Here is a 142,709-nt window from a genome sequence, read left to right as displayed (position 1 = left end):
AAATTATTTTCTGGGCAAAAAAAACAAACAAAAAATATATGAAAATTCATCATGTTTCGTAAAATATCGTTATGTTTTGTAAATAAGAAAAACTATTTATATATTTTGTAATAAAGAGTCTTAAGTAGGTACCCTATGTCATTTTCCCTATTTTAAAAAGACTAAAAAATGTCTTTTAAGCTTCTTGGGCCATTCGGTTGTCAATAGTTTGCGCCGGATGACCATTTGTGTCATTTTCCCTAAAAACAAGGGCACCAACATAATAATTCTGGAATTCATGTAATATAGAGTATTTATGATTTTGAACAAATTGCAAATATTAATTTGTTAAAAGTTAATGAGATGGAAGATATGACATTGATTTCTAGTATTATAAGTGTTTCCTCATAAAAACATCCGCGAATTTTCGTCAATTACTTCGGTCTCTTCGAAATTATAGTCAAGTTTATTTTTTTATAGAGGCAATTGACAATTCAACATTTCTTCTACAATTAAATTATCTATTATATAAAATTTAGTAGCTCACGAAGACTCTTCTGCCCTTTGTGACCAGGGGTATTACATAGCAATAAACTAGATTATAATGTAGATTTATTTTCGCGGTGTTTAGTGTTTCTTTTTTCTTTTTAAAAAAATTCATAAGATAAATATTGTAATATGGAACAAGAAGAGGTCTTTATAATTATGCCAAACAAGAAGAAGGACCAAAATAACTTACTCTAATATTATAATTGAATTATTTTCCCTTTACATCTTTACCACTGCCAATGGAGTGTTGCCAAAAAGATTAAAAAAAAATAAAAAATGTTACCTTTCCTGTTAGAAATTAAAAGGTAAACTCAATTATCCTAGCAAAAGCACAAAAGAGAAAGATTCCACTCATCGTTGTATAATTTTGCTTTGGCAAATTAACAAATACTATGTCAATGTTTTTAATAAGTCAACATTCCAAGGTCAGTTCATTTATACTGAGAAAAATAATCTAATTTCAAAGTTGATTTTAGGTTTGGATTAAACTTTTCGTCTAACTTACACGTGCAAATCAACATGTATTAATTACTTTGGTCTCAATTATTTAGTTCTTCCGTTGCTTTGGTCTCAATTATTTAGTTCTTCCGTTGCTCTTAGCTTTCTTTACGTTGATACTAGATAGTAGTAATATTTACACTAGTAACTAAAACTTATTAGTGGTACCAGTCTAGAACCAAATCAAACATCTGAGGCTGAGACTCTTGGAAATCCTGCGGACCATCCCGAGTCAGTAGGGGAAGAAGCTTAAAGTTCAGATGACTGTGATTACTTGGGAGATGAAACTACTGATGAAAGTGAAGATTTTGCCGGTGTTCAATGTGAAGAAGTTTATACTGAGAATCATGATGACACCCTTAAAGAAACTTTCTGCTCTAATACTTTGGTGGATGTTGATGTTGAAGAAGCTTTTCGGGAAGCAATTGATCAAGTTCAACTGTCTCCCAGAGGAAGAGGTAGAGGTAGAGGAAGAAGTAGTAGAGGTGGCAGATCTTATCCAAGAGGAAGAGGAGGCAGACATAACATTCAAAAGGTTGTTTCAGCCTCAAATGGTAACATTTCCTACAATAGTGATCATGTTTAAGTTCCTTTTCTGGAATATCAGGAGCATCAAATCCAATGGTCTTGAGAGACTTAAACAACTCATTCACTCAGAAAAATTTCCTATCATAGCTCTGGCTGAGCCTTTATATAAAGAAAATAAATTGGAAAAGTATAGGAGGATGTTAGGATATCAAAATTCGCATGCCAACATTAATAATCAACTCTGGATTTTCTGGAATGATTACATTCCGAATGTATTCCATATGAGGATGACCAACAGATTACTTGTCACATCAAGTTCAATGGTGATTCTTTCCTGTTGACTTTTATTTATGTAAAATTATATTCTCAGAAAAGATTCGTGGTATAAGCTCAGATTTTTGGCTGATAATCATAAGATGCGATGGCTAGTTGTAGGTGATTTCAATTGCATTATTGATCCAGATGAGAAGAAAGGTGGTAATCCTCGTAAGATGTCTAAAAGTTTAGATTTTATTAATTGCATCATTGATTGTGATCTTATTGATGCTGGTTTTACTGGCCCAATTTATACATGGTGTAATGAATGGTCTCCTAATAAAAGAGTTTGGTAAAGACTGGATAGTCCTTGTGAATAATGATTGGCTTAGTACTTTTGAATCTGTTTCTGTCAATCATCTTATCAGAACAAGATTTCTGGACTGAGGAACCTAACTTCACAAAGTGGTGAGCAATGCTTGGAATATTGAAACTCAAGGTTCTCCTTTATGGAAGTTTCACTTGAAGTTGAAAAACACTTGTACCAAGCTGTCTGAATGGTCTAGAACTTATGTGGGGAATATTGTTGATAACAAAAAGGCTATGGAAGATCTTGTAGCTGATTTGGAGAAGAAATCAACCAATGATAACTCAGATACCAATAGAGCTGATTTGAATAGAGTTAATGCTGAACTAATTAGAGCTTACAAGAAAGAAGAAGCATTTTGGAGACTAAAACCCGGAATTCAGTGGTTTATTGAAGGAGAAATCAATTCAAAATTCTTTCATTCAGTAATCAAAGGCAGGAAAAGAAGGCTCGCTATAGCCAAAATGAAAAAAGATAATGGATCTTGGATTGAAGATGAAGAAGACATTGCTCACGAGGCTATTCAGTTCTTTGAAAAGCAGTTTACCAGAGACAACACAAAAAAAGATTTTTCTGTCCTAAATGCTATTCCTAAGTGTATAGATGATAATGATAACAAAAATCTTATTGCCCTTGTAACTATGCAGGAACTTAAGCAGATTGTTTTCTCCATGGGCACTCATAGTGCTCCCGACCCTGATGGAATGTTTGGTAAATTTTATCATTCTTGTTGGGAAATTATTAAGGATGATTTATTATTAATGGTTCTTGATTTCTTTGCAAGTACTCCAATACCAAGATCATTCACTCATACAATTCTCACAATGATCCCTAAAGTGGAATGTCCACAAGAGTTTACTAAACTAAGACCTATTAGTCTTAGTAATTTTTCTTTTAAAATTATTTCAAAGATTATGAATCATAGACTTTGCCTTCTCATGCATAAATTAATCTCTCCTTATCAAACTGGTTTTATTAAAGGGAGATCAATTACTGATAATATTCTTTTGACACAGGAAATGGTTCATAACATTAATCAAGCTCAAGATAATGGAAATATTGTTATAAAACTTGACATGGCATAAGCATATGACAGACTGGATTGGGAATACTTATGCATAGTTCTAAGAAGAACGGGTTTCTCTGAACTTTGGATAGACAGAGTATAGAGACTCATTGCCAATGTGTGGTATACTATTAATCTAAATGGATCCAGAAAGGGCTTCTTTAAATCTATCAGAGGCTTCAAACAGGGTGATCCATTGTCTCCTTTACTATTTGTTATTGGTGCCGAACTATTAACAAGACTGATAAAAAACCTACATGATGATCACTTCATCCCCTACTCTGTTGACTCTAAAGGCCCCATTATCACTCATCTTTGTTATGCAGATGACACTGTGTTATTTTCCTTTGGAGACCCTTTGTCTTTGAAAAAGGTGATAACCAAGCTAGAACTCTAGGAACATAAATTTGGCCAGAAGATCAACGAGAATAAATCTGGCCTTTATGTATGTTCTAATTTCTCTAATGACCAAATAAGGGAGGCTTACACTATTACTGGATTTAATCATCAGAATTTTCCTATGATCTACTTAGGATGTCCTATCTATATTGGCAGGAAGAAAGTTGTTTATTTCAATTCCATGGTTGCCAAGTTTTCTAACAGGCTTCAGGAGTGGCAAGTGAAACTTTTGTCGTATGGAGGAAAAGCAACATTTATTAAGTTGGTTCTTCACTCTTTCCCTCTCCATCTATTATCTGTGCTTTATCCCCCAAAGACTGTTCTTAAACAGATCGAAATGATCATTGCTAACTTCTTTTTGGGAAAAGAAGATACCAAGAACAAGAAACACTGGTTTGTATGGGATGACATATGTTATCCAATACTGGAAGGTGGAATGGGATTCAGATCTCTTATGGATTTTTGCAACATTTTCTCTGCTAAAGCATGGTGGAACTTCATATCCAAAAATAGTCTCCTAAAGGAATTTTTGGAGGCCAAATATTGCAAAAGACTTCACCCTGTGCATAGGAACTGGTCTTATGGACAATCTCATAACTGGAGAAGAATGATGGATATAAGAGTTGTTGCTGAGAAGTACATACTCTGGAAGATTGGATCAGGAAAAATTTCTTTCTGGTGGGACAATTGGTCAGGTAAAGGTGCTATTGCTAACCTTATCTAGTTCTATGATGCTTCAAAAAATGTTCTTCTCAACAAATATATATCAGTGGAAGATGGAATGTTCGCAAATTAAGAGATTGTATCCCTATCCATCTATTCAATGATATATTGACTATTGAGATTGATTCTAGAAAGGAAGACAAACCTATCTGGATAGCGGATAACTCAGGTATTTTTTCTTATAAATCTGGCATTGCTTTAGAAAGAAAAGAAATACTTCTTTTACTGCAAATGTGATTTGGCATAAGAGAATGCCTTTCAAAGTTTCTTTTTTCATGATGAGGATGCTTCACAATTGTATCCCTACCGATGATGTCAAGTTAAGAGATTCAAATTAGTAATTTCATCAAAATGTTATTGCTGCTCTAATCATCAAGTTGAGACCACCAATCATCTACTTTGTCTCAGTAATATTGCCAGACGGGTTTGGAATTTCTTTAGTCAGTCCTTTGGCATCTGCACTACATATGGTGATCTTAGACAGGTTTTAATGTCTTGGTGGTTAACAAAACCAAAGAATAAGCTTCCTCTTTATGTCTTACAATGGATTCCTATCCTTACTTGTTGGGAAGTTTGGAAAAGTAGATGTGCTTCTAGATTTGATAACACTCATATGTCCAGCAGAGTTATTATTCTTCAAGTAAGCAAGTTATTGAATATCTTGATAAATACTCAATTCCCTGGTCTTCATATTTCTTCTGAGGTGAAAGATCTTTGTAATATCATTGAGAGAGTTAAGCAACCTATTATTAGTCAGATGGTTGTATGGAAGAAACCTGATTTAGGTTGGGTTAAGCTTAATATTTATGGTTGTCGCAAAGGTAATCCTGGTAGTATTGGAGGTGGTAGGATTATCAGAGATAGTTCTGGACTATTCATCATGGCTTATGCAGATTATTATGATCAAGGCAGTAACAATTTGGCTGAAGTTAAGGCTCTGGCCCAATGACTTGAATTTTGTTATAACAAGGGTCTTCGTCAAGTTATTGTGGAATCTGACTCCCTAGTGATTATCAACTTGATTAATAGCAAAATGAGGACACCTTGGCAATTACAGCAGATCATTGATCAAATCTATGACATCTCCTACAAGCTCAACTGCACTTTTGTTCATGTTTATAGGGAGTGCAATAAAGTTGCTGACTATCTTGCCAATTATGGAGAAAGATACGAGATGCTCACTATTTTTGATAATGCTAATTCCCTTCCTAACAGGGTGAAAGCCCTCTTCAGCTTGGACAGAGATGGCATTGCAAACTTCATATTCAAAACAAGGAAGAACCATTTTGTTATTAACAATGGTATCTCTAGATAATCTTTTTCAGAGTAATATAGGCTTTACTACTTGTATAGCATCCTTTTGGATAGATGCCCATTCCTCTAGTATATGGGAACACAAATTTCCCTTGTTTATCATCTCCCCTGAGAATGGTCTGTTAAATTCTTCAATGTTGTTGCTATGGTATATGTCCTCCTCCGTGTTTTGCTCATCTTTAATAAATATACAGGTTAGGGCCTTGCCTAGACCCCGCAATCCACCTAGGGTGGACTTTGCTTAAAAAACAAAAGACTAAAATTTTAAATTTTGTATCCGCTAGAATGTTTCCATTTAAAAATGGAATAGATAGGATAGAAACTTCACTTGTAGTTGATCAATCTAATGGAATATTTTAAACATTCATTACAATGTTAATTGTTGAAAAAAATTAAATATCGTTAACCATTTTTTTAATTTTTTCGGGTATGATGAACTTATCATGAATTCACTGATTTCTGTCGCTTCTGTTGGGAGTAGATGAACGAATTTCGTGTTCTTTACTCACGAAATTTCAAAAGAGTCTAGTTTGTAATTGTAAACACGGGTTATAAATTTATTAATTTGATACAAATAATCGCGAGAATAAAACTTTAACCCTATTATTACCGTGTTTGACCCTTTCAACATGTTTTTCTTCATTAAGAATCTGAGAGGAGAAAATGAATGTCACTTGACCCATTCAACAAGTTTTTCTTCATTAAGAATCTGAGAGGAAACAACGAATATCACAAAAAATAAAATGGACCAATAAATGTGTATTACTAGTAATTAGGCTCAGGTGTGAAAAGGGCAAAAAAGAGCCTAAAAGTCTAAGTCATCTTTTCTTCATTTTCAATATTTCCATTTCAGTATTTTACTGAATTATTTAAATTTATTCTGGTCCTGAAGATACTCCTTCCGTTCCATAATAAATGATATTTTAGATTTTTCATTTTATTTTAAGATAAGTATTATTTTAGGATTTCAAGAAGAAATTGATCTTATTCTTCCAAACTTATCCTTATTTATAATCGAATCATTAAGCAGCTTCTCTTTTTTTAGACATTAATTAAGGGTATATTAGTAAAAAAAATAGATATGATTTTTTAGGAATGAGCAATGTATAAATTAAAAACATCACTTATTATGAAATAGAGGGATTGTACAAGTAGATGAAAGAATAATCATAGCATTCACACAAACTTTCCTACAGCAAATGAAAAAGCAAGTCAAGTAACTAGTCGTCGCCTGTCTTTTTTTTCTTTTTTGCAAATTTTCCTTTTTAGCTCGCAGTCTGTCTCAGTGTTAGCCTTGCCTTCTTTCTTTGACCAAGAAAATTGTATCATCTAAAAATACTCTCTTTCTTGCCTTTTCTTCTCTCAAAGTGCCCTCAAGATCCGGCATTTGATACCCCCAACTGGCCTGTAAGTGTAACTTTTGTGCTCTTCTTTTTGTATATTTATGTTCAATTTGTTTATTGCTATGTTTATACACCTAATTCTTTCTTTAAGTCTTATTAAATAATTGTTTCTTTATTCTTTTGTTAGTTGCTTTGAATTCTTTGAACAAGGACTTGGTAAAAGCTCTCAACTTATATTCCTGGAAATTGAAGTTGAATTTGGCCTTTTGTTGTTTGATCTTTTGGTATTTTTATGCTTAATTTGTTTTTGGTATTCTTATGAAAAATTGTTTCTTTATTCTGTTGGTGGTTGCTTTGAATAAGGACTTGGTAATTTGTTGAATTTTTGGAAGTTGTATAGAAAATCTCTGGACTTATATTTCTGAAATTGAAGTTGAATTTGGGCTTTTGTTGTTTGATCTTAAATACCCTTTTGGGTTCTGTTGACCGTGTGTTATGGGTTTTGTTTTTGAAATTTTCTCTTGAAGGTGTGAACTTTTGTGCTTGTGGATGTAGAAGATCAAGTAAATTCTGTATTTTGGATAAAGTTAATTTTATTTCATTTGACTGTAATTTCCCCAATTTGTTTATTGGTATTTATAAATTATAACCAACTGTTTCTTTAATACATATTGGCTTCTTGGATACTTTGAACAAGGAAAGTGGTTTATTACTTGTTTAAATTTGGAAGTCATGGTCAAAAAGACTTAACTTTAAATTTTCTTTCTGGAATTGGGATTTGCTCTCTTGTTGTTTGATTTTTCAGAACCTTTTCTGGGTTTTATTAGCCTTGCTTGTTGGGCTTTTTTCAACTTTCCTTTGATGAAGGTCTGAACTTTGTGTTTGGGGCTTTGTAAGGTCAGATAAAATCATCTTTCAATAAAAGAACTTTTATCATTGTTCTTTTGAATGAAGCTTTTCTTTTGTTGGTGATAGATTGATAGTATTATGTAATTTTTCAAGGCATCCACCTGGATTGCTGCTATTATGCCTTTTTGCTTGCGGGGTCTCTTTTGCCTCCTTGTTTGCCGTTCTTCCCATTTAAATCTGTGAGGATTGCTTTTCTGCTTGTATCTGACTTGTCCTATAATCTTTATTTTGGTTGTCCTGTATGTGGGGGATTTGAGTACTTCTAGTTCGTGGGAATCACTAGTTTTCTTTAGAAGATTATCTAGTATAGATATGAAATGGGACCGAACAGAGCATATGGATACATAGATTCATATACTTTTTCTCAACTGGTTTGGAAATGAGGCATAGTTGATTGATTGATTGATAATACTGACTCGTCATCTAATTTTTTTCACTTGCAGTCTTAAATTTTCTTGCTGGATTTAGCTCAGGAGAAATTGGATTTGTTCTTGCAATGCATTTTTTCAGTCAACTGCTTAATTAGGACCTTTGATTGATGCGGTTATGACTGAGCCCCTCACCAAGATGGTTTTGGATAAAAGAGCTCTTACCACTCTTGTTGCTATTGTAATCTACTTGGTCTTGAGTTTCTCCCTTTGCTGTGCTCTTCAAGGCGACATTGACTGTCTGAAATCTATAAAATATTCATTAGAAGATCCATTGAATTACTTGAACTCTACATGGAATTTCGATAATCAGACCGAAGGTTTCATCTGCAAATTTACTGGGATTCAGTGCTGGCATATTGATGAAAACAGGGTTCTGAGTATCAGTCTTCCTGACATGGGTCTAAGGGGAAATTTTCCACGTGGTCTTAAGAATTGCTCCTCTATTACATCATTAGATCTTTCGAGCAACAAGCTCAATGGAAGTATTCCAACTGATATCTCCAAAATTATAGGTTTTGTGGTAAACCTAGATCTCTCATCCAACCATCTATCAGGGGAAATTCCAGTGGATCTTGCAAACTGCTCTTTTTTGAATAACATTAAACTTGAAAACAACCGGCTTACAGGTCCAATTCCTCCACAATTTGGCCTGCTTGGTCGGCTCAAGACTTTTAATTTAGCGAACAATCAATTGACTGGGCCAGTTCCAAATTTCATAAATGTAACTATTCCTGCTGAGAGCTATGCCAATAATCCTGGACTCTGTGGGGGACCGTTATCTCCTTGCCGGGGTCCTCCTAAGAATCCCCGTATTGGAATCATTGTCGGTGCAGCAGTTGGTGGGGTCACTTTAGGTGCTGTATTGTTGACTTTCGGTATGATCTTCTATTTGAGAAAGATATCCAGGAAAAGGAAAAAGGATGACGATCCTGAAGGGAATAAATGGGCTAAGAGTATTAAGGGTTCCAAGGCAATCCAGGTGAGAATTTTTTACTCCACTTAATCATTAAAAACTAGTCTCATCCCAATTTATGTCAAGGTGTTTGACTGGTCACGGAGTTTAATAATGAAAGAAAGACTTTTGAAACATGTGGCCTAAAATAAGCGATAGATAGTTGTGGCTATAAATCATCTCATTAAGGGTAAAATGGAAAGTTTAAAGTCAAGTCAACTTGTTACCACTATCATAGAAAGGTGTCATTCTTTTTGGGACTGACTAAAGGAAAGAGTGTCACATAAATTGGGCCGGACAGAGTATCTCTTTATTGAAATTTCTGTTCGCGTTTTGTTGATACGTCAAAAATCAATTCTAGTGGGTTGTGATTTTTGTTTAGGATTCTACTGTAGCATTGTGATCATATTTAGAACCATACATTCGTGTTTTTGTACAAGCATTTAACTAATGAATTTTCTCCTGCCCCTGTGTGATTTTTTCTCTTGCTCAAGCTTTCTTCATTGACTTAAGGTGCCTTATTTTCAGCTTTCAATGTTTGAGAAGTCTACTTCAAAAATGAGATTAAGTGATCTCATGAAGGCCACCAACAACTTCAGCAAAAACAATATTATTGGGTCAGGAAGAACGGGGACTTTTTACAGAGCAGTACTTGATGATGGCACTTCACTTATGGTTAAGAGGCTGCAGAATACTCAACACTCGGAGAAAGAGTTTATGTCTGAGATGGCTACTTTGGGAAATGTAAAGCACCGTAACCTGGTTCCTCTTTTAGGTTTCTGCATGGCAAAAAAAGAAAGGCTGTTGGTCTACAAAGACATGCCAAATGGGACCTTGCATGATAAGTTACATTCACTGAGTGAGGGGGAAAAAACTCTAGATTGGCCTATGAGACTCAAAATCGGCATTGGAGCAGCCAAAGGATTTGCATGGCTTCACCACACCTGCAATCCTCGTATCATTCACAGAAATATTAGTTCGAAATGCATCTTGTTGGACGTGGAATATGAACCGAAAATATCAGATTTCGGACTTGCTAGGCTCATGAATCCAATCGACACTCATTTGAGTACCTTTGTCAACGGAGAATTCGGGGACTTCGGTTATGTTGCTCCCGAGTACGCACGAACTCTCATGGCTACACCAAAAGGTGATGTGTTCAGTTTTGGTGTTGTACTGCTCGAGTTAGTAACCGGAGAGTTACCGACTTCTGTGACCAATGCTCCTGAGACCTTTAAGGGGAATTTGGTGGAATGGATCTCACAACTCTCTGGTGAATCTAAGCTTCAAGACGCAATCGACCAGTCATTGTTGAGTAAAGGTCATGACAGTGAGATTTTCCAGGTCCTTAAAGTTGCTAGCCGATGTGTGTTGTCTGCTGTTCCTAAGGAGAGGCCGACAATGTTTGAAGTGTACCAGCTTTTGAGAGCTATCGGAGAGCGATATCATTTCACAACTGATGATGACATTTTGATGATGCCTACAGAGAGTGATAGCGGATTTCAAATGGACGACCTCATTGTTGCTCAATAAGTAAAAGAGGCTCGTCGATAATGGTTGAGCAAGTAAGATACAGTATTTAATAGAATCATAGTCCTTTGAAATTGTAGGTTGTTGTCTGTTATGCATAATCTTTTCTATCATGTACAAATACCACGTTCTCTATCTATATATCATTCTGTAAGTCCCTTCTTCTTAGCTACCCAACTATGTAATTTGTGCTTTTTTTTTTTTCCCTCTGTATTTTTAATGGTTAAGAGATTTATACAGATTTGGTTTTTTAGTTCTGTTTTCCAATTAAGTTCCTGTACAGATTAGATGTTAGTCGTTATTTTTCGCTGCTTGAACAATGTTGTCTGATCTTCCAGTAATTATAAAATGCTTTGTGAAGCAAAAGGATATCATCTTTTAAAGCTGATATGAACATGTGATATTCATGTTATCAAAAGTAATGCAGATCAACAATTTGAACAGCTCTTTAGATGGGCGAGTGTGTCCGTATGAACAAGTAATGTGATCTTATCAGCCTTTATTTTAAGCAATTATTTGCTCCAGACGTACGACAAGACATTCGAGCTGTCTCTCCATTAGTTGACATGGAAATTGAAAGAGATCAACCACTCAAAGTTGGATCTCAAATGTTCCAAACATGTATAAGCGTGACGATTGAAGTAGAGAGTTTTAAATGAGCCAGTCACACAATTCAACATCTACCAGTTCAATGACCCTTTTTGGTCTAGATTTTCCTACTATATTAGTTGTACAGCTTATCAGTAAAGTAACTCAATTTTTTTCTGATCTTACTAACTTAAAAAACAAAATTGCTGCTGAATCTTTTAGAGGAAAAACTGCTCTATACATATCAAAAGGATAAAGAATTTCCAATATCTTATACAATGATCTATATAACTACAACATACAAAAAGAAACAAAGAGTTCACATCTACCCGAAAATTCGTGGTGCACAATCTCGGCCAAACTCTTATAAGGCCTTTATAGTAGATTACATTGGTTTTGGCCAAAAGCAAAAACTAGGGGTTGCCCGTTATGATCAAATATGTGGCTACTAAGGAGAGGAACATTCCTCATCAGACGAACTATGCTGCCGTTTAGCTGGGTACCCGACAGGTTGTAGATTTGGATTAACTGGAACTGGAAATTTATGCGCCGAACTAACTACTGTCCTCTCATTGATCATTCCGACTTCCTTGCAAACCCGATCAAGAATCATTAGGAAGTCTTTGACCACCATGAAGGTTCTGAAAGGGTGAGCCTCTTCTCTAGCTGAATCTCCATGGAAATACTCGGTTATTTCTTTCACCAGAGACATGGCCAACGCTTCTTGAGCTTGGAGCGTTACAATCTTCTCTTCAGCTACTTCCATAAAGCTGTTCATGGTCTCGGAGAATTTTTTAGTACTGCTTTCCTCCAATCCAACTGCTTCAATCGATCCTACAACCTCAGCAATGTTTCCAATCCCCTTAGAAAGCTTTAAAACATCGCTGTGTAGCACTTCTGAATCCATGGCAGCAGCTTTTTTAACATTTATAAGTTCTGAACTAATGTTGGAAACAACCTGGAGGCCAAGTTTCCGGCACTTAATGTCATCATTAGTGGTAGACTGTCCGTTCTGGTTTCCTCCAGAAAGACGAGCACCTTCACCTTTTATAATCTCCTGAACCACAAAATGCAAGAGAGTTGTTTTCCCATCTGCTCCCTTGACATCTACAAGCTTTAGCAGTGTGTCCAGTTTGAAGGCATGAGCATCACCCCTGTTTGTCCCAACATTCATTCGGTTTCCCGTCTTCAGCACCGCTTCTAGAAGCTTTAAGAACATTCTGCTACTTCTCAACTCTTCACATGCTGCCTGTAATAGGAAAGCTTTATAAGGACATAATACACAGGTTCTATTTTCTCATTTCTGTTGACACAGGCAGTTCACAAGGGAAAATAAAATATTTGGAACTTGCGAATCATTGTAGATGATTATTCCCAAGTCCAACATTTAGCAGTTAATCTCCTAGAACACAGCAAGAGCAGATATATCAACCTAATAGGATCTCTGTTGTTCCCCAGACGGTATTTCTCTTTCAGTTGAATTCAAAATTTCTCACAGATACTAGTCACTAGAGTAGCACATTGAGCAAACTTTCCTAACAATGACATAATGCTTAATATTTCCAGAGTTAAAAGAGTTTTCTAGATACAAATTTGTTTGCTTCTTCAAATTGCTAGTGTTGAGCATAAATACTTCACTCAAGGTTATCTTCTGATCAAGATCAAAATTCTTCTCGTGAATAGATGATCAATAACAAGTAGAAGTTGATATTCATGACTTAAAATAATTACCTCTAGAGTTTCAAATGACTTTCTGAGGTAGTCAACCTCATAATTGAAATTTGATATATACAGCATAGCATCTACCCTTTTGAATGCAAAAGGTATATCAAGCACTGCTTTCAGAAACTTCTCTGCTGGCCCGAGCTTGAATGGAGAATCGTCTTTGTATTCTTTTAGCTTACGTTCTTCTTCTTTGGATGGAGCCATCTTCAATAATATCTCAAGAAGCTCACTCCCAATATTTTCAGCATTTCCTGAATAGAGAATGTAATTTGTTAGGGCAGTCTATTTTCCTACATCCAAACACTTTACAAGTTCTAGATACACTTGAACTTCTGTCTATTGATCAAACCATTAAAGAACAGTTAATGAAGGTAAAATTATACACATGGTAGAACTTCTACCTATTGATGAAACCATCGAAGAACATTTTGGTAAGCTATCCAGAAATTCAACCATTTGATCAAATATAAACTGAGTTATTTTGCCTCAGTCGGTACTCAGCAATCAGAAGGTTTATTTGGCAACATTAAACAAGCACTACCATCATTCCTCTCATTTTCAGCTCTTAATTTACAATTTAGAGAAGGATTTAACTTCTATAAACCAACAAATGTAAAGAACTTTTACAGTATCAAGCATCTTAACCAATTGCAGTAGGTAACCTTTCTTATATTCCAGGTTACAGATCTCAATGACTACGCGTAGTTATCTTTTAGGTCAACCCGATAGCATAAAAATCGATATATATAAGTTGCTAAACTCTTCAAAGAAGGGTGAAAATGAAGAATACCTTCTAAAAGGGCTTCACATACTTCCTCTGTGGTTACATTCAGGGCCCTCAGCAAAATTGCAATGTTTTGCGACTTCTTTGGATCAAGTACCCTATTCTCTTCTCTTGGTGAAGGAAGAACAGCGCGTCTAGCTGTTTCGTTTGTACTCAAAGTAGTAGTCTTCGCAACAAATAATGTCTCTATCATCTCTTCATTCAACCTGCAAATAAATCAGCTCTATTCAACTTATACAACAAAAGGCGAATGAATATCCGTGATGAAAGGTTACACATAGTAAGCTTTGCTCGGACTCTCCAAAAATGTTGCCCCACCCATGTCGGATCCTCTGAAAATGCACTATTTTTCGAGGATCGGACATGCCCCATCAGCATTTTTGAAGAGTCTGAGCAACCAGGATAGTAAGAGTTACAGATAATCATACTTAAATGAGCTCTATTCAACCACTACTGGAAAAACAAGAATTAGTAACAGACAAATTCTGTAGCTAAACAGCAAAATCTGTTAGTCCTATAAGTTCGTTGCTAATTCCAGTTTTTTTTTTTTTTTTTTTTTTAAGTACTTAACTTACACAACAACAAACAATGAATATCTGTGATGAAATTTTAAGCAGTAGTAAGAGTTAAAAGATTTTAACATACTTAAATGAGCTTGATTTGAGTTGATCCCACACCATTTCCCGATCCGAACTTGCTCTCACTTTATCCCAATGCAATGTTTTCAACTTTGGTTTCACCTCTTCATTTTTCTCCGTATGCTCCAAAATAGAAGGCAACTCCATTGCTATGGGTTTCAAAGGAGTTTCAACAACTGAATTGTCGAACACTGCGTTTGACGATAAACCCGAGGGTATTTTCGGGCTTTCCACGTTCTTCGCAGGTGGCGGTGGTGGAGGATGACGTGGCGGTAGTGGAGCAAAAGCTGGCGTGGCATGCTGACGTGGCGGTGGCGGAGGAGGAGGAGGTGGATACTGAGGTGGCAAAGCGGTGTTAACAGCTACCAAATCCGGCGACTTAGGTCTGAATGAACTTTCCCTTTTCGGACTCAAACTCCCAGTTGGCGAAATGCTCAACGAAACAGACCGGGCCGGAGAACCCGACCCGGAACTCGAAGATGTACCCGACCCGGAAGATGAGCTATCAAATTTCTCAGCTTCAACAGCATTAAAATCTCTTCTTGACAATGACCCACCAATAGATCCAGCTGAAGAGTAAAAATCCACGTCATTCTCAGCTGAACCGGAAAAAAACCGGGTACTTCCGTAATTTTGTCTTACATTATTATTATTATTATTATTATGCCGTCCAATTAACGGCGGTAATGGACGGAGCTCAGGTGAGTCCATTTTTCTATCAGAACTAGGGTTAGGGTTACTATTATTAGTACTACGGTTTTGAGGATTATGTGTTTCAACTTCACCATGGGAATTTACTAAAGTACCCAAATAAAGAAACTCTGAACTTGTTTGAGATGGTCTTTGAAGCTTAGGAATAGGAATATTACCATCATTTTTAGCACTATCACGATTAAACCCATTATTATTGGATGTTTGAGTTTTGGGGTCATTTTGTTTTCTTTTTTTACGTATATGTAAGAAGATAGTGATGGAAAGAACAATAATAGCTGCAAGAACACAGATAACGGCTGTTATAGTGAGTTTAGAGGAAACAGGTTTGGTTTTGGAGGTGTTGTTTGGGAGAATAATGGAAGAAACATTTGCTGGAACTGAAGTAGTATCTGTAGGGGGTAGTGGGGGTGGTGGAGGTGAAATATCAGAAGGGTAAGATGGGAAAAATGGGTTATTATTATCATTATTGTTGTTATCATTGGGAGGAGTAGAGCCTTGAAATGGGTATTCAGTGTGGGGTGGGGGAGAGGGGGTAGGGGGTTGCGTAGGTGGTGGGGTGGTTATGGGGTATAAAGGTTCATGAAGAACACGGCGGTTGGTGGTGGTGGCAAATGATAAGTAGAAGTACTGAGCTGAGAAACATAGGAAAAAGATGAAGCAAAAGGGAAACACCATTGTGTACAGATGCTTTTTTTTTTTTTCGAGGAAAGAAATATTTTTTTGCCACTGAATCAAGAAGAAGATCCTAAGTAGTACAGAGCTGAGAAACAGATGAAGAAAAAAGGAGCTCCCATTGTAAACAGATGGTTTTTTTTTCCCAAGGAAAAATGAGTTTTCTTTATGATAAGAATAAGGTGTACTTTTGCCACTGAATCAAGAATCAAGAAGGAGTTGCTTACTGTTGACGTTTTTTGTTTTTTGGTTTATGTTATTTCTTTGTGAATTGTATGTTATGTTGTTTGTGAAGAGTCTGAGATTTTTCAGCAAGATTCTTTTTAGGGTATTTGGTCAATGGGGAAATGGTAGCAGAAGACAAATGACTGGAGGCATAGGGGCTGGGGGAGTTTGGCTGAGTTTACACAGTGGGGGAAAAAAGACAGAAATTTTGATGAGAGGAAAAGAGAACAAAGAGAGTGACAGAAAGTTGAGGAGAAAAAAAAAGGGAGAAAAAGGGGTTTTGTTTGTGTGAAAAGGTAGAAAAGGGGAGAGATTATGGAGTAATTATTGTATTATAAGTAGTGCTTAGGAGAATGGAGCAATTTGATGGACAGAGATTTTGGGTGGTGAATCCAGCTAATAATATTCTCTGCAGGTCTGTGCTGCCTGTTGTTGCGTGTGATGATTCATGCAAGTTGAGTGTTATAACGCCGTTACTCATAATTTCTCATAAGTGTCCGCTTTTCAGTTTTTCTTTTTTCCATGATCAAGTGGCCATTGCTTTTGCCACCTTTGTTCTATTTCCTGCCGTAATGAGACCTTTACCTAGGAGATATCATTATTTATGTTAAAATAGGAGTATTTCATTTCACCATTTTCAATTTTAACGTACTCGGTTAAGTTGCTATAAGGCTTGATCCAGAGCGATTTCCAAATTATGATCTCAGATATAGGTAGTGTATGACTATGATCAGCTTGTACCATAAGGTATTGGATTAATCCTGCAGATAAGCGGTATTTAGTTGTCAATGATATGGAATTTAGATAAATTGTCAGTGATAAGTTAGAGGAAAGTAAAGATAAGTCTGCGTCATTTATATACTCCGTATGACATAAGTTTGATTGGACATAAACTTTCAAAATAATATTGAATTTGTGATCTTAAATACTATTCCTATGATATTTGTATAGCTATGAAAGTATGGTATTTATTGGATGTAATAAGAAGCTTATAGTGGCCTTTTTAAAAAAAAAAAAAAAAAACCGACTAATGTCATAGAATAAAATAAAACAAATTATCTTCTTTCTTCTGTTAGAATTACTCATCATATTTCTTAACGATAAGTACTAACTATATATATTATGTGATTGACTAAATATGAAAGTTAAGAGAAAAAAGATTTGTTAACACCTAAAATTGTATTGGAATTTATAGTATTAACTCTTAACTATGTCATAATATTATTATTACTATAAAAGCATATCAATATTGCAATAACAACAATATACCTAGTGTAATCCCACAAATTATGTTTGGAGAGAGTAGAATGTACGCAGATTTTGCTCCTCTTACATTGAGGGATAGAGGGGTTGTTTTTTATAGACCCTCGACTCGGGATAAATCAATAACAAAAGCATGTCAAATAGGAAAAGGAACAGTAATTACAACAAAATGGTACGCTAAGCGAATAACACGAGACAGTAGATAATAACAGAAATTGAAGAACAAGAAACTACAAAGAAATATTACGACTATTAGTAAGGAAGGACATAAAAGCATATCAATATGTCAATAAAAAGAAAATATATCATTTGTTTTGAAACGGACTAGATTGAAAAGAATGATGCATAAAATAAAACAAAGAGATTATATGTAAAGCAATAATTTGAACTTGATTAGTAAGCTCCTCGAAGCAAGCAAAGGCCAATGTGATTTATTCATTATTGGAGGAATTTTGGATGCTGCGTTGCATGGTTCATACTTCCACTGCATTACAAATGAATTAAGTACAATATATTCCTAGAAGACAGCAATAGTATCATATATTAAGAAAAAGCATTATTTGACTGATTTGGTATTTTTGGTAATAATATACAGAAGAATGTGGCCGACAATGATTTAACAAATATTATAAGCTCCATAGACATTAGTGCTCTCCTTACCCAATATTTAAATCAGCATAAAATCACCTCCCACGTACAGTAGGAATATAAACTAGTACTAACAGCCACTGTGTTTGAAAATGAGTCATCAAGATCGAGAGAGCAAAGAGAAATAAATAACCCCTTTTTCAAAAGATTTGTTATGAAATACTAACAAATATGCAAGACAAAGTAATGTAGCCAAAGAAGCCGGGGAGAGGGAGGAAAACTTTATTTCTTTTTAATTTGGTGTACAAATTAACTGATTTAGTTTCTTATGTTTCAAAGAAAAGGAGTTGATGTGAGGATTTTCAGGAAACTATTGTAAGGTTTTCCATAAGCCGCTTGCAAGTTACCCGCTTAATTGCAAGACTAAGTTATGTGTATTTACACAATTAAATTATTTAAAAGCTAATTACAAATAAATTTTTATAACAAATGTTAATTGATAATATGGTAAAAATAGTAATAGTAATAGATTTACTGTCACAAAGTAAACTACATTATTCGTGTATGAAAAATGTTGCATTGTAAATATATATAATTTAATTTTTTTAAAGTAACTAGAAATTAGAGCCAGGACGGATAAAAATCGATATAACTCAGTAGCTGTGGCCCAAACTAACTACTTTGATCCAACAACTTACTAGGAATAGGTTTTGGCTTAGGAAAAACCCTATAAAGGAAATCATAATATATACAAAAATGAAATTTAGAACACATATATTAGTACTTGAGGTCATTGTCAAAATATAAATTCATAAATTTTAAATTTTAGATTCACCTCTAATCAAACATACTCCTCTTTCCAATGGCTTAGGGATTTGGTGTGAACATATGAGCTCTAATATAGAATTCAAACTTACCCCTTAAGAAAGAATTGTTTTTGTACCTTTAGTAGTACTTGTAGATAGTATTATTCAACATTTCAACGCATTAAGATTCTTCGACCAAAGAGTAAATTTATAAATCCATTCAACAACCCGATAACCTTTGCAATTTGACATTATTGAGTTGTCCACTAGTATCTAAACAATTGTTTATTAGAAAAAAGGGTAAAAGTTGCAAATTAACACTTATTTCGTTATATAACTTTACATAATACTTTTTTTGTAACGGAACAAAACAAAGTTGTACTGGTACAAAGTAAATTGGATGTGTCTGATCATAGGTAGGTCCATTCCTTTAAAACACGAAGAGTGCATTTATTACTTCTATCCGTATAATATCATTTTATCTTTCTTTTAAACATCTCATTTAATCTACACTTCACTAACTAAAGCTATATAAGAGTAAATTTGTAAAAAATAAATATTTTCTATTTTTCTAAATCTTTAAATATTTTAGAACAGATTTCGTTTGCTAAAAATCCGAAACAACGAGTATTATTATTTGGGAATGAATTAAGTACTCCTCCATAAATACTTTTCTTGTTTAGTATTGTTTGAAACTTCCCATGAATTTTTTACAAATAGAATGAAAATTTTACTATATCACCCCCAATAATTTAAAAGTTGTGCATCCACTAATAATTTCTTGAAGTTTCCAACCCAATAGTTATCCAGAGGGTAAAAGAGCAACAAAATAGTAAATTATCTCTTGATTTTTCAAACTGGACAAGTAAAAATGGACAACTATTTTTATTTTACGGGACAAGTAAAAATGGACAGAGGGAGTATTATGAAAAAGAGTATCCGCTTATCAAATCAAGAAATAATTAACCTTATTTTTTCAAATTTGTCCCTATTAAGTGTTGTGAGGTCAAATCCCAATACCTATCTAATTAGGGGCAGTTTAGTCAAATTACCTATTTTTGTCTAGAATTTCTTAAGGGGTGTGCAAATGGCTAAGTGAACACTTTTTTTTATCCGGAGGGAGTATCTAATACCCGGTCCAAATTTATGTGACACACTTTCATTTTTAGTTTGTCCTAGAAAAATAACACAATTTTAAATTAGAAATTATTTTAATTTTAATTTTTTATTATCCTTGATAAAATAACTCATAGCCACGTAAATATCTTAATATATTTTAGATCACAATTGTTTTCTTAAAAAAATAGTTTCCGTGCATATCATATTAAATGGTACTATTACATAAATGGGACGGTGGAAGGACTGTGACATACTAGCAACTGGCAAATGAGTCCAATTATCATGTGAAATTGCAGCAGTTCATCAGTTCATGGAATTGGAAGAAGCAACCATTTTGGATATACCCATTTCAAAGACATGCAAAAGGCCTTCCAGGAAAATAAGGTTAAACTATATAATAAATAAAAAATTGGACAAGTTTCCCATTAGTATAATCTTTCTTATTATTTTATAATATAAAGTTTGACAATAATGTCATTTTGGGACCAGACTTTCCAAAATGTCTTCAGACTTTAGGACAGACGCTTTCCCAATAATGTAGAACAGGACACATATAGGCTGCTATCTCTTTACTAAAAATGATGAGAGACTTGAAATAATACAATTAATCATTTAAACACAAATGAATTTTCACTATTTGTCACTGATAAAGATTTATTACAATGATAACAGTAACAAAGAAGATAAAAATGATATCTCAATGACGTGTGAGAAAAGTTCGAAGAATCTACTAGCCGTTTCGATTTGTAAACATCTTAGAAAAAGTTTGTCCCAAGAGGACCTTTTTCACCGAGATGTTCGATTTTCTCGGGTTTTTTGGATTTTTTTTTCGGAATAGTCTTGATACAAAACATATAACTTTTACTTCAAATATTTTTTTAGTCCTAGTAAGATACAATTATATAATTAAGGTATTTCTTAAGAAAATAACACAAAATGTGAGAAGAGTGATGACATTGTATTAAAATATTCAACAAAAGCTAATATAATCGATTAAAATAAATATTGCTAATTAACAAGCCATAAAAGAAAATGACCATAATCTAAAAATACTAAGTCGTGCTAAAATAAGTATTAATTATATGACAAAGAAAAAAAACTTAAGTTATATATTTTCACTCTCTAAATCAATTATGCAAAACTAAAGAATAGATATCCAACATTATTATCATTTCTAGTGGTAAATTGAATTTCTTTTGTTAGGATTAGTGTTGAGTTGGTTTTGGTTTGGATTTTATTTGAGTTACTAACGTCCATAGGATATAAAACTTATTGACATTCAAAATTCTAAGTTCAAGCTTGAATAATATGATAATAGATAAAAAAATTATGAAAAAATTTAAGAAATATTTATAAATTACTTTACAAATAAATATTTTTATGTATAAAATATTTTAAAAATTGAATACATGTAATGTCGGGTTGGTTTAGTTCGATTTGACTTTTTTTAGTTAAAATCAAACCAAACCAATTATGATCGGGTTTTTTTTCCAACACCAAACCAAGTCAAACCAAACCACTAGTCGAGTTTTTTTCTCGGTTTGACTCGATTTATCGATTTGGTGCGGTTTGTCGGTTTACTTTGCACACCCCTAATATTACTAGTATTAGCTAAAACTCTTACAATAACACATTTTTTATATGAAGCCTAATATCATACAACAACATACACAGTGTCTCGCATGTGGGATCTCCCCTTACCTTATAAAGATAGAGAGGTTATTTCCGATAGATTCTCGACTTAGGTTTAAAACATTTCATAGCAGTTTGAAAAAGGGAATAGAAACTAAAGCAGCAACAACAACGGAATAATGCGAAATGAAAAGCAATACATAGCAATCAGAAGAAGAAAAAAAGCTGGGAACAACAACGAAATAATGCAATAATCGAAGCACAATAAATACAAATTCAAAGAACAAGAAATTACAAGAATCGGTTAAAGTGCACGATGTGTAAAAATTATCTATACTATCTAGCCACATAATTGAAAGTCGTTTTACAATTAGTCTCAAAAGACGAATAAAAAAGTCCCAAAACACTACCAAAAGAGCTTTAGTGGAGAATCTCTTTCCCTTTTCTTTCATCTTTGGATCTTTTTCTTTATCTGGCCTAAATTTGTCCATACTCACCCTTTTGGAAAAGAAATACCCCATCATTATCGCACCTAAGTATTTAGCATCGCACTCAATTATTACATGGAATTAATAACGAGTTATTGATACTAATGATGTGTTTGATCATTTTTAATCCTTCATCTATCAAAAAGCTTAATAGACTTCCTAACACAAACTCAAAATCTTGTTTTCCTGAAGTTCTATGCAATTAGCAAAAAGGGTGTCTACTATACTAGTATTAACGTACATATTTGTTTAGGATTCTTAATGAGAAATGATATCTAGTCTCTAGATATACTGGAAATGGAGAAGTGACAACAAAAGACAAAGCAAAAAGAGTCAACTATCCCTTTGCTCTACTCAAGATGCTTTAGCAAGAAATGTGGAGAAGAGCTGAAGATGCTGAGAATCTATCATCTGTAGGTTCTAGGCACAAACGTTGTAAAACACTTATACACAATCAAATCACTTTTAAGGCAATATCCAAGTAAATCTAAATCTCTATGATAACCAATAATTAATAACTTCATAAAAATGAAAATTAACTTGCTATAGTACATAAAATTACACCGATAGTATGAAATATTGTCGGATATAACTTATTTTTGATATACAACTTTGCCAAAGATTCCTCCATAAATTTTGAAATCCAGATGTCACTTGTCAATACATGCTCTTCCAGCCTAACATCAGATGCTTTTGCTTCCTACTGAAACTGCACGTACCAAATTACATGCATTGCATCTATAGCAACAATGACTACTGTTCCCTTCATTTATTATTCCTACATCAACAAGACAACTGCCCTCTTATTATAATTCATTCCTCAATTCTTTATTCATAAGGAAGAAAAACCACCACTATTATTGAATTCTAGATCAATTTCCCAGAAAGACTATACCAATTTCCCACTGCTGGTGACATGCTATACCCAGCCTGATTTGTTCTGTTGAAAGAACATAAAGTTTGAAATGTTCGCTGAGATATTTTGTCATCTTGAAATGTTCGCTGAGATATTTTGTCATCTTCAGAAAACATGATTGCTGCAAGAAACATAGGCATATAGCGTTTAGGAGGAACTTCTGTAGTTGAAAAGATTGTTCAAGCTCATCCGAATGATTCACTTACATTGTCAATTAAACAAGCTACTCTATACCTACCACTAGGAACATAGCAAATACTCTCCCTTCTCATGTCAAAGACAACTAATGAACTGGAACCGCCATGTTTTTTGGGTCATACAGTTTGAGTAGCAAAACAAGCTCGCATGGCCGTGGATTTAGATTTCACCCCAAAAATATGGCCTCAATGAAACTGCAACCTAATTGGCCAATAGTCAAGCTGATAGCGAGTGCCTGAAGTTAAGACCAAGTCAAACTTATCATACAATGCGGCAGGGCTGCATTTTAGTCCAGGCTTCGAACCAAAGTCACAACTTGTACACTTGGAATATTTAACAATTAACTCAGTGAAGTCCCAATGCCGATAAAGTTGGCCAAAATAAACTAAACATTAACCTTGATTTCATCAAGGAAAGAGTTACTTGTTCTCATTCTATACTAATATATACAAGAAGAAAATTGATTCGTGACAATCAGAAGTCGTCACGTAATACATATAGAGCCTGTTTGGATGGGCTTAAAAAAAGCTAAGTTGGAAACAGCTTATAAGTCAAAAAAAAATAAGTTGGGGTAGGCCAACTTATTTTTTTGGGCTCATAAGCTGTTTTCAGCTTATAAGCTGCTTTAGGTATGCTAAGCCAAATAGGCCCAATTATTTTTTTGGGCTTATTTTAAGCACAAAATGACTTTAAACTGGCCAGCCAAACACTCAAAAAAGCTAAAAACAGCTTATAAGCAACTTATAAGCCAATCCAAACGGGCTCATAGCCACATCCTTACAACACCCCTTTCTCTGCAGATGCTTAATGTGTTTGAGTCGATCTTCTGATCTTATTACCCAGAGCTCAAAATGGTTAAGTCTGGGCCTTGAGATTAGAGCCCTCAAAAGAGGGAAACATTGAATCATACACAGCAACTAAACAAGAGGACATGTGCAAAACTCAACTTGAGTAAGTGCGAGCCAGGCAAAAGGGTTTGCCTGAAGTGGTGGTTTAGCCAAAGGGGCAACGTGCAATGGTTGGATTCAGCACACTCTTAAAATAGTTGTTCCAATCCGAACGCCTATCCCAACACATAGAGCTTATCCACTACATCTACATAAGGAGTCTAGTCCAATATATTCCTTCCGTCGTGGGTTATCGACCAACCCTGAGTACCCAAATAAGTTCTTTACAAGAAAGAATTGCTTCTGCCAAAGAAGGGTCATAACTAAATCCATCCAGAGGCTATTCTGCATGCAAAATGACAAGAAATATTATGCAACATAGAAAGCACAATGAGGAGCACCTCTGCTCTTGGTTAAAAGCACCAAGTAGATATCAAGAACACTACATCAAATAAACTTGGAAGATCATATATGACAAAAAAGAGGGAAATAACAGAAATCCCAATAAAAGAGATTATTGACACTACCCATTTTTATTACTTCAATTTCCTTGCCTGTAATGTTTCATTTCCACATAGTACCAATGTTTCATTTCATTTCACTCCAAATTTGGTATTGGGAAGTTACCTTGTGAAGAACATCAGCCCACAGGGACCTTTGATCCACAACACAAAAAATATCGAAGCACTTGACAACAACAACATGCCCAAAGTAATCCCACAAGTGGGGTCTGGGGAGGGTAGCATGTACGCAGACCTTACCCCTACCTTTGTGGGGATCAAATCACTTGATGTCCTAATATAGAAACCTAATATCTTTTCAATTTCTAATCGTGCACTTCCAAACGAAGCAAACATGTGTTCAGCGTTAAGCAGCATATGTCATGAACGAAATAAAATCTAAAATCATTAGTTGCACGCAAACAGATGACATTGTAGAAATCGGTTTAAGCTGAAACTCAGAATGGTGCAGTGATTGAACAGGACGCCTATCTTGAATAAAAGTTCTATCTTTCATCCAATGCAAGTCGTTCTAAATTCAGATATTGAATACTCTTCAAACATGTCCTTTTTAAGCCTTTCTCACATAAACACAACCTTACAAGTTCTCTTTCTTATAAATCCACTAGCTATTCAGTATATTTTTCCACCAACAAAGTTTCTGAAAAATCAGGGGCGTGGGGACTTGTTACAACTTCCAGTCTGTGTATGAGACTTGCACATAAATCCATTTTAAAGTAGCCATATTTCCAACTCATATTCATCATCTAAGTTGGAGAAGATCCTCCTTCAATGAGATACTTAGTTGTAAAAAAGAGATCCTTGGTCAGTTGGTGCAGTTCATTTACTTGCTTAATGACAGCTCGGTCAGCAGATCAATTTTCAACAACAAAATAACTGAAAATCTTTAACAATATGCACACACATACATATGTTGACTGTATACAAAAAATCATCCCAAATGAAGGACATGATAATGTATTATTTAATTCCAATGTGCCAAAATAATAACAAATAAAAAGAAGATACAAAATACCTTGGAGTTTGGCATACCATTTGATTACTTCTATTGCTTTTCTTTATTGGATGTAAGCAGCACTCCAGTGTGGTTTAGAAACTTGCGTCCTTTTCCAACTAGCCTTGGCCAGTTTCACCTCATATCTCCAGCACATTCAGGACCGCATAGACAAAGTCAACTTATCATGACGAGTTTGAGGCTGCAGCCATGCACCAATACCACATTTTCCTCCATCTCTTTGCTGGATGAAGATGAATCTCTATCCGCAAACTTCTTCATGAATGTTTAAAAACTCCAAGATAGGCTTTCTTGTACTTTGTTTTGTGAACGTTGAACCCACTTTTGGGGTATATTTTCTTTGTGACTATCGATTTAACGAGATATCGATCTATGAAAAGAAAATTGTACACTTACTTTTACCACTCCGTTCGATGCTTTTTATTCGTCACTTTAGCCAAAAAAAAAAAAAAATTGTTCCAATATATTTGTCGCTTTAGGAAACCAAGAACAATGTTATTCTTTTTCCAATTCCACCCTTAATACCCCAAGAAGGCAGATATAGAAGTTAATTAACCATTTGAGAAAGAGATATAGGTAATTTAGTCAAATAACCCTTATGATTAATTATCAAATGTTTTTCTCAATGGTTGTGCCAAAATCTTAAACAAGAGATAAAATGAATGGAGGAGTATAAGATAGTTCCACCTGACTTCCATGAGGAGACAAATTGATTTGATTTCCAAAACATGCAGGAAAATGTTTGTCAGCCATGCAGATACTGCTACTTTATCACTGTCGAAACCAGGCTAGATGCATGCCTACTTTTTCCAAGGTGGTTATTTCAGAAAAGGAAAAAAAAAATTGAATTATATAAATCAAAAACGCCAGACTGCACTCATGAATGCGCAAAAATGTTCGACGCATCTGGCCAGCCATGACTTCCAAGGGACAGTCTCACTCAAATAAAGATAAAGATGGCAACAACAGTGCATGCCATAAAGTTCCTCAATTAATGGGATATATCAGGGCATGAACTTCTGATATTTCACAATTGTAAGTAAAGGAACCCTCCAAGTTCTCAATTGCAAAATCTGAGGACAATATCAATTATAGAACCACATGCACATTTCAGCCGGCTACCTTTATTGCACCAGTCTCATCAATCTTTGAGCTCTTGTGCTGCAACATTTCAGCAGGTAAGATGACAGCACTATTAGTAAAAGGTCAATGCATGTTCAAGTGTAGGGATCAGACTAACCCATGCAATGAGTTTATATCACAGAAATAAGGTATGCCCATATACTTTTTTATCAATAAACAAGGTCCCAAATAGTAAGAAAAAATAATAAAAATCCAAGTATCTTTTAGTTTACCTTGCTTTTCTTGTGGTTGTGAACACTGTTAAGATCCTCCTCGTCATGCTTCCTTTTCTGAAATCGTTTTGAAAACAAACAAAGATCAAAATCAATGAATTCTTTTATCCCTATTAATACTGTGCACTTTTTGATTGCCCAACTCCTGATGTTGTGAGTCAGACTTGAAGTCAGCAAGGGTGATTTTTGACAACACACCTTAATAGCCAAGCACCACCAGGTCAAGAACTTAAAACAAAACAAAAAAAGGAAGAACAAAATCCACAAGATAAAAACTACAAAGTCAATCTCATTAAGTAAATTGCACAAAATGCGAACATGAGGTTATTCTTACAGTAAAGGAATGGATCAGACTGTACTAATGTAAAAGATATGTAAGACTAAACTACACCAACTAGCTGATTCAATAACTAAAAAAGTCAAGTGGCAGTTCATTTCAAGGACCTTGAGTCCGATCCTAGAAAGCTGAACCTTTTTTATCTACTTGATCGTTCCTTACAACCGAAAAGGATAATGTACACAAATGGATTGAATTATCAAGTAAAAGTTCAGGAAAGCAAGGGCGACAACAGTCAGCACGATGGTACTGGCACCTATTGCAAAATTTCTAATATCATCCGGTTTAAAAGATTCTATTCAGTTAAGAGAATGAAACTAAGACAATGTTCACAGTAACAGCATTCCATGAGAATCATCATTTTTGAAACAAAATCATTAGAGCTTAGAGGGAAGCAAACCTTCTCGTGTTTCCTTGAATGCTCGGCACCAGGATCATGGCGGCCACTTTTATCTTTCTTTTTCTCTTTGTCCTTGTCTTTACTCCTATCTTTATGACGATGTTTATGCTTCTTATGCTCTTTGTCCTTCTCCTTGTCTTTATCCTTGTGCTTTTTGTGCTTCTTCTCCTTGTCTTTCATCTCATTTTTAGATTTTCCAGCTATAGTGGGGATGCCTTTGTCAGACTATCAAACACCATGAAAGACCTACTGATCAGCAACTAATATAACAGGCAAGACAATTTTACATCTCGGCGCAAAATTCGAGGAAACCCAAATCAAAAGCTCCAACTTCAGAAATCATAAAGGAATAAGAGGGTTGCTTAAAAGAAGCTGAATAAATGGAGTTAAATAATTCAAAAGCAGATATCTTACCGGAGACAAATCGACAGGAGCCGTTTCACGTAGTTGGAAGGCTTCTCTAAGGACATCTAAGTCAAAGGGCCGGATGCATGAACTAGTCTCTCTTGAAAAGGAAGCATCCTGTGTGAGCTGATCCAACTGCATCTCCTCCCCTTTCCTAATTGCTGTGTCTCCAGCCACATTGTGAAGATAATGTGTATCGGAAATTGATAACGGAAGTGACTTCTTACCAAAGAACTCGTAATGAGGCAACAACTTGAAGTGACTAATAAGATCGCGAGCACCTGTGAGTTCTCGTGGCCCTAACAATATATTTGGACCAAATCAACAACAGTTATAAACTATAGATATCTTTATTTAACATGAACACGTTCTAAAGAGAAGAACAAAATTTGACAGTTTCTTTAGATTTCAACAGAGTATCAAAGGGGTTGATCTAAGGAATTTTAGGAACCAACTATATGTTAAGGAACATGCAACATAACATGGCAAAAGACCACAAGATGCAATCTGCAGTCTGTTGGTAATAAAATTGTAAGCCTGCCATAACACTCCATGGGCAATACTATAAATTCCTCTGGTATCTAGAATATATTCATTTGACACCTTGAATACAAAAAAACTCAATTAATGTTGAGTGTTTCTCTTTTTCTTTTTTTGGTTTTGCAGAAGCTTAGCTATAAACTCTTCCACATTCCATCAATTTCTAAAGTAACCTCAAATTTGAACAAACTACCAAAGACCTTGAGCCTGTTTGGATGGGCTTAAAAAAAGCAGCTTTCAGCTTAGCTGAAAGCTGCTTTATATAAGCTAAGCCAAACGGGCCAAATTATTTTTTTGAGCTTATTTTAAGCACAAAATGGCTTTAAGCTGGCCAACCAAACACTCAAAAAAGCTGAAAACAGCTTATAATCTGTTTTCAGTAACTTATAAGCCAATCCAAACGGGCTCCTTGTCAAGACTTTGATCAATATAGTCAGAAATTTTGCCCCCAAGGTCAGATTCCTAGAGCATTACACTAACAGCTGATACCATCCAAATCTGCATGAAAACGCCTAAGGCCCATATCGCTATGTGGACTGGAAAGCTCTTTTGCAAAACTATTTCTCCAAAAAACAACCACATGTAGATCATAAAGATTCAGAAGCAGCACAGCCTTGTATCACAAAATGGATGAAAGCAATTGCATCATTGTAAGCAGAAGAAGTCAGCATAAATGAGTTGGCAGTAAAACAATAACTTTACTTCCAGACAGTAAGAGCAGTAGACTGTTAACCAAAGTTTCAGCAGCAAGTAAATCCGCCAACACGAGTCAGAGAAAGAATATCAGTCAATGAATACATTCACCTTAAATCTAAACCTAGGCATGCAATAAAGAGACGTGAAAGGTCAATGGTCTGCAGTAGCCAATATAAGTAACAAGCAAGGATACTGTAAGTTCCTATTTTTATTTTTTGAGGGAAAAGGTAAACACCGTAAAAGTCTCACCTCTTCCAAAATTCTTGATATCTGGATCCATCAATTAGCGCCCAGTAAATGAGTAGAGCATTATTTCCTGGGAATTATCGGTAGGTAAGAAAAATTCCAGAAATTTCTAGTGCATCAAAGGTCAATCTACTCGTATGACTAGAATTCAAACAAACTGGCATTGGAGAAAACTGCAGAATGTAACCTCAATACAACCATAGTGAAAATGAAAGTATTAATAGAGCTCATAACCTTGCCAGTATCATTTTCAAATAAATGTGGCCTTAATGCCATGGATTTGGCACTGGCCACTATTGTATAATGGCATCTAATGTTATTTAGAGTGCTAAAGTGCACAGTGCCCCAAGAAATTGTGTATAACGACGTCCAATGTTATCTACTGCGGTAAGTCCAATGTCTCCCGATAAAGAGTGTATGATCAGCCTAAAGATTAGTTTTTTCAAGCAGTTACTTCACAAATGCAACTCAAACAAACATTTTGATCCTTGACAAGACTGAACAATAAAACTAAAAAAGGACCAAAACCCATAACTCAACTTGAAATAGAGAAAAACAAATTAACAGCAACCACCACCACTATAGCGAGAAAATAGTACTAATATAACATTATAACCGTCAATAAACAGGTATTTGAACCCCAATTACCACTTTAAGCAACTAACTCCAGTTACCACATAACTACAGTTATGCTTTCCAAATTATCATTATCTCACACATCCGTGGATCAATGTAACATCTTTACATCAAAAAATAAAGTGTACATCAGTAATAGAGAATTAAAATTCCCAACTATGTAATCAAGCTTACTCAATCACACGGAAGGATATCCAATAAGTAAATTAGGCTCCACGAAGCACGAAACTCTTCTTCTCTCCAATTGAAGCAATAATCAATTATCAACTGTAAATAATAAATTTAGGGCTTAGGGTTTGAAAATTAACCGTAAGGCTGACGGAACCCTAATTTTGCAATTTCGCGGATTGGGTCGGAACAGAAGAAAAAGGCACCAATTGATGCGTATTATTATTGGGACATCGTATTATTTTATTGTTATTTTATCGGCGATGACGTGACTGTGCTTCTTATTTGTGTCATGTTGACGTTAATTGTCCCTGGCTGACATGGTTTATAGAGGAGTTTTTTGTCATTTCATCTACTTGGCACAATAAAGACGGAAAATTTCTCTTTTCCCCCCAAAACTTGCAATTTTGGCTGAAAATTCAGATTTTTTATAAAAATTTCAAAATATACAAGGAAAACACATGTGATGTGTGATTTATATGTTTTTTTAAGTGAATTGAGATAAGGGAGGTGGACGTTAACTTAATGCATTTTAGAAATTAAATTTATGAATCGCATTTATGAAATATAATTTATAAACTGTCAGCGTAAATGTCTAGTATTTATGTCAAAATAGCACATTTGTAATGCTAGCAATAAAACCAATATAAAAAAGTTCAGCTTCAACACGTGAATTATAGGTCACACTAAAATAACTTTTATCTTTGTTTCAAGACTTTTCGTGAAAAAGGTTCATTCGATGCACGAAGTGTCTTATAATCACGCAAGATTCGGAAAGGACTGCGTCCTGAAAATGTTACGTAGGTATATCTCACAATCACGTAAGATTTATAAACGATCGCATCCTAAAAATGTTACGTAGGTATATCTCATAATCACGCAAGATTCAGAAAGGGTCGTATCCTAAAAATATTACGTGCGTATATCTCATAATTCAGGAAGGGCCACATTCTAAAAATGTTAGGCAGGTATATCTATAATCACGCAAGATTCATAAAGGCCGCCGCATCCAGATGTTACATAGGCATCCTACCTCAAGACAAACGATCGACTGTTGATTTCATAACTCGAACTCGTGACAAACTACTTTATCGTTGCTCGAGCTCTTACAGGGTCCACAAATAGACAAATCCTAAGAGTGTTTTTAATGATGAATTCTACGGCTCGAACCTCTCTAACTCATAGATCACATAAAAAAGTACTATCTTAACAAAAATAACAACGTACCAATGTAATTTCATAAGTGTATCGGGGAAGATAGAAATGTAACCCAAACCTTACCCCTATATTTGTGAGATAGAAAGATTAATTTTCGGTAGACCCTCAGATCAAAAGAAACATAATTGATGTAGAATTGCGAGGAAAATAAAACATTAGAATATCTAGATACAAAACAAAAAATTACTATCTTAATCCAGATAGTACTACTATTTAAGAGAATCACTTCTAGTTTTATGCTATAACTAGTACTTTAGTTAAGCTTTAAACATGCTTGTATTTTGTATGAAAGAAGAATCCAGAAATTAACTGCGCAATTATCTTCGGCCGTCAACCATACCCTTCTTCAAACCAGTCATTCTTGGAGATTGTTTCTTCTTCACACTAGAAAAAAAAAAAAAGAGAGAGAGAAAACGTGGAAGTTTTAGTAGAAAATAGTTGGCTAGATAGAGCAATGGGTTCCCTAAAAATCAAAGCGATTCTTTGTATGCAATTGATATCTCTGTTAATTGGAGTTTTCAGTGTTATTGGGATAAAGGGTAGTTGGGATATGGAAGAAGGAATGCTACGAAAGCGAAGCGGAAACCAGAGAGAGTTCGATTATTTCAAGTTATGTTTCTTATGGCCTGGCACTGCTTGCCAACATACCACCAAATGTTGTTCCTCCAATCCCTGTTGCCGGTAACTTCTACTATTTCTTTTTGTTCTTATTTCGTATTTCAAATCATTTTTGTAATACTTAGTCAATCAGGTGGTTAACAGATTACAGATACTCCATCCCTCTGTCCATTTTTACTTGTCATGTATTGGCCTGTCACGCGAGTCAAAATAGAATGACAATATTACTATATCACCCCTTATTATTGATATGTAACCTAATGATTAAGATCAACAAAGCATACTTTAAAAGTTGTGCAACCACTATGGTAAATTATCTCTTGATTTTCCAAATTGGACAAGTAAAGATGGACAACTACTTTTAGTATAAAGGACAAGTGAAACTGGATGCAGGGAGTGCTTGTCATTTTAGAAGTTCAAGACAACAACAAACCCAGCTACAAATATCTGTCTCAAAATACTTGTCAGTTTTAGAAGTTCAAGACAACAACAACAACAAAAATCCTGGTGTATTCCCACAAGTAGGGTCTGGAGTTCAAGACAAAACTAATTATTTTTGTCTCATTTTACCCTTATTAGTAATTGTTGTCGAAGACTACAAACACCTCAATTATGACACATCAATAGAGTTAATATTCAATGAAGAGAGATTATATCTTAAGACATAAATAAGCAATCCTTCTTCTTCTTCTTTCATGTCTCAAATTAGTTATGTACAGCGTAGTTAGGTCGGAACTCGGATAAAAAAGGATGGATGCATTTTTTTTTATTTTTGGTGAAGGAGGATTTTATTTAGTGATTCTAAGCATACATTACATTAGAATACCAAGTTTAGCTAAATTATTACGTCCAGAAGAAGAGACTTTTTTAGTAGTATAATGCTCTTCTTTATCTACTTGCATTTGTTGTAGCAGCCAGGATGGATGCATTTGGTTGCCAGTTAAGTAAAAATAGTACAATAATAATATGTATCCACAAGATAGAAACATATTTAATTGACCATTGATTCCTTTCTTAGCCTCTTTTATTTTTTCTCAGGTTGTAAAATTATATTTCTAACGAAATTTTATTACATTAAGCTGGATATGCGTTTTGTAAGGATTCGATGACATTTGGAGGTGGAGGCTTACCTTCTTCTTTTTTTGTGTGTTTTTTCAGCTCAAACTCACCATCTGTATTCACGATTCGTAAGTCGTATTCTGATTTGGAAGAATGTATTCTTATTTTGTTTTCATGTTGTGCTATGTGAGAGCTAGAATTGAATAAGGTTTCTCGTGCTTCAGATGGACTTTGGCCTGATTACAATGATGGAACTTGGCCTGCATGCTGTTCGGGTTCCAAATTTGATAAGAAAGAGGTATATTGCTAACCCGTTCCACCGCACCACCATTTTATTCCGCGAGGACTGTTTGAAGAGAGAGTTAAATTGGTGCAACTGTTACTGTTTAGATAAAGACTTGTTTGAAAGGAAAATTAATTGGTAGGACTGTTAATGTTTGGTTAAAGACCGGAAGCACGCTGTCTCATGGAAGATGGGTGTGTGCTTAGAGCAATTTATTGGCTGTGAAGGCTACAAATAATTTGTATCCATAATGCACCAGCTGCAAGTGTTGGTGTGCTTTAATAGGGTAATATCCTCTTGTTATGAATTTATGATTGAAGAACTGTTTACATTGTTTGTCGATTCTGCGATTGACTCCAAATCCAGAAGCATTTGTCACAGAGAATAAGCTTTGGACAAATGAAGAATTTTCAGGACAAATGTGAAAGTATAAAGTATCACAGTTCTTAATTAAGTATGCAGATACAGTTTGAATGTTAAGCCCATCAATATATTTGCTGGCAAGTTGCTTCAAGTCATATATATTTAATATGAGAACCTGCAAGTTCTTGACAGAAGGATCTGTGATAATTCCATTAATCTAATTAGAATATTGAGAATTCAGCAGATGAGACTGAATAAAGAAGCTTATATTTTTTCAACTTTAAGGGGCATGCATTTTCTACTGCATATATATGTATAAATATTCATCAGCACTGACTGAAACATTTTGTGTTTTGAGTTTATATATCCATTCATTCTGTAGATTTCAACATTGCTCAAGCCTTTAAGGAAGTACTGGCCTTCTTTTAGCTGCGACTCCTCCTCAACCTGCCATCATGAAAGAGGAACATTTTGGGCTCATGAGGTGGTTTTCATTGTTACTTCTACTAATGATTGATAAAGAATTCAATACAATTCAAGGAACTAACATGTCCCCTTGCATTTCTTGTATGCTGACCCTGGCGATATTCAACTTCAGTGGGGTAATTACTGTTTGCCTTATTTCATATTCAGTTTATATATATCTTGCAAGACAACTGACGGCGCTGAGCAAGATTATTTGATTGAAGTGAGAAGCAAGATTCTTTACTTACCATAAGGATGTATAAAATAGAAAGTACCTTATTGCTGACATCTTCTAACAATATAGGTTCCTTCTTCTCCTGGATTAATTACATTAACATTTTACCGTCCTTGTACACTCTCATTTTTCATTCTTTTTTCTTCTGCATTTTTTGACAAGTCAAAAAATAAAAAGTAAAGCAATATCATATGGCTGTTTGCGGATAATAAAGCTGAAGTTAAGGCAAGTCTGAAATGTTATTTTCCACTAAATATAGGATAATTTTTTCTGTCCTTTGTCCTGTGTCTTGTCTGGCAGCCAAAAAGAACCCTCTAGTATTGTCTTTTAACTTCTGAATCAAGCACCTAACTGTAATATGGAGGATATGGAGAGGTTAACATAGGGGCCTTACCAGCCTACCAACTGCAACCTAATGTTCAAAGTTTTGTGTTTGTTGCACTTGTAAATATTTAATAGGGACAAAAGTCAGACTGGTAGATGACTTTTTAGTGTGATCTTTCATAATTTTATGTCATTGTTTGCAGAAAAACACGGGACATGTTCTTATCCAGTTGTTCATGACGAGTATGAGTACTTCCTCACGACTTTGAATGTTTACTTCAAATATAACGTCACTGTAAGTTGACTGTTATTCTATTTATTTACTCCAATGAACTTTGCTTTTTTGTATATTTTCTATTAGGTTCTAAACTGTGATTTAGTTAATTATTTGCATATATTCAGCATTGGTGCGAAGAAATTGTTTGATGCGTCAAAAACAACAACAGCTTAATAGCTCATCTGGAATAACTTGGTTTATATATTACTCCCTCTGTCTCAATTTATGTGATACACTTTCTTTTTTAGTCTGCCTCAAAAAGAATGATACATTTTTATATTTAGAAATAATTTAATTTGAAACTTGCCCTTTTACCCTTAATGAAATGATTTACAGCCACACAAATATCCATGGCTTGTTTTAGACCACAAGTTTCAAAAGTCTTCCTTTTCTTTTAGACCACAAGTTTCAAAAGTCTTCCTTTTCTTTCTTAAACTCCGTGCCTAGTCAAACTATATCACATAAATAGGGACGGAGGGAGTCTTTTAAAACTTTAATCACGTATTTTACCAAATCCTTCCTAATAAAATTTCTCTTGGCCGATGTAAACTTTTAAATGGATGACCGTCTACAATATCAGATACACAAGTTTGTGGTAACACTTACAGCAGGTGCTGGAATTTGTTTCTTTGCAATAACTTACTGCTCGTTGGGTATCCTTTGTGAAGATGCAAAATGTGCCTAGAGGGCTAGCAGTTAGACATTATTATACTGAAAAAAATTAACACTTCCTCACATGTGTGCTGACTTCTTTCTTAATTAAATGCTTCATAACTTTCTGGATATGTTAAGCATTGAATTACTTAACATTCTTTTAGCATTCCATGTTGAAATGCTTTTTCTTTTTAAAAAAGGTCACTACAACTTCATTTCATTTGGTTGAAAACTTATATGTTATTCCTCTTACTCATGTAATTACGTAGTGTGTTTCTGGTAGTTGACCTCCACTGATCTACTTAAAAATTGAAATTAACCAGGGAGTTCTGTTTGAAGCCGGGTATGTACCGTCAAATTCGGAGAAATATCCACTGGGAGGCATCATTTCGGCCATTCAAAATGCCTTTCATGCAACTCCAGAGGTGATATGCTCAGGCGATGCGGTGGAGGAACTTAGAATATGCTTCTATAAGGATTTCCAGGTTGGTTCTCTCTGATCCTCTGAATGAATAATTCTACGAAAAGAATCATTAGCTTATCAAATTATCTATCGAGCCGTGAAAAAGATATAACAAAAGACAGAAACAAATCCACTATCCGTTTTACGTCAAGCAATGCGTGGAGCAACTCCCGATTAACAGTAAAAGCAATATGTATAGGTGGATCGACTCATCAAATGCCCATTGAAATAGGATCCACACAAGGAAAAGCACTTGCCGTTCGTTGGTTATTAGCGGCTTATTGCTTCTACTCATATTCCCCAAAAAGTGGATCACGCTCTAATAGCTCCGAATGAATTAAACACGTGCATTGAGATACGAAGGCTTCTTATTCCACAACAACAAAAGCACTTTTTCAGTCTTTCATATACTAGGGGATTTCAAAGAGTTGCTTAGTGAATTACTTGATTTGATAAGGCGATGTTGATGGGCTCATTTAAGATGTCTGTCATTGTTTAGGCTACGACATTTATTATGTCCTTCAATATGCACTCCTTGTTTGTTGTTAACTTCTTTCCTTATCCAAATCCAACCTGTAGACGTTATGTGCATTCAATTTAGAAATGGGCGATTCTGTACTTCCCTTCCAAATTCATTCATCTTAGTTCTTACACGTTAGCAGATATAATGGACTATCTTAATTCTAAAACTCTGCTTGGTTAATCTTATGTCTAATTGTCTTTTGCTTAATTTAATATCAAAGCATGTAATTGTATATTGTCAGACTACCATCCCCAAAGTTCCCATTTCTATCAGCAATGTGAATAGGGTTCTCAATTCATGTCTCTTTTACAGCCCCGTGATTGTGCAAGTGGATCTATAATTAAAAGTGGCGGAGCCTCTTCAGGGTTATGTCCTCGGTATGTCAGCTTGCCAGCATATGGATCATCGGGTAAGTCACTTCCACACAATCTGGGCGGTCATCTTTATTTACTAAGTTTAGTTAAACGGAATGGATTAAAGCTTGATCAGCTTGCTAAATATCCGATCAACTAATATGACATTTTTGGAGATCAAATGTCAGCATGTTCTGTTGATTCGCACTATGCCTTACTAGACAAGCCTACAAATGGTCTAGCATTGTTGCTTTTTCTAAATCTCCTTACTCTCTGTAAATATTTCACTTCTTTATGAGTTTACATGTTGACCAATCAAATAAATAAAAATGAAACTATGAAATTGACCTACTACTTATCATATCCGAGATAATGTACAACAACAACAACAACATACCAAGTGAAATCCCACAAAGTACCCCTACCTTGGGAGGTAGAGAGGCTGCTTCCGGTAGACCCTCGTCATAAGTACAAGCAGTTCAAAACAGTATAAAAAGCCATGGCATATCCGAGATAATGTATCGGAATATATTAATTTTTTCCTTACAAATTCAGGCATATGTTTTAGTACTCACTTCCAGAATCTTTAGAAGAATTCCTTTCTGTATTTTATTTCTTTTATTAGTATAAATTGGAGAACTTGTTAACAGAGTACAAGAAGATGTGTGTGTATTTCTTGTTTCATCACTTGTTCTCCTGATCTCCTTTTGAACGCTCCCTGTCATAGGCTCTTTTTCATGCGATTTTGCAGCTTTTTAATAAGCTTATCTCTTGCTTCTCCTGAAGGTAACAAACAAGTCGCTGGGATCAGTTTCAAGCTTTGCTTTGCAGTTCACTTACTAATGATTTTTGCATTCATCTGAGAAGGTAGCTGAACTCCCAACTCAAAGTTAAACCCCACGAATAATGAATAGGTTGTGGCAATTAGATTAGGCCTTCAGTTATCTTTTTGACCTAGGAACTGTATAATTATCAGATCAGGTCAGGAGTATGAAGGCTCATGTTGTCTCTTTCCAACCGTATCCTCTCAAATGTTTAATTCATCTTCACATGTTTCTCTAGGGTATTCACTATGTTTAATGCAGTTTGACGTGAGTTCTTTTTTTTTCTTTTTCTTTTTCTTTTCAGGTAGTTACTTGAAAGTGTCTTGACTTTTGTCCTTTGGTTTCACAGGGCTTAACAACCATGAAACGTCAGATCTTTTATCTGAGTGATAATCTTACAGCAGTTTCATGGCCTAAGCGATGGTCTGATCTGATCAGGTAAATTTGACAAGGATTGGAAGATCAGACCCTTATTGCTCTGCAAAGAAGTTTAAGGCACTACAAGTTTCAGCTTGCTATTTATAACCGGTCTTGTAAAGATTATTATGAGATGATGTTGATGTACTTTACTGGTCTTATCGAAATAGCATCTCAACAAGGATTGTTTAATTTGTGGTGCATAAAGATACATACTATTGGTGACTTTGCCAATTTCCACCCGTACCACCTAATATTCTGCAGAATGAATCCTGCGTTTGGCTTTGTTGTATGGTTCCTTTCTGTGAAAGCTAGTGCTTGGAGGAAGAGTTGTTTTGTTATTTTAAACAGAAATGTTTGTTCTTATTTTGATTAGCATATGATAATGTGAAACGCTTGGAGATATATTCATTGTCCAGCTTTCATTCGCATTTGCAATGGCAAGGAGCATGATACTACAGTATACGAATGTGAAAGTGTTCTACCAGCAAATGCAAACGAATGATTACATAAAGATTTTTGTGATGTTCATTCATTATTGTGAAAAGAGGACCTTTTATAAATATATCATCAGAAATAATTCTATCAGGTCGACGTGAAGATTTTTTTGTTTCATACTTCAAATTGATTGATAAAATTATTGAAAGTGGATGGAGAGAACCTCCAAAGGGTAGAAATTATATAAATTAGATGGAACTCCTGAAGTACGATAACTCCTCCATACCACGCAAGAAAAGACATCTCTTCATTCAGCCAAATCGTTGCTTCATCCATGTAAACAAGCAACATTTTGAAATCCTCAATGTCTTTTCAACCTGAAGAACTTTTATCCCACTTAGACTCACTTTCTTTTCATCACCATGTAAGATTTAATGTCAGATTTGTGAAAACACAAATATTCCCAACAATCAGGAGACGAAACTTCTCAGATAAATAATGTGCTGAAAGCCCCAGACTGCAGCCCCAACCATTTTACAGCTTCTAATTTTCTATAGATCGTATTTTGAAGCAATTATTTTACGTGAACATATCTAGAGGGCTATATTCTCAATCATTTTGTTTCCTCCTGACCACCTTCTTATCGTATAACCGCACAAGCTGATGATGTAGGCAAAGGTGCATTCAAACAAAGCCGTCTCAAATCCTGTCAAATGTGCTGACTGGTTTTTTTCCTCTTACCAGCAGAAGTGCACTATGTCAAGCAGTACAAGGATCTGTTGTCACAAAGTATATTCGCGTTCTCCACAGGGTACAACAACATACCAAGTGAAATCCCACAAAGTGGGGTCTGGGGAGGGTAAAGTATACACAGACCTTACTCCTACCTCGGGAGGTAGAGAGGCGTTCTCCACGGGTTGTGCAAATAATTTGATAGAGGACTAAAGATATTCCACTTAAGTCCAGGGATCAGCCAACACATACAACTCAATATCCGTCTCGGCTATCCCCAAGCTGGCCCAATCTTTTGCTTGGTTCAACATGAGGCAAGCTTCTTTCCCTTGCATACCTCCAACCTATGTTACTCGGACTCTTCAAAAATGGACACGGGTGCGTGTCGGATCCTCTAAAAGTAGTGCATTTTTGAAGGATCCGACATGGGTGCGGCATCATTTTTGGAGAGTCCGAGCAACATAGCCTCCAACACAACCAAAAATAGGTTCCAACTGAATCAGTCTAAAAACAAGAAACTCTGCATTCGGGAAATGCGTGGTGATGCTCATCTTCTGTGGCCTCACAGCTGAGCAAAAAATCACAATCTAGCATATGAGATGCTCGCTTCATTTCACATATCAACGCATCAAGGTTCTCATATATCTCGTTGCATCTTGGATGGGCTTTATCCCCAACAAGGAACATGTGTAGCACAGACTTGATCTCAATCCAGCTACAACCTGGCTCCTTCTTGAGCCCACCATACCTCATCACTTTCCTCATTTCAGCAACTTCTTTCCACATTCCTGCATCAGCATAAATATTTGACAAAAGTATATGAGAAGATGAGTCCTCGGAGTCCAATTGCAAGAGACATTTTGCTGCTTTTTCTGCTACCTCTACATTCCCATGCATCTTACACATACTAAGTAGAGTTCTCCAAATCACATCATCAGCCTCAAAAGGCATGTCTTGAATAAGCTTCAATGCTTCACAAATTTGGCCTGCCCTGCCTAATATGTCAACCATACATGAGTAATGTTCTAATTGAGGATCTAATCCATAGTTATTCGACATTGAATTGAAGTGTTGCAGTCCTTTTTCAACAAGCCCTATATGTGCACAAGCTCTTAGGACTGCAAGAAAAGTTGCATGATTTGGTCTTACATTCTGAAGTTGCATCTTTTCAAAGATCTGTAAAGCCTCTTCTCCAAGACCATGTTGTGCATAGCCACAAACCAGAGCATTCCATGTGACAAAATCCTTTTTTGGTGCTTTCTCAAACATCAACCTGGAATCCTGCATGTTTCCACATTTCGAGTACATGTCAACAAGAGTGCTAGTTATGAAAACATCGGATTGCAATTCTTGCTTTATAATTTGAGCATGAATTTGCTTTCCGAGCCCAACAGTAGCTAGATTGGCACAGGTATCAAGAACTGTTGCAAAGGTAAAGTTATCAGGCTTCATTCCCTCTTCCAACAGTTTAGAGAAGAATTTCTGAGCTTCCTCACTTTGTTCACGCAATGAGAAGCCCGATATGATTGCATTCCAAGAAACAATTGTCTGTTCCTCCATTCTCTCGTGAAGTTTCTCTGCCTCTTCTACCTTTTCACATTTGCAGTACATATCTATTACAGCACTCCCAATGAAGCACTCCAATCCCATCCCTGATTTTATGATTCTATTGTGAATCACCATGCCAATGTTCAAATCTTGACGAGCTGCACAGGCCTTTAAAACACTACCATAAGTGAATTCATCTGGTTCCATCCTTGACTTAAGCATCCGAAAAAATAGTATCAAAGTTTCATCCTCATGTCCATTCTGCTCGTGAGCCGCAATTATTGCATTCCAAGACACTGCATCTCTTATTTCCATTTCATCAAACAGACGTCGAGCTTCACATGGTGCTTCACATTTGCCATACATGTCCATAATGGCATTTGCAACACAAACATTGGACAAAAATGGAGTCTTACAAGCAACCCCATGTAGCTGTATTCCCTCTAAATGCCCTTTGAATACTGCACAGGCGCTAAATGCACCGGATAGGCTTATTTCATCAAACCCAAGATAAGACCTCAGCAAAAGCCAGAATAATAATACAGCTTCATATCCTTGATCACCTCGAGCAAACCCAACAATCAAGGCATTATAGGATTGCAAATTATGATTTGGCAACAACGTGAATACCTTCCTAGCATCAGACAAACTGTTACATTTTGCATACATGTCCAAAGTGGCAGTCGCTACAATGACATCAGACCCAAAATCAGTTTTCAATGCATGACCATGCAATTGAGAACCCAATTTTAAGTCAGATAACCCTGCACAAGACCTGAATACACTAGCATAAGTCGATTGACTCACCCCTACTCCTTCTTTTTGCATATTCTTGAAGAGGTGTAATCCATTGGCAAAATCATTATTTTGAACGGAACCAGCAATTAAAGCGCTCCAAGAAACCCAATTCTTTTCAGGCATCTCATTAAAGAAACATAACGACTCGTCCAATCTCTTACATTTCGAATACATATCCACCATTGCACTCCCTGTCACCACATCAGTAGCAAGACCCAACTTGACCACTAACCCGTGCACCTGCACGCCTAATCTAAAATCTTCAATACCCGAACAAGCTTTCAAAATAACAGCAAAAGTTGTTCTGTCAAAACCAATACCATCTCTTCCCATTTCCAAAAAAACTCGAATCGATTTCCAGTAATTACCATTTTGCATATACCCCGAGATCAACGAATTCCAAGAAATTGCATCTCTTTCAGGCATCAAATCAAACATCAATTGCCCCTTCTCCATATCATTAACCATGGAATACCCAAAAATCATGGCATTCCAAGAAACGGTATCTCTCACAGGCATTTTATCAAACACTTTATCGGCATAACCCAAGTTGGAGCATTTTATATACATTTGAATCAAACAATTAGTAACAAAAACAGTGGGTTGAAACCCAGATATTATCATCCGAGCATGGGCTTGTTTGCCTGGTTCTTGAATGCAATGTTTTGCACATTCTTGATATATATGAGAAAAAGTTTTCCTGTAATTTGAGTGCATTTGGTTTGCTGCAAGTGTTGTAAATCCAGGGCAATGTTGCATCCATTTATATCTATGTGTTGATGGAACAACAAGAAATCGAGTTGTCAAGTGTTGGCGAAGAAGGAGAAAAGCCATTAATTTTTGAAATCATGCTTTGGCGGGTGTTCCAGGTTCATACTACATGGAGTTTAAAATACTCCGTCCTTGAACAAAGAAAAGAAAGAAATGATGACATTTGCTATTGCACTCTCTTTTTTAGAATAATAAATTGAAGTGCATATTTGGCCATATTCATATTAATTAGTGTATCATTTTAGTGAACTTGAAAAATATTGGCTTAATGCATCATGCATGTGCGGCCCCTAAACTTATCACTTTTTTCTCATTTTGACACTTTAATTAAGTGTTGTTTCTGTTGAACCTCTGGACTCGTCTTCAAGTGTATTTATCAAATACAATCCAATTTACATAGTATTTTATCTTCAACATAGCAACACGCTAGTATATATTTTAATTTAATGATGCCATTTTTTAGCAAAGATCAGCGGCAACTTAGAGGGAAGAAAAGAGTAGCTCTTAATTAAGCTTGCAGTGGAAGAGCAGAACCAGCAAAAACCGACACATCCATGACCTAAAGAATAGCTTGCTACATGTCTAAATTATTACTCCACCTTTATCTCCAATTTAATTTTTGCCTCTAACAAAAATCAGATTTAGGGGTTTGATAGGCACACTTGAAGACGAGTTCGGGGGTTCAATAGAAACAACACGTATTTGGATGCCAAAATGAAGAAGAAGTAAAAAAGGGCAAATTTAGAGAGCCGCATATGCATTAAGCCAAAAATATTTGTGGAATGAGCAGTTAATTATATAGGTAGCAGTTGACAACTGCTATCTATAAAAATGCATTTCAAAAACTACAAGTTATTTGTGTGTATCTTTCGACAAATGTGACCCATGAATCACGCTTGATATTTGAGATCGCTACTTTTTAAACTTGTGATCGAAAATAAATTTTACATACTTGTAATTATGAATCATCTCGTTAATGTTGAAAACTAGTATATGCATCCGTGCGATGAGCGGATCGTTTAAAAAAAAGAGGGGAGAGATAATAGAAATAGATGTATATGAACAATGTAATAACAAAATTAATTTCTTCTCCATCTCTGACCCATTTCAACTCAATAAAACACAGACAGTAAATAAAGATAAACTTGACAAAAGTAATCAGCCATGAAAAATCTACAGATGCATTATCACTTTTGTTTTATCAAAATTTAAAGGAGTATCGTTTGTTTATGCGTCCTCTTTCAGCTATATAGCTGTTATGTGAGAATGTGGTTTGGATCAATTCTCTTCTCATTTTCCCTTTCCATTCCCATATGCATAATAAACATTTAAGGAAAAAGTTATTTCTCCAGGAAACTTTAGTTTTTCACTTTCTCTGATGGGACTCCTCTTCCTAACCTTCTTTTGGAACTCTTGTGACCAAAATTTTCCACTTAGGCAATCAATTGGTGATTTCAAGATAAAGAATCAAGTGATATTGCCGTAACATGTTCAAATTTTAAGGCAAAATTTAAAGAACAAAAAACCTCATAAAAGTAAAATAATGGATAATTGATAGTGATACTCATTGGAATCATTCAATAATTACACTTAAAGATAAAGTATTTCTTTTGAGGTCAAATTGTACCTTAATATTTTGTCATATGAATTTCTAGAATAATAAAATATAAATAAAATTATATTTAAGAAATTTTGTGGGATTATATAACTTTCAGAATAGAAAAATAAATTATCTTTAAATGACTTCTCTTTTGAAAATAAAATACTCATACGGATCGGCTGATCTATTGATTCTCAAGTGAAAACTTTTTTGGTTATATATCTTATAATATGAAGATACTTAAAATGAAAAGTTAAAAAGTGCAAAAACAGAAGGAAAATATAGATATCAAACCCGTCCCCTTTTACCTTTTAGTAATTAGTAATTATCCAACTTTGGTATCCGGTGCGATTACATAGAGGAACTTATTCCTCCAATAGACCAACATATAAAAGATTACAATATTCAAATATACATAACATATACGTTGCTAAAAATAAACTACTACACTATACAATAAACTATAAATAGTCAACAAACGAATGCCGTTCTAAAATTTTGTACCTTATTAATATTTTGATACTTCTTCATTTATTGTCGTTGCAAAATAAATATGAACCTCAATCTGCTACATACACACATATATATATTATTGCACAACTGAAAGCTATCAAAATGATAACCAAAAAGAACTATAAATTAAAGTTTTTGCATCACAGAACATGCGAAGCTTATGAAAAATGGAATTTAGAGAAGCAAACCGAAATAACTGGTCACAAGACTCATATTTTTATGCAAAAAAAAATTAAATTAACACTTAATATCCACTAATCTTCTTTTTTTATATATATAGATAAGGTATAGTATGTATTTGAAAATGGTGGTATTCCTGTTTTTTTTTTTTTTTTTTTAAAAAAAAAATCCTTTAAAAAGCTGGAGCTTGAAGCAATACATAACCATGGACTAATGATTTGCTAATATTATTTATGCAGTGAACTATGACTAGTGAACATGCGATTGTTGTACCTTTTTAATATTTTGATAATTCTCCATTTGTACTGTTTGTTGCACAAATCCCTGCACTGCACTTCGTCCAAATTTGAAATACCCAAAATTCCAATTCTTCTAATTACCAATTATTTTGAGCATTCATCACTCTGCGTTTAAGAAATTTCAACAGAATTTTAGAATAAACCCACTTTAAATGAGACAAAAGAAGAAATGAACACAAAACAGAGTATAACCTTTGTAATGTCGTAAAAAATACAGATTCTTTGAATTCTTCAATGTTTGGCTGAAAATTTTGTAGATCCTCGTCCACTTATCATAAAATACTAAAGCATGTCCATAACCATCCGCAACTTCAATTCATATCCATCATTTTGCAGAAATCGTCTCTTGAAAACGTTTCGGAAAAAGTAATTACAGAAGAACCAAAAATATGCCTCGATTAAACTGATGGAAACTTGGATGAAACTAAAAAACAATTACAAAAGCATTTATCATTCTCCACTACTAATTGCTTCATACCTCAGTTAATATCAACAACTGCAGCCAAAGAGTAAAGCTCCTCCTTTGCATCTTCATCATTGTTCCTCTTACAAGCAATACGAAGCCTCATCATTTGTTTCACCTTCTTGCACCTTATTTAGTAAATCAGTCCACATCTTATCAAAGTTAAAATGTTATCGACTTTTAAGAAAAATCTTCTACAAAATAAGAGCAACAAAAGATAAGACATACATGCGAGGTATAGCCATACTAAGTAAACTAGAGAGAAGACATCTGATTGTTGTAAAAAAATCAGAGTTTTTGGACTAAAGTAGCACTTGTAACCATGTGTTGAGTTGTGGGAGTGATTGTATGTGATAATGCACGAGAGAAGTGGGGAAAGGGTAGGGGCGGATCCACCCTTTGGGGTGAGGGTGGCATGGCACCCCCTATATTAACAATTTTTTTTATACTTATGTTGTAATTTGCTTAAATTAGGTGAAATATTTGATCCTGCTACCCCCAGTCGTAAATTAAACAAAGGTGTCACGGCTGGTAGACACACTTGAAGACGAGTTCAGGGGTTAAATAGGAACAACACGTATTTAGGTGCCAAAATGAAGAAGAAAAAAATAGGGAAAATTTAGAGGGCCGCATATGCATTAAGCCAAAACTATTTGTGGAATGAGTAGTTAATGATATAGATAGCTATTGACAACTGTTATCTATAAAATTGCATTTCAAAAACTGCAAGTTATTTGTGTGTATCTTTCGACAAATGTGACCCATAAATCATGCTTGATATTTGAGATGGCTACTTTTTAAACTTGTGATCGAAAATAATTTTACATACTTGTAATTATGAATCATCTCGTTAATGTTGAAAATAAGAAATTTAAATTAAATTATTTATAAATATAAAAAAGTGACATTTTTTTTAACAAAAAAAAAAGTGTGCCACACGAATTGGTTCGAAGGGAGTAATTCTTTTTGGCTTCATAATCTGACGGACTACACTCCAGTTTATAGTTGACAGCTCTCTCTTTTTTCAGCCCAACTTTATCATGGAACATAAGAAATGTGATTTCTAGTTATGTAACTTGTATTTTTTTAAAATATTTAAAAATTAATGGACAAATAATGACAAAATTTAGAGTGTCTGACACTTTTAGTCCGAACTCCTTTCCTTTTCACCCTAGAATTCCATAGAGCCTTAAAGAGAAATTTCTTCCGACAACAAGAGAAACAATTTGCAATTGCATCATTTATATATCCAATTCAAATCAAATAACTCTTCCTACCATTTTTCATTTATGGTATGTCATTATTGTTCGTACCACAAGAACAGAAGCCAAGAATTCTAGAATATGAGTTCACCATTAAAATAAAGAAGACAAAAATGCATTAAGTGGACTTCATCTCTAGTCCTCTAGGTAAATAACTCAAATTTCAACTAAGTGTACCATTTAAATTTTTTGTAGCATGGATTACGGCAGGTAGTATTATATTAATTTTAGAAAATATATACATAAAATACACAATTGTCTAATCAGAAGCCTAAAATCGCCCCTGCACAAGAAGCCAAAAGGTTACCATCATAGTGCACATCTACTTCACAAACATTTTCTTATAATTCGAACCATGTCGGATCAAACTTTAGGCAATATGTCGGAAGTACGTATTACAGTTCAAGTTTCAGGTCATTTCCTTAAGTTTGAACTGCGATAACTTAAATTGTCCTAAAGTTTTAAAAGAAACGAGTCTTTACCTATATCAGTGTCTGAAATGCATGCAGACTCGAAAAAAAAAATATATATAGATAGTGGGTGAATAATACGAGACTTGAAATAAATACCCATAGATAGTTCATATCTGGCATTTGAACCTGGAATCTTCCAATTTTCTACAAGAAATCATTTCCAATGATCGCCTTGGACAAACCAAAAAGGAGATTGTTTTGTTCTTCCATCAAATCTACTCCCTCCATCCCATATTACTTATCCACTTTTTCCTTTACACACTCCTTTAAAAATCATAAATATTGATGTATTTTTACTACCTTACTTTATCCTCTCCAATAAATGCCTCTATAATTTCAAGCAAACTAAATATTAAGGATAGGATGAGAAAGATAAATCAATTCGATTTTGTAATTTGACAAATAATTTTGGACAGATATTTTTAATAATGTGGATAATTAATTTTAAGACGGATATTTCTAATAATGTGAACAAGTAATATAGGACGCAAGGAGTAAGTCCACGTTAATATAAATATGTCCCAAAATACTTGTCTATTTACGAAATCAAGATAAAATTAACTATATTTTTCCTATTTTGCCCTTAACATTAATTGTTTTTAAAGTAACCAATACTCCCTCCGTTCACTTTTCCTTATCTAGTATTCCAAAAAAAAAAAAAAAACTTTACACACTGAGCCAAGATAATAAAACAACATTCAACACAAATTTAGATATCAAGAGGAGATAATTTTATTTTTCCTGTTTGACCAATAATATTAATTACTCACTGCAAATTATTTTTCAAATCCAATAAAAATATATACTAATTAATATGAACACATTGATAATTATGCACTTCATTTATTATTTCTTAAACAGCGTAAAAAATCCAAAGTGAACAAGTAAAAATGAACGGAGGGAGCATTTATTAGAGTGCAATTAATTGGAGAGATAAAGGTAATGTAGTAAAACTACACATTTATTTATGATTTCATAAAAGACATGTAAAATGAAAATTGGCCAAGTAATATGAGAGTACTAGTTAAACTGAATACGAGACTCATATTAACAACTTTTAGCATAACGAAAGATCAATTGTGAAATAATAGCAAAAATACCAAAAAGAACTTCTGGGAGAAGACATCACACAACTGAGCCAAGATAATAAAACAACATTCAACACAAATATCAAGCAGCTGGAAATGACTAGTGAAAAGATGTTGCCCAGAAATGAATCCAACAACTCATCGCAGAGGCGATAATAAGTTGGCAAGGTTATCCAGGCAAGTGACATCATTGATCAACATAAAACATTCCATGCCAGATTTATAAGGCTGAGTGAGAGTATAAAAATCTAGTACATTCGCAAACTGGTAAATTATCATTCTACAGAGCATGCAAAACTGAGATCTCAATAAAGAAGCAAAAACAGAGTATAACAAGAACATAAGCAACAATAATATTTCAGGATTCTTGCACTGCCGTTTACTCATCATCCGAATCATCGTCATCATTTCCAGCAGCTGAATTCAAAGCATTCAGTCTCTCAATCAACTTAGCCTTCCTTTCTTCATATGTCAGCTTCTTCAGATTGTACCTGCAAAAGTATCCAAAAATGAATATGCAGAGAAGGGAGCACAGACAGGAAAAGAGAACATAATTTCCTAAAACCACCAATAATTTAGGGTTATATTAAGACAGACAATTTTAGCATATTAGTTGGCTGCAGTCAGAAGACATGCTATAGTTTTTCCTACATGGCATTCTAGAAATGAAGAATCTAGACTAGCACCAAATGCGTATTCAATGAGAAAGAGGATTTGAAAATCCTTAACCCCAACCCACACAGTAAAATGCTTGAGAACTACAATACATGCCAACTCAAGCTTGAAATAATTATATAATACGAATATGAAACACAAAAAGATGATAACGAGTCAATCAGCCTAAAGACAATTTCAGACCTCTTGTGCTGTTTAGGAGGCTGCTTGTCAGATTTCTTTGGACTTGGATCAGCACGTATGGCAGCATGAACCTTCTTGTACATCTCCTCTAGGCCATCGGGCTCAAGACCATTTTTGATGTACTCACTGAACTGTGACTGATATTTCTCCGGTTCATCTTCAATTAGAGTCTACAGACAGAAGGAGAAGTTTAGCACTATAGACATTGGGTGTACCTAGATGAATCCAATAACCATTCTATTTACCTTCATATATGTAGCAACATGGCCACCATATATGTACTTGCGGTGTACATCAGCATCAAGTTGCTTAGAATCCTTGCTGAATCCAGCAAACCTCTTCTCACTGTGAGGAATATCAAGTCCACCGTCCAACGCACCCTAAATCCCACCAGCAAAGAATTGCGTTTATGTTTAAAACATAGGCAAGATCATAAGGGCAGACTCCAATAAACTTGAAAAAGACCACATTATAAAAGCACCAGACCCTATGATTTCCTCGGACAATTGCAATCAGTGTCTCATACTGCCATATTTAAGCAAGTGGCTCGTTGGCTCATTCCTAAAAGATCGACACCTTTAGATAATTGGGAACTCTTTAACCTAAAGATTCATTTTACCGTTAATGACATGATCCTATACGAGCGATAAGGCATTTCACATACCACAAGATATTGAGGGTACTTGTGATATGCTATGTACCATTTGCTCAAGGGTCAAGAAGTCTTCATTTGCTACAACTTTATCCCCCGTCGAGCATCAACATATAAAATGAAATGGAGGATAGCAATCTTGCAATGCAGTTTAGACAGAGACTAAGTGATGCAGCACCAATACCAAAAGCAGGATTATACCTTGAGAGCACCAAAAACACGATTTCCTGTAGTAGTCCTTAAAAGGCCAACATCCAAGAGAGCACGGAAAGGCCTCCTGCTTTCAGCAGGTTCAACAGAGTAATCTTCTCCATTGACCTGTAACGATTTGAAAAAATCAGTTAACAAATAAAAGCTACTACTACAAACCGGACAAAACACCCAAAACACTATAATACATCCAATTACCTCGAGGTTCCCTTCATACTCCTCGTCCATTTCAAGCTTTTTGAGAACTCTCCGTGCCAATAGAAGTCCAGTGCAGTAGGCTACCATTCAATATAAATGAGTTAACAGTTCAATAAGAACTACAGAACTTCAAGTGAGATAACCAAACAAATAGAATAGCTCGTGTGAAAGTACCAGCAGCATAATTTGTCAGACCAACTTTAAGGCCATAGCGAGGCAGCTCGTTAGCATAAGCAGAAGCAAGAATCATATCACCAGCAATACTAGCCGACACAATTTGTGCAATTATGTCCCTGTTAGTCTGGAAAAATGTTAAGGAAGCAAAGTGAAGCTATTGTGCCCATAACTCCAACCCTACATATCGACCTGACCCACAATATAGATTCATGTTGATCCTAATTACCACCATCAATTATGTGATACACATTTACTGTGACAATTTTGTGAGCCAAGCATGGAACATTAAATGGGTAACACATGTCAAATCAATAAACAAAATCCCAAGAGGAAGCCATCCCATGTAAGTAATATTTCAAAAGTAAAGCACAAGTATTAGGATACAAATCGGACAACCAAACGATACTTTGGGGTGTTGTACTTATTTTTGTCCTGATTGATCAAGCGATTCCTGGCTCTATAGTCTGTTTTCCCCTCTGCAAGATAGTAAAGATTCGATAATAATCAGATCATGAATTGCAAAGTTTGAACAAAACAAAAGGGATTAAAGGAATATAAGCTATACCTCTCCTTCTCTTGAATTTAACCTGGTAACGCTTAAAATAAGCCCTTGTCTTTTGGACTTTGATGAAAGCCTGCAGCATATTTATTAACAGTGTCAAGCACAAGACCATGCATCAGAACGCTTTGTTGTGTTGGTACATTCACATTAAGTATGGTTTTTCTTAATAATCCTTTTAATTTGTTTAGGATTTATTTGTTGGTGGAAAATGCAGAAATTTTTTAGTATAATATAAACCCTAATTGGTTTTAGAAGACAAAAAATTAAGTGCAGCATGAGTCAAGATAGAAAGCAATAAATATCAATGATTCATCTCAGATATCTCAATAAGTTTTGGATTAAGGTATATTTGATGTTTTATCAACTGTCTACTTTTTGTAGGTAACATAGCTGAAATAATAGTAAAGCTCCAAAATGCCACAAACTGAAAGAGACATCAGAACATCATTAAAGATTCATTTTTTAATGCCAAATCAAATGAAATAATGAGATCTGCATATTTTTTGAAGACTATGGTAATAACATTGCACCTATATACCAATCCTTACTGATTAAGACAAGATCCTTAGAGATTTGTGAATATGTGTAGCTATAAGAGTGAGTAGTAAATCTCTAGTTATACGTATTGAACATTGGAACACCAGATGTTTGTGTATATAGTGTTTTTCCTGTTTCTACGAGTTACTGTTTTTCCAATGTTATTATTGTTATATGTTCATATCGTAGAAACAGAAAATCTCTACGAGTTATTATGTCTGTATTATTATATGTTCTTATTTTAGTATTGTTATACGCACTGAATATTTATTATTACAGTAAATTTCTACGAGTTCATTCTCAAAAATTTATAATCTCTAGTTAACTAAACACTGACACAATAACTCGTACAAACAGGGAAAAAAGCTTAGCATAAGCAGAGAAAAAATCATATAAACCGTTAAGTTAGGGAGATACGATGAAGAAATATACACTAAAACATAAATGTAGCACATTCATCTCTTTCTCTTCCAAATATCGACTACTAAAACAACAACGAAGCATTGGAAGTGTAAAACAAAACCAAAAAATACAATACGGAAGCTTAAATTAGTGAATCTCACCATTGTTTTCTCCTTGATTTAGCCTCAACAGGCGGCCGTAAGGAAGGAATGAGATAAACCTAATGTGAGAAAAGCAACTGACCTCACTTTTATACTTCCCTAAAACCCTAGTCCAGCCCATGTTTTTGTTTTTACCTTTCTGGAGAAAATGGTCACTTATTTCTGGTGGTAGGTTCAAAATAGTCCCTTGGGTATCTAACTGAGCCGTTTTGGTCCTTGAATTTTGGCAGTGAGCACTTTTGGTCTCTGTTTACCAAATCTTGATTTTTAAATTTAACCGGAAATTGAAACTCAAAAAGTTGCATCAGATTCTTAAAATAGATCATAAATAACATAAACTATAAAATATGTAGGGTGAATCACTGAATTGATTAAATGACCTCTACAAAATATAACAGATCGCTTTTGTGTTATGTCAAAATTGTCTATGTATACATAGGGTCATATACCTCTATTCATTTTTGTAAAAACCCACCTCAAAATATGTACTTACAAAAGTAAGTTTCCGTTAAATATTTTCATTTTCACAAGTTCTGATTAAGTTTCACAATCAAATTTTGGTAAAATATTGATGGAGACCAAAAGTGTTCACTTTTAAGTTTTGACGACTTTAAGGACCAAACAAGCCCAGTTGATGTTTAAGAGACTATGTTGAACCTACGATCAAAGATAAGGAACATTTTTGTCATTTTCTCAACCTGTTTGCCCCTTTTATATTTTGACTATGTTCCATTAAATTTTTTAAAGAACTTAAAATCAAATTCTAGTTTAATACTCCACCGAACTTCCTTTATCACACTTCTCTACGGGAAAATTGTTGCACACTAATTTTTTTTCAACCGCGTCTGTCTAATACAAGTTGCGAGGTGGTAGACAAAATATGTATTGAGCTAAAAAATAAATTGACCAAAAATTTTCTCACCTTGCTTTAAAATAAGGAAAATTTACTTGTCATATCTACCTCTAAGAGGTATCTATTGATAATACCTACTATTTAATTCATTTATATTTTGCAGCTACTGTGATTTTCTAATTTACATATCGTAGTTATACCAAATACATAGAGTTATTCCACTATATTAAGCTTCTCCCTCACCTCTCTCACTCAATTCCCTCTCTCTTCAGACCCATACTCCTCTTTATTATCCTCTCTCTCCACTGAAACCCTATCCCCAAATCAGAAAGACCTAATTTCCACTCTCTCTCTCTTCTCTCTATGTCAATATTCATCATGGCTAAAAAGCGAAAAACCAGAGCTTCTGAATCCACAAAACAACAAGTTGAAGAACCCCAAGACATTAAACAAGAACCAGATCTTTGAACAAGAAGAATACGAAAACGATGTCATAGAAGAAGAAACAGTACATGAAGAATACGAAGAAGAACTAGATCCTGAAGACGAGAACCGTAAAGCTGCGGCGATGAGATTCGCCACCGCCACCGTCGAGTCACCAACGAAAATTCTTCCTCTAGCGAGCAAATCTTTGAAGGATTGGATCCGAGGCTTGTATTTGTTTTTTAGGAGTGGAGACAATCTCAAATTGAGCAAATACCCCTGCTCGTTATTCTCCTTCTTGTACAGTCAGACCTCTCTATAACGGTATCCGCATATAACAGCACCTCTGTATAATAGCTAAGATTTTTCGGAACCGATTTTTTATGTTATATTTTACTTCTCTATAACAACATTTCACCTATAACGGCAACAACCAACTTTATAGCAGTGCGCTCGTTGTAAAATTACCCCCCATATAACAGCTATCTTCTTTTTTTGGTAATATAATAATTAACCATCTTTATAAAAATAGAATATCTATGATTACCAATAATAAGAGTATAAATTTTAACCAAATATTTGATCATTTAATACACTATTTATGACAAAAAACATCATATATAATATATATATATATATATATATATTCATCATTAAACGATTTTTCCTTCGTTATATAAAGTGTGATTAAGCTTAGAATTTGACAATTAAAAATGAAAATTAGATTTTATGCATCTTTTTTGCATATAACGGAAGTATTATTTAAATGTTAATCTTTGTTATAGGTGTATACGATCATTCTCTATAATAAGTGAAAAATTTCGAACAACCATCTTACATTACGGAGAGGTTTGATTGTATCTCAAAGCTGAGTATATTTAAGTGTATTCCGTGGCTTCTTCTCCTTCTTGTATCTCAGGTCTAAGTATATTTGAGTGTATTCGTCATTTTTTTTAATGTAAATATAAGTTTAATGTATTTGACTGATTGTATTTTTGGGCAAACTAGATGTATTTGAGTGTGTGTATTGTTTGAATGATGTATATACATGTGTCTGTATACAATTTTTCCTGGTAAATACAGTGTATCTGAATTTTTCTTGTTTGTATACAAATTTTCCCGTCATTGTTTGATACACCCTAATGCCCACTAGCCGGCGACAACTCAAATACATTAAAATACTAAAAACTTGCCCTCAAATTGCTGATCTTTAATTTTTGGGGCGGTCTTTAATTTTTGGCATTCTCTTAAAAAGGTGGCCGAAAATAACTGGAAGTTCTGGGTTCGAACCCCCGCTTAGTCAAAAAAAAAATTTGCAAGGCAAGGCTTTTGCAAAAAGTCGGCCTTATGCGGCAGACTCTGCCTTACAAGGCAGACTTTTCAAGGCAAAGTCTGCCACATAAGGTAGACTTTTAATTATGCCTTAAGGCAAAGTCTGCTGTAGACCTTTCGTTATTGCATAACTAAAAGTTTGCTTTACAAGGCAAAGTCCGCCGTTTCTGGCATATGTTCTATGTAACTTCGCCCGAATAGGCATAAGTTTGCCTATGCTTTGCGAAATTATTATTATTTTCGACTCTGCTGAGTTTCGAACCCAGAACCTCAGGATAGTTTCGGCCACCTTTTTAAGAGAAGGGCAAAAATTAAAGACCGGCAAATTGAGGAGCAAAAATTAAAGACCAGTCCGTATGAAGGCCAATCGTGCAAATTGCCCTCACTTTTTTCTACAAAAGTCACTTAACTGTCATTTCTAACACAAAAGTTACTAAACCACTTTATGGTGAATAACTCATCTTTCACTCTCTATTTAAAAAAAAAAAAAAATCTAATAAATAAAAAATTAATAAAAAAGGATCTACCTGACCCCATCCAAAATTAATTATTACGCCCTCTGTCCCAATTTATGTGCACGGTTCAGATTTTGAGAGTCAGAACAATTTAATTTTGACAGTGAATTTGGGCATGTAATCTTTAAGTTTTTTTGAAATAAAATTTACATATTTGGAAACTGTATAGAAAATACTACAAGTCACGATAATAGACAATTCAAAATATTTAAAAGATATATGAAAAAATTACGGTAAAACAACACTTGTTTGAATCTCAAAATCTGAAATGCCACATAAATTGGGATGAAGGGAGTAAATTTTTTGGGTAGGGTTGAACCTTTTTAATTAATTTTTTATTTATTAGATTTAAAAAAAAAAAAAGAATTATTCACCTTGAAGTGGTTTAATGACACCGGAAAATGGTTTGGTGACTTTTGTGTTAGAGACGACAGTTAAGTGACCTTTATGACAATTTTAATAGTTAAGGGACCATCTGTGAAATTTACCCCACAAAGACGTGCACTTATCCATCGGCATCCTAATGCAGTACTGCTACATTTTGTATGGGCTTGTGATTGAACTTTTTACTCGTAATCAAAAGCAGTGGCGTACGCAGAATTTTTCGTAAGCAGTGTCACAATTTAAGATAAAAATAAATAAATAAAACGCTATAACGTCATACTAAAAAAAGGACATAATATAAATAAAGAACAACTATATATATAACTCTCCTCGGTGAATTTTCATTTTTTGAAATGTATTCAAAGCACACAACTAACGGGAAGCGCAACATACACCATTCTAATAATTTTCTTGTCGAAGAGTTATATATATCATACTTTAGCTCGATTTTTGCTAACTTATAAAGAAGTCCACCGTTCTAACCTTAACAAGATCTCCTTTTGTATTTGTGTATATGATGAGGGTGAAAATATTTTAATAGAAAAAAAATGAAGCTACTGGGTTTCGATCTCACAACATCAATCTATCTACCCTAAAATTGAGGCGCTTAAACACCTGAGGTGCGCCATTGGTTGTGACAAGGAGTGTCACTTTATTTTATTTATCCGTTATTTTGATGCTGCTTTCCAATTATTTATACATATTTAATAAAAATTTCCGGCGAAGCCGTGTCACGTGACACCTCTCTGCCTAAGGTAAGTCCGCCCCTGATCAAAAGACTTCACATTAGACAAAATTATCATTTACTATTTTCTCAATATTTGGACTTTGAAATAATTTAAAAAATTCCTATTAAATTGATTCCTAATTTGATCTATGTACGAAGTCCTACTATTTAAGAATTAAAATCAAGTAAGATTCACTACAAAAAAAAAAAAAAAAAAAAGTAATTTGCAGAGGTTGAAAGTTGCAATTTGTAGGGGTTTTAGCCTCCTCTAATTGCTTGAGGAGGCTAAAAACCCCGCGAATTGCAACTTTTAACCTTCGTAAATTACTCATTTTTTTGTAGTGATTTACCTTATACAAATTTTATCCTTATTTAAATGTCCTAAATAACGGAAGTAATCAAAAAACCGTGTAGAAATCACTAATCATTACTAATGTTACTGAAAGTTTCATCAACGCTATTTTAGGCCATTTAATCAGTGAATCAAATACATAAATTATAGTCCTTTTATTTTCGTTCACACAATTTCTTTCCTTATTGCACTTAAACCGGGTACATGTGTTATATTTTCTTCTGTTTGAACTTCAATATTAATGTCTTTCTTTTCTTAAAATTATCCTTGTGAAAGAATAAGTGTTAAACAAGAATAGGGAGATATATAAATGTGACAGTGGGCTAATGATTTTACATAGATATTAAGAATGACATACCATAATTTGGTAAAGTAAAATGGAATTGGTATTCTAACTGAAGTTCAAAAAAATTATGGAAAAAAAGAAGTTTTATAACTTTCAAGAGTTAAATTATTTATTTAAATAGATAATTCTTTGTGGGAAGTGATCTCCAAAGAAGTAGGATAGTTGCATAGTACAAGTTATTCTTGAAGAAGATGTATATTATAGTTGAAATTTGAAAATATTGAAGTTCCGAAAAAAATCAACATATCTATTTTTCATGATGAAGAAAAATGAACAGGAGGACGAATTATATCCTCTAAACATGATACATATTATTAGTAGATTAGTTTTGCTATTGATGGAAGAAATTTCTTTTTTGTTAATTATATCCATCATATTCAGGAACTTATATGTTTCCTCTAAAGTTTATTTTAATCATAATCCAGACATTTTTTTTGTACTAATTAATATAGGGTACACACGCAATGTTCGTATCTGGAGTATCTTATGTGTGAATATCAATATCATCAACAATAGCTTTGATCATGGTAGAGCAATTAAAGTGACTAAAAAAAAACTTACTCCATGAACATTGTATATGAAGATATAATAGGACCACCATAGGGGTTGTAGCTGGGATGGATAGGATATGTTCACCCTTAATTAAAATGTCTCGATTTTGCGCCCCGTGTATAAAAAAATCTCAAAATTCAACGAACAACGAATGAGTAACAAAACGGGTGCGCTAAGACGCAACGACTTGCATGCAGTTGTCATGCCCTTGTTTCTTTCCTTATCGTACTTAGTAAAATAACTTTTCATATTACATGCTTGCATTTTTCGAGGGTGGGGGGTGGGGGTGCGCTTACCCTATAATGAACATTACACAACCAGAATCCGGATTAGATGGGCCTCAATGTGCGGATGACGGACACCAAGTGAAATAAAAAAAGATAAATAAAGAGACAATAGGTGAGGTGCAACCACATAACATATTATTATCTCATAGAATAAAATATCTATAATTACATAGTATACCATATAAATTAGCTGAATTATTTATCTCTACAGGTTGAAGATATCCAAAAAAATATAACTGGAGTATTTTGGTTATATTTGATAATATTAAAGTTTGTCATTTAGATGAAAGTTGAGTTCATTTTAACGTCAAATACAATTTTACTGTTAATTGACGCGATATGACGTGCAACGCACGTGCGCTTAAACTAGTTGCACAATAAATTTAACACACCATAAGGGCCAGGAATTGCATAAGGTCTAGATAAATGAACTTTCTTGAGCGTTGTTGTTTTTAAGAAAACGCTAAGTAAAACTTAGTACCCCACTTGGTGGGATTATACTAGGTATGTTATTGTTTGCTGTTGTTGCTAAGTAAAAATTAGCGGAGAGATATTTTTATCAACAACTAATAAAAGCAGAAAAATAAAAAATAAACAAAATTCAAATAGTCCCGAAAGATCTAGAGTCCTATGAAACAACATTAATCATAAACGAGAAAAGTTTTTGAGTCTAGGAGCTACTCGTCTTCGCCAGAGTATCGCCAAAACCGCTTCTTCATCAAAGGTCTGAAATCAGGTTCTCCGATATGGAATCAATTCGTCGCACCACAACGCTCTCACATGGTGTAGTGAATGCAAATCCAAAGCAGTTGAATCTGAGAAAAAGTCACATCTCTTCCTTTTGAGGTAAAATGATGTTCCTATAGCTTTGATTTCACCTAATTTGAGTTTGATGTTGAAGTTCTGTGATGTGTTGTTCATTTATTTTGTTCCCCAATTTGGAATATTTCTTGCATGCTCATTTGGGGTTTTGGGTTCTAGTTGTAGATCCTTTTCCATTGTGAATAACTGTGAACTTCTCTGTGATTTGTGTTGAAATTGCATTTTCACTCTTTTTCTGTATCAAGTTGTTTAGTATCCACTACTAAGCGGATGAAATTACCAACTCAATGGTTGACTTAACCCTCTAAAAGAATAGGTTGTGTTTGTATTTAGTATGTATCATCTTCTTCTTTTTAAATTAAATTTCGCCCAAAGGGGCATTATTATCAAATCAAAAGCCAATAAAATCCAAATAAAGAAAAACAAAAAGGTTCCGACCCAAATGCGGATATGACCCAGAAATAGAACAAATTAGGAAATTAAATTGGTCAAGGGCAAAAATATTCATTTTGCCGTCTTCTCTCATTCTTGTCGGTGATGGAGAAAATCCGACCCTTCATAAATCTTGCTGGCATATAATGGATTTGCTTAATCTCTTTCGTCTTCTTCTTCACCCAAAGTATTCTCTTTATCGCTTTTGTAGTTCTCGATGCTACGAGTAAGTTCTCGATGTTGCTCCTCTTGAATCTCACTGTTCTTGTTCTTGCTGCTGATATTGGTTTGTCTGCTTTATGAAAATCATGTTTTCTAGTTCAGATTGTTTGTATGAGCTGAATATCCTCACGAGACTTGAATCTTTTTTTATTTGTTTTCTTGATTCTTGTTCCTTGCATGCTTGACTCCCCAACGACATACTTTGTTCTTTTGTAAACTGAAGTTCTGCCCCTTCCGATAGACTTTCTATTTCTTAACACTTGTGTACTTTTTTGTTTTGCATTTGGAAATGAAAGTTTGCTACTTTGTTCTTTTGTAAACTTAAGTTGTGCTCCTTCCGACAGACTTTCTAGTAGTTAATACATGTGTACTCTTTTGCTTTGCTTATGAAAATGAAAGTTTACCTCCAACGGCATACTTTGTTCTTTTGTAAACTGAAGTTCTGCCCCTTCTGGCAGACTTTAAAATTAGAAACTACACAAAACCAGCAACAAACACAAACTATTTTTTTTTACCAGTAAAAAATGCATTTATTCATGAGTAGTTGTGTAGTCAACAAACACATTCATTGACATAAATTAAATGTATTTGACTGTAATTATGACTTGACACTATAAATAAGACCTTTGTTTACATTTATTCACATTCACTCACATTAATTGCCATTCATTCCGTGTCTTAGAGAATTCTTGCACGATAAAAATGAATGACTGTTTTGAGAAAAGGTTGGGCAGATCCTATGTGCACACTGATGATTTTGTATGTGTAAATTTTAGCATCTAACTTTTTTGTTTTCATCTGGTTTTTTATTCCAGTCATCTTTAATTTTAGTAATAATTTTTTTGTTTATATTTTGCATATCCTTCCCAATGACATCTTAGATAGTCTCCGGACTGTGAATGTGAAGCCATTCTCATTTTTGGTTCCCATGCATACAAAATGACTTATAGAATTGGTGCATACAGGCGCCTGTGTCAAGGATGGAAAAACTTTGTTGATTCAAATAGACTGCGGGAAGGAGATACTCTTTGTTTTAGGGTTGTTGAGTGCAACACTGGCGTAGGTTTTATTGTTGAGAAGAAGCATGAGATTATAATTATAGATTAGGTCTCCTTGTTTTTTTTTTTTTAAAAAGGAAACTAAATGCAACAAAATATCATTTGAATCCATAAATTTGCTCGAGCTTGTCTCTCTCTTATTGTCGGCGGTCCGATGCTCTTGATTCAGCTAGAATCTCCGCTTCTCTGTATAGATCTCGTTGTGAGTGCGCTCTCGTCTTGTTGTTGTTTAGAGCAAGCAATAATTGTAAAAAGTATTTTCATCGAGCATCGTGAACTTTGCAAGTATATGAAAAATAAATACAAAACTTCAATAATAACTAATAGATGAATCTTCAATACATAGATTGATGATGCAAAAACAAAGTATATTAGAAGAAACGCAATTATCAAGAGGTGAAGTACTATTCGGGTATTTTGGTTATATTTAATAACATTAAAGTTTATCATTTAAGTGAAGGCTGAATTCATTTTAATGCCAAATGCAATTTTAGTATTAATATACGTGATATGCACGTATTTTGAAACTAGTTGCACAATAAATTTAACATACCATAAGGGCCAAAAATTGCAAAAAGTCTAAATGAATGAACTTTCTTGAGCGTTTATCGGTATTATTTTTTTTAAAATTTTTATTTTTAGCCCGAGATGAGCATTTTATTGATTAAAATCTATAATAAAAAAAAACACAAAAAGAGAGCTGCCGAAAAGTAAAGAAAGGGGAAAAAAAGCAGAAAGAAAAAGGACAGTAAATGCAAAAATTATTTGAATTCATAAATTTGCTCGAGCATGTCTCTCTCTGTTTTTTGGCGGTTCGATGTTCTCGATTCAACTGGAATCTCCTCTTCTCTGTATTTTAATTAAATTTCGCCCAAAGGGGTATTTTATTTATCTCAAATCAAAAGCCAACAAAATTCAAATAAAGGAAAATAAAAAGGTTCCTACCCAAATTCAGATCCGACACAGAAATAAAACAAGGTAGGAAATCAAAATTGGTCAAGGGAAAAAAAATCATTTTGCCCTTTCTCTCTCGTTCTTGTTGGTTGTGGAGAAAATCTAACCCTTCATCAACTTTTCTGGCATCTTATGGATTTTGCTCAAGCTCTTCCGTCTTTTTCTTCACCCAAAGTATCCTATTTGTCACTTTTCTGGTTCTCAGCTGGTGCGGAGAAAATCCGACCCTTCATCAATTATCTTTGGCATCTTATTGTTCTTGTTTACTACTGCTGATATTGGTTTGTGCTTTATGAAAATCATGTTTTCTAGTTCAAATCGTGGTAGATCTGGTATTTGTATGAGCTGAATATCCTCACAAGACTTGACTCGTTCTTGATTTGTTTTCTTGGTGCTTGCTTCTTGCATGCTTAATTCCACTAAAGGGTAAAATGCTTTAGATGCCCTATTGTTCCGATCCACAACAATATAATTTTAACACAAAATTTAGCTTGCTCTCCATATAATAACATTGAGCGAGAAATAATTGTAAAAAGTATTTTCATCAAGTATCATAAACTTTTCAAGTAAATGAAAAATAAATACAAAATTTCATAATAACAAATGGATGAATCTTCAATACATAAACGATGATGCAAAAACAAAGTATATTAGAAGAAACACAATTATCAAGAGGTGTACTATTTGACTATTTTGGTTATACGTTGAAACAAGTTGCACAAAAAATTTAACATACCATAAGGGCCAATAATTGCATGAGAGCTAGACGAATGAACTTTCTCGAGCGTTATTTTTTTAAAAAAAATAATCCAGAAGAACACAAAATTCAAAAACTGTCCAAAAATAAAGAAAAGAAAAAAGGAAAGTAAATGCAACAAAAAAGTATTTGAATCCCTGAATTTGCTCGAGCATGTCTCTCTCTCTCTCTCTCTCGACGGTCTGATGTTCTTGATTCAGCTGGATTATCTACATCTCTGTATAGATCTTGTTGTGCATACGCTCTCATTGCTGTTGTTGAGGTCACATATGATAGATTTGAATTCGATATGTGAAATGACCTCCACGATGTGCTTCGCAGCTCATGTGATACGAAACTTTTGAGTATGTTTTCACTTTTGATTCCTCCATGTCTTTGTAATGCATTTTATCACTATTAATGAAACCCATAAAAGAAACTAAGTTGCTCCAACTAATTGAGCTTAGAATTTTTTTTTTGAAAGATCAATAAAATAAATAACTTTACTAAGAACTAGATTAGGGGGGTTTCAAGAGGGGATGAAACTTTACCCGAAAGGACAAGATCTAGTTTTCTCAGAGATTCAACTCCATGACAATGGTTTTGACGGCATCTTGTGAGATTTTGAGATGCAAAAAAGTGAATCCAAAGCAGAGAAGGTAGCATTTAACCTTGGGTGAAGTCCGATCTAGCCTCGTCAGTGTCGTCGCCGGCACTCAAGCATCCGGATCTCAGCTATCGAGAACTTTCTAATTTGGTCTCTTGATTTTTCTTGGATGATGGTCGGCTCTTTAGCTACTTTTGTTTTCTTTTTTGCTTTAAGACAACTTTTGTTTTGTTTTGTTATTTTATTAATAATAATTATCAAGAGGTGAAGTACGATTCGAGTATTTTGGTTATATTTAATAACACTAAAGTTTTTCATTTAAGTGAAAGTTGAATTCATTTTAACGCCAAATAAAATTTTACTATTAATTCATGTGGTATGCACGTGCAACGCACGTACGCTGGAACTAGTTGCACAATAAAATTTACATACCATAAGGGCCAGAAATTGCATAAGGTCTAAATGAATGAACTTTCTTGAGCATTTATCGCTATTGTTTTAAAAACAAAAAAAAAATTAGTTCGAGATGGGCATTCTATTGATTAAAATTCCAAAAAAAAAAAAAAAAAAAAAAAAAAAAAAAAAACTCATACACACAAAAACAAAAGCTGTCCAAAAATAAAGAAAAGGGAAAAGAAAAACTTTACCCGAAGGGGCAAGATCTAGCTTTCTCAGAGACTCAACTCCATGGCAATGATTTTCATGGCATCTCATGAGAGTTTGAGATGTGAAAAGTGAATCAAAAGCAGAGAAGCTAGCATTTAACCTTGGCTGAAGTCCGATATAGCCTTGCCGATGTCGTCACCAGTGTTCAAGCATTGGAAACTCAGCTATCAAGATTTTTCTAATTTGTTCTCTTTATTTTTCTTGTTTGATGGTCGGCTCTTCAGATGACTTTTATTTTCCTTTTTGCTTTAAGACAACTTTTGTTTTGTTTTGTTATTTTATTGATGATACATATCCATGAAGTTTATTTAGCGGTCAATTAAAAAAAATAACTTTACTTGTAAAATATTGTCAAGAAAAATTTGCACAGTTTAGTTTTTCAGTAACTGAATTAAGACCAATATCCTATTTCTGCAAGTTGCCAAAAGTTGTTCTAGTCCTTTTTAAGTTATTGGATTCTAAATTAATAATTGTACATATTCAATGATTTTTTTTTACAGATAATGGACCAAAGTTACTGGCCTCGGTCAAACCTGTAAGCTATTCTCTAGCTCTGCCTTTTGTGGTAACAAAACCGAATCCAAGGTTTTAGCTTATGGACTCAATATTTAAGATTCTTAACATTCAACTCATTTGATATTTAAAATCATTGGTTCATATTTACTACTTATTGCAATTTCAGTTGATTTTTATGTATGAATTTATGCTTGAAGAAATCTTTGGATTCGTATGAACCCGGCACCACACAACTACAGCTGCCTCTGAGTGTTAAGTACTCCTTCATTCTTAATTACATATTTCAACTTCAGTCTCTAGTTTGAAATTACCTTTTTTATTGGGTGAGTTTTTCATTTTTTATTGAGACTACTGAAACTAAAAGAGAAATCAAATTTGCTTATCTCATTAACTTTATTGAATTGTAGTTTTATTTTTTCACTTATTTTTATATTTATCCTCTCATTTGTACTTTTATTAATTGATACGCCTTTATGAATATTTCTCATTTTTCCGGCTATACAAGGAATTCGAGAAGCAAATGCACCGAGTTGACCTCTAAAACTGCTAGTATTAACACCTATCGATTCGATTCATTGATATGCAATTTTGGTTGTACACGAAGTGTGAAAAGCAAATGAACTGAGTTGACCGCTAGAATCGGTAGTATTAAAACCTGTCCATCAGATTCATTGATATGCAATTTTTTCTTTCTTCTGCTTAAATAATTGTCAGAATTGAGCACTTTCCACCTGATGCAGTGAATCCAAAGCCAAAGGAGATAAATCTCAGAAAAAGTCACATATCTTCCTTTTAGGTAAAATGATATTCCGATAACTTCGATTTCACCTAATTTGAGTTTGTTGTTGACGTTTTGTGATTTCATTAATTTGTTCCCCGATATGAAATATTCCTTGCATGCTCATTTGGGGTTCGGCGATCTTGTTGTAGATCCTTCCACTGTGAACTTCTTTGTGATTTGTGCTGAAATTGCATTTTTACTCTTTTTCTGATCTATATCTATTTGTTTAGATTCTACTACTAAGAGGGGGGGGGGGTGAAATTACCAGCTCGATGGTTAACTTAACCCTCTAAATGACTAGATGTATTTAGTATCATTTTTCTTATTTTAAATTAAATGTCGTCCAAAGGGGCATTTTATTTATCCCAACTCAAAAGCAAACAAAATTCAAATATAGAAAAATGAAAAGGTTCCTACCCAAATGCAGATTCGACCCAGAAATAAAGCAATTTAGGAAAGTACCAAATGCAGATTCGACCCAGAAATAAAGCAATTTAGGAAAGTAAAATTGGTCAAGGGAAACATAATTCATTTTCCCTTTTCTCTCGTTCTTGTCGGCAATGGAGAAAATCCAACTCTTCATAAATCATCTTTGGCATTTGATGGATTTTTCTTAAGCTCTTCCAGCTTCTTCTTTACCCAAAGTATCATCTTTGTCGCTATTGTGGTTCTCAACTGGTGCGGCTAAGTTCTCGATGTTGCTCCTCTTGAATCTTCATTGTTCTTGTTTTGTGTTGATGATATTGGTTTGTGTTGTGTGAAAATCATGTTTCCCAGCTCAAACCGTGGTAGATCTGGTGTTTGTATGAGCTGGATATCCTTGCTAGACTTGACTCGTTCTTGATTTGTTTTCTTGGTTCTTGTTCCTTGCATGCTTGACTCCTCAAAAGGGGTCAAATACTTTAGATACCCTATTGTTCTGATCCACAACTTTGAATTTGATATGAGAAATTTTTGTATTTTTTTTTTCTTCAAAACATTAGATTCTCTATCGAGAGAGTAGTATGAGATAAGGGGTATTTCCGATTTGCTCTTATCTATTGGGTAACGTAGGAGACATGCATATTTTTCCCCCAAGGAATCTTTAGAATTCCCACTGCTTAACTTTTAATTCGCCTCTGACCATCAAATGAAATGTGAACAACCCGCCCTCCTCTCTTTGAAAGAATGGGCACAATATAATTTTAACACAATTTATCTAGCTCTCTATCTAATAACATTGAGCGAGAAATAATTGAAAAAATTATTTTCATCAAGTATCATAAACTTTTCAAGTAAATGAATAATAAATACAAAAATTCATAATAACAGATGGATGAATCTCACATACATACAATTTTAATATTAATTGACACGATATGCACGTGCAACACACGTGAGCTGAAGCTAGTTGCACAATAAATTTAACGTACCATAAGGGCTAGAAATTGCATAAAGTCTAGGATGAATGAACTTTCATGAGCGTTTATCACTATTAATTTTCTTTTACAAAAATTAATTTAGGTCGAGATGGGCATTTTATTAATTAAAATCCAAAAAAAAAAAACACAAAAGCAAAAGCTGTCCAAAAATATAGAAAAGGAAAAAGAAAAGCAGATTGAAAAAGCAAAGTAAATGTAGCAAAAATCATTTGAAGCCATAAATTTGTTCGAGCATCTCTCTGTCTCTCTGTCTCTCTCTCTCTTTGTCGGTGGTCCAATGTTCATGATTCAGTTGGAGTCTCTGCTTCTCTGTATTGATCTCGTTGTGAATACACTCTCATTGAGAGCAAGCAATAACTGTAAAAAGTATTTTCATCAAGTATCGTGAACTTTGCAAGTATATTTACAATAAGTACAAAGCTTCATAATAACAAATAGATGAATCTTCAATACATAGACAATGATGCAAAAACACAATATATTAGAAGAAACACAATTATCAAGAGGTGAAGTACGACTCGAGTATTTTGGTTATATTTAATAACATTAAAGTTTGTCATTTAAGTGAAAGTTGAATTCATTTTAACGTCAAATACAATATTACTATTAATTCACGTGATATGCACGTGCAACAGATGAACGCTGAAACTATAGTTGCATAATAAATTTAACATACCATAAGGACCAGAAATTGCATAAGGTCTAAATGAATGAACTATCTTAAGCTTTTATCGCTATTAATTTTTTTTTTTAAAAAAAAAAATTAATTTAGCTAGAGATGGACATTTTATTTATTAAAAAACAAACACAAAAGTAAAAGCTGTCCAAAAATAAAGAAAAGAGAAAGGGAAGTAGATGCAACCAAAAATCATTTGAATTTATAAATTCGCTAGCATGTTTCGCACTCTCTTGTCGGCGGTCTGATGTTCTTGTACAGCTGGAATCTCCGCTTCTCTGTATAGATCTCGTTGTGAAAACGCTCTCATCTTGTTGTTGTTGTTGTTGTTAAGAGCAAGCAGTAATTTTAAAAAGTATTTTTATCAAGCATCGTGAACTTTGGAAGTGTATGAACAATAAATACAAAACTTCATAATAACAAATAGATGAATCTTCAATACATAGACGATGATGCAAAAACAAAGTATATCAGAAGAAACACAATTATCAAGAGGTAAAGTATGATTCGAGTATTTTGGTTGTATTTATAAGATTAAATTTTTATCATTTAAGTGAAAGTTGAATTCATTTTAACGTCAAATACAATTTTACTGTTAATTCACGTGATATGCATGTGCAATGCACGTACGCTGAAACTAGTTGCACAATAAATTTAACATACCATAAGGGCAAGAAATTTCAAGGTCTAAATGAATGAACTTTCTTGAAAGTTTATTGTTATTCATTATTTTAAAAAAATTGATTTAGCTCAGATGGGCATTTTATTGATTAAAATCCCCCAAAAAAAAAAAAAAAAGCTATCCAACAATAAAGAAAAGAAAAAAGAAAATCCGAAAGAAAAAGGAAAGTAGATGCAACAAAAAATCATTTGAATTCATAAATTTGCTCGAGCATGTGTCTCTCTCTCCTTGTCGGCGGTCCGATGTTCTTGTTCAGCTAAAATCTCCGCTTCTCTGTATAGATCTCGTTGTGAATACGCTCTCATCTTGCTGTTGTTGAGAGCATGCAATAATTATAAATTCTCTCGAGAAAGATGACCCAATTTCTCTTCTTTCTTTTTGATTTCAACTTCTTTTTTTTCCAGGGGTCCAGAAGGCTAAAAGGTGGGGGGAGAAGGAAACCGAACCTCTAATCGACCTGGACACATAAAGAATTCTTGGCGTTGAGAGAGATTTGGGATTCCGTAAGCCCCTCAGTGAGTGCTTTCTAAGAAGGGCTTAGAAGAAGAAAATGAAATAGGAACAACTGCGCTAGTCTTAATAGATCAACTTTCATAGCTCCGTACATGATAGTTCCATTTTGGAGAAGGACGTCGTACTATGATACTTTCTGTTTTCTCAGGCCCTGTTTTGATCTCTGGTTTGATGGTTGTACGTGTTAAAACTCCAGTACAATAAATACAAAACTTCATAATATCAAATAGATGAATCTTCAATACATAGACGATGATGCACAAATGAAGTATATTAGAAAAAACACAATTATCAGTAGGTGAAGTAATATTAGAGTATTTTGGTTATATTTAATTACATTTTTTAAAGTTAAATTTAGCCCATAAAGGGCATTTTATAAATTAATCAAAAAATCGACGTAAGTAAAATGGGTCCAGCAAAGAAAAAGAAAAAGCAAAAAAGGAAAGTAAACAAATTCTATCAGTTGCAATCCGTAATAATTCTAGATAGTTCCTCATTTTTGTCGGCTTCTCTCTTACTAGACTTGCATACCCATTTGTGGAGAACCCCTCGTTGATCAAAATCTGGTGGCTTTCCAGTGTGCTCATCGATGAATTGTTGCTGGGTCGCCTCTAAGATGAAGAAATCGAAGCTCTACGATGTTCTTGAATCTCGAAACCTCTGGGTGAGTCTTGAATCTTGATTTTCCTCTTTCTCCTTCGCCGTATATATTTAATAACATTAAAGTTTATCTTTTAGATGAAAATTGAATTCATTTTAACGACAAAGATGATATTATTATTAATTGATGTGATATGCACATGCAACGCACGTACGCTGAAACTAGTTGCATAATAAATTTAACATAAGGGCCAGGAGTTGCATAAGGACTAGATGAATGAACTTTCCTGAGCGTTTATCGCTATTAATTTTTTTTTTATTGATTAAAATTAAAAAAACACAAAAGCAAAAGTTGTCCAAAAATAAAGAAAAGAAAAAAGAAAAGCAGAAAGAAAAAGGATAGTAGATGCAACAAAAAATTATTTGAATTTATAAATTTCCTTGAGCATGTCTCTCTCTTTTATTGTCCGCGGTCTGATGTTCTTGTTCAGCTAGAATCTCCGATTCTCTGTATAGATCTCGTTGTGAATACGCTCTCATCTTGTTGTTGTTGAGAGCATGCAATAATTATAAAACATCTCGCAAAAGATGGCCCAATTTCTCTTCTTTCTTTTTGATTTCAGCTTTCTTTTCTTTTCCAGGCGTCCAGAAGGCTAAAAGGTGGGGGACAAGGAAGTCGAACCTCTAATCGACCTAGACACATAAAGAATTCTCGGCGTCGAGAGAGATCTGAGATTTCGTAAGTAACTCAGTGAGTGCTTTCTAAGAAGGGCCTGGAAGAAGAAAATGAAATAGGAATAACCGCGTTGGTCATAGTAGATCGGCTTTCATTGCTCAAGCATGAAAGTTCCATTTCGGGGAAGGAGGACGTACTATGATACTTTCTGTTTTGTCGAGCCATGCTTTGGTCTCTGGTTTGATTGTTATACGTGCTAAAAATCCAGTACAATAAATACAAAACTTCATAGTAACAAATAGATGTAGACGATGATGCAAAAACAAAGTATATTAGAAGAAACACAATTATCAATAGGTGAAGTACTATTAGAGTATTCTGGTTATATTAAATTACATTTTTTAAGTTAAATTTAGCCTGTAAAGGGCATTTTATAAATTAATCAAAAAATCCAACATAAATAAAATGCGTCCAGCAAAGAAAATAAAAAAATAAAATACAAATAAGGAAAGTAAACAAATTATATTAGATGCAATCCCTAATATTTCTACATTGTTCCTCATTTTTGTCGGCTTCTCTCTCCTTTGGACATGCATACCCATTGGTGGAGAACCCCACGCTGATCAAAATCAGGTGGCTTTTCGGTGTGCTTATCGATGAATCATATCGTTGCCAGGTCGCCTCCAAGATGAAGAAATTTGAGCCCTGCGATGTTCCTGAATCTCGAAACCTCTAGGTGAGTCTTGAATCTTGCTTTTCCTCTCTCTCCCCTTCGCCGTATATATTTAATAACATTAAAATTTGTAATTTAGATGAAAGTTGAATTCATTTTAACGTCAAATACAATATTATTATTAATTGATGTGATATGCACGTGCAACGTACGTACGCTGAAACTAGTTGCATAATAAATTTTAACATACTATAAGGGCCAGGAATTGCATAAGATCTAGCTCAATGAACTTTCCTGAGTGTTTATTGCTATTAATTTTTTTTTAAAAGCTCAAGATGGACATTTCATTGATTAAAATCCAAAAAAAAAAAAAACACAAGCAAAAGCTATCAAAAAATAAAGAAAAGAAAAGCAAAAAGAAAAAGGAAAGTAGATGCAACAAAAAATCACTTGAATTTATAAATTTGCTTGAGCATGTCTCTCTCTTTCTTGTCGGCGGTCTGATGTTCTTATTGAGCTGGAATCTCTGCTTCTATGTATAGGTCTCGTTGTGAATACGCTCTCATCTTGTTGCAGTTGACAGCAAGCAATAATTTGAAAAAGTATTTATATCAAGTATCGTGAACTTAGCAAGTATATGAACGATAAATACAAAACTTCACAAGAACAAATAGATGAATCTTCAATACATAGACGATGGTGCAAAAACAAAGTATATCATAAGAAACGCAATTATCCAGAGGTAAATTACGATTCGAGTATTTTGGTTATATTTAATAACATTTAAGTTTGTCATTTAAGTGAAAGTTGAATTCATTTTAACATTGAATACAATTTTACTATTAATTCACGTGATATGCACATGCAACGCACGTACACTGAACCTAATTGCACAATAAATTTAACATACCATAAGGGCAAGAAATTGCAAGGTCTAAATGAATGAGCTTTCTTGAAAGTTTATTGTTATTCATTATTTTAAAAAAATTGATTTAGCTCAGATGGGCATTTTATTGATTAAAATCCCAAAAAAAAAAAAAGAAGCTATCCAACAATAAAGAAAAGAAAAAAGAAAATCTGAAAGAAAAAGGAAAGTAGATGCAACAAAAAATCATTTGAATTCATAAATTTGCTCGAGCATGTGTCTCTCTCTCCTTGTCGGCGGTCCGATGTTCTTGTTCAGCTAAAATCTCCGCTTCTCTGTATAGATCTCGTTGTGAATACGCTCTCATCTTGCTGTTGTTGAGAGCATGCAATAATTATAAATTCTCTTAAGAAAGATGACCCAATTTCTCTTCTTTCTTTTTGATTTCAACTTCTTTTTTTTCCAGGGGTCCAGAAGGCTAAAAGGTGGGGGAGAAGGAAACCGAATCTCTAATTGACCTGGACACATAAAGAATTCTTGGCGTCGAGAGAGATTTGGGATTCCGTAAGTCCCTCAGTGAGTGCTTTCTAAGAAGGGCTTAGAAGAAGAAAATGAAATAGGAACAACTGCGCTAGTCGTAATAGATCGACTTTCATAGCTCCAGCATGATAGTTCCATTTTGGAGAAGGACGACGTACTATGATACTTTCTGTTTTCTCAGGCCCTGTTTTGATCTCTGGTTTGATGGTTGTACGTGCTAGAAATGTAGTACAATTAATACAAAATTTCATAATAATAAATAGATGAATCTTCAATATATAGACGATGATGCAAAAACAAAGTATATTAGAAGAAACACAATTATCAATAGGTGGAGTACTATTAGAGTCTTTTGGTTATATTTGATTACATTTTTTTTAGTTAAATTTAGCCCGTAAAGGGCATTTTATAAATTAATCAAAAAATCCAATATAAATAAAAATGCGTCCAACAAAGAAAAAAAGAAAGAAGTAAACTAATTCTATCAGATGCAATCCCTACTATTTCTCGATAATTCCACATTTTTGTCGGCTCGACATGGCCATTTTATTTATTAAAATCCTAAAAGAAAACACAAAAGCAAAAGCTGTCCAAAAATAAAGAAAAGGAAAAAGAAAAATGGAAAGAAAAAGGAAAGTAGATGCAACAAAAAATTATTTGAACCCCTAAATTTGCTCGAGCATCTATCTTTCTCATCGGCAGTCTGATGTTCTTGATTCAGGTTTAATTTCGCTTCTCTGTATAGATCTTGTTGTGGATACACTCTCATCTTGATGTTGTTGAGGTCGCATATGCTTGATTTGAACTCGTTGATGTGATATGACCTCTATGATGTTCTTCGCAGTTCATGTGATACGAAACTTCTGGGCATGTTTTACTTTCGATTCCTCCCTCTTTCTTTCTAATGTAGTTTAGCGATATTAATGAAACCCATAAAAGAAAGTAAGTTGTTCCAACTAATTGAGCCTGGAACAAAAATCGTCAATAAATAAATAACTTTACTCTTAACCAGATTAGAGGGTTTTCAAGCGAGGAAAAAGACATTACCCGAAAAGACAAGATTTGGCTTTCTCAGAGACTCAACTCCATGGCAATGATTTTCATAGCATCTGGTGAGAATTTGAGATGCTAAAAGTGAATCAGAAGCAGAGAAGCTAGCATTTAACCTTGGGTGAAGTCCGATCTAGCCTTGCCGATGTCGTCGCCAGCGTTCAAGCATCTCAGCTATCAAGAACTTTCTAATTTGGTCTTTTGATTTTTCTTGTTTGATGGTCGGCTCTTCAGCTGACTTTTGTTTTCTTTTTTGCTTTAAGACAACTTTTGTTTTGTTTGTTATTTTATTAATAATACATATCCACTAAGTTTGTTTAGTGGTCAATTAAAAAAATAACTTTACTCGTAAAATATATGTCAAGCAAAAATTGCACTGTTTAGTTTTCCTATTTGGGCAAGTTGACAAAAGTTGTTCCAGTCCTTTTGAAGTTATTAGATTTCAAATTAATAATTCTAAATATATATATATATACAGATAATGGATCAAAATTTCATGGCGCAAGTCGAGCACTTGTAAGTATACTCTAGCTCCACCCTTTGTGGTAACAAAAGCGGATCCAAGAATTTAGCTTATGGATTCAATAGTTAAGATTCTTAGCATTCAACTCATTTGATATTTAAAGTTATAGGTTCATATTTACTATTTATTACAATTTTAGCTGATTTTTATGTATGAATTTATGCTTCAGAAAGTCTTTGGATTTGTATGAACCCGATACCACACAACTACACCCGCCCTTGAGTGGTAAGTACTCCTTCATCCTCAATTACAGGTGTCAGCTTTAGGCTCTAATATAAAATTGCCTTTTCAATTGAGTGATTTTTTCGTTTTTTTTATTTATTGAAACTCTATTGAACTAAAAGAAAAATCAAATTTGCTTATCTCATTAACTTGATTGAATTGTAGTTTATTTTTCACTTATTTTTATATTTATCCTCCCATTTGTACTTTTATCAATCGAAATGCCTTTCTAAATATTTCTCAAAGTTCCATCTATACACGAAACCTGAAAAGTAAATGAACCGAGTTGACCGCTAAAACTGCTAGTATTAAAGCTTGTCGATTGGATTCATTGATATGCCTTTTCTGACTATACACGGAACGTGAAAAGCAAATGAACCGAGTCGACCGCTAATACTGATAGTATTAAAACCCTATCCATTGGACTCATCAATACACATTATTTCTTTCATCTGCTTAAATGATTGTCATGAGTAAACTTGAAGGAATTGAGCACTCTACAATTTTAGATTTAATTGCATCCCAAAATACAAGCACAGAGAAAATCTCATGTGAATATTTTATTGGGGTTTTTACACTCTATACCAATTCAGGTAAAATATTTACCCGGTTTAGCCAACTTTTGTTTTTACCTGCTGTAGCTGCTGGAGAAGTCGCCGGAGAGGTCGTTTCCTTCATCCTCTTTGTTGTATGATTGAATCTCCACCGGAGAGGTAGTTTCCTTCATCCTCTCTCTTGTACCACTGGATCTCCACCGAATTCCCCTTTGGATCTCCACCGGAGAGGTTCGTCTTCTTCATCCTATCCCCTATACCACCAAATTTCCATTATTGTACAATTTTATACATGTAGAAATGTGTATAAACACCTCTCATGTATAAACAACTCTTGTATAAATTTATATAATATTGTATACCAGTGTAAACATATATATAAACACCTCTCATACATTATTATACACTTTTATAAAAGGTTGATACATTTGTCTACAGTAGGTGTATAAAATTATATATTATTATATACCGTAAAAAAGTGGCTACGCCGATGTAATTTAAAATATGACTCTGTGGATGTAATTTCTTATAGAGTAGAAAAAGCCATACACGTCATTAGAGCAGTCTAATCACATTTTAAGTATTTGCTTAACGATTCACTCAATCCTTTAAAGAGATAATTCTCCAAGTTTTTCCCTCTTTTTCACCCTTGCGCATCCAATAAACTCATTTTTCTCAGCAAAATTTAGCGCTAAACAGTAAACACTTTCATAGTTTTCTCAGAGGCATTTTATCAAACAGAAAGACGACGTATTTCGATGGCTGCAAGTGCGAATAATAATGGCGGCCAAGAAGGAACAAACAATGGGAATAGCACCACAACTAACGGCGTTTCGGTTCCTGATAACTCCGTTATTGGTCCGACACAAGCGGCGCTTAAGCATCCAAATCCATGCCTTAACGTCGAATGGACTACCGAAGAACACTCTCTCCTTAAAGAATTGCTTGACGAGTATGTGATTGTATTTGCTTAGCTGTGTGTAGTTTTCATTTGTGAATTATTATTAATCTATTTGTTGCGGATGCAGGATTTTAAAATTTTGATGTTGTAGCTTGTTTGGTCAAGCTTTTAGGAGGTCAAAAGTGCTTATTTTAAGTAGGTGTTTGGCCATGAAATTCAAATATTTTTTACTTCATTTGGAATTTTGAAGTTGGAGTTGACGATGGAGTAAAACGGTTATATTTTGTGCAAAGAATATTTGGTTGTTTGAATGTACTGAAAGTGAAAAAAGAAGTGAAAACAGTGTTTTAGGTGTTATCCAAAATAAGTTGTTTTAGGAATGTTCGTGGCCAAATGTTGATTTTCAAATAAAGTGAAATAATTTTCCGGGAAAACGTAAGAAATTTTCATGGCCAAACAGGTAGTTAAGTGAGGTGTTTGGTCAAGATTTTGGGAGAAAATAAGTGCTTCTGGGAAGTAGCAGAAGTTGTTTTTCGGAAACTATAGAAAGTAGCTTTTCCATAATTTTTTGAAAAACACTTTTGAGAAAATACACTTAAAAGTACTTTTTAAAAGCTTGGCCAAACACTTGCTGCCCAAAAGTACTTTTAAAAAAACCACTTATCAAAATAAATTGATTTTAGAAGCTTGGCCAAACAGGCTATCATAATGTCATGTGATGAAAAAATATAGTGATTTATGACTTTATTAAGTTGTTACCTGTTTCACTTGTGTTATCAGTTATTAGCTGTGCAGTTATTGAATAATTATCTAAAACCTATTAAAAAATAGAGACAAAAGTGAATAAGTATTGAAATTCGGTTGTTGCTATGGAAGTTCAAAACAGAGAGGAGTAGAATGCTATTGACGAAGTATCAATGTCGTAACAACTGAAATATGAAGTTTTAGTGCTAGAAAAACATGAAGATACCAAAAAATCTTAGAGCATATAGCTAATTTTTTATTTCTGAGGAAAAACTCTATTTAGTATTGGAAAAATTGGAGACCAAAAATTTAATAATATGGATGGAATACAAATATGATCAAGCAAGTCTCATTTTGTAATTTAGATTGTTTTTCAAAAATATTGTGTAATTTAGATCTTATTGTCATGTATATAATTTATAGTGAAACAAATTTATAGTGGCTAAGATAGAGACAAATCTCAATTTGAAGTAACTAATAATCAATTAAAATAAAAAGAAAGGGAAAAAGCGAGAGAACATAGAAAAGAAGCAAAGGAATTGTTTTGAGGAGGTTCAAACTGTGGTCTGATAAAGCGAAGGAGGACAGAAAAAAAGGAGAGAAAGAACAAAAAAGTGTACATGAATTCATCTGATGAAGTGGAGAGAAATAGAAAAAAACGAAACAAAAAATCAAAGAAAGAAAGAGAAAAAAGGAGCTGAAAGAAGATAGCAAATGCTTCCATGATGAACAGGGGCGGATGTAGCATACCAACAATGGGTTCATCTGAAACTGGTACTTTCAACACAAAGCATAAATTTATATGTAAAAATCCACGAAAATTGCAACAAATAGTAGATACGAACCCATAACTTTAAAGATATAATGGGTTCAATGCTAAGAACCTTAAATGCTGAACCCATAAAACTTAAATTCTGGATCCGCTTCTGATGATGAATACATTACGTAAAAGTAATTAACGTTTTGTTAAATTTCACTGAATAAAGAGGATCCCCGTCTGGACCTAAAGATAGATCATGCAAAGTCCTTGTTGTCATCCTTTTCATCATACCCATTGATACTTGCATCTTCCTGGACAGGTAATTATGATGAGAATGAAAAGTTAATTTCCCAGAATCAAGCTACAAATTTACTCTGACAGTGCTTACCATTTAGAGTAAGTGTAAGTAAAGGGTAGAAAACAACAAGATTGCATAAGAAATCCTGTTTTAAAGCTGTTACACAGATGAGCAGATATTAGTCATTCATCATGTTTTTCAGCCTTTTCATGAAAGGCTTAATGCAGATGTAAATGTCCTAGTTGTTATATTTAACTGAATCATGCATTCCTGCGCAATAGAACTTTTCTGGTTATCGTCTGACTAATCACTGTTTGACTCTATTTGCAACATGCGTTCTCGAATAATACTGCTGCCAGACTACCACTTTTTACTTCTCGAATAAAATGACAGTGAAATGCTATTTTTGCAGATATGCAGCTGACAACAAACTGCATTGTTATGCTAAAATTGCGATGCAGTTAAAAAACAAGTGTGTACGAGATATAGTATTGAGATGTAGATGGATGAGTGTAAGTTATGATTCCATATTATTTTGAGTTATTTATCCGTGTATTGTTAATCAGCTGTTATCACCTGTAATTTTAATTTTTAAGGCATACTTGTTAGCCTCTCCATAATTTAGATATTGGTATTAGTTGAATTGGAAGTCTTTCTGACCTGCTCCTTAGGATGTAAACAGTAAAAGTAGGACTTGGTAAGAGATTGATCTGAAGGATGTTAATTTTGGTACAGAGTTAGGCTGCTAGTCTTGATTTTGTGTCTAGCTTGGGAATGTCTAAGATTGAAAGATTATTTTCTTAAAGCTGACTAAATAATTAGTGAAGCCCATGACGGTTCTTGCTTATGTGTTCTTGGAGCGCGAGGATTGAAGGAGGGGGGGGGGGGTAGGGGTACAGTTCTTACTTGAACTCTCAACCAAAATTTAAAATGGGTGGGAAAAAGCTCCTGGTGAAACAGGATTGTTCTTTTTTGTAGCTATTGTGAGAATTTGAAGGATCAGACAAAACAGATATCCTATATGGTGTCGCTGTCTGGACAAACTTTGGCAACTTATGGTAATAACTTCAGAACCTAGTCAATTTGAAAGTTCTGATTCGAAGAACATCAAGATGTGGCAGGATGCATTGCTGGGCGACTCACCTTTAATGGAGATCTTCCATGATCTATATGCTTCAGTGATGAACCAAGAGGCCACTGTGGCTGATTGTAGAGCAAGGAATAGATGGAAGCTAGAGTTAAAGAAGTATTTTTTCACTGGGAGATTGAGAGAGTGGCTAACCAAGATTTTCCCACAGTCACAGAATGATAGACTGATCTGGAATGATAGATTTTACTGGCTTCTTTGCAGTGAAATAGAATACTGAACAACACAGTTAGAAGCAAACAATCGCCACGAGAAAACCTTTTGGAAGAGTTTGGCATCATTGGAAGTAGTATGTTTCACTTGGATTGCCTTACACGGAGCTTCCGTAACTCAAGCAAATCTAAGGAGGGGAATAAGTATGTAAACTAGATGCTGTTCTGTGTAGATATCTGCATTGGAAGATTCAGAACAGCTTCTGCATCATACGATGTCCAGCCAAATATGGGGCTGTTTACCAACCTTTTTTGAGCATTTATTGGGTGATATCCAGCACTTAAGGTGCAATCAGCGTTGGAGAAATCAAAAGATGATAAACAAGCATCTCAAGGCAGCATACACCATCCATCAATGTATAATATGGTCAATATGGAGATATAGCCATTCTGGATGGCCTTAAGGCATCCAGTGGCATTTATTGCATAATATATAGACACTTACAGTTTTTGGCTTTTTGGTATTAGATGGGGAATGTAGATCATTTTGTCACTCTTTTGGACTATATTGACTCCTTGCAGCAGAAAGGAGCTGTAGTCCTGACACTGTACAGATACCAGCACCATTTGCCAGTAAAATTTCTTAATTATAATTAATTTAGCCAACTTAATAAGGATAACAACAACAACAACGACAACATACCCAGTTGAATCCCACAATGTGGGGTCTGGGGAGGGTAAAGTGTACGCAGACCTTACCCCCACCTTGGAAGGTAGGGAGGTTGTTTCCGAAAGACCCTCGGCTCAAAAGAAACAAGGGAAAACAAGGGAAAAGAGTTAGATACGGACAAGCAAATCAAAGCAATGCGAAAATGAGAAATAACAAGAGCAAAGAAGTCATGATAAAACAACATGGATAGACAAGACCCAACACATAAAACCAGTATATTAATACTTCCTAATACAGAAAGAGATCCCGCTCTCCCCACTAGCCCTCTACCCACCGATACTCAACCTCCACCCCCTCCTATCCCCGGGTCATGTCCTCGGTAAGTCAAGTAGGCCGCCATATCCTCGCCGAATCACATCTCCCGTGCTTCTTGGCCTACCTCTCCCTCTCTTCAGTCCCACCACTGCCATCCTCTCACACCTCCTCACTGGCGCATCAACGCATCTCCGCTGCATATGGCCGGACCATCTCAACCTCCCTTCCCGCATTTTATCCACCACAGGGGCCACACCCACCTTGTCCCGAATCACTTCATTCCGAATCCTATCTCTCCTGGTATGCCCGTACATTCATCTCAGCATTCGCATCTCTGCTACCTTCATCTTCTGGACATGAGCTTCCTTAACTGGCCAGCATTCCGTCCCATACAACATAGTCGGTCTGACCACCGTTTTGTAGAACTTTCCCTTTAGTATAGGCGGCACTTTTTTATCGCATAACACCCCCGATGCGAGCTTCCATTTCACCCATCCCGCTCTAATACGATGTATGACATCGTCGTTAATCTCGCCATTCCCTTGGATGATCGACCGCAGGTACTTAAAACTTTCTTTCTTCGGAATGACCTGAGTATCTAGCTGCACGTCCTCGTCCTCTACCTGACTCACACCATTGAACTTGCACTCTAAGTACTCTGTCTTCGTCCTGCTCAACTTGAAACCCTTTGACTCCAGGGTCTGTCGCCAAACCTCCAGTCTCGCGTTAACACCGCTCCGCGACTCGTCAATAAGCACAACGTCATCTGCAAACAACATGCACCACGACACCTCTCCGAATGTGGCTTGTCGGTGCGTCCATTGCCAAAGCAAACAAAAACGGCTAAGAGCGGACCCCTGGTGCAGGCCCATCGTGACTGGAAAGTGTTTTGAGTCAACTCCAACCGTCCTCACCCGGATCTTGGCTCACCCAGGTCTTGGCTCCATCATACATGTCCTTAATCGCTCTAATGTATGCTAGAGGAACACCTCTAGCTTCCAGACATCTCCACAGAACCTCCCTTCGGACTTTGTCGTAAGCTTTCTCTAGGTCAACAAACACCACGTGCAAGTCAATCTTCTTATCCCTATACTAGTCCACCAACCTCCTCACAAATAAGAAAAAGAAAAATGGATATTGGATATCCATTTTTAGTTCGCGGGTCCTGCCTTCCCTTGAATAGGGTTGCTTTTAACCTCTCTAAAGAGGTTTTGGCTTCTAGTTTAAATGTACACTTTATGAAGAACAAAGTGCTATGCGGGTACAAGTGTGGAAATTAATGTATACTGTATTCTTACAAAAAAATTGTTTGGCAAGCAGGAAGACTTTACAATGCCTTCTTTTGGAGCTAAATCTGTTTTTTTCTTTTTTCTTTCTCAGTTATGCATAATAACTACGTTCAACTGCTCTTTCTCTTTGTTGAAGCAGAAAAAGGAAAACGGGAAGCGAAGAAAAGAAGATCATATTTCGAAGAAAAATAAAGACAAAAAGGTGTGTTATCTAATTGCAGCACATGGTTCTTGGCCCTTTTAATAGATACTTAAGAAAGGGTGTTTTCATTTGGCAAGTGTCTCTTTGTTGGACGAATGTTCTTTGTTTCAACATACATCCAGATGCAGCCATATTTCCCCATGGGACTATGACGCTGCTAATGAGGTTCTGATTAAGGTGCATCAACTACTGGTTTAAAACATTTATATGAAGCTGTGTGGCCCATGTTGAACTCATTATGAAGAGTTCATTGATCTTATATTTTGTCATCATTCTTTCTTCAGCTTTCTCAGTCTAATTTCTTTTATTGATGTGAGATCCATGTCATTTGTGAAACTTTGTTGTGATTGAAATTTTGGAAGCAGACAACTGTATAGGCATAAACAAAAAGGCTGATGTGCTTACACAAAAAGAGCAACTATATGTGACATATGCACGCATTACGTGTTTGTTTACTAGTCATGATTCTAGGCTGTTACCCAAGCTAAGCCTTCAAGTAAGAGACCCAAAAAGGAGGCTTTGCTATACACTTTAGTTTTTCAGAGACAGAAATTGTCTTCCGTCAAGTGTAGGGCCACTTAGTACCCTTCAAGGCGCTGTATATGTATGGTTGCCTTTCAACTCCTGGATAGTACCTTGGGTTAGTTATCTAATCCTTTTAAAACAACTGAAACAAATATTTGCTTGCAGTCCTTATCTATATAACAACAACAACAACAAAAACAACATACCAGTGTAATCCCACAAGTGGGGTCTGGGGAGGGTAGTGTGTACGCAGACCTTACCCCTATCTCGGGAGGCGGAGAGGTTGTTTCCAATAGACCCTCGGCCAGTCTCCTTATCTATATTATTATAAAAGCACGAATCTCCTTAGTGAAATGTCGTTCGCCTGTTTTACCCTTAAAAATTAATTTTACATTGAACAAAACGGTAATTTAGGTTACTTTTCTAATATTTAGGCCTCTTTAAAATCAATTAAAGTTCTTTTTATTAAATCATTCCTTATTGAACTAGTAGGAAATCCTAATATTTAGGACTTTAGAATCAATTAAAGTTTTACCCAAAAAATTCAACCTTTTAGCTCTTCAAAATAACTTATCCTTGATGTCTATTCTCTAACTTTTTTTCCTTACAACTAACGGTATTCTTTTCCTTTTATATTTTAGCAAATTAAAAAGATAATCTTGGGAGCAAAAACGAGCTGAGAGCCCTAAAATTGTGATTTAGTTCGAAGGCAGTATATTTCTTTGTAGGATTTTGGGTACTTTGGTGCTGACATTTCTATTTGGCTAGCTAGAAGCCTACAAGTCAATTAATCTAAATGTGACATTTATTCTTTACCGAGTTAACTAAATAGGGTCAATATCTTTTTTAGAAACTTAATTTTTTTTTTTTATAACTTAAAATACTTTTTAATAATATTTAAGTATTTTTTAGAAATTAATATTTAAGTTATTAAAAGCCCCAATAAAGATTATGTTAATTTCATTAAATTAAAGTATATAAAGTAATTAATTTCTGACCCAATAAAGATTACATTAATTTAATTACATTAAAGTATATAAAGCACAAAGCCCCAACACAAAATGCTGAATTAGAAATAATATAAAAAGACTTTAAAAAATGATAAAATCAAAAAAGTCAAACTAAGAAAGTTCGTACAATTCTTATGGAATAAATTATAATTACAGTTAAAATAAATTTGAAATGATTAATATCAAGAATCTGAATGAATATAAAATAAATTATTTTCTTTAATGTTGCAAACAAATTATTAAAATTTTGAACTAACTAATTAATTCTATTCTTTTTCAAATATGTTACCTGTTTCAAAAAAAAAAAATTAATTCTATTCTTTTTCAAATTCCTCATATACAGTAAGTAGTTTTATTTTTCAAATTGACAACTCTTAGGTATCTAAATATATTACACGAGAAAAGTGGTGAAAGAAATTAGAAAATAAAGCAAAAGTCGATTATAGTATGGTATTAAAAGTTAAATGGGTAAAATACAAATTTAAAGTAACAAGGATGAGATTGTAGAAGATAACATGTATTCTAAATGAATTGTCATTATTTGTTTTTGTTGCATTCATTCTAACAAATGACAATTTCCATTTTTTCTTACATATTAAGTTATTTCTTGTCAAATGGTTCACACGCAAGGCACGCACCCTGAGACTAGTTTATCCCAAAAGGAAAAAACCGATTTACTTGCAGTCTCAACTTTTGACAGCTATGCCGTACATTGCATTGGATTTTGAATAATAAGTTCTTTGCCATGATTCTCTTGTTTTTTGGTTTTAGGAAAAAGTTACAGAATCTATGCCAAAATCTACTCATGTTGCTAATCGCACAAATGGTCCTCCCTATGCTCAAGCTGTTATGTCGATGGACAGCGATGATGGAATTTCCTACCAAGGTTGGTCCTTATGCCTCTGATTCCACTTTTAAAGATCAACTGAAATTTGAGAAAACTGAGTTTTAAGTAGGAGCTACGCTGTTTGGAGCTCTCTGCTTTTATTTTTTGCACTTAGTGTCTAGTGGTCCTGCCTGGAATGACATGTTAGAGGGAGGTATGCATGTTCAGGAAGATGAAATGAATAGAGATGATAAGCATATAATCTCCTCTTGATGATCATAACCGAATCCCTTAGAGGTTCTGATAACTGTCATTTTCAAACTTACAGAGAGTACTTCAATTTGAGCCATCCTGTGTCGATTTATGAGCATGATGGCTTAAATGAACACTATGAGTACTTTTAGATATTAGAACGTTTTTTGAGGTATACCCTTATTGATTTGTATTCTGATATGGTAATACTTTTATTAAGATTTCTTCTATAGTTTTTGATAGGTAAAGTAAATTTATTATTGCAATACATAAAGAGCACCATGGAGATGCTGTAGTGCAAAAGTATGTATTAAAACAGGCTAAGGCTGGGTAAAATCCATAAACTCGATCAACTTGTCTACCACATAAAAATCTTTAGGCTTTTGTAGTTTGTGCTTGACTTTCCAATCAATCAGAAAAACATAAACATCTTTAACAGCTAATACCAAAAAGTTAACTATTGTAAGCATTTAAATTTAAAATTTATGTATAGATTGAGCAATCCCTTCAAAATGTCTTTGGTTCCTTTCCTTCCATAATACCCTCAGTACACAGATTTCTATTATTTAGAGCAACATGTGAAGGAAAGGGTCGATGCTGGATTAGTTGAAATGTGAAAATAATAAAGCTATGCTAGGTCATCACCTTTCTAGTGTTCCCCAAAGAAAGTGCAAACATGTTGTCTGGAAGATCAGGAGATCTACTATTTTCAGAAACTGATGCGGTGATGCCAGTCAAGAACTTTGTTTGGCCGAAATTTGGAGTCAGATTATTTATTTGAATTTTTTATGCCCTAAAATTATAGTTCATATGAAAGGTACTGAATTGTTTTTATATGGATTAAACTGTGCACATCTATTATGTGATGTTAAAAGTTTCAATGAGTTTTTGTAAGTGAGATCGCCCATTTTTATTCTTCAGATATTGGCCACAAACAACTCTCTGCCAACTTTACATAATACCTTTTAAAAGCTAATCTATTGGTGATTTTAAAGAGCATTTCACTCTATTTAAGAACTAATAGAAAAATAATTTTAAAATCTTTGATTTCCTAATTGGACAGTTGACTTGTAGATGATTCTTTATGGCTCACTTTTGAGCTTTTTTCTGTTTTGGTAAGCATGTTTTGACATTATGAAGTTGGACGTGTTGGAATTTCATACATTTCTGACTGCCCTATGAAATGAAATTTTATGTGGATTGAAGCTCCCCATTATTCATATGGGTTTATTACTTTGTCGGTTGCTCCAGTGGCAAATACCATTTAGTTTTCTGCCAAGATCTTGGGTATTTGCGCCACCAAGGGAGCAGAGTGGGAAAGGGCTTTTGAGTAGCAGTAGAAGCTAAAGGAATAGCTTTTCTCCATAAGCACTTTATGAACCTTGATCAGGCAAGAATTGCTGCTCCAATATTGGCAAAATGCTTTTCAAAATGATTAGCTAAAATACCATTTACTTTTTGCCAAATACTTTTTTCTGCCAACAACAACAACAACAACAACCCAGTGAAATCAGCGAGACGGCTGTTTCCGAAAGACCCTTACCAAAGCATAAAAAGAAGGAGTTAAAGTGGGCTTGGAAGAAATAATGAGCGGAGCAGTAGAAGCTAAAGGATAATAGCTTTTCTCCATAAGCACTTTATGAACCTTGATCAGGCAAGAATCGTGCTGCTCCAATATTGGCAAAATGCTTTTCAAAATGATTAGCTAAACACAAACTGCTACTTTTCAGAAGTACTTTTTCACAAAACACATGGTTGCCTAACCCAGACTTGCCTTAAGTTTTGGTGGCACCTTCGTCACAAAATATATGTGTGACATCATCGAAGTACCCGCAAAGGGTGGTTCAGCCTTGGTTGAGCATGGGGCTTTCATAAATGGAGGTCTCGCTTAGCGTTAACTCGCTACGAACCCCACCTCCTCGAATTTGCCGTGTCAACGATCATCCCTCGTCACCAAGGAAAATAAAAACGGACTAGGCGATCTGCAACCCCATCACAATGGAAAGTGCTCGAGTCTCCTCCTCTATCCTCACCCCCGGTTTTCGCTCCCTCATCACATGTCTTCGATCACCCAATGTACGCCCGCGCGGTACCTTTTAGCCTCCAAGCATTCGCAGGGAACTTTGCTTTTCTAGTCGATGAACACCGTGTGTAATCGAAATCACTTTTCAAAATATAGATTTTAGAAGTACCCGCAAGGGTGGTTCAGTTGGTTGAGCATGGGGCTTTCATAATGGAGGTCTCAGGTTCGAAACCCCCTGCCTACGACAACAGAGAGGATTTGCCTTCGGGTCGAGCTCGTCGCGAGGGCTTGCCTAGTGGGGTTATCTCTCTGTGCGGTTTTGCGAGCTATTACACGGGAGCCGGGTTTACTCGGCGCGCAGCGGCTGCGGGTTCCCATGTCATCAAAAAATAAATAAATATAGATTTTAGAAGCTTGATCAAACATGCTATTAACCTCTGTAAAAGTGGGCCATTGTTGACTCCTGGACAGGGAAGGTTTTGGGTGGTGGGATTTACTAAACTGCAACCTCCCCCCCACCAAAAACAAAAAAAAAAAAAGGAAGAAGAAAACCATTGTCATGCTCACCGAGTCTCTTATTCCCCACCTCCACCCCCAAATCACCTTCCTAATGGCATGCAATGTTCCTCTGAGCGAAGTGGTTATACTATCACTCAATGACTTTCTTATTCCCCCGTCTCTCTCCTCCCAATGCTATGTAATTTTCCTCTGAGAAAAGTAGTTGTATATCAGCTATATGCTGGATGCTATTCTTCCATTCATGGTTACCGCCGTGTTTTACTTGTACTATTCAATATCTAAGTTGGTGCTTGGGACAATATGAACTCTGCTTCTCTGCATGCTCCATCAGTGTTAGCAATTACTTGAACCTTTGGATCCTTAAGATTTTTGTATCTGCTCCAATTTATCCTGTTGTCTTATTTCGTGGTTTTTAGAGAATGATCTTTTTACCAGTGCACTTATAACCAACTCAGAATGTTTTGATACATTATGTAGATACTAGATAGAATAGCATTTCAACAATATGCATTACATTCTCCTTTTCTCCGTCCGTGATATTCCAATGGGAAACAATCATGTTTATTAGCTAGGTCCTTTTTTTCTTATTTTATTTTGGACATATATGGTGTATGTAAGTCTTGTAATTTTTCAGCCATTGGTGGTCCCGCTGGACAGCTTCTTGAGCAAAATGCTCTGGCCTTGGATCAAATTTCTGCTAACTTTGCCGCTTTTAAGGTCAGTTAATGGTTTTGAGATTTTCCATTACCCCCTGCCTCACCCTTTTATCTGTGATCTGTGACACACAACGATAATGATACTGTCTGCTGTTTACACTTGTAATAAACTTATTTTAAAAGGAAATACGACTGTTGTTATTCAGCTCGCTTACTGGTGTAAATTTGAATATTTAGACAACAATGACAGCATGTTAGAGTTTATCAGCTCCCTTCAGTAATAGTGGGAGACTGCCTCGTAGACTTTTATCGTACTTAGCACTTTCTTAGTGCTGGTTCCTACTTGATGAATTTTTATCTTTACTGATAAAAAGGTAAAGAATATTCATCTCTGTTACATTGCTAATATGAAGGTTAAGGGGGTAAATTAGTTCTTCATTGCCTGGTTTGAAGAGAAGGTAGCTAAAATTTTGTCTCTAGTGGGAGTGATGAGGGAACAGATATCTTGTTCCCTACGGTGACAAGCTTCACTTTTGAAGGAGGCACAGGATACTTTTTATTTATTCTATTCATGGAGGCATTTGTGTATAGTATGATATAATGCAATTCTTGTATATGCATTTTTGAGTTTTAACTTCTGCAAACCCTGTAAGCATTCAGGCATGAGAATCTGTTGGGGATGATCTTTCTCTTGAAGATTCAGATATAGTTCGTAATTATAAGGATAGAGAACTATCAGGGCTTCTTTCTGCTATGCTTCTGTGTCATGATATTCTTTGCTTGCAAGATCCTTATTTTTCCAAGTGCACTCATCCAAGGAACAGCGACTTATATGCTGTGCCTACTATCTAGTGATAAGCCTGCTGTATTATTCGTGAAAAAGTTACATGGATAGATTTTTCATCTTGTTGGCAATTTTCAATGTAAAGCATTACCCTTTTTTGTGATTGGTGCAGATCCAGGAAAACATCAACCTTTTCTTCCAGGCTCGAAACAATATCCTCACCATCTTAAATGAGTATGATTATCCTTATCCTTCCACTCTCTGTCTCTGTGTGTGTGTGTGTGTGTGTGTGTATTAATGCATGTATTTATCTCTGTGTCCTGTCATTCTTTTTTATCATGAGTGGGATCTCATTTCCATGCTTTTTATCATGAGTGAGTCTCCTTTATCGTCAAGAACACATACTATCTGATAATTTTGCACGTCTACTTCTTTTCAATTGTGGGAGTTACTTGTCAAGCACATATTGCAAATAAAGAAGATAGATTGACCTACATTTTAGCTTTGGGGAAAAACGTATTAGTAGCTTATATGCCGTGGGAGGGTTACAATTCTGAGGATGCAGTACTTGGTAAGAAAGAAAGGAAAACTAGCTGCTATCGTCTATCAAAAAAAAGAGGAAGAAATGTAAAAGTTAACCCCAAAAGTTCTTTTAAGTCTGGGAAAAATGTAAAAGGGTCCGTGTATCAGACAAAGTATATATTTGTATTATATACTCAACAAGGTGCATAATTTCTTGACTTCTCTCGACTTGCTTGCCGCTTCATTACGTGCTAAAATAAACAATCTCTTGCAGCTTGAATGACGCGCCAGAGGTAATGGATCAGATGCCTCCGCTCCCTGTAAAGCTAAATGAGGAGCTCGCCAACTCAATCATTCAGCGACCACCATCGTTACCAAATAAATCATGAGGTCCTGTTTTGTTCCTGTCTCGGGCTTTCTAGAGATGCTGCACGTGAGTTTCCTGAAGTTGAGACCCTTTCAATCGCTTAGAAAGCATAATAAACTGGCTCTTCTTGTCAAGTAGTTCATCCAGGGAAACTTGCACCAAGTTTTTACTGGTTTTGTTCCTTTTACAGCATTTTGTTTCTGCACTTTGTTTTTTCTGTTAACCTTATTTGTTATTTACCATATATTTTGGTCTTCGGTGGAATAACGTTAGGAAGTCGCTGGTTTTACCATGTGAATATATTATGTGTAGGAAGGGTTCTATTTTCTGTAAATAATTTCTTTGATAAATGTTAAATAGAAAAAGTTGACACCATCCGTCTATTGATTGTTTGTTTTTTATTATTTTTTTCTTTTTCAAAGTTCATGTCATTAATTTATACAATAGTTTCCTCCATGAAGATTGTGGCCTCTTCTCTTTTGGACACATTTTGAAACATCCATCAAATTGTAGTTTGTCAGATTATATGGTATCAAGAAGCTTAGCTGTAGACTGGTAAGAGGATACTTCTAGTTCGAGCTGCTTTTTAGTTGGGGAACATGAGTAGAGTTTGTTACAAATTTTGGAATATTTATGGCTCAATATTCAATCAAGAACGCAAATGTTGCTCTTTCAAATGAAATAAGAATCTAAGACATTAGATATACTCATAGGTGCAAATTAAATACCAATTTAAAGAAAAATGACATTGCACGTCGAATAAAAAATAAAAGAAAAAAGGTGGTTGTACAGTCCCCTTTGGGTGATTCAAACACGTAGTGGCCGTCTATGAACTGATTTTGATTTCTCTTATTGGTTGCTGATGTATAACCTTCTTTACAAGACCATGTATGGCAACACCTTTTCTGCAACAATTTTCTAAAATTGGTAACTATACTTGACATTTGATTTCTCTGTGAAGTTGTCCGTTCTCTTACTACCAATTTGTAAATGGAAGACTGGCAATTAATGAAGGATTCAACTTACATATACCTTAGCGTAAAATAATTGTTATTCAATCATTGTATTTGAAGCTAAACATGTTTTAACAGGTATCGTGCCTTATTTTTCAAATTACTAATTTCACTTTTTGAGTATAGTATAAAATACTCTTAACAATGTCAGTATATATATATATAACATCAAGAACGGACACATGTACAGTTTCGCCTTTGCAATTGTTTCTATATATGATTCACATCCGAAGAAATTGATTTGGTTAGTTCTTATAGACGGACAGGTGATTCATGATTGCGATTTTATTTAAAAATTGCAATGTCTAAATTTTACGAAAGATCTGTAACAGCTTTAGCAGACCAATATAAGGCAAAACTTTACTTCATCTTCTTGGACCTTGGTTGTTTCTTTTTGGAATATAAAATCTGACCTTTGCGACCAGTCACGATATAGTAATCTTTACATCAACGTATTACCTAATGATTCCATTTTTCTTTAATACGACATGGGATTGGGAGGTCCCCATTTTTTAATTTCCCTCTTTGTTAAACTATTACTTCGATCTCAATACTATCTAGACATCATGTTAGTCAAATCAATCAACTGAGTTCCAAATCTGAGTTAGTTGGAGTTAAATAGATAAATTAATTAGAGGCATTAAATAACTGAGTTGGATCAAATCTAAACATGTTAAAATAGGTTATATCGATAAATAAGTAATGACCCAAGTCATGGTTTAAGTTGTTTGATATGACCCAATGGATAAAATTCATAAATAACTTTCAGCCTATGTAATTAAGAAGTAGTCACTGTTATAAAGTGCGCAATTCCTTCTTTTGGGGTGGTCTTTAAATTTTGCCTCTCATATTTGTGGTCTTTAAGTTTTTGACTTGGATTTGAGGTTCGAACCCCCGTTCGTGCATAAAATAAAAAAATAATTTCGCAAGACAGAGATTTAGCCGGGGGAGTGTATGCGGATCCTAAAAGCATAAAGTCCTAAGGAAAAACTAAAGTTATGCCGGAGAGGGCATAACTTTTCCTCAAGGCATAGTTTAGTTATGCCTTATGGGGCAAAACTTTTCCTCAAGGAACTATGCCTTATAGGGCAGACTTTTAATTAAGGCATAACCAAAAGTATGCCCCATAAGGCAAAACTTTTCCTTAAGGCATAGACTTTGCCTTATAAGGTAAACTTTTAGTTATGCCTTCAGAAAAGTTCGCCTTACAAGCATACTTTTAGTTATGTCTTTATGGGGCACACTTTTAGTTAAGGCGGCAAAGATAACTAAAAGTATGTCTCATAAGCGTTAACTTTTTCTTAAAGATAACTAAAAGTTTACCTTGAAAAGTAAAAAAAATAAAGTATATGCCTCAAGGCAAAGTACGCCCTCCGCATAACTTTAGTTTTTCATAAGGATGTGTGCGGATCAAGATACACTTCCCCCAGCCCTGCCTTGCGAAATTATTTATTTATTTTATGCTTGAGCGGGGGTTCGAACCCAGAACCTCAAGTATCCAAGCGAAGGGCAAAACTTAAAGACCACAAATATGAGGGGTAAAATTTAAAGACCACCCTAAAAGAAGGGCAATCCGTGCAAAAAAATGTTATAAAGTTTCAAATTTCACAGGTGAAACTTCAAATTATCATAGAGTTTTACCTGTGAAATTTAAAACTTCATGATAGTGATTATTTTTCAATTACAAGAGTGAAAAGTGGCTAGCCCGCGCTATTACTATTGAACCAACCTCCTTGAGATTTACATAATTCCTAATCTACAAATTTGATTTTTGAGTTAAACTATTTAATAGTTTGATGGGTCGTGGGTCATTTGTAATTTAATTGGTTCAAACAAGTCAATAAATAGATAACAATTCAACCCATTTAAACTCGGATAATTTTTTAGAGGAAATGAGATCTTTTGTTGCCTTCTTACAATTTGAATAGAAGAAAATCACCTCTAAAATGTATCCATTAATTTCAGGTATTCACATGATTGATTATAGTACTATTTTTAAACTTGACATCAACAAATCACAATTCCCACCTTTTATTCCATTTCACATACACACCATGTTAGTTTGTTTATTTCCCAATATTATTACTCGATGAAACTTCAACACACAACTTCTCTCTCCATGCACATAACCAACTAGGCCACTACTTCCACCCTTTACAATCATTTCTCCCACTTCTTTCACATTGAAATACTTTCTATTACACAAAGAAGTAGTGAGAGATAAACAAGTTGAAAGATGAAGACATCTTTCAAATTCTCTGCCTTCTTGATCTTCCAAATATTTATTAGTTCCCAAATTCTCAAAGTAAATTCTCAAGGCAGCAGTACAGATTCGTGCAGTTCCAGTCTCAACCTCAAAAACAAAATTCTGTTCGATACAACTTCTTTCCATTGTCTTTCAGTATGGGATCAACAAGGCTACATCCTCAGAGTAATTATTATAAATTTCCTTTCTCCAACTGCAGTTTCCATTATTACTATCAGAAAATCGCTAATTTTCAATGAAACTCGTTGAAATTTGGCTTGTCAGTAACATATTTTACGTCAAAAATCCTTTAGCGAGTCAATTAACGATTTTCTAGTAGTGTATATCTCATTAATTCTTCCATTAACATTTTCTTCCATATTTTTTTTTCTCTCTAAAGTATATGAGAACAGATACAAATGTGTGGAGCTTTGTTCTCTCAGCACCAAACACAAATGCATACATAGCCATGGGATTTTCTAAAAACGGCAAAATGGTTGGCTCCACTGCTATTGTTGGCTGGGTCACTAATGACGGAACTGCCACTATGAAGAAGTATTTTCTTGGCGGACAATCGCCCAACGAGGTAGATTTTAATATTGTCTTCCATTATATTGTGGGGTCATTCATATTCTCGTCATTAGCAAAAAGAAAATCACATTTGTCATTTATCTTAATGGAACTCTAGAGTGAAATAGGTGGGTTTCATGTATTAAATTCCTTCCGAAAAATGTCCAAAATTTGAAATTATTCTTCGTTTTACTTTATCTTGAGTCCACGTTGAAGTTCTATTAGGGTTACGGGCAAATACTACACGATTTACTAAACCCAAATGTATGAATAGTCCCAAATTATAGTGCATGATGAAATTAAGATATTTTGTTAATAATGGGGTATTTAAACTTGATCCTTTTTCCTTTTATCTATTGTCAGATCTAGGACAAGTTACTATTGTTTTGGTATTTAAAAAAAAAATAAAAAATTAGAATGTATACATATAATAAGATCATTTTTATTTTGAGTTTCTTGTCGATTTTATCTATTAGTAGTAAAATTTGATCACTTTTTATAAGAAAATAAAATCAAACTTTCCCACTTCTGTCTTTGTTTTTCTTTCTATTACTTCGAAAGTAACTGCTTCAGCTTTAGCCACTCAAATTTTCGATATTCCTTTTTGTGTCTCATCAAACGAATGGCCTTCGAGCAGGTATTGCCGGATGAGGGAAATCTCCAACTTGTCAACTTTACATCCTCCGTTGTAGCTAAGAACTCCAGAATTTATTTGGCTTTTCAGTTGAATACTGAAATGCCAAGCAATCGGCTCATCTACTCCGTTGGACCGACCGGAATGCTGCCGTCCACCGCTGATTTCCAGTTGTCGGAACACGAGGATCATACCTCTACTTCCTTGAATTATAACACAGGTTAGTGAATTGATCGAATTTTTGCTCTGGTTAATGATTGTTGTAAGGACTTAATTTTGGATTGGCTTTTTCTTATAAGTGAAAAAAAATAAAGGGTAGTCCAACTTATTTTTTTTATTGTTTTTATGTTCGCTTTAGATAAACTAAGTTAAATGGGTCCAATTACACTTATTTTAAGCACAAAATGTTTGAAAACACTCAAAAAACAAAATAAGTTATAAGCAACTTATGCCAATCCAATGCTCTTAATTTTGTTTTTCTTATATCAAACAAACAAATATTACAATTTAGATGTAACATAAACATACACAAGTGTTTGAAAAATGTTAGAGTTAATTGGGCTGAAATGTGTTGGGGCTTAAATAGACTAACATAATAAAAAATTTGTTCTTTATTTTGGCTATAAAAATATGAAAAAAAAATTAAAAATATTCTGAAAAGAGCTCTTCTTGATCAACTTGAACTACGTCACTTATCAACTCAACTTTTAAATGGATTGAATTAGGCGGATCGAAATGAATTGAGTTTATAAATGAATGTGTCATTGAGCGGGTTGGGAGGGGAGGGGTAATGTTTTTAGGGCTAATTGTCACTCTAATAAAAAGAGCTTCCCTTTCTAACGGGTTTTATGCGGTACAAGTTTGAATTAATTTGGGAAACAATGTTAATACCAAACATCGATTGAGAAACAACAAAAGTCTTACTAGTTACTACTATGGAGACTAGTGGTGGGTGGGTTCCATGAAAGCTTCTAATGAAGGCAATCATAATTGGTCAAAGAGTAAGAAGATGTAGTTGTCACGCACTAACGAATGTATCAATTACTTATACTATTAACAACAATAATATTGAAGTACTAACAAACATATGTAGCTTTTAGCAGTTTTTACGTCTTTGACTTGGAAGTTGGAACCAATGTTGTTTGTTTAGTTTTCATTTTCTTTTAAAAAAAGAATGGTCGTTTTGAGTTAGTTCAGTATGGTACAAGGGGGAACTTCTTTTGATTTATAGGATGAACCTATCTTTAATAATCCCAATACCATTCAATCAACTATTTCTATAACCAAATTAGCTGAGATCTCATGAGTCATGACTAGCAAACTAAATGTGTATTTCAATTTATTTAAGATAAAGCAAATCTTAAAGTGGAAATATGAAAAATACTACCCACAAGACAATTATGGTGTAGCAGTTAGTATAACATCTTAGTTGAATTCTGTCTTGTGCATTTAATAGTTTAAGCTTGTTGATTGAACTGGATAAATCAATGTGAAACAGACTACTGCATGATGCTGAATTTTAATGGGACAGATATGATAGCTTATGTTTTCTCCTGATCTTTTGATGTAAGGTGAATATGTTTAATTGAATCCTTTCAAGTACTCTCTCCGCCCTATTTTTATGTGCCATAATTTTTTTAACTTTGTCCAAAAGAAGTGTCACATTTATATATTTTGAAACTTTATTATATTATCCCAAGAAGAGTGTCACACAACGTCGGTTTGGAGTAAAGTTTGAATCTTTACCATACATATCATTATATGGAATTTTGATAAATGTTGGACTTGTGTTAATCATTATATGTTGTACTCGTTTACTTGTTGCATACATTTATGTTGTTATTGTGTTATGTGCCTATGATTAGACTGGAATTTTGATAAATGTTGGACTTGTGTTAATCATTATATGTTGTACTCGTTTACTTGTTGCATACATTTATGTTGTTATTGTGTTATGTGCCTATGATTAGACTTAGTGACATAATTTGTTAGGACCCACTTGATATAAATTTTCACCTTGTTATGATGAAAAAAAATATGTAAAACTCTAATAACCTGCAAGGTAAATTTAGTACTCACAGAAACTTAACGTATGTGTCAAAAATTTTCTTTTATTTCTTAACTTCACATCTGCTCAAACACTGCAACACAAAGTGGAACAGAAGGAGTACGTTAGTTGAAGATGTTCTTGACAAGTTCTATATATCATTGTGTCGTTGTAAAACAGGTCAAAGTGAAACAAAGACACTTTATGCAAATCTGAGGAGAAGCCATGGGCTTTTAAACATGTTTGGATGGGCAATTTTCATGCTCATTGGAGTCATGGTAGCTAGATACTTGAGGCAATATGATCCAATCTGGTTTTACTCTCACACAACCATTCAATCACTAGGGTTCATCCTCGGATTTGCGGGTATTATCAGTGGGCTCGTTCTCAATGCTCGTCTTCAGAACAACGTCAATAGACACAAAGGCCTCGGCATCTTCATTCTTGTTCTTGGTTGCTTGCAGGTTTGTCTGAAGTGACTATACTTACAAAAATTATGAGTAATGTAACTCAATCCTAATATATATAGGTGCATAAATAGAGACACATTCAGGATTTTTAGATCACTAGTTTTCTGAATATCACTGCACTCACTACTATTTGAATATTAGTTAATCAGAAAAGATCTAATTAATATAAACCGCAGAGGCCAGTATTTTCATACATCTTTTATATAATTGAAAAAAAATAATGTCGATGATTTTAATTTTGACTCTTCATTGGTATTCATTTTGAATGCTTTTTCTTTGTTGGACAGGTTATTGCAATATTGGTCAGACCAGAGAAGGAATCAAAAATAAGAAAATATTGGAATTGGTACCATTACATCACAGGGAGACTCTTGATATTTTTGGCAACAATAAATGTTTTCTATGGTATCCATTTAGGGAATGCAGGAAGTTCTTGGAAGGGTGGTTTTGCTTTTGTGCTGGTTATATTTCTCATCACTGCTGCAGTGCTTGAGATCAGGATGTGGAAGAGAAAATAGAAATCATTTTTGTTATGTTCATTCATGTAATATTTTGTTTATCTTTCTTGTTTGTGAAGGTTTTCCTTTGTATTTTCTCTATACACATTACAAAAACTAACAGCCAATTCTTTCCAGAATTTAAGATTTATTCAATACAGTATTTACAAGACCAATGTAAATTGATAGTAACTTCTCTTTTTCCTCAACAAAATCAATGTAGGTGATATCTATTAATAGTTGGGAATAAGTGTATGAGAAGATGGGAAGACTTTTCGTGTTTCTGAAACCTTTCTGGATCAGGAAACCTCCGACACACAATAAAATTCATGAGACCTTCTGAGGATTAATTCATATTAATTGCCTAATATGTTACTACTCAAATGAATATTTCTCAGTGACCTGAACAAGCTCCCGATTCTTTCCACATGTTCAGTCTAACAAATATGCCCAAATGGTCACTACTCTTCAAACTCTCATTTGCAGATTTGATTGATTTAATAAAAGAATATGGCCAAATCATTTTAATGTTTTTAAACAAGTTACTGCATTAAACAAATTTCGGGGATGTACTCAAAAGTTATTCCATCCAAAAATCAAGTAGAAAGCTACGTGAAATCTATATACAGCATAGTTAATGAAGATTTAGTTTCATTTTGTATTTGAAAAGAAAAGACTATTTAGTTAGAAATGCAGATTACCCGTATAACAAGTGTAAAATAAAGTGACATCAGTAACAATTAAGTACTACAAATTTGGCAGAAAAAAATATGAAAAACTGTGGCCCATGCAGGTCTCGAACCTGCGACCTTCGCGTTATTAGCACGACGCTCTAACCAACTGAGCTAATGGGCCTCGTTGATGTTCTAAAGCATTAACTTGCCTAAGTTACCTCTATTACCCACAAAACATTGGATTTTATTTTTTATTTTTGGTGCTACTTTCAGAATCTGCCACACACATTTTTATAAGTAGCCGTTGTTGTCCGCCTCAACCATTTCAAATTCGAACAAACAAAACTAAAGCTTTAGAAAATAAAAAAAAATGGCATCCACAGCTCCATCACCTTTTCCAAACAATCAGATCCACCCCCCAAAAATTGGCCGGAAACCACTTCAACCCATAAACGCTCCATCAATTCCACTTACCACCAATCCAAAACAACCTCAAAAATGCATCCAAAACTCAAATAAAGAGAATCTTGATTTTTATTCAGATTTTTCAACAACCAAAAAGGCAACAAATCCAATCAGCATTATTCAGGCAGAACCATTCGATTCATCGTTAGCTGAGGAGCTTAGCGCGATTCGTGAAAAACTAGAAAGACTGAGAATCGATAGAGAGAAAACAGAGAAGATGTTGAAAGAAAGGGATTTGATGTTAGATTTGCAGATGAAAGAGATGTTAAACAGAGGAGAGGAACAGAAAGAGCTTGAGCTTGAAGTTGATCGGCTTTTTCGATTGAAAGAACTCAGATTATCCTGCACGGTAACTCTATTTTTAGTTCTGATTGCTTTCAGGTGAATTTTAGTCTGACCAAAAATGGAAAGTTTTAAAAAAAACAAAATCCCTGTGTTTGAAAATAAGGTTATATTTGGTCACTTTAATAACTGCAGCAGTATATTTGACTCCAATATTAACGGAGGGTAAATCTAGACCATTTCGCATAGTTCAGAGGTAAATTTAAACCTTTTCCCTTTTGTAATTAGAGATTTATCTTAAGTGAAGATGCAAGAAATTTAAAAATAAATTCGATTATAAGTTGATTTTTTGAACAATATTCTTGTTTGTGGTTGTGTGAAATTCAATGAACTTCGGACTAGTTTCAAACTGCACCTTTTTTTTTTTTTTTTTTTTTTTTTTTTTTTTTTGTATTTGAATGAAGTGAACATGATTACAGTGAAATGGATATAGAGATTTCGAAGAATAAACTGTTTCCCATTGAGATGAAGTTGATTGATTGATAGATTGAACGTGGTTGTATATTGCAGCTAAGAATTTCTCCAATTCGAACGCTGAGGGAGAAGGAAGAAGAAAAGAAGATAAAGGGAGATCATCTAAAGGCAAGTAGAACATTTCACATTTCATATTTATCTGGTGGAACTTAATTAATTTTAGCGCATTGAATCAAGTATAGAAAGCGTGTTCTGTTTCTTTTGTGGACAATTGATATGGAAAATTTATATTTCTTATAGGAGCTGAATTACGATGAAGAAGATGAAATCATGACCGATAGCTCATCGGACAAGGACCCAAGTGCATAGGGAATGAATTTTATAGCTATAGTCACAGCATTTTCCTTTTCATACAATTTCGAACCTTCAACATACTAGTTGTTGGTTAATTGTGTCATGTTGGACTATCATTCTATTGTATAAAATATATCTTTGGTTCTATCAATGTTTGTTCCTTGAAATTATTCTACTGTTTTCATTGTCTTTCCTCATTAATCTTCGGATGAGAATTCAAACTTATCGCCAGTATTTCGTTCTGGAAGCAGGGGCGGAGGGAGGAAGGGCCAAGGAGGTTCGAAACTTCTAAGGCGAAAAATTATACTGTTTAACTATGGTTTAAAAAAAAAAATTATGTAGGGCAAAGGTGCAAAGATACTCCTCCACTTTGCGACTTAGAGCAAATACACTCCCCGTTAAAAAAGTAATGTATATATACTCTTGCCGTTACAAAATGGTGCATATATACCCCTACCCTTACACAAATATTGCAAACATACCCTTTTCGCTAACGGGATTTAAAAAAAAAATCATTTAGCTTATTTTTTAAGTAGGCATTTGGACATGCAATTTCATGTCATGAGATGAAATCAACATTTGGACATGCAATTTCATGTCGTGGTTTCATGTCATGAGATGAAATCCCAAATCCTTTAAAAAGGCATGATTTGGGATTTCAAAATTTTTAAATGTAAAACTTGACCAATAAGTTTATATGTTGAAAAAAAAAGACACATAAGTTGGTAGATATTTTTAATAATTACTCCCACCAACCATTTACCAACCTTATTAACTTCTACCAACCTTTATATGTTCTAACTTCTACCAAGTCATAGTTACATTAATATTCATTTAAATTTTCTTTTTTTATTGAACTAAAGTTTGATCAATTGATACTGTGTTTTTTAGAAAGGCTTTCTACTAGCATATTAATTTTATTATAAACTATGACTTGCACATTTCGTAAAATTGTATAAGAATTGGGAAAGTTTTGATAGTTTTCACAACTTGTGGGATTTTTATGTCTATAGGAAAAAATATAATTTAAGAAAATTCAAACTGTATGTCCAAACATGATTTCAAATCATGTCCAAATGGCTCCTAATTAAAAAAAATGCCATGTGGCTTTAAAAAAAAGTCTACTCATTTTTTTTATTAGACATTTTTCTAACGCGACATATACAATTTTTTTCTAGTGGGTCGGGCCTGGTTCGTTTAAGAAAATATCTCCGTGGCTTTAAAAAAATAAGACTACCCATTTTTTAAAACGAACAAGATCTGACACTCCAGAGAAAAAAATTATCATGTGGCTTTAGAAATATATGTTTACTAAAAATAAATGAGTAGGCTTTTTCTTAAAGCCACGTGACATTTTTTTTAAATTAAAAAATAAACTAAATAATTTTAAAAAAAGAATATCACATTTTATAGTTATTAACTTTTTAATTTTAATATCTTTCGTGGCATATTTAAGATCATAAAATTCAATTGAGTCTGGAGGAGGTATAGTAAAATGAGAGGTTTGATTGTATATATAGAGCCCGTTTGGATTGGCTTATTTCTATAAGTCGTTTCAGATTTTTATGTTCGAAAAAAAGGTTGGGGTAGTCCAACTTATTTTTTTTTGGCTTATGTTCGTTTTTTCTTTTAGACATCTAAGTGCTCAATTATTTTTTTACTTATTTTAAGCACATATTTTCGAAAACAACTTATAAGCCAACTTATAAGGTCAAGTAACGTTGAATGCTCCGTGTTTCTCTCATATTTTGAACCTCTTGGTAAAATTCATGCTCCGCCACTCTATGGAAGTATTGATGAAAAAGGAGAGAAAAGGACATAAATTGTCTCATAACTATGAGAGTAGGTTCAAAATAATCCCTTAACTATGCACTTAACGGTTTTGGTCCTTTAAGTTTGCCACAAGTTAACAAAAGTGGTCCCTTAAATATGAGAGTTGGTTAAAAATGGTTCCTTAAGTATGCACTTAACAGTTTTGGTCCTTTAAGTTGGCCAAAAGTTAATACTTTTAGTCTCCAACAAAATATTCATCTAACTCTGTTTGTTAGATTTGATGAGAACTATAAAAAAATAAAAAAAATAAAAAAGAGGAAAAAGAGAACTCACATTAGAGGTACACATTATTAAAGAAACGACCAAATGCCTTAAGACAAAATCGACGAAAGTCAATCGGTTATAGGAAAAAAGCTGAGGAAAAAACTTATAAACTTGATAATGTTAGAAAATAGTGTCTCAGAACAAAAAAATCAACAGACTCTATCAATTAAAACCGAGGGATTCCGTCGGCTAAGTAAAATACACTAGACTCGTTTTAACTAAAAACCCCATATACTTTCATTGCAGTGATTCTTTTAAAAAAAAAAAAAGTTCCTGCACATTTTTCCTTGAAAATAACCAACGGACGTCCGTTGGTTTTCGTAAAAACCAATTAAACTTTTTTTAAAAAAATAGTCTCCCTCGATTTTATCCATTGGTTTCTGTCCATAGTTTTTTCGCTTGTTTTTAGAGTGACAACTTTTGTAGTTTCTGCTATTTCTAATTTATTTCTAAAGTTTGTTTTATTTTACTTAGCCGATGGACTCTCTCGATTTTAATCGACAGAGTCCGTCGTTTGTGTTCCGAGACACTATTTTCTGATATTGTCAAGTCTGTTTGATTTTTCCTTGGTTCCCCCCCCCCCTCCCCCCGTCGGTTTTGTCTCGAGGTATTTGGTCTTTTCTTTAGTAATGTGTACCTCTACATGTGAGTTCTCGCCAATTTTTTTTTCATAGTTCTGGTCAAATATAATAAAAAGAGTTGTTTGAATATTTTGTCGGTGACTAAAAGTGTTAACTTTTAGCGAACTTAAAGGATCCAAACTGTTAAGTGCATACTTAAGGGACTATTTTTAACGAACCCTCATAGTTAAGGGACTATTTTTGTCAACTTATGATAAACTTAAAGGACCAAAAACTGTATATGGAGAGGATTGGATGAACACATCTGTATAGATGATCTCCTCAAAGATGTCGGCTTAACTTGGCCAGGTTTATGGGGGTGGGGGGGTGGGGAATTCTATGGGGTGTTGACTACTGAGCTGTTAGGTGTTGCAATATTTCTGGCCAACAGTTTCTTAATTCTACTAAGTATTACTACTATCATATGAAAATTTAGTTGCTAAAAAGAAATTATGTAGTTTATGTTGTAAAGTGGATGTCCATCACATGAACTTGGGCATCCATGATACTTGCTCACCAAGTATGTGTGGCCATCAAGTTATTGTCTTATTTCCTCCTATAAATAGGAGTTTACTTGTAGAAATTATTGAGACAATAAATCTCTCTCTCTCTCTCCCAACTTCTTTGGCTATATCTCTTGTGTCGTGTACTTTTAATAGTATTTTATAACACGTCATCAGCACGAGATTCTAACCAACTGAGTTAATAATCTCCAAACATGGAACTTGACACCCGGGGCAAAATTTGGAACTTGACATCAGGAGCAAAACCTCTTCGTTGTTTAAATTGCCCAGGTTTGATTATTTCAAATTAAATACGAAATCAAGGTAAGTGATTTCTTCTATTAAGTTGAATCACGTGGACTGTTATACACGTAAGTACAGTAACTCTCAGTGAACATAATTTGGCAATTTTAGTATATTTTTTTGGTAGTTTTTCTTTTCAATTCCCAAGTTTAATATGATACTAACTATTCTTGGTCTTCTTGAAGATATTGCCTTTTGAGTAACAGGAAAGACGACGAATAAAAGGGAATTATGGTTGATAGCCGAAAATAGGGGTGTACAAAGTAAACCGATAAATCGTACCAAACCAATAAATCAAGTCAAACCGAGAAAAAAACCCGACTAGTGGTTTGGTTTGACTTGGTTTGTGTTGGAAAAAAAAACCCGACTAATTGGTTTGGTTTGGTTTGGTTTTAACTAAAAAGTCAAAGACCAAACCAACCCGACATTACATGTATTCAATTTTTAAAATATTTTATACATAAAAATATTTATTTGTAAAGTAATTTATAAATATTTCTTAAATTTTTTCGTAATTTTTTATCTATTATCATACTATTCAAGCTTGAACTTAGAATTTTGAATGTCAATAAGTTTTATATCCTATGGATGTTAGTAACTCAAATAAAGTCCAAACCAAAACCAAAACCAACTCAACACTAATCCTAACAAAAGAAATTCAATTTACCACTAGAAATGACAATAACATTGGATTTCTATTCTTTAGTTTTGCATAATTGATTTACAGAGTAAAAATACATAACTTAAGTTTTTTTCTTTGTCATATAATTAATACTTATTTTAGCATGACTTAGTATTTTTAAATTATGGTCATTTTCTTTTATGGCTTGTTAATTAGCAATATTTATTTTAACCGATTATATTAGCTTTTGTTGAATATTTTAATACAATGTCATCACTCTTCTCACATTTTGTGTTATTTTCTTAAGAAACACCTTAATTATATAATTGTATCTTACTAGGACTAAAGAAATATTTAAAGTAAAAGTTATATGTTTTGTATCAAGACTATCGCGAAAAAAAATCCGAGAAAACCGAACAATCCGAACAACCCGAGGTTGAAAACCCCGAATTTTATTGGTTTGGTTTGGTGTATAAATTTTAAAACCGACGCAATTGGTTTGGTTTGGTTTTAAAAATTAACCAACTTGGCCCATGTACACCCCTAGCCGAAAACAAATCAGCTCGTAATGAATTTTGATCGACCTCAACCGAGTCTAAATATCACCAATGATAATATTCTTATATGCTTGTGATTATAATTGAAAGACGTGTTAGAGAAAAAAATAATCTACATCATATGTATGTCTCGAGAAGAATATCTAAAGAAATTCTAAGCTATCACAATTTGATATCTTTATGGCGCACGTTCGATGATTGTGTTTCACGAAGAATGAGAACTCTTGATATAAGCTATAAATATGCTATTCCCTAAAGTGAATGTAATAATATGTAGTAAAGCTATAAATATAATCGTGCATTTGATTGTGAAAAATATCATGATTCATCTCGGGGAAAGAGGTAGAATAATTGAAAAGAAATATTCGAATATTATATGCTTTTACTCTAAGTACTAAACTAAATAGTAAGACTCCGAAAGTAGTAGAATTTTGAGCTCTACTCACGAAATAGTAAGAGAATTCTAAGACTATGAATTTTACTCCCGAAGTAGTGAGGCTTTTGAATTCTACTCGAAGTAGTACAACTCGAAATCTACCCCGAAGTAGTAGAATTCTGAAATTTTACTCCTGAAGTAGTAAAACTTTGAAATTTATTCTTGAAGTAGTAAGACCTTGAAATTTACTCTTGAAGTAGTAAACCTTTTAACTTTACTCCCAAAGTAGTAAAATTTTAATCTTCACTCCTGAAGCAGAAAGAACGAGTAAAATATCTGAGAAATATTCTAAGCAATGCCTTGTGCTTGAGCAAAATAACGAGCTATTGATTAACGTCGTATGCAAGCACATTTGAACAATCAAAGTTTCATTTCGAAGTGAATGAAGAAATACCATAACCTCGTTCGGAGAGATAAAATACAAGGAATATACATGTTATTTTTGTTGTATGAAATTAAGACATAGCAACACGTACCTGTCGTACGCAGAAACATCTTAAATAATTTTATCAAAATATCTTTTGAAGAAAAAAGAAAGCAAAATAAAATGTTTCTACTATAACCACATTGATACATTATGGTTAGTTGTTATTGATTTCCTTGAAGGAAATAACAATTAATGTATCTCTTTATGAAGGATGTGATTATTATGTGGTTGACGCATAGATACAAAATATTCGCTTAATGATGAATTTCGGGAAGGAGATGTTTGAAATATTGAAGTTTAGGATTCAATGTTTATTTCGTGACACCAGTAGTGTCGAAATTTGTTTTCATGGTACCAGAAATATTTAAGAAATATTTGGTAATAGAAATTAATGATCAAAGGCTCCAGAAGAGCTAATTATTTATTTACAAGTATCATGACACTAGCAGTGTCCAAATGATATCTAATTATGATAAATAAATTGAAGTCTCTTGAAAATGTTATATATGATAATACCATTCATCGTAGATCGTAATTGGTACGATCGGAACACCGTAGTAGACACGAAGTTTACCGACAATAAAAATGGTTATCATATCAGAGACTACAAATGATCGAATATTAAATATCTTGAAGTTACTACGGGTAAGAAATACACGTGAAATGTTACCGAGCATGATGAGATCATATGATGATAAAACCGTAAGTTTATTGATATACAATTTCATGCAATAGTAAACCGGAAGTTTATTAAAATAAATAGCACTCGTCATGGTAAACTTGAAGTTTATGGGTACAGATAATTTTATCTGTTGAGAAGACCATTTTGATCGTCCTGATTTAAATCTGATGTGCTAATTGAGTATTAAAAACATATTGAAGAACTAGAAGATTCTTCAAGAATTTGTTTGTGTTGCTTGTTCCGTGATAAGTTGATTACACCGGCTAATGTTAGGACTAAATCCCGAAACGGAAAATATAAAAGGTGAATGTGGCCCCTTCACCTATAACGTGATGTCTTAAATAGATGCATCTATGAGATGGTCACATGTATGTTTATTGTCAACCGGGCTTTTGACATTTACGAAGTTACTTGCTCAAAATAACCCAGTTTGAAGCACGATTTTTAATATGTAATCAAGACAATCATCTTGATAATGTTGGTTTATATCTAAGCTGGTTTGACATTAGATGCCTCCATAATATAGCCAAACCATTGCTTATGAGAACAGAGCTTTAGATGTTGGTATGAGATATGATATATTGCATACAACAACACTTGTATGCTTAAGATCAATAAATTTTGATAAATTCTCCCCTCATATTTGGTTCAGGGTCAGGAATTAGATATTTCCATCTTATAGCGTTTGTTGTGCGGTATATGATTAATGGATATACCATGATGCACACAGATGGATAAAGAAAATGGGGACATATGTCACTAAAATAAGGGGGAGAGAATAAGCAGCTAAGAAATATGTTGTGAATTATCATCAGTATGATCCTCAGATAATTCAAGTCAAATGTCGGAAGCATTTCACGACCCAACTATTTCATATTTCATCTGTAAAATGCTCTTAATGTCCCTGAAGGACAGAGTCTACAGCATGCATGGAGCATGGTAGACCAATCGGTTCAAATATAATAATCCTTAAAAAAAGGAGGAGCGAATGATCATAATAAGGAGGCAATGTGCTCTTGAAGAGCTACGACATAACACTTCATAAACTTTAGAGAGGTTCGTATTCTAAAAATATTAAGTGATGAAATCTCAGTAAGTTATGTCGAATTGCGAACCGATACGAGATGATATCTCATCGACGATATCTTTGATACGGTATGGCGCGCAATATTATATAAGATTGTGAGGATATGAGTTCTACGTCTCTTAAAGCATACTGACGTAGAAATTATTACCAAGTGATATGATGCATCTTGGTAAGCCATTGGACCTGTAGTCCAGACATTAGAAGATGTCACAATTTGTAATGATGGAAGTTGTCGCAGCCTATATGGCTTACTTGACAAAATTTATACGAAAATTTCTGAAGGATCCAAAATGCTTAAAGCATATACAAATTCTTGGGAAGCTGGTTTATAATTCTTAAATGGATTAAATGAATCAAGGTTGATGTACTGAAATCGCCTTAATGTATATTCATTGATTTAACGGTACAAATATACTATGTTTACCCTTATCTCTTTATGATAGTCGAACCTTTCATATGAATATTATTGGAGCTCTGGAAGAGTTTACAAAAAAGACATTATCCGATGAAAGGAGTTGAAATAAAAAAATTGAATTGGTCTTGAAGTACCATATCCTTATGCAATTGATGCACTTATATATCTTGCTATAACTACGAGCATGATATAATTTACTCCTATATGGAGATATTGAAATAAGATCAATTGCATACTGCTAATGAAAGTATGGCATGAATGTGTTTATCCTAACAAATATTGTCAAGTGTTTTGGATATACAGTATATCTATCTGATCGACATAAAATAGTTCGATCCAAATATGTTATCTCTTTCCATTTAAGGATTCTTCGTCAAACCATGTTATTATACACATGCTCAAACCATAGAATGATAACATCGATAGATTATGAAGCAAGTTAATGTACTTGACGTGATTTTAACAATATTAGATGGTGATGATGTAACTCTATCTAAGGAACGAAGATGCGATTATCGCCCGTGTCGTTTGACAGATCTGATTACAAACACAGTACCAACCTCAAGATATGATAAATTGGTATATACAAGATCGGAGTACATCATCTTCAAGAATTATGTGTACTATTATCAGGGGGAGTTAAATACGCGCTATACCCCTTTTCCCTTAACCAAGGTTTTGTCCCATTTAGGTTTTCTTGGTAAGGTTTTTAATGAGACAACTCTCAAAGCGTATTACTAGATATGTGTACTCTTTTTCCCACAGTTTTTTTCCCCCTAAAAAAGGTTTTAACGAGGCACATCATCTAATTAATGAACATCCAAGGGGGAGTGTTGTAAAGTGGATGCCGTGGATGCCCATCGCATGAACTTGGGCAGCAAGACTACTTGGGCACCAAGGACACTTGCCCACTAAGTATTGTGTGGCCACCAAGTTGTTGCCTTATTTCCTCTTATAAATAAGAGTTTACTTGTAGAAATTATTGAGACAATAAAAATCTCTCTCTGTCTCTCCCAACTTCTTTGGCTATATCTCTTGTGTTGTGTACTTTTAATATTATTTTATAAGAGTTTAGGCATTTTAAGAGTTTTTTCTTCAATTAAAATAAAAGGGCTATCTAATGGCTCTATTTTATGGTAGACACTTTTTGCACCTAGTAATTTTCTCGTTTATGTTGCATTATGTGTCTTACTTTTATTTTTTGGTTTGTTTAAAAGAAAATATCACATTTTATATTTATTAACTTTTTAATTTTAATATGTTACGTGGCATATTTAAGATCGTAAGATTCAAGTGAGTCTAGAAGAGGTATAGTAAAATGAGTAATGTTTAATTTCGAGTACGATATACAATCACCACAAATCACCATGATCATAAAACCATCAACCACTAACAAAGATCACTTTCATCAGTCACCACTATCGCCAGTCACCACTATCAGTCACCACCGATATTAGCCTATCATTATCATTCGCCACAATTATTAGTTGTCACTATTAGCTACCAACATCAACCATCATTGTTAACCACTAATTTTGTTAATTACCATCACTACTAGCTACTATACACAACCACCACTATCAACCAACACCACCACCCCAACCACAACCCCCTAGCCGGCACCCACAACTACCATGTTAGCCTTCACTACAACGAACTATTATTTTTTTAAAAATATTATCTTGCTATATTATTAGATTAATTAGTAGTTTATTTGAAATTTGTATTTATAATCCATCCATTTCAATTTATGTCTTTAGTTTGACTAGACATGGAATTAAATAAAATACCCTCTCAGCCTATAAGATATGCCATGTTCTATTGACCATCCAGCACATATAACTTAGTTTCCCAAAGCTAAGGTAGGAGGGTCTATCTGGTTATCATGCAGGATTGAAACTAAAGTCTATAAATCATGTTATGCAACTGTGGTGGAGAAAGTACTATAATAATAACTGATTTCATGTTCAAAACGTCAAATTTCAGACATAACCTTGAAAAAAGATTATGTTTTAAAAAGTGAAGATCATAGTGGGGACTGGGCACCAATTGATTCCAAAAGTGAAAAGATCCTGTCATTAGAAAGAACAATCTCACCCATTACAGCTGTGCAGTGGGCACCCATTGATGTGAGGAAAAATCAAAACTTATAGTCAGAGGCGGATCTAGAATTTAAATTATTTGGGTTCATTCTTTTAAATTTTTAGCATTGACTCATTATATTTCTAAAGTTATGGGTTCATATCTACTATTTATTTTAAATTTAGTAAATTTTTATATATAAATTTATACACCGCATCAAAAATTTGGGGTTCAATTGAACCCCAAATTATAATGCTCCATCCGCCCCTGCTTATAGTACTACCTTTTTTTTTTTTTCCAATTATTTTTCAATAATCAAATAGTACATCCTCCAGAAGAATAATTTAAATCTGACAAAACACCATGAAGACTTAGGGCCCGTTTGGCCATGAAGTTTTTTCACTTTTTCCCGAAAAATATTTTTACTTTATTTGAAAATTAATATTTGGGCATGAAAATTTCAAATACAACTTGAAGTTGTATTTGAAATTTGAAAAACAGCAAAAAACTTATTTTCACTTTCAATACATTCAAATAACAAGATATTTTTTGCAAAAATTATAACCAAACACAACTCCATCTTTAACTTCAACTTCAGCTTCAACTCCAACTCTAAAATACCAAATAAAGTGAAAAATATTTGATTTTCATGGCCAAACGCCTACTTATATTCTAGTGGTATTGGTACAATTTTTCACATAAATAACTATGAGTTTGATTTCCACTTTTCACATTAACAAAAAAGGATGGTTATTTTATATTTGAACCATATTTTATTTTTATAAAGTTCAAGTCTCAATCACAAATGAAGAAAAAAGTCTCAATCAAAAACCGAATTAGTGGACTATTTACGGTAACTATAAACGTGTAAACCGAATAAAATATCATCAAGACCTTTTCTTTGATTGCAAAATTGTCGTACAAAATATAGAAACACATACATTTCAATTTTAATGTCCATAAATCAAATTAGTTATTGTGTTTTACAGATAGAAAACCTTCATTTTGACCTTTGTTTCTCTGTCATTTAAGCATTCTACTCTATCTTATTGTAAATGAAATTATATATGTTTCCATTGTAGCCAACAAATCAACCAGATAAGCATGCTAGTGCCAACAATATGATACTCATATAAATAATTAGTGTAATTACTTTTTCAAACTACTACAATAAGAACAGTAACATCGATCTAACCTTAACAATTGAATATATAAAAATATCAAAACTATTACTAAAGCCGTTTACATTGCTTTATCCTGTTTATTTGTTGGACAGGATTGTACCACTTAATACAAGTTAAAGAGCAAAATCGTTCTTGATAAGGCAAGGTACATTAATGATAGAGGACAAATGCTTAGTGAAAAGTTTGGTAAAAAAGAAATAATTCGAAAATATTGCTACCAAAGGTTGCACCAAGTCCACATAGCTCTAACAAGAGACCTGTTCAGCACCAAAAAAAAAAAAAAAAAAAAAAAAAGGAAAAAGAGAGAGAGACCTGTCCAATAATATTTTTTCGGTTTCTCAATAAGTGTTTCATGCACGTTTTGAGATTTAATTAATTTGAATTTATATAAAAAAAAATATTTTGAGACCTGTAATCATAAACAACCTCTCTATCCCTCAAAATAGGGGTAAAATATGTGTAGACACTGTCCTTTAGCTTTGGGACTTGACTCATTTACGCTTTGGGGTGTGGCTCATTTGAATTCCCATAGAAGAAGTTCACATCGCAATATAATATTGTTCTTTAATAAAAACGATCTAGACTCAAACTCGAAATCCATAATTAAAAGGAAAAAGGGTCAAATTTACCCTCCAAGTATGGTTTATAGTTTAAATTTGTCCTCCATCAAAGTTTGGGATCAAATTTATCCTCTCCGTCAAAGTTTGAGATCAAATTTGCCCTTCCGGTTAGGATACTTGATAAATTTGCCCTTATATGGATGGAAGTTTGTCTTGGACTCCACAACACAAAAAAACTAGCCACGTCGAATCTACATAGGCTCCATGTAGACTCCCAATCCCAATTCTCTTTTGAAAATGCCCCTACAACATTTGTTTTATCATAGTGAAGGTTTCTTCATAAACTCTTCAGAGCATTTCTGAACAGAGGAAAATATTTTTTCTCATAATACATTCTTAAACGTATACCGAAAGTAAGATCAGAAAAGCTATGATCCTACAAAAGTGATAACATGACATCAAAATAAATTTGTGCAGTTTAGCTTTGAAAATCCATTTAGTTCTCTTCAATGAAAATCCATTTTCAGTTCTCTTGAATAGTTTTTGAGAGGTTCTGACAAGGAGGCGACACAATGAGTTAATATATCCGTCGAAGTTCACCAAGATAGATGTCATGTTCAAGAAAGCCATTGGTCGATAAATTCTATGCTTCTAGAGAGAACAACGAATCCTTGGTCGTATTAAACATTTGTTGTTCTTTGTGCAGTAAATTTTCTTACATGCCTCCTATTTTATCACATGCATTACTTGTGTACCTTGATGCGATTAAAACTCCGCTTTTCACATTACTATACGGTGCCTTAGTGTCGCCAATAGTCAGACGGGTTAAGAGAATTGAGATTGGGAAACGGGTTAAAAAGAGAATTGAGTTTGAGTCTACATGGAAAACATGTGGATCCGACGTGCTAATTTTTTTTTGTGTCCAAGTCAGTACTTCCATTCATATAAGGGTAAATTTATTAAGTATCCTAATGGGGAAGACAAATTTGATTTCAAACTTTGATGGAGAGGATAAATTTAATTCCAAATTTTAACAGAGATTAAATTTAAACTATAAATCATACCTAAAGGGTAAATTTGACCATTTTCCCTAATTAATAAGGGAGGAGGACTTTTGCTGATCTGTCAATAAATATATTAGGCTACTAAAATCAAAATTTCTTAATGAAATAAAAAGTCACATGAAACAGAAAAGAATCATAATTTCGCCCAAAAAATTAAGGTTCTTCCACGAAAATGAACCCCAATCAATAACAACAACTGGGATAAAGAATCGCCGATAAACAAGAAACAAGAAAACATCACGACGGAGGTGGAGGAGGAAGAAGAAGAAAGAGAGAAAAACACAGTCATCGATACTCAGTCCTCCCCTTTTCAAACCCTAAATTCACCAATTTTCTGTCTCTACCTATACGTACATATTTGTATTTCTATATACATATTGATATATCTATTCATGTTGTTGTAATTTCTGATCGTTCACATTTCTTCGTTGTAATTCCATTTACCGTATTGCCCTTCCAATTCCTCCTAATTACCAGATCACACCAGCAGAAATTGTAGTGTTTCCAAGGGTAATTTCGTCCAGATCTAAAACAACTTAAATACTGACGGGAAATATATATCTAATGGATGACCTGGATGTGCTGGCTCGAGATTTTGGATATTTAAATATACATATCATCATGTTGTTGTAGTTTTTGATTTATTCACATTTCTTCTAGGTAATTCGTTTTACCATATTACCCTTCCAGTTTTTCCTAATTTTCAGATCATACCAGCAGTAATTACAAGTGTTTCCAAGGGCAATTTAGTCCAGATCTGAAACAACTTGAATACTGACCGGAAATGGATGACCTGGATGTGCTGGCACGAGATTTCGGGTTTCGACCCGCCGGAAAATCAGCTCCGATGAGATCCGACGGTGGAGAACAACGTCGATCCTCATCCGTCCGATCAACATCAACATCGTCACCATTATATGATGATGACTTGTTCGGTGTACCTCCAAAATACACAAAACCTAGTAACAACAGCAACAGTAATAAATCCTCATCAATGAATGATATCAATTACGATTCAATTTTCAACAATAATAATAAAACATCGTCTGTTCCGGTGTATGATAAGCCGGTTTACGACGATGAGGGTGATATTTTCGATGGATTGCCAGGATTGAAGAGTAAATCTGTATCTGAAAAATCATCTGTGAGATTTGATGATGATGTTTTTGTTGCTACAATGACTTCACCATCAGAAACGAAGATTAAGGACGAGCATTTTGGTGATTTGTTGGGGAATTTGAAGTCGAATGAGAAGGTAACTGAGTCAAAGAGTAGTTCGAGCTCGAGTGCTAGAGAATTTGATGATTTGTTAGCTGGTTTTGGGAGTAGCACTTCCACCACTAATAAGAGGTACACCTTTTGTCATATTTCTCAAAGCTCCACCTGGTTATATGATCATAGTAGTTTAAAGAGTTAATGGTCAAAAACACACCTGAAGTTCAGTTAGAAAAAGCAAACAACAGATAGTTGAGGTGTGTTTTTAATAGATAGATGATGATAGTTCAGGTAGGAAAAAGGAACTGCTGATAGTTTGGGTGTGACATCAAAAAACAAACAAACAAAAAAAAGGTTGAGTGTGAAACTCGCGAAAACCGATAGTTCAGGTGTGTTTTTAACCATTAACTCTAGTTTAAATAATTAGGCTGTTTCTCAGTGAAATTAAAGTCACAGCCAGAATTGGTATGAAATTTAGGCATAGTTGTTAAAGTTATTAATATGTAGCTGATCCCAGCTAGTTTGTGATTGAGGCATAGTTGTTGTAAAGTCTGAATAGTTGGATTTGTCTCAATTGCAACTAATGTCGATTTGAGTTCTCCATTGTTCTATTTCACAAGCCGAAAGTCATTTTCAAACACCTATTGTTGAACTTTTATTTGGGCTGCAGATTGCTAACTTGTAATTTGTTATTTAGTTGGTTTAAGTAACTTTGTTAGATATGTCATAGAGGTATGAACTTGAGTAAGCTTTTGAAGATTTTCGATATACGTACAACAGCTAGGCTTCAATCCATACTAGCTGCAATCGGCTGTATGAATCCTGAATATTCATTCTGTTAAATTTGGACCTGTGTTTCGATACTCAATTATTTTAGTTGACATACAAATCTTTAAAGAAACTAAAAGGACTCCTGAAACGGCATACATAGGCTATTGAAACGGCATTAGCATGATATCTTTCTGGATTAAAGCATACACAGGCTCGGAAGAAATGGTTCAGTAGCTGTATTTGGTTAATCAATTAAACTGTGCAAACTTAGATGCCCTTATATAGAGCAGCCATATTATCTGCTTCGAATAAAGATCACTGACATTGAAAATAATCAAAAAAGAAAAAAAAGAAAAAGAGAGTTCAGTGACATCAAATTAACTTGTGTGGAGAGTCAACCTTGAAATGCTGACCTTCTATCGAGCAGTTTAGTTAGCATGATTTGCTGTTGAAACTGGTCTTCTTTTTTCGAAAAACTGGTCCTCTACATGCTTGTGCCTTGTATGGACTTATTTTCCCTTTGAGTTTTATTTATTTCCCTCTCAAGGGTGGGGGTTGGGGGATAAGGGGGTTATGGACTAGCAAAGAGAGAACATTTTTACTTCTTTAGGATCATACAAACATTTCTATTGTTTCTTCTTGTTGCTACTGCTTATTTTTCGTCTTTCTATGAGCCGAGGGTCTCCCGGAAACAGCCTTTCTGCCTTCTTAAGTTAGAGGTAAGGTCTGCGTACATACTAAACCCCCCCCCCCCCCCCCCCCACCCCCACACACACACACACACACACACACACACACACCCCATTTGTGGGATTACACTGGGTGTGCTGTTGTTGTTGTTGATCATCATACAAACATTATTGCACTAAGGTGTAACAATGTATTTGGGTGCTGCAGAAGGCCATCTGCTCACTGGTCACGTGCATACTACTGTCTAGGGTATTGGGTACAGCTTGAAAGGGCTAACATGTAATGAACACTGCCCTCTTAGATGTCGAACAAGAATCAAAGATAGCCATATGGAATGTATTAGAAATTCTCATACTTCTAGCTTTTGAAAACTACGTATTTCTTGTTCACTTGCCGTGTTATGTCTATATGCTCAAATGCTATGATTAGGTGAAGAATAGTGTATTGACTCTAAGAGATGGCACGCAACTGTAGTACCTTATCCATACTTACAAAAAAAATGGCGGTACTTTATCCAAACAATAAAACTATGTAACTGTTGTAGTGGAATACTATAATTCTGGTTAGCTTTATCAAAGTTATGGTAAATGTTAGTGCTTAGTAATTTATGTGTCTTATCGTAAAGTGAAGCCAGTTCATTTCTCCGTTAGCCCCTCACTTTTCAAGAATTTCTTTTTAAATTATCAGAGTGACTAGAAAAAATTAGACTTGGCTTTTTGAGTAAATAATTGTAGAAAAAAGAAAACAAGATAGAACAGGGGTGTCTCAATGAAACGACATTGATTAGACTGTATTTGACATATAGGTGTATTTTTCCTTGGCATATCAGTTGCGAATTAGTGTTGTTGATTAGAATAAATTGATGTACTCAGTCAAATTGTTATCTTATCTTTGTTATCCTGCAATTTGATTGTCTAATGAGGGACAGGTGGTTTTGCACAGGTCGTATACAGAGTCTAGTCATTACTCCAAACCCACTGGAAATTCAAATCGAAGTTCTAGTGTGCTGGATGACCCTTTTGCAGGCTTAGGGTCAACCTCTATGCCGGCTTCGTCTTCCCCGGGGGAGTTCATAGATCCACTTGAACAGATTGGTCAGCTTGGTAAATCTGGAAATGCAAAATCTGAAGCTTCATCGGTTAGTGGAGGAGTTCTTGATGATTTAGATCCACTGAATGGTTTTAGTAAGTCTGTCCCGCCATTATACCCTGCTAGGAATAACAGAGGGATGGAAGGGAGCCCTCAAAGGGCAGGGTCAGGAAGAAGTGACACACAAACCTCTACTTCTAGAGAAAACATTGGAAAATCTTCTTCTAGATCTTCTGATAGCCGCTCAGAGAAAAAGGTGCCCAGGGATGGTTTTCAGGACTCTCCTCTGTTTGACATGCCTTCAGCTGATCCGCTGAGATCTTTTGGTCAAGCTGGTTCCTCTCCATATGCAAGTAACAATATTCATGAAACCAACTTCGAATCAGATACGTCCCCAAGATCGGAGGAACAAATGCAGCCTTCTGATGATGTGTGGCTTAGTGTATCAGAGATTCCTCTTTTTACACAACCTACAAGAGCTCCACCTCCATCACGGCCTCCGCCTCCGATTCCACAGCGAAATTTTAAGTCAGAGGCTAGTTCCTTTGCTTCGAATGCAAGAAAGAAGGGCGACGGATATTCTTCTTCTCCAAGTTACAACCAATACTCTCAAAGTCCTAAGCTTGTTCGTCCTGCAGCCAAGAGCCCTCCAATTTCTCAGTTGGATGAACTTGATGAATTTGCCATGGGTAGGTCTCACCATAGCGTGGATGAAAGTGCAGACGACGTTTCTGGTGAAGATATGAATGCAAACTCAGTAGCTGCTGCATCAGCAGCTGCTATGAAGGATGCTATGGATAGAGCTCAGGCCAAATTTAGACATGCTAAGGAAGTTCGAGAAAGAGAATTTGCAAAGGCAGCTAAGAGTAAGGAGGCTGTAAACCTGGACAGGGATGAACAAGCCATGCGTGAATCACAAGAAAAAGAATTGAGAGAAAACAAGGAGAGATTAGAACGTGAGTGTCAACAGAGGGAAAAAGAAGAGGAAGAAAGAGCACAATGGAAACTTGAGAGGGAGAGGCAGAGAGCTAGAGAGATAGAAAGAGATCGGGGTAGGCAAGCTGTAGAAAGGGCTACTAGGGAAGCACGTGAAAGAGCAGGAGCAGAAGCTAGAGACAGAGCTGCTGCTGCTGCTCGTTTAAAAACCGAAAGAGCTTCCGTGGAGAAGGCTTCAGCTGAAGCTCGAGAACGGGCTGAAAGGGCTGCAGTTCAGCGAGCACAAGCGGAAGCCCGTGAAAGAGCTGCAGCAGAAGCTAGAGAAAGAGCAGAAAAGGTAGCTGCAGAAGCAAGGGAAAAAGAAGCACGTGAAAAAGCTTCAGCTGCAAAGGCTGAGGCTGAGGCAAGACGTCGAGCAGAACGAGCTGCAGTAGAAAGGGCTGCTGCAGAAGCTCGTCAGAGAGCTGCGGCAGAGGCTCGAGAAAGGGCAGCTGCTGCTGCAAGGATGAACCAACAAAAAAACGATGATGATCTCGAATCCTTTTTCAATATGGGTTCCAGAGCCAACAGTGCTCCTAAGGCAAGAGCAAGTTCTTCTGTAAGTGTAAACAAAACTACATAAGATATCAAGTTAACCCTCTCGCGATGCTCTATCTTTTGTTCTTCATTTTGGTAACTATTTCTTTTCTTCACCTGGCATTTTAGGAGACTTCATCTGCTTCACAGTTTCAGAACAAAGCAGGTGCTGGAGGGCCAAAGCCAACATTTTCATCTACCACAACCTCCTCCAACAGGACAAAGGCATCTTCAACCACAAGTTTTGTTGATGATCTCTCTTCAATTTTTGGAGGTACCTATTTCACTAGCAAAATTCATGGGGCTAGACTGTACTACTAAGTCCTAATAAAGCCTCGCAGGCTAGAGTAACTACCTGGGTGACTAATTACTTTCTCCAACTTTACCCTCAATTGAATTTATCTCACGCAATTACAACTTAATTCAACCCATCAGTTATTAGCAATTTTTTCTTGGATAACTCCCTCAATTGTACAGAAGGTGCCTTTTTTTTTTTTTAACTGTCTCAATTTCTCACCATTTGTTTTTATATTGTATTTATACTTTAAGAAGTCATTTAGGGAATACTATGCTTACAGATAAACTAATGGCATACCAACTGCGTGTCACGTTGTTGGTTTTTAGTCTGTCTCATCTATTTCCTAATACTATGTTACTTAACCAGCTGCCACGTCATCTGGAGACTTCCAAGACGTTGAAGGGGAAACCGAAGAAAGAAGAAGAGCTAGATTAGAACGCCATCAACGAACTCAGGACCGTGCGGTATGCCCCCTGGCACATGTGTCTTTCCTCTCATGTTTGGATTGTCAGTGCAAATTTCTGCTTACATCCTTTGAGCATGTATTGCATAGTTCAGCTGTATGTATGATTTATGATATGTATATTCTCAGGCCAAAGCTTTGGCTGAAAAGAATCAACGTGACCTTCAAGTTCAGATGGAGCAGCAAGAAAGAAATGTAAGTACTGTTTTAATTAACTTGCAGAGTACTTATAAATTATGAAGGTCGTATCACTTATGATACTACACTTCCTCAATTCAGTATATAATGCATGACACATGCTAAATGATGTAGCTCTGGTTTTTTTTTTTTGACAAAGGTAACATCAAATGCTGTAGCTCTTTCTTACCCCGTTTGAGAGTATACTTCTGAACCTGCATCTCTTATTCATTTTAGTTAACACACTTGAATCACAAATTTGAATCCAGCATGTTTTTATGTTAACTAGTCTCTATAAACGTGCTTCTCACGTTATTCCCTGACAATCCCGATCATCGTAAAATTATTAGGTAATATTATTTGTAATTACATAAATTTGTTTTATGAAGTACGGAAATGTTGTTGTTGCGTAAAATTGTATCTCTGTCTTTGAAGTTAGTGTTCTTGGTATGTTTTTTTTCTTCTTTTTCCCACATGGAAACTTAGAAAATCCAATATTAGGAATTAAGTGACTCAACATTTATTTGTTGTCATTTACTTACAAATATAAACGAGTTGAAATCGTCACCAAACAAAATTAATTTAGAAGAATGTCAATTAGTTTTGAGAATATTTTGTTTATTTAATTTAAAAAATTTAAGTTGTTCTGAAGTCATGATAGTGTTCATAATGGAATTTTTACGCGAAGAAACTATTTCAACTATTGTTTTTTCAACATAAAATTTTATATTTGCCAACTGGCATAAAATAATCGATCAACTTTGTGATGACTATTTAATATCTTTCGAGAAGTTTGTTGAATTTTTTTATCTTGTTTTTGAAGCAGTATCATAGCTTAAAAATTAATATTTCCTATACAGTTTACGATGGGGAATATGGAATAATGGCTTTTTTATAGAAGTATTTGTCTTGCATATCATTTAAATTAGGAATAAAATTCAAATAGAAAAAGTAAAAGAGATCAATTACTCAAATTACTATGAAAAATTGGTAATTTCAAAAACATAAAGGAATAGCATAGAAATAGGATCAGAACTTGAGTTGAAAAATTGGTAATTTCAAAAATTTAAAGGAATAGCATAGAAATAGGATCAGAACTTGAGTTAATTTCCTCGTTTAATAGGATAATACTCCTCACTTTTCTTTTAGGTTTTTAGGGAAATATGATTAGAGCTTATTAAGGGTATAAAAGTCATTCAATATTTGAAGGATATTTTGGTCAACCAACATTTATTTTTATGCTTTTAAAATAATATAGATGAATAGTTTCCTTGTTCTTCATGCAATAGAAAATTCACTTACTAAAGTGCAATCGAGGGGTGGGGAATGAACCTGTATTTCATATCCTCTTACACATGATGCTTAATTTTATCTGTAGATGTCTATGTTTAAGCAAGGTCGCTTGATATTATTGTGATTGGAAAAGTTTTCTTTCTTCAATGTTGCCTAAACTTTGGGATCTTGTTTAAAATGTGAATTTGAACTAGCCATGTCTGATATCAGTAGGATCACTTTCTTCTTTTTGGTGCTGAATGAATCAAGTTAAACTGAGAAATCGTCAAGGCCTTGTCTCTTTACGCATGATGCTCTCTTGTATATAGCTAAATGAGTTGAATATTGTTCATTCATTATTCTTGATTAAATGTGTGCTGGCAGAGCTTGGGTGCATCAATATTCTAGGATGAGCTTGCTTCTGTTTTTTTTTCTCTGTTGGCTTTGTGTTGTCTTTCATCCTTTTTCTTTTTTTGCTTTGAATTCTATGATATATCTTTGCTGTGATTTTTACTATTTTATCTATGTTATAGTTGCTTACTTTTTGTTACAGAGAATTGGTGAGACCCTAGATATTGAAATCAAGCGATGGGCTGCTGGGAAAGAAGGAAATCTGCGTGCACTGCTATCAACTCTGCAATACGTATGTTCCGTTTTATGTCCATTTATATTAGGAGATCAGTTGCACCCCAGAACTGCTAGATTCCACTTAACACACCACCTTGTTAACAAGAGAAAGGATAAATTTTGGAAGGAGTTATTTTTCCTTGAAGACTTGCCTAACAAATGACACGCACATGAGTCACATCCTATCCACTTTGCTATCTCTGTATTTCCTTGCTAATCATAGTCATGTTTTTTCTTTTGTGGGGGTGGGGGGATTGTTGCCTTCTACCTATTCACACCTTGAACAGCACTGGTGTTAAAAGAAAAACAAGCACCAGCACACGTATATACACAGGAAGCCATCATATCAGTTTACAGATTTTTCTTCCAACCATAGAAATTTATGCACCAACAGATTTACAGATGTATGGAACATCTACAGATCTATGTTGCTCGGACTCTTCAAAAATGTCAATGGGTGCGTGTCGGATTCTCCAGAACTAGTGTATTTTTGGAGAATCCGACATGGGTGCGGCATCGAAAGCGAAGAGTCCACCCAACTTAGCTACAGAGACATAAATACTTTGGATCTCTGGAAAATCGTGATTTTTCTGATTTGACATTCACCAAATTAATTATTTCTGAAAGGGAAAACCTATTATTTCTGAATTTTTTTGATTGTCTGTGCTTCTAATAGAATGGTTTTGATAAAGATCTAAATTGACTTGTGTCGTAGGTGCTTTGGCCTGAATGCGGTTGGCAGCCTGTTTCTTTGACGGATTTAATTACTGGTGCTTCTGTGAAAAAGGTATATAGAAAAGCTACATTGTGTATCCATCCCGATAAGGTGCAGCAGAAAGGCGCCACCCTTCAACAGAAATATGTTGCTGAGAAGGTGTTTGACATGCTCAAGGTACTTTTATCACTGGTCAACCTGATGTTCCATCAGTGCACACGAATTTGGTTCTTCGTTAACATGTCTCCACATTTGTTGTTAGTCAGAGATTTTACTAATTTATCACGAAACATTAATATCAGTTAGTCTTTTTGGGCTGGGTGGATCCATCAAGTCCAAATTTCCAACAAGCCCAGTTTCCCCCCTGGTATGTTGCTTTTTGAGTCATGGGTCAAGGGTTCTGAGCTTTATGAAGCCTCTGAAAAACAGATGTCCTGTGGTTTTATAAGGAGGGGTCTTTGTGCAGCCAAAAGACTTGAGCAGTCATTGCTTATGAGCCCGTTTGGATTGGCTTATAAGTTGCTTATAAGCTGTTTTCAGCTTTTTTGAGTGTTTGGCTGGCCAGCTTAAAGTCATTTTGTGCTTAAAATAAGCTCAAAAAATAATTGGGCCCATTTGACTTAGCTTATCTAAAGCAGCTTAAAAGCTGAAAACAGCTTATAAGCCAAAAAAAATAAGTTAGACTACCCCAACTTATTTTTTTTAGCTTATAAGCTGCAAACAGCTTATAGGCATAAGCCCATCCAAACAGGCTCTATGTCATTTCTTTTACTCCTTAAGTCTTTTGAGCTCTTTATTAAATTCTATATCTTGCAACAGGAAGCATGGAACAAATTCAATTCAGAGGAGCTTTTCTAGATGCTGCACTCATTCATTAGCTTTGAGCTACCTTTGGAATTTTTTTTTATAAAGAGGTAGGAATAGTCTCCAAGCAATGCTTGTGGTGGCTCTGCATTATCTTCCCTCATCATGTGGCCTTTGCTGGGCCGACGGAAGGGGCCTTTATAGCAGTGATGGTAAAGTGCAATATATACTCTGTTGCTGTAAATTGATGCGAGTGCCGGAGACATTTGTGGTGAATGGCACTTGAATTGACTGGTTCTGAGAAATGTCGGGCGTTGTTTATTATGTGCAGCATGAAAGGAGCATTGTCTCACTGAATTGTGAAGTTATACAAAGTGTATTTTTCGTATTCATTTATGTCAAAAGATTTTGTTTCTGCATGAGAAGAACAAATCTCTCTTCCATCATTTTTTGAACTGATTGTATTGAGTATCAGAATTATATTTCTGCACGATGTGAAAGGTAAAGTTTAATGTGAACTTTAGTCTTCAGAGGCAAATTTTGCACTTACACGCTTGAGTTAGGGATGTGATGCGAGTATTTTACTCCTGCACTTGAGTTTGATACTGATTTCGGATATGCTTTTCCTTCACTCGAGATGAATACTTAATGCTACTTGCTAGTTGCTACTTGTGGTAAGTTGAGTGAAATTTCTTTTTCCATGAAATTTTGCTCAATGTTTTAGCCAAAACTAGTTTAAAGCTTAAAAAATTATTGGTGGAATAGCTGACAAAGACCAAAATCTGCTTTACAACTTGCACTTATCTTTTTTTTTTTTTTTTATTTCTCAAACGAGGATCAAACACGAACCAGTCTCTCTCTCAAAACTTATTACTATGATCCGAATAAAAACGAAGTCAAAACTAAAATTTTCATTGAGTTACGGCTGCCTAAGGTCTTGATTGTTTATTCCATTTTGTCAGTTTTAAGTACTTGGGGAGAACGCAATGTTGAAAGTTTCATATCATTTTATTATGAATACAAATAATGATTAATTTGATTAGATAAACAATGAGATGGTATTGACAGGCACTTTCTTAGAGGCAACAAGAAACAAAAAGAGAAATAATAAAACTTGACGGGCTTTCCTGAAGGATTCTTGAAAAGTTTGGGGATGAAAGTTATAAAGGTGCAAAATTGGAGAGTGCATTCACTCTCCCCATAGCGCGTAACTTCTATTGCTTAGAAACCAAGCAAAACACCACAATATCGATCAATCAAAACCCTCCTCCCTTCATCTCTCACTTAAAGTTTATAGAAGCGCAGAAAGCATGGACTTATCACACGTCCTCTGATGCTCAACTGAGAATATCACCGGAACTTCACAGTAAGAAAGCGGTGTGGCGGCGGCGCGTGGAGGCGCGTTGAATACTAAGGGGAGATGCCGGAACATCCTGCCGTAGACTCATTAGTCACCGACAATACCGTAACTGTCAAACGTTATGCTCCTCCCAATCAGCGGTATCATAATTAATATAATGATATTTATATACGAATTGCTCTTTCTAATTACGGACATGTTTTATTTAATTGCTATATTTATTGAACTGATTTCATGTGATTTTTACCAGGAATCGTTCACTCGGTAGGCGAAAATCTGGAGGAGGTAACTATTGAAGGATTAATTGAGATTATGTTAAGCTTAATGCGTTAATTTACATGTAATGTACTGTTATCATAGAGACTAATCTCACTTAGACGATAAACACAAGCTACTACAAAACGAGTTGTAGCTCTCATGATGAGCATTGTGTTCAATGTTCATCCTACAAGGCTATTTTTTGTTCTCAACTGACCTATAATAAAAGAATATTCTCCTTTTGCTCTCAAATACTACTATAATATGCTGCACATCATTAACAGTGTTTTTGAAATATCTAATGGTGTAATTAAATGGTGATCATAAATCAGAACTTGCCTGTGTCGATAGTGACAAGTTTGAAAGTGGCAAGTCTGGAAGATGTATTGTAAGTTGAATTTCCAATGAGATGATTTAACTCCAATAGGACATAAGGATGCATTATAAGATTGTCTCTATACCATCAGCCAATCAGTGGAAGCTATCCTTTTGATCTTTTAAGCTGGCATTTTAAAGTTGATTACTTCAATGCAACTCCAAATGTTTCTCTTTTCTTATTATTATAGCATCAGCAAAACATGCAGCTCAATACAACTATTAATTTTTAGAAAGGAAACAGTCTTCATTTTCGGTTTTGCCACGGGCGCTTCTACTGGATTTTATAAGTTTCTGTATCATGTGTTTTTAGCTGTTATCAACTAGTAGAATTGAACCTTTTTAAGGTTATACATGGTAGACTAGTGGTCATCAACAAGATGAGCCAATGTCGAACCCCTGAGAAAACACAGGGAAGGGTAAATAATTCCTATAATATGGGTTGAACTATTGACACAGAATAAACCCTTTAAAGAGTGTTATACTCTCAACTGGTTGACTAGTTCTTTTTTTTTTTTTCTTTGAAACTGGTACTCTTGCTGGTTGACTAGTTTTATTTGTGATGTATGCTTCGAAGAAGTAGGATAACTGGTGTACTTTGCCTATGAATGTTTGGCTGGATTTAGTCTTCTAAATTAGCAATCTAGATCGACCTTTCTAATATTTTAGTTTACAGATCGACTTGAACGAGCTAGCAGCTATGCTAGTGATGGAGAGAAGAACCAAATGAGTGCCTCTAAGTCTGTATCTACCGTAGCTGATGCTGGTGGCAATCGAGTGAATGAGTATCCTCCGACAAGGTTAATACCACTCCAAGGATGTTCTACAAGCGAAGCTTTTCAGCTACTGAATGACCGTATGTATCTTAGATCAAATCATGAACTCCTAATTTTATCAGTTCCATTATCTATTTAATCACTTTTATCTCAATTATATTGTCATACCTTCCATATCTTTTTCAGTTCTCCCATTTTCTGAAGCCTTTTCGCGCCGTTCAGTTATTCAGATTCAATTGTTTTTTCAGTTCACTTTTGTTGTGTATGTCTATCATATTTTGCTTTGTATATATTTCATTTGTCTTTGTTATCAACTCTAACGTTGAGCTCTCTATAGATGCTGAATTTGTACAGTAAACTATAAGAGATCATATGGTGATTTGGCTTTTGATGTGATTTTTCCATCATCTATGAGCATTTACTGGTTCTCTTCAAATTATTTTATTTACTTTAGCCTGTTTTTCATACAATCATTTTGGACCTAATTGTTGACAAAGACGAGATACGTATCAAAGAGTAGTAGCTTTCATAACTTTTGACTTATTGTAATCCCCTCGATGATAAAGATGCTCTCAGTCTTTGGAATGTCAAAATTTTCCATTGGAGTTATTTCATTTTGCATTTTCCTTTGATGAAAAGCTTAGCATATCAACTTGATTGAGGTGATCGAAGTGAAAGTTGTCATTCAAGACGACATTTTAACGCAGAGGACTATCATATGTGTTGTTTCCAGCATTTTTTGCACAGTGCTTTCATGCTTGTTTCACAATAAGACACCTGATTCCTGTATGTATCAAGAAAATAACGAAAAATTTTCATTTACTTAATATATATCAAGGAAACAACGAATTAATCAGGTTTAAGAGGAAAGAATTAATTGCTGCTTCTGACAATAAGAAACTGTCAACAACAACAATAACAAAATCTCAGTTCCAAGTTAGTTGGTGTAACTTGTAAGTTATATGAATCATCTAGTCATTTTGCCCCATTAAGACCCAGTCTTAGGAAACTGTCAGCCATAGCCAAAAAAGAGAGATAGAGATATTGCAATCAAAACTTTGATCCTACGCAGTAGAACACCGAAGTAGCATGTTGACATCAGCAGTCCCTAGGGAAAAGCCAGCTCAATATTCTATGATGTGTGGGCTTTGTGTCCCCCATCCCAAGTGTCACCGTGCCATCATTTAGATATTCTGGTGATATATTTTATAATGATATTATGGTAATTTGATAACCAGCTTTGTGTCTTGCGTTTGAACGTTGGTATGATGTCTCTATTTACTATGACAAGAAGTTACAATGAGAATGGCGATGAAGTTTCATCTTTTTTTATAGGCTGGGCGGCTGCTCTGACTGCTCACAATAATTTACCTGAAGATTCTCCTGGTAAGTTAAAGGGGGCCCCTCTACTAATCAATTTCTCTGATTTCTTCCTTGATTTGCAATGTAGAGAAGTTATCCGGGAATAATTTTTTGCCACCTTTCGCAAATTCGATTTGTGTAAGAAATGCATATTTTGTGAACATCTAATTTCACTACATAACGGATCCATTCTGGTGCTTCTTTCGAAGTAAAGTTCATTTACTCTTTTGGATGGCATGTTGAACGCTTCTAAGCCTGAAGGAGTCTGAGCTTTTGTTTTGTATATACCATTCACCTCCTGGGTGCTTTAAAATAATAAAATTGACCCTCATTCATCCCAAAAAATGTTATAATACTTCTAAATATTGCTATGATGGGATTCTAGAATCCTTTTGCGTAGAAAAGTTCATGCTTACCAGGTAAATATGCCAAGTTTCAATGACCTGGATAGCGTTTATCATGTTATATAGTAATGTCAAGTGTCGATGTCCTTGAGTCTAAAATATGTTTAGAGCAATAAGATGGATTTGCATTTTCCAAAGGACATCATTCTACCTCTTTGATTTGGGTTACTTCTCTGTAGAGTAAGTCAGCACACTCTTGTGAGAGTTCTAGCTTTGATTATATGGTTGAAAACTGCAGGAAGTGATGCTTTTGTTTTTGTTGTTCTCCGTGGTAAAATAGTGCAGAAAGTATTGAATTTGTTATAATCTGTTTAAGTGGTTGATAGTCTTTGGCTTTGTTTTATATTTGGTAACTAAGCTTTGATGACTGTGCCTATGGGCGTAGATCAGAAAGAATACCCAGGAGATATTGAGCATGAATAAATTTCACTTCTATTTGTAATGAAATCAGATGATTTCTCCAATTATCAGTGAAAACTAATAATAATAATAATAATAATAATATTTTCCTCTACTCTTCTGATCACAGATATATATTTTCATATGAAAAAAAAAAATTATCGTATGTAATATTGGATTAAGATGAGATTAAATGGAGTAGCATGGTCAATAAGGATTCATTTAGCCACAACTTGCTTGGGATTGAGGCATTGTTTTGTTCTATTCTGATCACAACTAATTTGGCTGTTGTTCTGTTTACCCAGAAAGGCCAGTAATGTACACAAAAAGATCTCCCCAGGGGCATGCTATGCTTCCACATCAAGTAAGATACAGTCTGCTTATTCTCTCCCCCTTTCTCTCTCCCAGGTCAGCCCTCCAGAAATAATGAACCATTTATCTTTTTGCCTTCAGTTAATGTCACAAGCAGGAGCTGGATCTTCTACTGGGTTGCAAAAGGACTTTTTAAGCGAACTTCGGCTGGCAATGCTCAATGCAAATGTCATTTCTGATTCGTAATTATTACCCATCAAGTGCCCAAACTAAGTTTGGCATTCAGAATTATTTGCAATGCAATGTTAGACACCTGTTTTAAGCCATCATCAATCTGGATAACCACTTGATATTTAATCTGTTTGAGAAAGACAAACTCTGTGTTGTTTATCATTAAAGTTGTCAGTTCTGCAATCTTCCTCGTTTTTCTGTTTTTTTTGTTCTTTAGTGCACTATTTTTTGTAACTACGGTGGCAGGGGCAGAGCTAGCCAGGGGTTAGGGGGTTCATCGAACCCTCTTCGACGAAAGATTACACTATATATATAATGTGAAAATTATTTTTTATGTATATATAGTAGATTGAACCCCCTTGGCTTCTTCATATGTTTACTTCTTTGTATTTTTGAAACCCCTTAGTAAAAATCCTGACTCCGCCACTGTACGGTGGTGTTCGGGCTAGCTCACATGCACCTTGACTATTTTACCAGGTAACTGTTATCTCTCACTAGTACCTGCATCTGATAACTCTGTCCGTTAAGTTTAGGCAGATGAGAAGAAATTTCCTATCGGCTTTTGTCTCGTCTGTCGTAGGTTTTCAGCTTCGGTTTTTCATGATTTCACGCATTTCACTGATAGTTAGGCGACACCCCTGGGGTGCTGGCTGCACTAATAAAATGGTTAGGGAGTGCGTAGTCTCTACCCTCTCCAGACCCCATTTGTGGTATTACACAGGGTATGTTGTTGTTGTTGGTCCTCCGACCAATGCGACTGCTAATTTGGTGATAAAAGAATCATCTCAAAGCTGTCTTCTTCAAGATAGTGCAATTTACCAAAGAAGAAGGGGGCAAATGGAACTTTTTGCTGATATCAAGTGCAAGACAGGGTAAACATTGCGAGCTAAATATATCTAATACATTGAACATTAAACCTGCGAGGAAATATATACAAACCCCCCTCCTTCAGCTTAGGGACAGCCCAATATTATTAGTACAACACCATCTTAGTACCAAACAAGTTGAGGTCAAACCTTGATTCTCCAGTTAGGGAGTGTTCGGTATGGAGGAAAATGTTTTTCTAGAAAATAAGTAAATTTCCACGTATTTATTCATGTTCGTTTGGGTAGTGGAAAATAAGTGAATTTCTTACTTATTTTCTCATGTTCGTTTGGTTGATAGAAAACATTGAAAATACTCATCCAAGCCTCACTAACTGCAACCCAACCCCATACCCCCCACTCCCACCCACCTACTCCCCCCCCCCCCTCCAAAAAAAAAAATTTCTTTTGATTTTTATTTTTGTTTTTTGCACCCTCATCCCCAACCCTCACCAACTCCAACCCAACCCCATACCCCCCACCCCCACCCACACCCCACTCCCATGCCTACGCCCCCCTCCATTTTTTTTTTTTTTGTTTTTTTCACCCCCACCCCCAACCACTCCGGTAACCCATACACCACCTCTCCCCCCCCCACAACATTTTTTTTGAAGTTTTTAATTTTTTTTCTAAATTTTCTGTACGACCACATCCCCATCACCCCCCTTGCGTGGAACCCATACCACACCAACACTCCCCCCCCCCTCCCCCAACATTTTTTTTTTTGAAGTTTTTTATTGTCTTTTGCTGGTTTCTACACCCCCAGACACCCCCTACCCCAAAAAAAAAAATCTTTTCACCACCCACCCCCACGCCCCACCCCCCATCACCCCATCCAAAAGTTTTAATTTTTAACCATGCAAACATTCAATTTTTATAATTGTCAACTTTTTTTCAATTTCTCTTTAGGGGGGGGGGGGGGGGTGCAAAAAACCAAAACAAATGTCAAAACTTTTTTTTCAAAAAAAATATTTTTGTTTTGGGGGGGGGGTGCAGGGTGGGGGTGCAAAAAATCAAAAATAATATCAAAACTTTTTTTTCCAAAAAAAAATTATTTTTGGGTGGGTTGGGCGGGGGGGATGGGGTGGGGTGGGTGGAGGGTTGGGAGCGGTTGGGGTTTGGTGGTTGGGGTTGGGTTGGGTGGTGGTAGGGGGTTGATGGAATGAACTTATGAACTTGTTTTCCCTACTTTTATTAGGGAAGTCATTTTCCCTAATTTTGAGGAAAATGTTTTCCAAAAGAAAGTATTTTCCAAAATTTTTGACCAAACGAACATGAAAAAATTAGAAAACATTTTCTGGAAAATGTTTTCCACCATACCGAACACACCCTTAAACTCATCACGCAAAATAAAAATCTAAAGCCCAAGATTTATATGCAGGAACTGATTCTAGACCTTTTTGGCACTATTATCATACATCCATATTTAGAAGATTGAATATTTGATCATACTCCAGTTTTACACAATACAATCTAAATCACATGGATCCAAGTGTCAGCTAAACCCCAGTTTGATTTAATTCTTTGTGCCCATTTACAGACATTGGTGATCCTAGAGAAGAACCCTCAGTTGAATGGCTAAAGCTATCTCTATCAGCCTTATGTCCCTTCTTCTTTTTAACCTTCTCAGCCCAATCCAGAAGACAAGCTTGAACATGATCATCAAACATCGACTTCTTATAATGACTCCCCATCTATAATATCATGTCCAAAAAAAGGATTTAGAAGGACATTCAGGTTTAACTTTCATTGATAGAATTCAAACGTATTGCATTTAACTGTTTGAGTAAAAGCTTACCTGTGTGACTAAAGCATAAAGTGGCAATGTGCTATAGCTGCATAAAACCTGAATGAATACCCTGGAAAAGATGAAGACAGCGTTCAAATATGAGCATACAAATCAGATATAAGGTAAGTGAAAGGAAGGCAAGAACATTTGCCCCAAGACAAAAGGAAAAGGGTGGATGGGTGAGGGGTTTTTTGGGGGGGGGGGGGGGGGGGGTGGGAGTGTAAGGGGTTCGTCCAAATCCCTTTTGTCGGAGAATTCACGGTATATATAAGGTTATAAATAATTTTTTTATGCATATATATAGTAAATGTTACTTGGCTCCTTCATATGTTTAATTCGTTATATTTTGAATCCCTTTAGAGAAAATCCTAGCTCCACCACTTTGTTTTGGGGGGAGGGGGATGTAGAGCTGATAAGGAGTATTGTACTCTACCCTATGACAAGCCGAGGAATAACGAACACGTATTTTCCCATAATGCAGGAGTAAAACCCATACTGGAACTACAAAGATCAAAAAACCATGAAATTAGGAAAAGAGCATTGAACTGTATTAAACATTGAAATGAATGTTGTACTTGATTACTAGCTCACCAAGATCCAGAAGAAAAATGCTATCTCAAAAGCATTTTGGAAGAGAATAAAATGTATCAAGAAGAGGACAATTTGAGGTCGGTCGAACCAAAAGTGATTATCAGATGGTGTTACAATCAATTCACCTTCTACTGCTACATGTTTCTCAGCAATCTCATGAGCTAACTGTATAATCACATGCTCCAATTTTGTCCCCACAGCAAGCAGAAGCTGAAAAATACGAAAAGAAGAACAAAATGACACGGAACTAAGTCAGCTTCTTGCTGCACAAGTGTTATAATGCCAAAAGAAAAAAAAAATAATAAGAAACAAGACAGAAAACCAGACACATTACAAATGAAATTTTTCATGTTTAACTAGCATTGATTATGACTTGAACACGAGTACCAGAGAAGATACTCTTATCTATTTTTCTTAACGAAAAAACCTAAAAGACAGCTATCAGGAAAAGCGATTGCGTCCTAGAATATTAAATCATAGTATTCTGATAAATAACACACACAAGTAAAATTTATGATGGGGTCACTCACAATAAAAGGGATGAAAGCAATCCAGAAATATGTATGCCAACCTGCACAAGCGTAATGATTGGTCAGCCTTCAAATCATAAGCCACAATCCAATGACCAGAACTAAATATGCAATTGAAGAACCTTGGTAACATGAAATTAAAGTGGCATGAAAGTTATTCCATGCAAGCATTCAATTTTCAAAATATTACCGTGAAATTTCTCATCTTAGGAGTGATGAAAACTTCAAGTAAAACGATGCACAATAGCATTTTAGTAAGAGTCTTGATTTTATCACAACTCACAAGAAAGATGGAAGAATACTGTATAGATAAGCATAGAAACTACACCTCAGTTAATATTTGGCACATTTGCACATCAAATGCGTCATGGTTGGGTAATCAAGTGACTAACATTGTGTTTATAAATTGGGAAGTCCCATATCCTTATAAGAAACTATACGAAACATGGACTTCAATAGACCAAGAAGCTAAATGCAACCAAAGGCGGATCCAACATTTAAGCTTTTTCAGTTCAACCTTTAAGGTCATATCTACTATTTGTAACAATTTTAGTGGATTTTTATGCATAACTTTGTACTACGTGTCGAACGTACTGGGTTTAAATGAATCCGGTAACATAATGCTGCATCCGCCCCTAAATGCAGCTTCTTCCTCCAAACAGATATTCTAGTCTGTGATATAAAATCACTATAAGCAAATTATTACTACTAGTTTCCAAGAGAACAATAATCACTCCTCCCATGCCTTCTACATAAGAGTAAAAATCAAGTAGGCTATAGCACTTGAGGAGAAAAGAGTACAAATGAAATCGTAGCAGCCGCAAGGTAAACAGCTCTATTCCAAGTTTTAACTGGCATACCATTAATATTAAGCAACAAGAAGAGGATTACGAATATCCAGAGATACCAACTGCAAAAACAAAACCAAAGAACAAGTTAATTTGAAGAAACAGCGGTGAGAACTAATGTTTTCAAACTCTCTGTAAAGAGTTGTAGAGGAAAATGTCAATAGGTTTAGGCTTATAGCATCATCCTCTCTATCATGTACCTGATACCGACAACTGTCCTAAAATCGTCTTCCAGTGCACGTATCATGTACCTGTGAAAATTGAATCTTGGATTTCCCCTGCAGTGTGTCTACAAAAGGAATATGCTTTTACTATATCATAAGCCAAGTAAAAACACCCAATACATGGTAAAACATAAGCCAATATCTAACAACTGAATCGGGCGAAAAAACATACTTACCATAATGAATCCCAAACGAAGTGCTCTATAATCTGACTCGTTGACAGAAGAATAAAATTGCTTAAAGAAAGAGTGCTGCAAATTTTCACCAAAGCACAGTAAGTAGTAAACTTATGACTAGCATAAGTTTATGATACTTTTCTGTTCTATTTGCACCGATAAAAGACAGAAAGATACATTTATTTCAATCCAAAGTATAAAAGACAAACATATACTCTCCAAAACTAAAATCACATAAAGTCCTATCCGAATAAGTTTTTTGAACACTGAGAATTCTATGATTGCCTAACATATAATCATGTTATATTCTAAATTCAAATGCCGTGTTAACCAAAAGAAAAGAAGAAATGAGTATAGGCTGAGGTAACCTAAGATATGTGACTAACTATTAGACTTTTATACATGCTAAAAATTGAGAGGCTCTTTTGCATGTTGTTCCTGGAGAATGGCCAACATACTTAGTAGGGAGGGGAAGTGCTTACCACCCAACCCAAAATGGCTGACTGTTTACCGATACCCTGAAACCGGTTCCTGATAAAATCATGTTCATGGACATGGGTAACTGCTGGTCTCAAATGATCTGCAAAAAGGACCATCAATATTAGTTTCTGTATTTAAAAAAAATAAAAAAATAAAATATATATATATATATATATATATATATATATATATATATATATATATATATATGTGTGTGTGTGTGCGCGCGCGCGCGCCAAACAGTTGGACGTAACTTTTCACGGGTGACAATTCATACCATGTTCGGACTCAGGATTATCTTTCACTATTGCATCCTCCCAGGACTTCCATTGACGTATCTAGGCCATTATTAAAAAGATAACAAATTATCAATTAGCTCGAAAGACAAAAGTATAAGAAACTGAAGCAGAAAAGCTTGATACTGACCTTTGTTCCTCCAAATATAATAGTCAGAACAGTGAAAGTCACATGCACGATAGCTAAGACAAAGATAAAAATATGAAGGTGATGCAACGCCTCAAGAGATAGTAACGGGACCTTATGCTGAAAAAAATTAAGTAAAAAGGATTATACTTAGAATTCAATGATATAAAAGGAAAATTTATTTCGGAACCAGAATTTAAAATTACTCCCTTTAGCTTTAGCATCAAGAAATTAAGAACAGCTACACAATATTTTCACAGCTCGTCTTACTTGAAATCAGCAAGAATATGTTACCAACAATTGGTTTCTTTTGGCACAATAATGCAGTAAATGAAAAATTATAAAACCGAAAAAGTTCCAACACAATTTTTCTTTTTTTCTTTGTATAGAAGCATCGATCACATAAGTTCTCTTTAATCAAGACAGATACTCCCTCCATTCCAATTTATGTGTCTTAGTTTGACCGAACACGAAGTTTAAGAAAGTAAAAAGGACTTTTCAATCTTGTGTCTTAAACTAAAGATGTGTATACTGTACCAAACTGCCCTTTGAATCTTGTGGTCTTAAATATGCCCCACAGGATGTTGGATTCAAAGAGATACTAAATATAAAAGGTGGTATTCTTGTTGAAACAAATTAAAAAAGGAAGGTAAGACACATGAATTGAAATGGATGAAGTATCGTATAAAAAGAAACAAGGAGTCTCTTGGCATCACTCTAAATATTTTATTGTTATATCCCAGTTCATTTTAGATGATTTTTCAATGAACCAGCACAATCTCATGAATTGTTAACCACAGAAAGACTGCTACACATTTGTTAAAGTAATGACAACCTTACACCATAGAAAACTAATACTCCCTCCGCTACAATTTGAGTGTCTTAGTTTGACTTGGCATGGAATTTAAGAAAATGTTTTAAACTTTTGAATCTCGTGATCTTAAACTAAAGATGTATGTAATGTACCAAAACGCCCTTTGAATCTTGTGGTCCTAAACATGCCATGTAAAATTTTGATACGAAAGAGTTACAGAATATAGAAAAAGCGTTCTTTTTTTAACAGACTAAAAAGGAAAGTAAGACACTTAAATTGAAGCAGAGGGAGTATAATAAAAATTCACCAATGCAAAGTACTAGAAGTAGGAGGAAGATAAAGAGCAAGGACTTAAGTACTTTTTTATGGCAGTAACCCTCAGCAGTCATTTCTTCTGCAAGCAAATGCCGATGGTGAGGAGGACCAGCATGATAGTGAACCGACTGATTTCTAGCATGAGGCTCTTCATGAGATGAAGAACCCTCCAAAGATAACGCGCATGGAAGTAAGTGTGTTATGACACGATGAGGCACACAAAATTTGACTATACGACTTTGAAATACTGTTAATAGCAGGGATATGAACCCCAAGAGCATCAACTCTGCACATACACATTCAAAAACCAGTTCATAAATGAAGCCTCAATTGATCAATTTAAACTTTGAAGATCTAGATGGAGAAAAGTTTACAGATATATTAATTGATCGTTATTAAGAATGTTAAGTGCTAGTGATAGAATAATAGAGTTAGAATATCAGAAGATTTAAGTTACATCATCTCACACTAGTAACTATTCCATCAAATATCTTGTGTTTGAAACTAATAATAGATGTGTCTTGTATTATCTTTTTTTTTCTCTTGATTTCTCACAATTACTAGTACAAATCAAGACAGAATAAGAGTCCTAGCCAGAGGCGGAGCTAGGATTTTGAGTTCGTCGGTTCTGAATTCTAGAAAAGGCAGCTAATATGGGTTCTGGATAAATTAGTTGTACACGTTTAAGTAAATTTTTTAACACAAATACAGGGTCTAACCTAAATTTACGGTGTTTTGTCGAACCCGTTGACAAAACTATAGCTCCGCCCCTGGTCCTAGCCCACCAAGACTTGTACGTAAAATAAGAGTATCAACTTCTGCGTGACTGAGATAAAAGAGAGATTTTAGAACCTTCTTTAACTTTCTGTAAGGCTTCATAGAGATGCTTCTGTTTCTTCTTCTTCAGATGCTGCACATATTGTTAGCAAAATGAAGGAACATGAGCAACTATAGAAAAAGGCAAAGCAACAGCAAACAGTAACAGTGCTGATAACAATCGAGTTTCAAAGCCTAAACAAGTTTGAGTCCGCTATATGAATTCTCTGTATCATATTTCACTCTATTTAGTTTGGAACCGTTTCATAAAGAGGCGAAAAAAGATACTATTATGTAAAGATTCTTTTTTATTGTCATCTTCATAGTATTGGTTTCTTAACGTAAGACAAACTCAAATATGACAATCCTTTATATGCAACGTGACAACAAAATGGGATTGCAGACCCTGATCTTTAGAGATGCAACAAAAGATGTTATTACAGTTATCTAAAAAGTGACAGTCGGGTTTTCATGTGATCTTAAAAATTGTTGTGCTTTTTGGCTATGTTGCTCGGACTCTTCAAAAATGTTGGTGGGTGCGTATCCGATCTTCAAAAAGTTCTACATTTTTGGAGGATCCGACTCGGAGTGACAACATTTTTGAAAAGTCTGAGCAACATTGGTTCTTGCTGGATCTTAATCTCTCTCATTTTTTCAGAAAATTATTAATTAAAGGACATAATTTCAAAATGTTGAAAAGTTTTCAAGAACAGAGTTTTTTTGTTTTTGTTAATAACCATGCACTTTTTCATATAATTATATCCAACAAATTGTTGAAAAAGATGATAAAAAAAGATGCAAAATAAGACCTTTCCAGTATAGTGGAGGAGACGTTCAAGAGCAAGAGAAATGGAAACAATGACGGTGCATACAGCAGCAACCACCCATGTTGGTGTAAATTCCAATGACCCTTCTCCTTGATCTCCACCTCCACTCATTTTTTACAAATAATTATATATCTTTTTTCCTATCAAAATAACTGCTTTGATTTCTCGTGAGTTTTTTCATGCAAGGTATAATAGAAAAGGGAAGAATATTGGATCAATTAAATGAAATAGAGATATGTAATCTTGAGAAGGAAATTTAAAAAAACAAAAAAAAAAAAACAAACCCGCAATAACTAGCGGGAGTGATTATGAAATGTATAAATGATCAAGAAAAGAATAAACAATTTGGAAGAGAATTGGCAAAATGGCGAAAAAAGAAATTCGGCTATATTTTCCGACAACGATGGTCTGCATGAATGATATTTGATGTGTTTTAAATGAAATGATGTTTATATGTCGTCTCGTTTTGTTTGGTCTGTGTCACGTGTGGGAGGTTTATAAACGTAGGCATTAACTAATGTATAAGGAAAAAAATTGTTGCAATTTATTGAAGTAAAAATGGAACTTGCACTTCATTTTAAGATAATATATGGCACACTTTAATCACGTGACTACTTTGAAATACTAGTGTAATAAATCATTTAGACAACAGTACAGTGAGTTTTTGCTAGTGTTTTTTTTATAACCGATTAATTATATCCGCCAAGACTTAAACAAATAATAAGAAATCGCCCTAGTATTTTTGCATCCGATAAGATCTATTACATTGCCTAGGACGTCATTACAAAAAAATGGAGTAGACGCATTTGGGGCTTCGCTCGGTGCCATTTCTCGGACCAAGCAGTAGAAAAGGAACAAATCATCCAAAAATGAAATGAATTTGCAAATAATATCACAAGATCGTTAACTCTTGAAAGTTAATATTTGTTATATGTATTTAATTAAATTGAAGAATCTGTATTACGAGAATTCAACATATATTGAATAATTCTACCCCAACTTCCAAGCTACTACAACTCTACTACTTTACCCGAGTTTGAGAACGACAATATAAACAAGCTCACATGGGCAGAGTCATTGAGTTATCAAGTAGCTTGCCATCCCAATTTGCTCTTTTTCAACAACTTATCTTGTACACAGAGCAAAACAGCTCACCTGATTACTAAATGAAAAGGGCAGAAATGGAGCGGAATGGATATGGAACGTCCAACCAACCCCGATTAGTTTGGGATTTACTCGTAGTTTTTGTTGTTTTACCAAATGGTACATGTGCTTCTCAAACAAGTCAGGTCACATACTCTACAAACATAGTATTCTTCATGTAATAGGCAAACTGAATTGGCAGCAAGACATAACGAAAATGATGCTTGCTACATCTCTTCTTTCTTTATACACATCTGAAAATAAGAGGGAGAAAAGGTAGAAGAAACTAATAATTTTTCCTACTGGAAATGTATAGAGATACTATTACACTATAGGGAACCAATTCAATACATGCGTACAAGTACTAAAATACCAAACGCTTTCTTATGGATATCAAGTGTTTGTTGTTTTCTTTGTTTAGTTCGAGAACTAGACAAAGTGCGTGCGAGAAAGGAAATATGTGTGTTTAGCTGACTCATATTGATAGACTTCTAGGAGTATTATACTATATTAGAATTAGATGTTTGTCTTGATGAATCTCTTATGTTAATATTTACTTAATGTTGAACCGTTCATGTAAATGCTATTCAATCTACAATAGTCTTATTCCTTGTCCTGTTCCCAAAATTATTATTTCTTCATTTCATTCCAAATATGATAGTTGGACTACCCTGCCACCGAGCAGGAAAACACAAACAAATGTACGAATCAATAAACATTAGTATGCGAACAAAGGGAAAAGCAACCTTTGTTGTGAAAAGCTCCAAATAGAGACAGGGTAGTTTAGAGTGGAAGGAGCTCTAAGTTGGAACTCATCTACATTACAAGCCGACCCATAACCGTGAACATTTAAGCTATGGTTTCAGGGTCGGGCGTAAACTTCTTACTTCTCTCTCCCCCAAATTACATATGATAGCCAATAATGTCATATTATAAATTCAGCTTGTCAAACCTGGCTAAGCTCATAATTTAGACCAAAGACCTCTACATCAAAAGCCATTATCATTTTACACTGGCAGGTAACACCTCAATTTGGGAATCATATCAAGAGAACCCTTAATCATGAGATGAGAATTTTCTTCACTGTCACTTTTTAGACTTGGAGACTTTGAATATGTGCTCCTTGTAGTATTTGAGTTCAGCTATGCTCTCCTTAATGTCATCCATCGCTCTGTGCTTGTTTTGCTTTTTAGGAGCCTTTCTGTTGTCTAATAAAAAAGCAGCAAAACTCAACATGTAAAAATGGAGAAACAAAGATTTCAACCTCAAAATGCAGTATAGTTTTACCTCTTGGATACCAGCGAAGACACAACGCCTTTACGCTACTGACGTCAACAAGTACATGCGAAAACAAACTTGCCAAATTTGGCATATATTTCTGTAACAAATAAATGAGAAAAGTAAAATTACACGTGACCTTACATGCCTGAACATCGAAAGGCTATCAAGTTGACTAGAGTATAAACATAGAATAATCCTGAAGTTAAGTGGCACCACCAGAAAGATATAGTAACCACATCCATCTATTTCTGGATGAGATTCCTCAAAATGGTATCTATAGATTCAGACAAACATACACCATACCTTCAAAAAAAGAAGATCCTACACCATACCTTCAAAAAAAGAAGATCCGTATAGATTGAGTTTCCTGCGAGCACTGGTGTATACGTCCTTATGTTCCTCTTGACAAATTCAAGAACCTGCACGGTGCGAGGAAAAAAATAGGAATATTAGTCTGATGAACCAACATGTAGAACCCAGGACACATGAGGAATGTATGTGATTCATCTTAGCCAAATGGCCGAGAAAGGTGTAGATGTCTGTGGGTTCTTTCAGATCCAGAATTGTCATGCAGCTCAATCATGGCAACAATATCAAACGTATAGCAAAAAGTTGAAATGTGATTTACATTCTAAATCTAAATTCTTCTTTTGAATAAATCATACGATCCTCTGGTCTGTTAATCAAGGGTGTGGCGTAGTGGTCAATGAAGTGGGTTGAGAATCATGAAGTCTCAGGTTCAAATCCCAGCAGAGACAAGAAACACTAGGTGATTTCTTCCTATCTGTCCCAGCCTTGGTGGACACAGTTACCTGGTATGGTGGTACCTGTTGCGGGTGGAAGGTGCTTTCTGTACTCACGTCCCTTTTGCCGGGGGACACTTTGTTCATGTTGCAGGTCTAGGCATACAGGTTGGCAGAATTCCTTACTGGATAATGCGGACATTCAGCGGTAGTATTGTAAGCTCCACTTCTATCTGGAACCGAGTCAGGTCTAGCATCTTCATGTGTAGAGACTACGGGTAGATCGGGGCTTATCCCAACGCTTATATCAGTTGTTCAGTCATGGGTTTTCGTAGAGGCTTCGTAGACAGTATGGGTGTTTGTATTCAACTGTACGACAGGTGCATACCATAGGCCAGTGGCCACGTTTATGAACAAAAGTTACTTAAAGTTCTCATCTGTCTTTTAAGTTACGTAATACAGTTTGTCAAAGATTCATAGTAGTTGCATGTAGAACATGGTCCGTCTCAGTCAGGTTTGGGGCGTGACAAAGTGGTATCCCGTGGAATTAGACGAGGTGTGCGCAAGCTGGGGGCCCGGACACCACGGTTATAAAAAATAAAAAATAAAATTAAAAAAGAATAATGTCCATGACAAAAGCATATTAAAGACGCTTTGATGGTATTTGGATTGACTTTAAAGTTGGTCAAACCAGCTTAAAAGCACTTTTTGGCTTATAAAAGGAAATAGGATACCTGCTTCTCGGCTTCTTCTTCGGTGATGGTACTCTTGAGCACCTTCTGAGTCAAACCTAAATTACATCAAGTTTCATCTTTGCACTCACATTAGAATCAACAAAATGTACTCTATAGTGAAATGTTAGTCATATGCATACACATTAAGCCACTTACCACTTGCCGCGTGATGGCTCAGACACCATTCTCCCATATTGTCCATACACTCCTTGGTTTGATGTATAACTAAATGAGGACCCTATTTGTGAAAGCACAAAATGAATTCCTGTTGGTAGAAGAATGAGAATATGTTGAAGAGATGTATAGACGCACAAGTGATCATGCACAGCTAAATTCTAATGATAGAGAAGGTGGGCAAATTTCTGTAAATTCCAGAGGATATTACCACCCTAGAGCAAAGCAGAGACAGAAATTTCATCAGCCAATTGGCAGTATGGTGATAAGTACCATAACCATTACTTCAGATCTCTCCTCCTAACTCCAAACAATATCATACATAATTCAATCATTATCTCCCTTTACCTTAATAACCACGTGATCAGAGAAATAATCAACTTTAACAAAGGAATCTGTGAAATTGAATAGATGATGATGTTCACAGCGCGCAAAAATAGATTAGAAATATGGGATAAGTTAGAAAGGAGAGACAATTCTACCTCAATTGATTTGGTCAAATTTCCATCTGTAATTATACAAGCAATTTCCAATATCTGATCAACTTCGATATTCAAACCTACACAGGAAGGAAATTCAAAAGAAAAATTGGTTGAACTCATGTCTCTTAAGATAACAGTATTATCATCTTTCAGGATAATTTATAGTATTATCTTTATTTTGTGAAAATAGTAATTAAGGATGTGCAAAGTTGGTAATCATGTGCTTCAGTATGCCATCTTTAAGAACCAAACCAATTTCACCGGTCATGAACTAATAATTACCAGTCATCTCAAGGTCAATCCATACAAGTGGCAATTTGTACTCTTCTGAGTTGTCATCTTTTTCCTTGGCTTTACCTGCAGAGTTCACAAATTGTCATTTTCTTGCAAGGATTAGCTAAATGTTAGGGTTTCTGGTATTAAAATTATGCTGAGAACTAGGAATTAACTATTTCCCCTCCTTTTTCTAATGACTATTCAATTATTTAACTATTCTTTTTTAACACAGCTATTGATCTACAAATCTTAGCATGACGCAGGCACTTAGTTACAAATTCTGCTCCCAGCCTTACCTTTTCCATTTACTGTCTCAATATCCCCGAGAGTGTCTGTGTCATCCCGGCTATCGGCGACATCCAAATTCAGCGATAAGAAGCCATTAGAGAGTTGATTCATTTCTGTGAAAGCCTCTGATCATTAAACTCCTGAGGAATGAAAAATAAGTTAGTAACGGAGCATAAAATATATGCAACTCCTCCACGTCACCATACTCTCATGAGTTAATCATGGTTAGGTCTCTAGAATACTCAATGCTTCTCCTCGATTGCTCGAGAATATTCAGAGGGAGCGGAGAAGAATATTCACTCCCGCATTATAACCTCTCTACCCCACAAAGGTAGGGGTAAGGTCTGCGTACATCCGACCCTCCCCAGACGCCACTTATGCAACTACACTGGGTATGTTGTTGTTGTTGCACTAAGAGAATACGCTGGTAAATAAAACATGAAAGAATGGAACATCAGCAAGCCCTTGGCTTATACTCCCTGCTTCCCAATTTATGTGAAGGTGTTTGACTAGACACAAAGTTTAAGAAATAAGGAAGACTTCTGAAAATTGTGATCAAGATAAGCTATAGATATTTGTGTAGCCATAAATCACCTCATTAAGGGTAAATGAGTATTTTAAAGTTAAATTGTTACTAAATATATCATCACATACAAAGTCCTCGCATTACCAGGAGGATAAAGGTACTATAGCTCCATCAAAACAAATGCAGAGGGGCAGCGTTAAAAGCTGTTTTTTAGGGTTACAACAAGCTTTCCTCTAATAGACTAAGTAGAGAATAATGCTTCCTATCTTTCTAGCCATATGAATATCTGTTTACTCATCTAGGATCAATGTCACTTTACTAAAATCATATCATATGTGAAACTTCCTTGAAACCTGTACTCCCATCAGCCTTCAAGTAGATAAAGAATTTGAAGCTTAGTTACATCAGTTATTAACTACACACACAAACACAAATACAAAGTAACCGCAGGTGTAGTGGTACTCTTTATGTTTTCTTTTTTCCATTAACAGTACTCTGTATTTTCTACTACTAATTTAAAAACCTGAACCCCCTTGTAGTGCTAAGGCCCGAAAATGTTGAAACATGAAAAAGAAATGCAATACAAGAAGTAAAAAAACAGTTCTTGATTCCAAATGGCAGTTTGTCAAACACAGAAGAAACATGATGACATAGGTAAAGATAGTTGTATTTACATGTGTTTGTTTATAATATAACACATATAGGTGTAAGGAAGAACAAAACAGTTTACCGGCAGCAGGGTGGTATAGGGGTCGTTGGAGGTGACTCGAGTGCTTGAACACTGTTGTTGACTGTCAGAATGAGTAGACCCAACTGACCCACCAATTATTTCTCCTTTTATTTGAAAATCTGGCATATTGGGCCTAGGTATGGCTATTGGGTTTCTCCTTTGGGCATTTGGACAAAAAGTTCGCTTGTATCCCATTTGGATATTACTAAAAATCATTATTTATTTTTTAAATTTTAGCACGTTTATCCACTTCAAAATAATTTTAAATAGGCCAAACCCATCGACAAATATATGGTCGTCAAAACCTTTCATTTCAAGATTTAAAGTGACCCTTTGTTCCATTTAAACACTTCGGTGGGTCATTCACTTAGACACTTTTTGCAGATTATCGGAGCAAACCAACACAGGCGCGCACCCATTGCACATCCAACCGGCCCTAAAAGCCCCAATTTTTAATGGTCAAAACTCCACGAATTTACAAATTAGTGAATTTACAATTAAAATGAGTTGGCACAATTTAATTGAGTTGACACGGTTTAAATGAGGCACAATTTAATTGGCCACTTAATCCGCGTAGAGACGGCGGGTGTTGATTTTCCTCCGATAACGGTGCAAAAAGTATCTAAGTGGAATAGGAATGGCCCACCTAAAGTGTCTAAATGAAACAAGGGCCACTTTAGGTGCTCAAGTGAAAGAAGTGGAGACGACCACAGGTGTTTGTCGATGGGTTTGGCCTTTTAAATATGCAATGTCTAAAGTTTTTAAAATAATACAATGTCTAAAATTAGATATAATGGGTATGAGGAGAGGTAGACAACTTCAACTTACTGACCTTAAATGTCACGCCCCGAATTTGGGCCTGGACGTAACACGGCACGGTGCTCATTTGCGTGTGACCGAGCCGAACCAATGGGGGTCAATCAACATGTGATATCAAAACATAACTAAATGTGGAAACAACTAAACACATTTGATATACTAAAGGTCGGCCGAAATCATAACGCGGAAATACTTAGACAATCGAAATATCTAAACGTAGCCGATATGGCTAAACCAAAACAACTAAACAGCGCCAACAAGGCTAACATAATAAATATACGTATCGTCCGGACTATGTCTGGCGAAGCTCTAACGAATACGAAAGGTAATTGTCTAGAAAAAGGTAAGAATCGCATGACCGATATCGTCCCGAAGGAAATCGCTTCTACCAAAGTAGCCGATACGAACACTCCTAAGTAGCCGGATCGTCAATCAGTATGTTGTTGCTCGCATCGCGAGATGCGTGCCCCTGTTAATAAAGGACATCAAAGACATTTGAATTGTACTAGTATGTAAAGCAACTAAAGCATAAAATACTGAACCGAAACTAAAACTCGAAACCGATAAATGTAACCGTAATAAAGGAAGTAGAGATATGAATACTCCGATCCGTATCTCAATCATCCGTATTATCTGTGTTTGTATATGTGGGGCCTCGACCCAATAATAAATGCACGCTATGGCCTTGGCCTAGTAGTGCGTCGGTCAATGGCCTCAGCCATGTATACGAATACATAAGACTGTACTGTGCCCTTAGGCAAAATCACATATGTTTAATTATGGCAAATTAACAATAAGGACTGAGACCACAATAATAATGAACAAAGCTGAACCGAAATAGACATGTTGGACTGAATTGGAACCACTGGCTGTTTCTGAGCATACCGAATTTCTAGACTGAGACTCATGTGGTAACAATACATAAGTCTATAAAGATTACGTGCTGAGTTCATGATATTCAAATTGACAACCATGAACGAATTGCATGAATCGCAACCCTGTAAGATAACGCCTACAACATATCATGAAACTAGGGATAAACCGTATATTGAGTCAAATTACTCGACAAGTATGAAGAATGAGGCGTAGGGAGAATCATGAACATTCCTTAATGTAGATAGTTAGCCTCACATACCTGTATAAGCTCCAAGTCTTGCAACTATGGGTCTGAAATTGAGAAGAATCCCAAAAGCTTAAGTCTTGAATAATCCCAAAAGCTTAAGTCTTGAATCCTTTAAATGGGTTTTCGTGAAAACCCTAGGTTAAGAATGATGAATTCTTGCTTAATGCTCATTAACACATATGTTAGAATCTAGTTGAAATAGGTTGGGATTGCTTACCTTAGCGTATTCTTGAGTTTTGGAAAGGAAGATTTCGTCTTAGGGCTGGTGGGATTGAAAAGTGGGAAAAAAAAATAC

At 34.8% G+C, this 142,709-nt stretch overlaps 12 protein-coding genes, 1 non-coding gene and 1 pseudogene across 20 annotated transcripts; 7 read left to right on the top strand and 7 right to left on the bottom strand.

Annotated features, from left to right (window-relative positions):
- Positions 1–8,364: 8,364 nt before the first annotated feature.
- LOC132052996 (probably inactive leucine-rich repeat receptor-like protein kinase At5g48380) lies at positions 8,365–11,076 on the top strand. Its single transcript, XM_059444761.1, has 2 exons — positions 8,365–9,340; positions 9,842–11,076. Exons 1-2 carry the CDS (start codon positions 8,477–8,479, stop codon positions 10,844–10,846), a joined length of 1,869 nt encoding a protein of 622 aa, XP_059300744.1. The 5' UTR covers positions 8,365–8,476; the 3' UTR covers positions 10,847–11,076.
- A 593-nt stretch (positions 11,077–11,669) lies between these two features.
- Positions 11,670–16,543, bottom strand: LOC132052995 (formin-like protein 1). The gene is made up of 4 exons (XM_059444760.1): positions 14,586–16,543; positions 13,947–14,146; positions 13,163–13,407; positions 11,670–12,680 (listed from the first exon to the last, which is right to left on the bottom strand). The coding sequence occupies exons 1-4, from the start codon at positions 15,965–15,967 to the stop codon at positions 11,880–11,882; spliced, it is 2,628 nt and encodes an 875-aa protein (XP_059300743.1). The 5' UTR covers positions 15,968–16,543; the 3' UTR covers positions 11,670–11,879.
- A 9,659-nt stretch (positions 16,544–26,202) lies between these two features.
- Positions 26,203–30,651, bottom strand: LOC132052994 (mediator of RNA polymerase II transcription subunit 19a-like). Of its 2 annotated transcripts, XM_059444757.1 has the most exons (7): positions 30,546–30,651; positions 30,412–30,504; positions 29,605–29,671; positions 28,129–28,418; positions 27,715–27,939; positions 26,978–27,034; positions 26,203–26,783 (listed from the first exon to the last, which is right to left on the bottom strand). In XM_059444757.1, the coding sequence occupies exons 3-7, from the start codon at positions 29,633–29,635 to the stop codon at positions 26,733–26,735; spliced, it is 654 nt and encodes a 217-aa protein (XP_059300740.1). In that variant the 5' UTR covers positions 29,636–29,671; positions 30,412–30,504; positions 30,546–30,651; the 3' UTR covers positions 26,203–26,732. The 2 variants fall into 2 exon arrangements, with proteins under 2 accessions (XP_059300740.1, XP_059300742.1); XM_059444759.1 differs by having other exon boundaries at positions 30,412–30,557.
- Positions 30,652–31,870: 1,219 nt separating this feature from the next.
- On the top strand, positions 31,871–38,886 carry LOC132052992 (ribonuclease 2-like). Of its 6 annotated transcripts, XR_009414051.1 has the most exons (11): positions 31,872–32,304; positions 33,400–33,428; positions 33,525–33,598; positions 34,329–34,430; positions 34,545–34,548; positions 35,174–35,265; positions 36,225–36,386; positions 37,200–37,296; positions 38,027–38,107; positions 38,414–38,493; positions 38,552–38,886. XR_009414051.1 is itself a non-coding variant. In XM_059444755.1 (10 exons), the coding sequence occupies exons 1-9, from the start codon at positions 32,078–32,080 to the stop codon at positions 38,452–38,454; spliced, it is 828 nt and encodes a 275-aa protein (XP_059300738.1). In that variant the 5' UTR covers positions 31,871–32,077; the 3' UTR covers positions 38,455–38,493; positions 38,552–38,886. The 6 variants fall into 6 exon arrangements, 5 of the variants coding, with proteins under 5 accessions (XP_059300738.1, XP_059300737.1, XP_059300739.1 ...); XM_059444755.1 differs by lacking the exon at positions 38,027–38,107 and having other exon boundaries at positions 31,871–32,304; XM_059444752.1 differs by having other exon boundaries at positions 38,414–38,886.
- Positions 38,887–39,286: 400 nt separating this feature from the next.
- On the bottom strand, positions 39,287–42,931 carry LOC132052991 (pentatricopeptide repeat-containing protein At3g02330, mitochondrial). Its single transcript, XM_059444751.1, has 2 exons — positions 40,125–42,931; positions 39,287–39,995 (listed from the first exon to the last, which is right to left on the bottom strand). Exon 1 carries the CDS (start codon positions 42,829–42,831, stop codon positions 40,156–40,158), a length of 2,676 nt encoding a protein of 891 aa, XP_059300734.1. The 5' UTR covers positions 42,832–42,931; the 3' UTR covers positions 39,287–39,995; positions 40,125–40,155.
- A 5,909-nt stretch (positions 42,932–48,840) lies between these two features.
- Positions 48,841–51,464, bottom strand: LOC132052990 (large ribosomal subunit protein uL18-like). Its single transcript, XM_059444750.1, has 8 exons — positions 51,307–51,464; positions 51,126–51,217; positions 50,739–50,865; positions 50,565–50,644; positions 50,358–50,474; positions 49,750–49,884; positions 49,505–49,674; positions 48,841–49,137 (listed from the first exon to the last, which is right to left on the bottom strand). Exons 1-8 carry the CDS (start codon positions 51,413–51,415, stop codon positions 49,026–49,028), a joined length of 942 nt encoding a protein of 313 aa, XP_059300733.1. The 5' UTR covers positions 51,416–51,464; the 3' UTR covers positions 48,841–49,025.
- Positions 51,465–74,503: 23,039 nt separating this feature from the next.
- Positions 74,504–88,300, top strand: LOC132052989 (uncharacterized). 2 transcript variants are annotated; one of them, XM_059444748.1, is made up of 7 exons: positions 74,504–74,915; positions 77,079–77,178; positions 80,331–80,441; positions 82,748–82,862; positions 86,231–86,313; positions 87,209–87,270; positions 87,833–88,300. In XM_059444748.1, the coding sequence occupies exons 1-7, from the start codon at positions 74,722–74,724 to the stop codon at positions 87,945–87,947; spliced, it is 780 nt and encodes a 259-aa protein (XP_059300731.1). In that variant the 5' UTR covers positions 74,504–74,721; the 3' UTR covers positions 87,948–88,300. The 2 variants fall into 2 exon arrangements, with proteins under 2 accessions (XP_059300731.1, XP_059300732.1); XM_059444749.1 differs by having other exon boundaries at positions 74,509–74,915; positions 80,379–80,441.
- A 2,717-nt stretch (positions 88,301–91,017) lies between these two features.
- Positions 91,018–95,571, top strand: LOC132054719 (cytochrome b561 and DOMON domain-containing protein At3g07570-like). The gene is made up of 5 exons (XM_059446687.1): positions 91,018–91,369; positions 91,584–91,769; positions 92,391–92,607; positions 94,615–94,898; positions 95,192–95,571. Exons 1-5 carry the CDS (start codon positions 91,175–91,177, stop codon positions 95,420–95,422), a joined length of 1,113 nt encoding a protein of 370 aa, XP_059302670.1. The 5' UTR covers positions 91,018–91,174; the 3' UTR covers positions 95,423–95,571.
- A 611-nt stretch (positions 95,572–96,182) lies between these two features.
- TRNAI-AAU (transfer RNA isoleucine (anticodon AAU)) lies at positions 96,183–96,256 on the bottom strand. The gene has a single exon. It is a non-coding gene; the product is annotated as a tRNA-Ile (tRNA).
- A 128-nt stretch (positions 96,257–96,384) lies between these two features.
- On the top strand, positions 96,385–97,801 carry LOC132054717 (high mobility group B protein 6). The gene is made up of 3 exons (XM_059446686.1): positions 96,385–96,889; positions 97,393–97,464; positions 97,597–97,801. Exons 1-3 carry the CDS (start codon positions 96,446–96,448, stop codon positions 97,663–97,665), a joined length of 585 nt encoding a protein of 194 aa, XP_059302669.1. The 5' UTR covers positions 96,385–96,445; the 3' UTR covers positions 97,666–97,801.
- A 3,229-nt stretch (positions 97,802–101,030) lies between these two features.
- On the top strand, positions 101,031–125,544 carry LOC132052988 (uncharacterized). Its single transcript, XM_059444747.1, has 7 exons — positions 101,031–101,042; positions 121,259–121,422; positions 121,533–121,567; positions 122,592–122,771; positions 124,027–124,077; positions 125,162–125,220; positions 125,310–125,544. The coding sequence occupies exons 2-7, from the start codon at positions 121,343–121,345 to the stop codon at positions 125,412–125,414; spliced, it is 510 nt and encodes a 169-aa protein (XP_059300730.1). The 5' UTR covers positions 101,031–101,042; positions 121,259–121,342; the 3' UTR covers positions 125,415–125,544.
- LOC132052987 (auxilin-related protein 2-like) lies at positions 110,433–120,460 on the top strand. Its single transcript, XM_059444746.1, has 8 exons — positions 110,433–111,639; positions 113,908–115,588; positions 115,696–115,840; positions 116,231–116,328; positions 116,457–116,522; positions 118,330–118,419; positions 119,119–119,295; positions 119,938–120,460. Exons 1-8 carry the CDS (start codon positions 111,074–111,076, stop codon positions 119,974–119,976), a joined length of 2,862 nt encoding a protein of 953 aa, XP_059300729.1. The 5' UTR covers positions 110,433–111,073; the 3' UTR covers positions 119,977–120,460.
- A 2,055-nt stretch (positions 125,545–127,599) lies between the features above and the next one.
- Positions 127,600–134,561, bottom strand: LOC132054716 (MLO-like protein 1). Its single transcript, XM_059446685.1, has 14 exons — positions 134,078–134,561; positions 133,305–133,362; positions 132,497–132,738; positions 131,327–131,443; positions 131,178–131,238; positions 130,903–131,000; positions 130,421–130,495; positions 130,221–130,309; positions 130,033–130,082; positions 129,173–129,213; positions 128,643–128,852; positions 128,485–128,552; positions 128,061–128,121; positions 127,600–127,956 (listed from the first exon to the last, which is right to left on the bottom strand). Exons 1-14 carry the CDS (start codon positions 134,204–134,206, stop codon positions 127,762–127,764), a joined length of 1,494 nt encoding a protein of 497 aa, XP_059302668.1. The 5' UTR covers positions 134,207–134,561; the 3' UTR covers positions 127,600–127,761.
- Positions 134,562–135,938: 1,377 nt separating this feature from the next.
- On the bottom strand, positions 135,939–139,349 carry LOC132052986 (oligoribonuclease-like; annotated as a pseudogene).
- Positions 139,350–142,709: the final 3,360 nt, after the last annotated feature.

The sequence above is a fragment of the Lycium ferocissimum genome, chromosome 4, assembly GCF_029784015.1.
Source record: "Lycium ferocissimum isolate CSIRO_LF1 chromosome 4, AGI_CSIRO_Lferr_CH_V1, whole genome shotgun sequence".
Taxonomy (NCBI): Eukaryota; Viridiplantae; Streptophyta; class Magnoliopsida; order Solanales; family Solanaceae; genus Lycium; species Lycium ferocissimum.
This window is presented reverse-complemented; position numbering and strand designations above follow the sequence as displayed.

Excerpts from the sequence above, each read along its gene's own strand:
- LOC132052989 (XM_059444748.1), top strand. The coding sequence starts at position 74,722 with ATGGCTGCAAGTGCGAATAATAATGGCGGCCAAGAAGGAACAAACAAT. Across the intron at positions 77,179-80,330 it reads TGAGATGTAGATGGATGAGT|TTATGCATAATAACTACGTT; the intron begins GTAAGTTATGAT and ends TTTCTTTCTCAG. Across the intron at positions 80,442-82,747 it reads AGAAAAATAAAGACAAAAAG|GAAAAAGTTACAGAATCTAT; the intron begins GTGTGTTATCTA and ends TTTTGGTTTTAG.
- LOC132054719 (XM_059446687.1), top strand. The coding sequence starts at position 91,175 with ATGAAGACATCTTTCAAATTCTCTGCCTTCTTGATCTTCCAAATATTT. Across the intron at positions 92,608-94,614 it reads TTCCTTGAATTATAACACAG|GTCAAAGTGAAACAAAGACA; the intron begins GTTAGTGAATTG and ends GTTGTAAAACAG. Across the intron at positions 94,899-95,191 it reads TTGTTCTTGGTTGCTTGCAG|GTTATTGCAATATTGGTCAG; the intron begins GTTTGTCTGAAG and ends TTTGTTGGACAG.
- LOC132054717 (XM_059446686.1), top strand. The coding sequence starts at position 96,446 with ATGGCATCCACAGCTCCATCACCTTTTCCAAACAATCAGATCCACCCC. Across the intron at positions 96,890-97,392 it reads AACTCAGATTATCCTGCACG|CTAAGAATTTCTCCAATTCG; the intron begins GTAACTCTATTT and ends TGTATATTGCAG. Across the intron at positions 97,465-97,596 it reads TAAAGGGAGATCATCTAAAG|GAGCTGAATTACGATGAAGA; the intron begins GCAAGTAGAACA and ends TATTTCTTATAG.
- LOC132052995 (XM_059444760.1), bottom strand. The coding sequence starts at position 15,967 with ATGGTGTTTCCCTTTTGCTTCATCTTTTTCCTATGTTTCTCAGCTCAG. Across the intron at positions 13,408-13,946 it reads ATGTGAAGCCCTTTTAGAAG|GAAATGCTGAAAATATTGGG; the intron begins GTATTCTTCATT and ends TTCTCTATTCAG. Across the intron at positions 12,681-13,162 it reads AGTCATTTGAAACTCTAGAG|GCAGCATGTGAAGAGTTGAG; the intron begins GTAATTATTTTA and ends TTCCTATTACAG.
- LOC132052991 (XM_059444751.1), bottom strand. The coding sequence starts at position 42,831 with ATGGCTTTTCTCCTTCTTCGCCAACACTTGACAACTCGATTTCTTGTT.
- LOC132052992 (XM_059444752.1), top strand. The coding sequence starts at position 32,078 with ATGGGTTCCCTAAAAATCAAAGCGATTCTTTGTATGCAATTGATATCT. Across the intron at positions 33,429-33,524 it reads ACCATCTGTATTCACGATTC|ATGGACTTTGGCCTGATTAC; the intron begins GTAAGTCGTATT and ends CTCGTGCTTCAG. Across the intron at positions 36,387-37,199 it reads GCTTCTATAAGGATTTCCAG|CCCCGTGATTGTGCAAGTGG; the intron begins GTTGGTTCTCTC and ends TCTCTTTTACAG.
- LOC132052996 (XM_059444761.1), top strand. The coding sequence starts at position 8,477 with ATGACTGAGCCCCTCACCAAGATGGTTTTGGATAAAAGAGCTCTTACC. Across the intron at positions 9,341-9,841 it reads AGGGTTCCAAGGCAATCCAG|CTTTCAATGTTTGAGAAGTC; the intron begins GTGAGAATTTTT and ends CCTTATTTTCAG.
- LOC132054716 (XM_059446685.1), bottom strand. The coding sequence starts at position 134,206 with ATGAGTGGAGGTGGAGATCAAGGAGAAGGGTCATTGGAATTTACACCA. Across the intron at positions 130,083-130,220 it reads AGGACAGTTGTCGGTATCAG|TTGGTATCTCTGGATATTCG; the intron begins GTACATGATAGA and ends TTGTTTTTGCAG. Across the intron at positions 129,214-130,032 it reads CTTGTTGCTTAATATTAATG|GTTGGCATACATATTTCTGG; the intron begins GTATGCCAGTTA and ends ACGCTTGTGCAG.
- LOC132052994 (XM_059444757.1), bottom strand. The coding sequence starts at position 29,635 with ATGGATCCAGATATCAAGAATTTTGGAAGAG. Across the intron at positions 27,940-28,128 it reads CTCCTGTCGATTTGTCTCCG|TCTGACAAAGGCATCCCCAC; the intron begins GTAAGATATCTG and ends GGTGTTTGATAG. Across the intron at positions 26,784-26,977 it reads ACAACCACAAGAAAAGCAAG|CACAAGAGCTCAAAGATTGA; the intron begins GTAAACTAAAAG and ends GAAATGTTGCAG.
- LOC132052990 (XM_059444750.1), bottom strand. The coding sequence starts at position 51,415 with ATGGTCTTGTGCTTGACACTGTTAATAAATATGCTGCAGGCTTTCATC. Across the intron at positions 50,645-50,738 it reads TCTGACAAATTATGCTGCTG|CCTACTGCACTGGACTTCTA; the intron begins GTACTTTCACAC and ends ATTGAATGGTAG. Across the intron at positions 49,138-49,504 it reads CCTCCTAAACAGCACAAGAG|GTACAATCTGAAGAAGCTGA; the intron begins GTCTGAAATTGT and ends ATACTTTTGCAG.
- LOC132052988 (XM_059444747.1), top strand. The coding sequence starts at position 121,343 with ATGCCGGAACATCCTGCCGTAGACTCATTAGTCACCGACAATACCGTA. Across the intron at positions 121,568-122,591 it reads TAGGCGAAAATCTGGAGGAG|ATCGACTTGAACGAGCTAGC; the intron begins GTAACTATTGAA and ends TTTAGTTTACAG. Across the intron at positions 122,772-124,026 it reads TTTTCAGCTACTGAATGACC|GCTGGGCGGCTGCTCTGACT; the intron begins GTATGTATCTTA and ends CTTTTTTTATAG.
- LOC132052987 (XM_059444746.1), top strand. The coding sequence starts at position 111,074 with ATGGATGACCTGGATGTGCTGGCACGAGATTTCGGGTTTCGACCCGCC. Across the intron at positions 111,640-113,907 it reads ACTTCCACCACTAATAAGAG|GTCGTATACAGAGTCTAGTC; the intron begins GTACACCTTTTG and ends GGTTTTGCACAG. Across the intron at positions 116,329-116,456 it reads AACGAACTCAGGACCGTGCG|GCCAAAGCTTTGGCTGAAAA; the intron begins GTATGCCCCCTG and ends GTATATTCTCAG.